The sequence below is a fragment of the Leiobunum rupestre genome, chromosome 1 (assembly GCF_980474605.1).
Source record: "Leiobunum rupestre chromosome 1, qqLeiRupe1.1.hap1, whole genome shotgun sequence".
NCBI classification, from domain to species: Eukaryota; Metazoa; Arthropoda; class Arachnida; order Opiliones; family Sclerosomatidae; genus Leiobunum; species Leiobunum rupestre.
Window position 1 is genome coordinate 94,431,452 of NC_143384.1, and position 144,179 is coordinate 94,575,630.

The 144,179-nt window shown below is 36.7% G+C and overlaps 4 protein-coding genes across 5 annotated transcripts; all 4 read left to right on the top strand.

Annotated features, from left to right (window-relative positions):
• Positions 1-11,639: 11,639 nt before the first annotated feature.
• LOC149969007 (uncharacterized) lies at positions 11,640-15,267 on the top strand. Its single transcript, XM_090155079.1, has 2 exons — positions 11,640-11,863; positions 13,376-15,267. The coding sequence occupies exon 2, from the start codon at positions 13,403-13,405 to the stop codon at positions 15,125-15,127; it is 1,725 nt and encodes a 574-aa protein (XP_090011205.1). The 5' UTR covers positions 11,640-11,863; positions 13,376-13,402; the 3' UTR covers positions 15,128-15,267.
• Positions 15,268-18,440: 3,173 nt separating this feature from the next.
• Positions 18,441-46,648, top strand: LOC149969008 (P-selectin-like). Of its 2 annotated transcripts, XM_090155080.1 has the most exons (6): positions 18,445-18,559; positions 18,617-18,761; positions 24,907-25,002; positions 41,564-41,746; positions 43,781-43,966; positions 46,535-46,648. In XM_090155080.1, the coding sequence occupies exons 2-6, from the start codon at positions 18,674-18,676 to the stop codon at positions 46,546-46,548; spliced, it is 567 nt and encodes a 188-aa protein (XP_090011206.1). In that variant the 5' UTR covers positions 18,445-18,559; positions 18,617-18,673; the 3' UTR covers positions 46,549-46,648. The 2 variants fall into 2 exon arrangements, with proteins under 2 accessions (XP_090011208.1, XP_090011206.1); XM_090155082.1 differs by lacking the exon at positions 24,907-25,002 and having other exon boundaries at positions 18,441-18,559.
• A 92,699-nt stretch (positions 46,649-139,347) lies between these two features.
• LOC149969009 (uncharacterized) lies at positions 139,348-140,943 on the top strand. Its single transcript, XM_090169863.1, has one exon. It carries the CDS (start codon positions 139,348-139,350, stop codon positions 140,941-140,943), a length of 1,596 nt encoding a protein of 531 aa, XP_090025989.1.
• Positions 140,944-141,045: 102 nt separating this feature from the next.
• LOC149969010 (uncharacterized) lies at positions 141,046-143,898 on the top strand. The gene has a single exon (XM_090169869.1). It carries the CDS (start codon positions 141,046-141,048, stop codon positions 143,896-143,898), a length of 2,853 nt encoding a protein of 950 aa, XP_090025995.1.
• Positions 143,899-144,179: the final 281 nt, after the last annotated feature.

Here is a 144,179-nt window from a genome sequence, read left to right on the forward strand (position 1 = left end):
CACTATGCGTTGCTTCTCTGTCTGAACTGCTTTATGGCTCCGTTCATTACGGAGGTTGATGTTCATTAAAAGATGCTAGTGTTTCCAAGTTTTCTTAAAATTATTTTGTAGGTGGTTTTCAATGGAGTTAGTATCGATGGATCAGGTTGGCTAATTCTATTTCAAAATGTGGGCTGGAGATGGTATCGATGGATAAGGTTGGCTAATTTTATTTCAAAATGTGGGCTGGAGATGGTATCGATGGATCAGTTTGGCTAATACTGTTGCAAAATGTGGGCTGGAGATGGTATCGATGGATAAAGTTGGCTAATTCTATTTCAAATGTGGGCTGGATATGGTATCGATGGATCAGTTTGGCTACTACTGTTGCAAAATGTGGGCTGGAGATGGTATCGATGGTATCGATGGATAAGGTTGGCTAATACTGTTGCAATATGTGAGCTGGAGATGGGATCGATGGATAAGGGTGGCTAATACTGTTGCAAATGTGGGCTGGAGATGGTATCGAAGGATAAAGTTAGGTAATACTATTTGATAAAGTGGGTTGGAGATCTTATCGATGGATAAAGTTAGGTAATACTATTTGATAAAGTGGGTTGGAGATGTTATCGATGGATAAAGTTAGGTAATACTATTTGATAAAGTGGGCTTGAGACTATATCGATGGATAAATTTAGGTAATACTACTGCAAGGTGTGGGTTGGAGATGGTATTGATGGATAAAGTTAGATAATGCTATGGAAAAATGTGGGCTGGATATGATATCGATGATTAATATTATATTACTATAAACTTGGTTTCGTTTCAAAATGTGGAGGTCGCCATTTTGCACAAGACATGATTGCGCCAGTATAATTGTTTATATATTGGCAGTATATTTTTATTGCACCTAGATACTTTTCAATTTGGTATTTTAAAATGGTCATTTGATTACGGTATACAGGGTGTCTCAATTTGCTCGATCAGGCCATGTTTCTCAAAATTTATTTATGCTAGGGTTCTGAAATTTTCAGGGTTTATTTGTTAGGTATGGAAGGCTTTGGTTACTAAATTTAAGAAAAATCGAACGATTTTGTGCCGTTTTGGAAATTTTATTTTTTCACCGGTAGGTGTCACGCAAAATGTTTCAATAGAAAAGTTGTAGGGCATAGTCGAAAGTGTAAAAATAATTTTGGTTCGGTTGAAAAAGACCTATTTTTCACTGAGTTTGGAGGTCGGGGGAAAACAAGTTGTACTAGCAGGCCATAGCCTTTAACGAATTGTAGGTAACATGCATTTCAGTTATAAGATTTCGAAAAATAAACAAATAATAATTAGCCCAAGGACAAATGTTTTTTAATGACTTCTACAAAATGTTTTCAAAAATGCCACCTTCTGATGCAATGCACAAATATGCACGATGTTGCATATTGCGAAATGCTCCCCGAACCATTTCTGGAGTCACCCGGCGACATGCTTCGATGATTCTTTGTCGTAAATCTTCAACGCTCGTCACAGGTGTTTGGTATACGTAGTCCTTTACGAATCTCCAAAAGAAAAAAGTCGAGTGGTGTTAGATCAGGGGATCTTGCAGGCCAACGAACAGGACCAGTTCTTCCGATCCATCTTCCAGGAAACTCGTCGTTTAGATATGCAACCACGTCACGATATTGGTGAGGTGGCGCCCCATCTTGCTGGAACCAGATGCGTCTGTACTCGGCCAGAGGAATGTCGTCCAACACGTTGGATATTTCATTTAGAAGGAACTCCAAGTAGTTTTGACCGTTCAGACGATTTGGCAGGAAGAACGGGTCAATAATTCGGTCACCTAACAGACCAGCCCACACATTTAAGCGAAACTGCACTTGGTGGCGGTGAGGAAATCCCCAGTGTGGATTCTCGTAGTCCCACATATGTTGGTTTTGACGGTTGAAAGGCCCATCTCTTCCGAATGAACATTCGTCGGACATCAGTAGTTTATCGTGAAAATCCTGGTGTGCGTCAGCCATGAGGCAAAACCAATTGCAGAAGTCGAGTCGGCGCTGTCTATCACCGTCATGCAGTCCTTGGTGAAGTGTCGCTCGATAAGGATGAAAATGGTGTCTTTTGAGTGTTCTCCAAACGTAGTTTCGATCCAACCCTAAGTCAAAGCTGGCAGTCCTGACGCTCGCTCGAGGATAGGCGACGAAGTAGGCAAGTATGGTGTTTTCCATGTCAATGTCCTGGAGACCACGACCACGAAACCTCGGATTGATATTACCCCAGTTGTCGAAGTCGCGGACCACTCTATGAACCGTCGTATGACTTGGTCTGCAATTGGGAAATCTTCGTCTAAATAACTGACTTACTAGAGTAGCATTACGACGACTTTCTCCGTAAAATAATTCTAGCATATGAGCGCGCTGATCTCGAGTGTAAAGAGTCATACTGGACATCAATCGGGCAAGCTGAGATAATGTTTTAACTTTGAAATGTAAACGCTTTAAATACTACTCGGAAAATTGATATTTCACGTTAAAAAACAACAAAAGAAAAATAAGCGTAATTTTTGGTCTACAAATCTTTGTTTGATGATCTTACTCGTAGCCACGTCGAAATGGAAGACGCGGTCTTTGTCTACTTTGTCTAATTAGGTGTTGAACGTAATAATTTTCTTTAACAATAACTTTTTGCAGATCTGATTATTAACTACATAGCTGAAAGCATAAGTTCCCTAAGATAAATGTACATGTGTGTTGTGATTATGTACGATTGTTTACGTTAAAGGCTATTGCCTGCTAGTACGACTTGTTTTTTCCCCCGACCTCCAAACTAGTGAAAAATAGGTCTTTTTCAACCGAACCAAAATTATTTTTACACTTTCGACTATGCCCTACAACTTTTCTATTGAAACATTTTGCGTAAAAAAATAAATTTTCCAAAACGACACAAAATCGTTCGATTTTTCTGAAATCTAGTAACCAAAGCCTTCAATACCTAACAGAACCCTAGCATAAATACATTTTGAGAAAAATGGCCTGATCGAGCAAATTGAGACACCCTGTATAGCTTAAGGTGATCTACCTTAATAAATTATTTTTTCAAAATATATCAATATTAATAATAATGATAATAATAATAATTCGTATTTTACCCATAAATTATTTTATTTTCACTCGTATTTTACCCATAAATGATTATAATTTTCACTCGAATTTTACCCATAAATTATTATGATTTTCACTCGTATTTTACCCATAAATGAATATGATTGTCACTCGTATTTTACCCATAAATGAATATGATTGTCACTCGTATTTTACCCATAAATAAATATGACTCTCACTCGTATTTTACCCATAAATGATTATGATTATCACTCGTATTTTACCCATAAATGATTACGATGCTCACTCGTATTTTCCTCATAAATGATTACGATGCTCACTCGTATTTTCCCCATAAATAATTATGATTCTCACTCGTATTTTACTCATAAATGATTATGATTCTCACTCGTATTTTACCTATAAATTATTATGATTTTCACTCGTATTTTACCAATAAATGAATATGATTGTCACTCGTATTTTACCCATAAATGAATATGATTGTCACTCGTATTTTACCCATAAATAAATATGACTCTCACTCGTATTTTACACATAAATGAATATGATTCTCACTCGTATTTTACCCATAAATGAATATGATTTTCACTCGTATTTTACCCATAAATAATTACGATGCTCACTCGTATTTTCCCCATAAATAATTATGATTCTCACTCGTATTTTCCCCATAAATAATTATGATTCTCACTCGTATTTTACTCATAAATGATTATGATTCTCACTCGTATTTTACCCATAAATGATTATAATTTTCACTCGAATGTTACCCATAAATAATTATGATTTTCACTCGTATTTTACCCATAAATGAATATGATTGTCACTCGTAATTTACCCATAAATGAATAAGATTGTCACTCGTATTATACCCATAAAAGAATATGATTGTCACTCGTAATTTACCCATAAATGAATAAGATTGTCACTCGTATTATACCCATAAAAGAATATGATTGTCACTCGTATTTTACCCATAAAAGAATATGATTGTCACTAGTATTTTACCCATAAATGAATATGATTGTCACTCGTATTTTACCCCATAAACTATTATGATTCTCACGAGAAAAGTGAAATAAATGTTTTAATTCAAATTACAGAGGTGAGTGCATTATTTGCATAAATTCGACATAATAAGTATGCATAAGAATATGACCTCCTAAATTAAACAGGGTGGGGAAGTGGTTAGCACTTTCAACTCGCAGCAGAAGGAGCCCGGATTCGTTCCCAGGCTGTGGCACTGGGTAGAAACTCGTAACCACAAAATTTGGCAGGGCTAGCCAGAATTCTCCCACGCTGGTTAAATTCCCCAGTATCACAGTTGAAAATCTATCACAAGTATTTATTGCATCTAACAGCAGTATCGTCTGACAGGTGAGATGCTGTCGCAGTCGTCCTCGGGTACAGGTGAGATGCTGTGACCACGACGGGATATATTTTGCACAATACAATTTATTGTAGTGAATTTATATACAATACAAGATGACCTTTCTACAATACAAGGTGAATTTAACAGATCTTGTAACTCAGTCGAAAGACTCTTGGACGAAGATTATAACGTGCTGGGAGGTTTGCTGGCGTCGTTGGCTGCGCCTGGACAATGGGCAAGATCAACTGAGATTGCGGTGAGTCTGGGACGGCGGGTCGCGTCGTTGGCTGGACGGAAACGGCTGACGGTGTTTGCGGCGAGTCGGGGACGGCGGGTCGCGTCGGCGGCGGGACGGGAGATGTAGACTGCAACGGCGGCTGATCAGAAACAGGTGATTGCGGTGGATCTCTACGAGCTTGTCTGGTTACAACAGCGTCCAACTGAGTCTCTTGTATTTATAAGTTGGGTGCGAACTGAACAGCAGCCGGTACGGACGTTTTCCATGGGAAACGGTGTGGCGGGCACCGTGTTGGCGGGCACCGTGTTGGCGGGCACCGTGTTGGCGGGCACCGTGTTGGCGGGCACCGTGTTGGCGGGCACCGTGTTGGCGGGCACCGTGTTGGCGGGCACCGTGTGGGCGGGCACCGTGTGGGCGGGCACCGTGTGGGCGGGCACCGTGTGGGCGGGCACCGTGTGGGCGGGCACCGTGTGGGCGGGCACCGTGTGGGCGGGCACCGTGTGGGCGGGCACCGTGTGGGCGGGCACCGTGTTGGCGGGCACCGTGTGGGCGGGCACCGTGTTGGCGGGCACCGTGTTGGCGGGCACCGTGTTGGCGGGCACCGTGTTGGCGGGCACCGTGTTGGCGGGCACCGTGTTGGCGGGCACCGTGTTGGCGGGCACCGTGTTGGCGGGCACCGGCCCTCAAGGGGTCGGAGTGTGCAATAACTGGTGGCTTTACCGGGGAGTCGGGGTCCGGCTCTTGTAACCCGTAAGGGCGGTGGCGCACTGGGAGATGTTAGCTCCGTCCAAAGGGTCCTATCTCCGACCTCCGACTTCGGTCAGGTGTGGGCTGGATACTGGGCTTCGGCCCAGGCTAATGGAGAGGGGCCGGGCAAACTGGCCGCCTCGGCGGATTGAGTAGCCTGCTGTGGGGCTGCGGGCCTCCGTATGAGGGCACGGTGGACCCATCTCCCGGCCTTTTGGGCTCCCACCGGGATCTCCGGTGCCAGCTGTGCCGGGTTATGCGGGCTGCTGTGTGCCCGCCGTTCCCCTTTAGGAGCTCTCTCCAAAGGGCTTGGCTCCCTGCCTTTGTAGGTGGGGTGTCGGCCGGAGTTGCTAGAGCATCCGTTCTCTATCCCACTGCTGTGTGCGAAGTGGCGGGCTGGTCGTCCCATTGTTGCACCTTCTGCTGGGTTGAGCGGCTTGCGTCGAGGGTGCGACCATCAGTAGTGGGGTTCTGCTACCCGTGCTGGTTTTGTCACCTGTCCGGGCTTGTGGACGCTGGCGTAGGGCATTCTGATGATAGGCCTCCGGTGGTGTGGTTCTTTTCTTACCGGTACACCGGGCTATAAATTCTGACAACATGTTGGCGGGCACCGTGTTGGCGGGCACCGTGTTGGCGGACCTCGATCAACCCTATTTCGGCTAGGACATTTCGACTAACAATTTACCTAGCCTTTTTACGATTTTTTTACCTTCGGGCCGACCAAAAATTGCTACAGGGGTAGATATTTACAGCAATCCTTTGTGGGATTTGGATAAATACAGATACCCCGACACCGACGTCACGTTAACAAATGTTCGAAGTTTTTTGTCACGACGCCCAATGCGCAACAACAACTTGGAGGAATAAACAAAATTCAGTGTTCCGAAGCGTTTCCAGCTTTGTGGGCTCTTCGGAACGAAAATAGACCTTTGACATCATCAGCCCCAGAAAAAGAGTTACAAGCCTATTTAGCGGAGGGCACCTAGGAAAACGAGGGAGAATCTGCACTCGACTACAGTAGCAGATACTCCCTCGTTTAGAAAGAGTCTTTTATTAACCAGTAACTGGATGATTAATAAAACTCTTTCTAAAATGGCAAGGCCCGTGCTTTCGAATCCTGCTGCCTCCGCCAAAGTCAAACGAAAACGATCACTGAAGCGATTACGCGGAGCAGCACTTTTCTGAACTTTTAACATTTAGAGAAAAAAAATTCTTGAGGAGGACATATGTAACTTCTTATAACATATAACATATGGTTTCGCATGGAATTTAAAGGCTTTCAAATATACTGTCAGTGATAGTAAAGAAACGAAATCGAATATTTTTTTCCCATTTTCTCGTTCGATGCCTCTCTCTGTCTCTCCCTCCCTTTCTCTGTCCCTCCGTCCGTCCCTCTGTCTGTCCTCTCTGCGTCAACTAAAACCATCTTGACCATAGCAGGGGAGAGGGGGTTGGCGGAAGAACAAATACTTCAACTGGGAGAGAGAAGCGACAGAAATATATTCACGCGAAATTTAAAGGCTAGATTTGAACGATTTCCTCCATACGGTGTCAAACTTTGGACGTATCAGATAACGTTACATCAGACGAATATAATTATAACAAGAAGCCACGGTATAGGTATACAAAAATTCTTGTAGATTTCGCAATGATAAACTAAATATTATAATTTAAATTTGTCGAAGTTTCTAAATTTTATGGGTCACTCCGGGTCAAAAACGCGACAAAGCCCTAATTCTTACCTCAATAGGTGTATGACATTTGTAGCCCGGTGTACCGCCAACAGAGTGCACACCCCCGGAGGTCCTCATCATAATAACCTACGCCAGCGTCCACAGCCTGGACAAAGCAGCGAGAGAACCGTACCGCTGACGGTCGCACCTTCGACGCTAGCCACTCAACCCAACAGAACGTGCAACAATGGGACGACCAACCCCTCACTTCGCACACAGCAGTGGGAATAAGAACGGATGCTATAGAAACTCCAGCCGACATCCTACCTACATAGGTAGAGAGCCAGACCCTTCAGAAAGAACTCCTAAAGGGGGAACGACGGGCACACAGCGGCCCAAGTAACCCAGAACAACTGGCACCGGACACCCGGTGTTGCCCCAAAAGGCCGGGAAACAGGACCACTGCCCCTCATACGCAGACCCGCCACCACACAGCAGGCTAACCAGTCCTCCGAGGCGACCAGTTTGCCTGGACCCTCTCCGTTAGCCTGAGCCAAAGCTCAGTTTCCAGCACATACCTGACCGAAGCCGGAGGTGGAGATAGGACCATTTGATCAGAGCTAACATCTACGAGTGCACCACCGCCCTTTGGGTAACAAGAGCCGGACCTCGACTCCCCGGTAAAGCCCCCAGTTATACACACACTCCAACCCCTTAAGGACCTACCTCAATAGGGGGTGCGGAAAAATAATAGGTCATCGAACTTCCTCGATAACAAATATACCGGAAACATCCTCTTCCTTTGGCATAATGCCAAAACATTAAATGTTTTATACCTTGCAAAATTTAAAGTTATCGGCCCAAAATGTAAACAATTTTCATCGGGAAACACTCGTTTCCTTGGCATTACGCCAAAAAAGTAAATTTTATGGACCGCCCCTAGCGCAACTTATCTTGAACAGCCAAAAAATCCAAGAGCTTGTAAAACCGCACTCATAACGGAAATAAAGTGTAATAAATAAATAAAACAAATCGTCGTGTACTCATCATCCCTACTTTACCCAAAACGTTTAAAAATCTAGCAATATAAAGAATCGTCCTAGGTAAAAATTATTGGGAAATACCAAATATAAAAAAAATCATATCTTCGGGAAGAGTCATTTCCGTCTAAAAGTTTTCGATTAAAATAATCTTGCCTTTTAAAAAAAATTATTAAAAACATTGGGAGGTTTCAACCATTCTACACTTTACCCAAGAAGCTAATTAAATGTCTGCTACATAAAGACCAATAAATTGAAGAAAGCTAGAAATCAACTGGAAATTATTGTAACAGATGTGGATTACCCAATATGAGGCTGAATAGATCGAATAACATTCAATTTAAGGCAGCTTTAGTCTTAGAAGGCCCTAAGATAGTGAAAGTCTTGGTTCCGAAGTGACAGTCGGCCGTATTCTGCATGACCCCGCAAGTAAGAAGGGAAACGCCTACTTGCTTCGGCCCTACCATTCGACGAGAGCTCTCTGGTTTCCCTCTTCTTTCCCCTCTTGCTTGGCCAATTGAAGGGCTGCTTTAGTGTGACGTATTACTTGTTTTGAATTCCCAACTTCCGGTTAAAATTTTCCGACATTTTTAATATCATTTGTAAAGTGAATTTTGCCGAAACTGCAATTGCAGTTATTGCTGCTGTCGTGGGAATTGAAGCGATAGGCTTAGCGGAAGAAGTAGAAATTTTCAACGAAGGTAGCATGGAATTGAGAATGTTTAGCTTAGCACATCATTGGAGAAGCAGGTAATTAATATGTACGTTACAATCGTTGAACATAATGTTTTAATTGGCGTTATTTTTTACAGCTAAGGCTCTTTTCAACGTGTTTTGTCTAGTAACCACGAAACTGGGCTACGTTCAGTAACGCTCATCAACACATGCGGCTTTCCGGTACAAAATTATAAAATTGAAGAGCCAATGGTACAATAATCTTTGTAAATTATGATTACATTATTAATTTGGAAATAACAATATTTTTATTTCAGATGCATATTACCGTATGAACTCTGCGCACATCAATAATACACATTCGCATGTATATTTGGGTGATATCTTTGCACGTTGGCTTAGTGTCCTAACCCACAAGGGCTGGCCCTTAAAAATACGTCAAAACGAATGATATTTACTGTAATGTTTTTTTATTTACTGTTAGGGCCGATGTGTCGATGGATTATTATTTTATCCTGCTGTCTCTTTCATCATTTTTCGAACTTTGTAAAATTTCTCCCGTCCTGTTACAATTGGCAAGAATATTTTTCAATCAAGAGCACTAAACTCAGTTAGTTCATTAACATTGTACTTAAAGGTAATATTTATTTTGTCACAATTGCTTTTTACTTTAATTTTTTTCCCTACTCCAGAAGCTTCATTAATCTTCCTAACGACTCTCTCTGGATGCAGTCAGATTGAAAAGGCTGAATGTATTAATTAACAATTATCTCCTCACATCATTACCACTCTTTATATATTGCAGATTTTCCACAGAAAGCCCTTATTCAGATGTAAATACTACAAGGTACTCCTCTGTACGACACTTATGCAATAATATGTACAAATGTTTTGTTTCAAGTGGTTCATTTTTAAGTATGTCTGGATATTAACCGCCACCAGTATTGTGATTTCTTGCATCCGTTTTTAGGTTGTTCCATTATTTTAAAATCAGACGAGGAAATTTTGGGGGCTAGCAAAGCAGATTAACCACGAGTGCAACTGTTTCCCATCGATTATTCTGCTTATAGTTATGAGCACTGCTTTTATGCCGCTGAAGCTCTTCACATTTGGGTTCCTTAAGATGGGGAATAGAGGCTTCCACTTCCACCGCAGTATATGAAGGGTCTTCATCACCCATTTTTAAACAATTGCTTAGTGCTTACAAAAATATTTCACAAAACCGAATTGAGTCAAATATTTATTTCACAAATTTCTAGACATTTTCCAAACAATACCAAAAAACTTTATTTCTTTTTGTGATTGGGAGAAAAAAAACTGTAAGGATGGCGAATGGGTGAGCAGTTATTTCCATAAGTGGATTTAAGGGCCATACCTATTTGAATGCAGCCAATTATAGCAACATAAAAGGTGTAAATATCACCACCGCCTACATTTGGCTGTTGGAACAGAGCTCCAGCCGCTTAGTAGCTAATGATAATACAATCACCAGTTCGCTACTCCTAGAGGTTCCTATTTCGATATGGCTTATAGGTGCAGAATTTTATATGGCCTACAGGTTCATATTTCTTGCTAGAATTTAATTCCATAAAGTAAACGAACTAAAGAATATTCGTCACTTGTTGTTGGTAACTTCATGAAGCTCTTCTTCCTTTTTTCCCGCGCAACTGATTGGTCAAAGTTGGCTGTACTTTTATGTAAATTTTATTCAATAAATTGTACACTAAAGCTGAATATGTAATAAAAATATTGTAAAAAATAATTATATTTTTATTCTGTTTTAATTTCAAACAAGATTCAGATTACTATGGAAGGCTATTTAAAATTATTGTTATTATCCTAAAAGATGTTGTTCTAAAGTTAATTAAATTTAAAGTAGATGGCATTGTTTTAGGGCTATTACTTTTTGGTATGTAAGAAGATGGCATTACAAAAGTTTTGAATAAAAAATGAAAAATAGATGGCATGGCAATTATCTTCCCTAAAATAACACTAGATGACACTGAACGCTTAATTTTGAAGTAGAGAGCGTTTTAACGTTATTTCCGGAACATGGGTCATCAATAGTCACGTCACACTAGTGACGTTGCTGCAGCCCTTCAATTGGCCAAGCAAGAGGGGAAGAAGAGGGAAATCAGTAAGCTCTCGTCGAATGGTAGGGCCGAAGCAAGTAGGCGTTTCCCTTCTTACTTGCGGGGTCATGCAGAATACGGCCGAGTTTGTAGAATCGAGAAATAATTAGATATTTCAGTTTGTATAGTCCTAGTCGATAATTCAAAATAACGGTCAAAAATGCCGCCGATCAGTTTTGTAAAATATTTTCGGCGGCGTAATCGTCGGCCATTTTCGGTATGGAGATACAGGGCGGTAGGCACGCAAGGCTGCCAGATTTCGATAGATCGAAAACGGCCAACTCTCTCAAATGTTTTCGTTTTCAAACGAAAATTTTGCGGCGTAGCTATCGACTAAGACTATAGAGCCAAACAGCGGATAACGTAAGAAGTTCATAAACCAGCTGAATTTTATTTGCTAAGGATGCGATAAATCACAGAGGGTCTGCTTAGTTTAGAAGCTTCTGGTGTTGGTCGCTAAGTGGCTCATATGTAAACTGTAAAAATTTAGTTTCGTAATGAACCATGGGATGGCGCCACGTGCTCCGATCTCGGGCGGCCCCATTATGTTTTACTTTTACTGTTTTATCTCAATTATTTTTAGTGATAAGACGTCTTGTAAACAACCATCTCTTTTCTCTTGACGTCAATAGATAATCTAAAGAAACTGTTAATAATATTGGACAGTAAAACTACGGCGTTGCAAAATGCAGTCTACGCTTTATTTAAAGGTTGAAACAGTTTTATTTGATGAGGTACATGAGTTTTTATTTGTTTAATTTCGCGTTGCATCTTTGACGGGTATGCGTAATTGAGGTAACGTTTTAAAATTAGTTTAATTACAAAGAATTGGTCGCCTACAAGAACATTGGGTGTAGTTAGCAGAGGTCAGACCATTTAGGGAATCTACAGATCAAGGTAAATTATGTCAAAAGTGTATCTTTTTATATTAAAATAAGGGACTGGGTAAACATTTAAACCAACAATATCCTACACTGTGGAGTAAAATCGTACTCTCAACTTTGGTTATTAAAATGTGTGTTGCGCTCAATACTATCTCGAAATCAATGTAATCTGCCGATTTTATATTTTAATTGGTTTTAACTTATTTTATTTGAGTTTGTAATTTAGTGTCTAGCAATAATTACTCGCTCATTGTTTGGAGGTCATTCGTAAATTACGTCACGCTACGTAAGTGCTACGTCACAAATTGTTATTCCATAACGGAACTTAAATTATCTATTATTTTAAGGAAAACTATAAATTTAGTACTCGACTTATAAATAATGCGTCTCCAAATATTGGTGACGTATTTTAGGGGCTGGGGTCTTTGCAATTGTTACTCTTACCAGTCAGAGGGGCTGACGAAAAATTCGTTTTTTTTTTGTGTGACGTAATTTTGGTACATGTTTTTGTTATCTTGTGTCTTTCGAATTTTTACATTTAGTGTTTAAAATTAAAAGTTTCATTTGGTTTATTTCCATTTCTTGTAATGCATTTTTGACTTTATTCCTTAAATTTATCAGTTATTAAAAAATGTTTTATACATTACAAAATTTTAGTGAAACAATATCAAAATACAGTGCAAATAACTGTTGTTTTCGGTTGAAATTTATTAGAAATGGGTGTATCCCAATTGTTATTTGAAATAGGTTGCCTTTAGTAACTTGGCTAGTAATCTATTGAAATGGTCGTATTACAAAACTATGAATAAATTGTCGAAAACAGAAAAAAGCTGGGAAAATGAACAAAAGTCAAACAACGGAATTTATCTTTTTTCAATTGCTCGACAATAAATGTTTATGCATTACAGATACTTGTAATTTAACTTTTCTCCAATTTGTGCAACAGCTGGCAGCGATTTTACATATACAGAATGTGTCATTTTGCGCACATTGACCCGGGGCGAAAATCTTATTAATACGGAAAATGAACATAAGATATGATATAGAGACATATACATTTACAAAATCAAACAACTCTTGCTTAACTCCGTATTATTGTCCTATATTTAACCGTTGTTAGAGAAGTGGTTTGTTTTTGATGAAGAATAAGGCTAGTAGGCGACAAGCAGAGGTTTTTTTGTATTTTGGTCAAGGGTTTTGTCAATCATTTAATCTACGCACGGCGCGTGCAACAGAAAGCGTAAAAATTGTACAGCACTCGGCTATACAAAATTCAGTTTATTTATATCATTTTAATGGTGATGTAAATAGTAATTACTCATCGATAAATATTTTTGAATGGTTGAAATTTTTACTGTAGATGTAGACGACCCATTTACACTTGAATTTACTACTCACTCGAAATTTTAAAATACATCAACTATTTTTATTCTATTTGTTAAATAATCTAAGCGGATTTTTGCCTTTTAGATAGATTTGATTGTTTGGTCTCTCATTTTAACTTTTAAACCTATAATTATTTCAGAATAGAGCTCAATTTCATTAAATAAAGATGATGTTCGCCAAAGTATCGGATTTATGCGACGCAGTGAGGACATATGACGATCAACGACTTGCCGTATTACTCCAAGAAGGAGTCGACGTCAACGGAATTGGTCGATTATCTAAACTATGGTTTAAAATATGGGTAACCCCCTTGTACACGGCGTCATACTGTGGTCGATTAGAAACCGCGAAACTGTTAATTGAAAAGGGCGCCGATGTTAATAAAGCGGTTGAAGACGGACAAACTGCGGTATACGGCGCTGCGGTCAAAGGTTATTTGGAGCTTGTTAGGCTTCTGATGGAGAATGGAGCAGACGTGAATATTGCGGCCAAGGACGGAAGTACTCCTTTGTGGGCAGCAACGCAGGAGGGCCGTTTAGCTGTGGTGAAGTTGTTCATTGAAAATGGTTGTCCGGTGGAGAGTCCCGCTTCCGGGATCACTAATTTCACGCTGTTAAGCGTAGCTGCTGAACAAGGACATTTCGATATTGCGAAGTTTCTCATTGAAAAAGGAGCTGATGTCCAAGCGCGTCTTGGGTTTAACAACTCCCCACTTCACGTCGCGTGCAGATGCGGACGAAAGGACATTGCTCTTCTGTTATTAGATAACGGAGCTGATCTCGAAGCGGTGAATGCCGACCAAGAAACGCCTGTTCATTTTGCTGTCAATCAGTGGCCCTTGGTAGAATTGTTGCTTCAACGCGGAGCGGATTTTGAAGCCCTTAACAAGGATGGTTTGACTGCCTGGGAAAAAGCTGATAAATACGGTTACATACTAACTAAAGATCTAATTTTATCTTGGCGGCAATCGCGAAAGCCTATTTTAAACATATCAAATGGGTCCGAAGAACGTCCAAGTGGAGATTATGTCCAAGACGGAAACGCAATTGCCCTGAAAAGCCTCTCTACCGCAGAAGCCGATATGGAGGCCAAGGAATTGAAAACCAACGACAATAATCTTTTGTCGTACGTTATTGACGCCCGGAAAAGAAAAGTCAGGAAACTCTGTATAAAGTTTCGGAACACTTCCAATTATATTTCGAAAATACAGACAGCCGTCGACAAGGGCGTAAATGACCAGAACCACAGTCTCGAAAAGTTGAAGAGAAAGTACTCCCAGAAATTAAGGAAAAAAGAGAGGGAAGTAGAACACCTTCAGAAAAGAATCAAAGAGATTCAACAAAACAATGGCCAAGAGCGAGAAAATATGCCAGAGGAATTGGCTCTTAAAGTGACTGATCTTGAGGGAATCAAGACGCTTCTAGACGCTCAAATTGAAGAGATGAAAAGAGAACATCAAGATGAGCTGCAACAGGAGCGACAACGGAGTAAGCGCGAATTAGAGAGCCAGCGTGATGTGCTGCTCATGGAGGGAAATCGTCTCATCGAGAAACTGGAATCGCGCATCAAAGAACTGGAAAACGAGAATCGAACTCTCCTGGAGAAACATGTGAACCTGGAGAGCGAAATAGAAAAGTTGGTAGTAGAATACGAAGAAGTCCAAAATATATGCCAGTCTTCTACTAACGTCGATGCTTGCGTGTCTGTGAAGAAAGTGATAACCTTTAAAGGTGCTTCCGGTTTGCTGGAGGGTACCAAAGGGTTGTGGGATAAATTGCACGAAGCCGGAGACGCTACCACAATTAGGATTAACAATAACTACATTCAGTCTTTAGGTCCCGTCAATGGTTCGGTAGTTGGCGATGTTGAAACGATAGTGGCAAACATTTAGGCAGAAAACCAAATATGGCTTTTCTTTTCGAAAAACTATCCTCATAAAGCAAAAAATAAAATAATACTAATGTTGTCTATAAATACGTCTCTTCCTTGATCACGTGAAGTAATATTTAATACTTTCAGTTTTTGATATACACATAGCAAAAATTCTTCATTGCCGATATTTGGGTTATCATAGTTTGACGCCTTAATCAATATCGCCTATATTTAAAATCTGTTATCAAATTTTTAAAGACTTAACCTTAGTTAAATATTCCTGGTGATGGGAATTTCTTCGCATTAAGTTATTTTAAAGACAATATTAAAAAAATAAATAAGGTAGTATTCAAATACTAGTCTCGAAATTGGTTCATATAATTTTTTTCTTCGTTTAAGGGAATTAAATGGGTATTCAAAAGGACTAAATGTTAGAACGTAACTTTTTTATACCTTAACCACCAGGACTGGAAAAGGTTTATTCTTAGGGCTCGTTCCCTTTCAATACCCCAAAAGGTATTGTATTAAACATGAAAGAGTAAAATTGATTAGACCCTTTTAAGTAACCAAATGGTTTGAAATAAATTAAAAGTCCAATTTTGGTAGTTTTATAAACCTTTATTTTTAACAAGTCAATGACACATTGTGTTTTTCGATCAAGTCCATGTTAACTGACCCGAAAGTGATGTCCTCCTGCTCGGTGACTCCCTCAAGGGGTTCTCTCTCCCCCTTCTGTGGTGCCTGGTGGTGGACAATCTAACGCGGAAGCTGAATAGTTGATGTTTCGGTTACGCTGATGATATTGCCATCATTGTCACTAGGAAATTCGCAACGACAGTTAATCCTAGTAAGACGGTCCTGGTCCCATTTACTTGTAAAATGGTCCAGGGATTGTTCAATGGTATTTCCTTTTTTGGAACAAACTTTGGAAATAACTTTGTGTCATCCTTGACAGCAAATTAACATGGAAACCACATCTCGAGTATATTATCAAGAAGGGCAAAATGTTATTTTGGAGGATTAAGAGTACATTCAGTAAATCATGGGGCTTAGTCCCAGAGTTGTTTACTGGCTGTATACTACGATCATCAGACCCATTCTGTCTTACGCAGCTGTGGCCAAGGGTTACTTCATAAAATGTGGTCTGAACTGCGCACTCTGCAAAGGTTAGCCTATATTGGCATTACTGGAGCTATGAGAACCGCCCCAAGTGCTTCTCTAGAACATTCTTCCTCTGCATCTTTTAATAGAGGAAGCTGCTGCTTTTGGTGCCTATAGACTTAACCAAAATGGGTGGTGGAAGGCTAATAATTGGGTAAACAGTCACACCAAACTCTATCATGATATTTCTAGTCATTTACCCGAACTTGAGAGGGGTTCTGACATCTCGGCTGCTAAATTACACTTAAGCAAGCCTTTGAGGTTAACTTCCATAGCCGCACTGATTGGGCTAATATTATCCTCGGTGCCAGAGGTGAGGTGGTCTGGTTTACCGATGGGTCTAAAACTAATTCTGGTACAGGCACGGGGATGTACTGCTTTAATTATAACTATGGTTTTTACGAAAGCCTTTGGGAATACGCTTCCGTTTTCCAAGCAGAAATTTCTGCTATCTGCTTCTGTGCCGACTATTGTCTGGAAAAGAAGCATCGTGGGAAGGTTATCCAAATCTACACGGATAGTCAGTCCGCTCTTAAAACTCTTAACCAGTATAGTATCACTTCTAAACTGGTTCTTAGCTGCTTAGATCTTCTTTCTGATCTTGGGATGCACAATAAAGTTCAACTTTATAGGATACCTGATCATAAAGGGCATCACGGGAACGAAAAGGCTGACGCCTTGGCCCGGGAGGGTGCAAGAGCTGGGTTTAGTGGGCCTGTACCTGCTCTACCCATCCCCCGTTGCCAGCACGCAGCCTGGTCTCCAAGTTTATGTCGGATCGTTAACTCAAGCTTTGGCTTGAGATGGATGGTCAAAGGCAGGCCATGGCGTTTATCCCTGGCCCGTCTAGGCAGAGAGCAAAAGAGCTGCTCTCGCTCTTTAAGACTTATTTAAGGTAGGTAACTGCCAGTGGCAGCCTAAGGGGGGGCGGGGGGCGGTCCGCCCCGGGTACCAGGGCCGCAGGGGGTGCCATCGGAGTAGCTCGAAGGGGGGGGGGGTGCAAATCAGAACGATTAAACTTGAAGAAGACGGACCCGTGAAAACTTCTGCATGGTCCTGGGGGGTGTCATAAAACCCTGCCGCCGCCCCGGGGACCCAGCCTTCCTAAGTCGCCACTGGTAACTGGCCTACTTACAGGCCTTTGCCAACTTAACAGACACCTAAAGCTTATTGGAGTCAGTGATGACCCAATTTGTAGGGCTTGTCTAACTGTGGAGGAAACTGCCTCTCATTCTTTGTAGCCGTGACTATTATGCGGCTCAAAGGTTTGAGCATCTTGGTATGTATCGGTTGTAGACGCATGACTTCTTCAACATCCCGGCCAAATAGATTCTTATTTTTGTGTCGGAAATAGGACTTTTTACCGAAAGTCACAGGTTGGGGGTCGCACAATGGACCTAAGGTCGAAGTGCACGGCTTCCCACCCTTTTCAATAATATACGATCTCAAAACTTACAACATGTTATCAGTAGTCAGTTAAAAAAATCTAGTTGGCTCTAACATGATATGAAACAACAAGGGGATAAATGTAAGCTGTCTAAAAGAACTCGATTGAGTAAAAAATATTTAGTCGGGGGCCTGTTCACAGGTAGCCTCGTTAGTCCAAACGAAGTGCAATTGAGGTTAAACAGGGTTGCCGGGAATATTTCGTGAACCAGCTGTTAATAAAAAATTCCCAGGCACCATCATAGGACCAGCCCATTTAGCGAAGTTCAATGACTTAATTAAAGGCAGCCTGGTTGAAAGCATTGAATGGTGTTGGCAACGCGAAAAAGCTGGCATCTCTCTTCACTCAATAATACCGAAAAGTTTTTAGCGAAAGGCACCAGACAGACTAGAATTTAATAAAAACCCCGTATTTTCTGCCAATATCATTTCACCAATCGAACTTCACCAAGTTAAATATTACGCGGCTTACACGCATAAGTCTTTTAAAAATAATCTAGTTTAACGAAGTAAAAACTGCTTTTAACAATGGAGTTAAAAACTTGCCAGATATTTATGGCCGAATTTATGAGGTTTTATTCATTGTAAGAATGCTAAATAAATTTGACGTCTATAGATAATAAATGAACACTTGTTATACGTGTCGGTGTAGACGTTAGCGCTATATTACTTATGCCTATTTAAATGGATTTTATTCAATTGGTTACTATTCAAGTATTCTTTTAAGTGGAATCTCAAGAATATTCTGTATTTTTTGTATTTGCTCTGCTCGAGCTTGATTCTGAATATTTAATCAACTTCATAATTCGTTTATTTTTCTTCTACTTCTCTTCTAAAAACTGGAGTATGTATGAAATGAACAGATTCAAAATTTTCGAATCATTTCGTTTACGACTTCCAGGTTGCTTAGATCAAATTATTAGCGAGCGTAAAACAGATCTTTAATAACGAATGCGAAATGGGCTCTCTGACAGTGAAAGTTTTGTTGAAGCTTCTTTTCATTTCAACTGTTGTCTGCCACTTGCAATATGAACTCTCAGATGTTGGTAAGTAAGATTTGTTTTTTAAATTTTAAACGAAATGGGCTTTTAGTTCACGTGAGCACTAATCGACGCCACTGAGAAAATACAAAAGGGTGTCCCTCTATTTGCACGAAAGCGTCTTTCTCAAAATGACTGAGTGGAATTTATTTTGGGAAAATTTCGTATTCGTCATCTATGATTCACAAAAACTACTACCTAAACCCATATTAAAAAAATAGTTAAAATTTAATTTAATTTTACTATAATACAAAGAAATAAATTAATAATTTATAATTCATATAATAAATATTTTTAGGATAGTAATAATATTGCAGATATATAGGGATTTTATTTAACTTTCGATAACATGGAATTACTCGAAAGACATCTCTTAAAAACACGGTGACTAGTCAAGTATTTTATAGCTTTGGCTCTCGGCGCCTGCTCGCTTACGAAACTTAATTATAACCAGCATCCTTCATTCTTTTTGCACTTACGGGCGACCGTAAAAACGATAACTCAGTTCTACGCTGCTAAGCTGACGACGCGGACCAATAAAACCAATATAGATAGTATTTTATTTTTAAAATAAATATTTAATATTTATTTGTTAAAATTAAGCTTTAAGTATTGCGAAATACCGGCATTCGGAACATATGAGCGTGAGCAGACGACAGGAAATACAAGATTTAATATAACTTGATCTTGGATGGATAACTTTAAGACGAGATGGATTACACATATGAACCCGGTGATCGGTGAATAAATCAATAAAAGTAGCTAGCTTACCTCTCCTATGGTTGTGCCTTAGGTATTACACTATAGTTAATTTCAATGATTGCCACCAATCTCGTTTCGGAGTCGTTGTTCTTCCTCTGGGCGCGTGCATCGGCGTTCCCCACACGTGCAATTGCGGTGGTCATGGCTAATCTTTGGGAACTCACGGCCTTCGTTGCAAGTAGAATTCCTGTAGGCCAGCTCATCACGGCGTTGTGAGATATTTTTTAAGGGCTATCCCGTGATGCATTTTTAAGAACTGCTTTCCCAGTACAAATGTACCGTTTGACTTGTGCAGAATCTTTAAGTATTTGCACAACATAAATGCAGTCGATTCGTTAAAATACACTCTTAAAAATGAAGAGTTAAAAAAATTGGGTTGTCTCTCTGCAACCCAAATTTGGGTAAATAACAACCCAACATTAATTAATTGTTTTAAATTTGTTAATTTTTATGGGTTGTTTTATTAAACCAAAATTAGGTAAAAAATTTGGGTTGAAATCCATATAGAATCTTTTTAAATCTCATTTGGTTTCAAAATTTTCAACAATGGTTAGCTTATTCCTACCGATTCTCATATTTGTTGAAAAGTGCATTTTTTGTTACTTTAATAATTAAAAATAAAATGTGTTGAAAATACAAAAAAAATGCATAAAAATAATACAACGAAACGGACATATAGAATCTCTCTCGGGGGAGATCGTTATTATTTGTAAATTTCAGAAAAATCGTGAAATGTTTCACGGTTTTAGAAATGTTAGTTTTTGAACGCTACGTGATAGACGAAAAGTTTCAATAAGCAAGTTGTAGACCATACTTGAAAACCTTAAATGGAATTGTTCTGGTGGAAATCAGACATTTCGTCACTGAAATAATTGGTCATGAAAAACAAAGACGCTGGTAGTACCACGTAGCGTTCAAAACCTAACACTTCTAAAGTCGTGAAAAATTTCATGATATTTCTGAAATTTACCAAAAATAACGATCTCCCCCGGGAGCGTTCATACTGAATATTTTAGATATTGAGAAAAATTCCTGGGCCGATCAAATGGTGACACCCTGTATACGAAAAATTAAACGTCCCTCTTAGATATGAAGGTTTTTTCATTTAGAAATTGTAGGAGTAAAAGTTAAATGGAGGGCACACATGGATTATTATTTATCAAGGCAAAAACTGTCTTGAGTTTTCGATCCGCGGGTCTTTGTCTAACGAACTTGAACGAAACCAATTTTCTTATATATATCGTATCGTAAAAAACCTTAAAAGTTATCAATCGTTAAAAAAATGTATTTTAATTTTTAACAATTGATAACTTTGTAGGTTTTTTACGAAACGATATACAGGGTCTTTTTTTTTTGCTCGGAAAAGTGTTTTTTTTTCAAAAACTATTTATAGTACCGATTTCAAATTTGGAAGGTCAATTCTCTATACCGGGGGACATCAGTTTGAGAAATTTGAGCGTTTTCGGTAATGTTTTTCACCAATTTTGAAAAATTATTTTTCGACCACTAGGTGCGAGATAAAAAATTTCTATTATAAAGTTGTAGGCCGTCATCGAAAACCCTTAAAAATTGTTCACTCGACGAAAAACAACTTATTTATCAGTGAAAATTCGAGCTTGAAAAATTTACAAGTTGGTGAAGCCAAATTACGATTGTTTGAAACGATAATTGAAAAGGGAACAAGTCTAATCCAAACGTAGTAGAGTTTTCACACTTGAAAAAATGTACACGTTTGGTTTTTAAATGCAGATATTTTATTCACATAAATTTTTACAAAACATTTTCAATAATATCACCATTGGCTGCAACACAGGTTTGTGCGCGGACAATTAAGTTCTCAAACGCTTTCTCTACCATTTCTGGTGTGACGTCTCGGCAAGCACTGATTATTCGTCTAATGAGTTCCTCCCTAGTTTCAATGGGCGTGGCGTATACCTTTGCTTTAACGAATCCCCAGAGAAAATAATCCAGCGGTGTTAGGTCAGGTGACCTTGCTGGCCAATGCACTGGACCATTTCTCCCTATCCACCTTTCAGGAAACTCGTTGTTGAGGTGCTCAGTTACTTGCCGGGAAAAATGCGGAGGGGCGCCATCTTGCTGAAACCACAACTGACGTCTTTCAGCCAATGGAAGGTCGTCGATTGCGTCACTCAGTTCGTTCTGTAGAAAATGTAAATACCTTTGGCCGTTGAGGTTCGTCGGCAGGAAAAAGGGACCAATCAAACGGTTTCCAACAAGTCCAACCCAAACATTGACCCGTTCAAATTGAACCTGGTGATGATATTCAAAACCCCAATGTGGGTTGATGTCAGACCAAAGATGGCTGTTTTGATGATTAAAGGGCCCATCTCTAGAAAATGACGCTTCGTCGGAGAACAAAACATGGCGCAAAAATTGTCTATCTTCTTGGACAGCATTTAGTAACCAGTTGCTAAATTCATAACGTCTTTGATGGTCTCCGTCAATTAGTCCTTGGTGGAGCGTAGCTCTGTATGGGTGATAGCGATTCTTACGAAGAATTTTCCACACACGATTTGCAGAACAACCCAAATCAGCAGCGGCGTTAGCGCAACTGTGACGAGGATATGCCACAAAGTACGCGAGTACATTGTTCTCGAAGTCTAAATCCGGTTGACCCATACCGCGAAACCTAGGTTGCAAGTGACCAAATTGATTGAAATCGTGAATTGCTCGTCTTACTGTATTTACAGATGGTGCTCCATTTGGATGTCTTTCTGCGAAGATTTCAGTCACTCTTCTAAGGTTTTGCGCTGCTTCTCCATAGTAAATGGCAACTATCTCGGTACGCTCAGCTTCTGAATAACGAGGCATTGTTCGAAATATTATCAAACACTGATAATAATCTCCCAAAGTTTAGGATTGACCTATAGCCTCGTGTTTTTTAAATCCGGTCGTTTTTTTAACCAAAGTTTCAACTGGATTAGGTAATTCGGTTTCAATTATCGTTTCAAACAATCGTAATTTGGCTTCACCAACTTGTAAATTTTTCAAGCTCGAATTTTCACTGATAAATAAATTGTTTTTCGTCGAGTGAACAATTTTTAAGGGTTTTCGATGACGGCCTACAACTTTATAATAGAAATTTTTTATCTCGCACCTAGTGGTCGAAAAATAATTTTTCAAAATTGGTGAAAAACATTACCGAAAACGCTCAAATTTCTCAAACTGATGTCCCCCGGTATAGAGAATTGACCTTCCAAATTTGAAATCGGTACTATAAATAGTTTTTGAAAAAAAACACTTTTCCGAGCAAAAAAAAAAGACCCTGTATATAAGAAAATTGGTTTCTTTCCGTTTAGTTTAACAAAGACCTGCGGGTCGAAAGCTCTAGAGAGTAATTATCTTGAGGAATAGTAATCCATGTGTGGCCTCCGTTGAAATTTTATTCCTGTAATTTCTCCATGGATCCTTTAAATGATTCATTTCTAAGAGGGACATTGATTTGGTCTTATATAGGCACACGAAAATTTTAGGGTCTAAAATTTACCTACCTAGCTGCACGGCAAATCACGCGATTAAATTTCAACCCAAGGCGGGGTAGATTTCAACCCAAGGCGGGGTAGATTTCAACCCAAGGCGGGGTAGATTTCAACCCAAGGCGGGGTAGATTTCAACCCAAGGCGGGGTAGAGTTCAACCCAAGGCGGGGTAGAGTTCAACCCAACGCGGGGTAGAGTTCAACCCAAGGCGGGGTAGAGTTCAACCCAAAATTAAGTTGAATTTTTAACCTTTAATGGGTTGAGTCTAAACAACCCAAATTTTGGGCTGGGTAAATACGGACCCAGGTTTGGGCTGAATTTTAACCCATTTTGAGTTTAAAGCTTGTTTTCCGCTAGCGCGCGTCATAATGTTATTTTCTTTACGCGCGTAAAAACGTTTGAACGTTTCAAAGCTGAGAAACGCGTCGTTGCGCGCGCCAGTGAAAAACAAGCTTTAAGCCCCATTTTCATGCTCGCTGGTAGCGGGTAAAATCGACAAAATCCGCTTCAGCTATACACTTTATCACTTTCCGCGTCGATCTGTTTCAAACAGATATTTTAGCTTTATTTTCACGCTTGCGAGTGGCGGAAGCAAATTTTGACGAGTTTTATCCACTACCAGCGAGCATGAAAATGGGGCTTAAGGCACCCGTTGCGTTTTTGCTGACGCGCTTACCCCCTGGTAGAGATGAGTCGGGCTTTTTATGCCCGACCCGGCCCGAACCCGCTTCGGGCCGGGTCAGGCAGAAATAAATTTAACTTTTACCAGTCGGGTCTGGTCAGGCAAATTTAATTTTTGAAAATTTCGGGTCGGCCTTATTTTCAATCGGGTCCGGGTCGGGCCGGGTTTTTTTTATTTTAAAATTAAATGGACCGGGTCGGGCCGGGAAAATTTTCAAAAGGGCCGGGCTTTTTAAAAGCCCGGCCCGACCCGACCCTTACCCGCGACTGCGTACTGCGTGTGAAATGTTTCGGCCCCTCGGGTGTTGTACGAAGAGAGATTGGGAGAGAGATAGACGTAATGAGTTCTGCGAGCATCGCGACTAGCGTCTATTGACTATCATTTCAAGGTCGTCTCAGTCGTCCGATTCGCCTAAACTTCTCTTACGTTTCGTTTTGGTTTTACTTTCGATTTCAACGATTGACGAACGTGTATTTTCCAGCACGAGACTGACACTTGGTCCTCAAAGAACGAATTGTTTAAATAAATAAATGCCTCTTGTTATATTTGGTATAATAAAATAAAAAAAGCATCATGCTATGGGTTGCGGCGGTTCTTCGGTTCCAACATCAGCAGCAAGCATTCACGAATAAGATGACTAGAACCAGAGGTATTAGAACATTGAAGATTTAAATGGAGCAGAATAAGGGAATAACCCAGGGTTTATTTACATCTTATTAAAACTATATATATATATATATATATATATATCTCGGAGTAACAAACGCAACAATACAGTGGTGAGAAATGAAGTATACTAAGTACGAAATCGGCTTTCTTCAACAAAAGCATTCCTTGCTTGGTTTAAGAATATTCCCTAATCGTGGATCTAATAAATTAAATTGCTAAGATTGAGTTCTTATTAACATTAAAACTGCCTGATGTAACAATTTTATCACTTGAAATGCTATATTCTTTAGTATTTTATTTACCACCGCCTAATATATTTTCTCTAAAAATTTTATATTCTTTAAAATTTTATACTATAAATTTTATCAGTTAAATGTTTAATCCCCTCTTGGTGGCGTAAGCATTTGCATAAATAACGCATTTTCAAATGTTTTGTTGGGAAATTGCTAACGTCGATCAATAGCTACTTTCAAATTATAAGTCTTACGTACGAGTGTACTTACCTGATGCTGTAATAATAAAAATAAAAATTTTCTTAGATTGCAAACATGAAAGAGCAAACTTTTGTGGTTACGACTGTTACTGCCCGAAAACAGGATATCCAACTTGCAAATGCAACGCACCTAGAGGAGGCCGTAAGTGACGTACTAACATTAATATATCCCGTGAAATGATATTGTTTAAAATTTCAATCTATACCAAATCCGATGCTTGGTTTCCAATGAATCGTTTATTAGGTTTTGACAGGCACAAATGTTTTGGCCAACGAAAAGAAAATTAAGCTACCGTTTTTAAATTATAAGTTACCACGCTCAATCGACTCTTTAGCTCACCAAAAAAACAAATGGTAGTTAAGTTTAAATTACAGGTTAAAATTAAGACGATTATGAACGATTATCGTTCTAATGTTACTCAAAAAAGACCAAAAAATAGTAAAACACTCTTAGCACGTAAAGATAAGTTGGTGAACGTGGACGCTTTGACCGCGGCGTAAAAATAATAACAATCAGCTAGGCTAATACCCAAGACACCACCATAGGCCTAAGTCATCAAGCGACTTTTGAAGCCTTTAATTCAGGTGGCCGGGTTACAATGCGTAGGAGGGTGTTGGCGAGCCCTGCATGCCACGCGATCGAGCCAACAGCTCCCTACACTAATTATTACCGTTAACCTCAACAAGTTTTTATGGAAGGGGAAACCGAAGAGCTCATGGGAAAGCCCCTTAAACCAGTATAAGTATTCATTTCTCAGTGTTTTTATAAATGAATAAAAAAATCAGCACCATAGGCCTAAATAATCAAGCTACTTTTAAAGTCATTAATTCAGGTGGCCGGGTTACAATGGTAAGGAGGGTGGTGGAAAGCACTTCATGCCACGCGAGCCAACCGCTCCCTACACTCACGATTACCGTTAACCTCAACCAGTTTTTTTATGGAAGGGGAAACCGAAGAGCTCAGTTGAAAACCCCTTAAATAAGAGGGGAGAGAACATGCAAACTCAACGCAGAAGGGGTTGTTCCGAGTTTTCACCCAGTTCCATAAGCTGGGATCGAACCCGGCTCCTCTTGCTGCGAGGTGAAAGTGCTAACCACTCCACCACCGCTGGCCCATGGCACGGGTGGGTTTCACTTTTTTGGGTTAAAACCTTTAGTGCCTGATTAAAAAAGAATTTGTTTCTTGCAGGGCCTGGTTGGGGCGCGCCGCACGGTTGACGAGAAATAACTTTACAAATAAAGGGTCCACAAAAATAAAATCCAAAACGAAAAAAACCCTAAAATTCCAGTAGGGTACAAATCCACCAAAAATATGTTACGGTAACAAAATTGGTATGGTGGTTTAAATTATAAGTAAACTTTATTATGTTAATTCAACGAAATGATCATTATTTATTGAATTAAAATTGTGTGTCTATCGGTGATGGTAATGTCAGGTTTATAGGCCAATCCAATGGATAGTGCCCGCTTTTAGCGAAATGGCATTTGTGAAAACTTATCTAGTTTAACCCCAAATTACGAATTTTCGGCTAGAGTATTGTTGACGCGTTTCGATTTTAGGTTTTGCTTAAATTCCGGTTCAACTAACAAGGAAGTCCTGGTTAAATTGCCCACAATGAAATGAGTAAGCTACCGATACATAATTAAATCATTTGGGAATATAAAGACACACATATTGGTAGGCATCATATGTTAAAAATTCTAATTAATCATAAAAAATTAAAATTTTGTATCATGGTAAAAAGTGCTCCAATGTGTATCCGGCTCCAGATCCACACGGATAAGACCGGCTCCTGGAGCCGGCGCCATCGCAATTTTCCTAATATTTTTTTAAAACAATTTAACAACGTTCGAGTTTTTACCTCTACAAGGGGACTTTGTACCCTAAGAGGGGTTATACAACCACCGTGTCTGTCTGTCTGTCTGTCAGGCCTGCGAACGCGTTCGCATTTTCGGGGCAAAGGGTAATCACTGCGTACCCAGTTTCTTAGAATCAGGGAAAAGGTTTTTCCAAAAGCGCCCTCTTTTTGTCATTGGGTGTAGTATAATTTTTTAGCCGGCCGGGATTCAAACCTGAGCCCTCTTGAACGGAAGGTGACCGTTCTGCCGCAGAACCACGGATACAGCTACGCTTCACTGAAAATTAAAAACTCTTCCGAGGAGAGGTATATTTTGGCTTGCCAATTTGTTGATTATTAATTCGGCCAGGCATCCAAACTTTAAATTTGAAATTATCATAACGGTGAGGAATTTCGAAATCTAAATTTTTTTAATTTTCCTTTTTCTCGAGTTCAGTTTCACTCCGGAATTTCGGTATATAGATACTTTAGCTTTTATTTTCGGTTTAACTCAAGGCTGGTATAAGAACTAAAGCGCTTTAAGATAGGATCGTGTCAGATTGGAGGCGAGGTGAAGAAACGAAACAAGACTTCGCGTAATGTAGCATTGCTTATAGGAAGTGCGCAGGCGCCAAAAAAATAAAACAAGATTCTAGTCACAGGGCTGCCACCGTATTTGTAAAGCAATATCCTTTGGCTAATGGCTTTACATAAATAAAATAAAGGGCACGACGTTATCTTATTTTCTTAAACCAAAAATATTTTTTTATTAAATAGCTCTACTTTAATAATTGTATTTTTTTTAAAATGCACTTAATATTCTGCACTTTTAATCCAATTACTATTTTTGGTGATACCTTTTCATACGGCGGTGTACGTGATTAGTTTGGGTCTAAAAGAACATTCTTAAAACCACGGGCATTAGCTTCATTTTCAAATTATTTAAAATTTTAGGTTCTATTTAAACTCCGGGTATTTTTCGAAGTTTTCTCCAAATCAGAAGTCCAGTTTTATTGCAGGCCTCGATCTTACATCCCTAATTTTCCTTAAAACCTAAACAACAAATATGATTATCAAAACCATATCCAAGGAAAACTTTATTTATCTATTTATAAGACCTAATGAATATTAGGATTTTTAGAAGTTGAACATTTATCGTGATTAATTCAAGTCTTTTATATTGTTAGCTACGATAGATGGCGATACCTTCCTTATAAACAAATGGCCCGGATTTTGAAAAAAGATATTCCTACAATGAAAGAAAACAGTTTACTTAAAGGCTCGGAAAGTTCCGAGAAATTTCGTAAATTTGTTAAACCAAGTCTAATAGACCAGATGAAAGGAAATTAATAATCTCAGGTTATTCCAAATAAAAAAGATTAGATTTTGTCTTCAGTGTACATTTTCTATGTGTTTACCCCTGTTTACTTAGTAAAAAGGACGTGAATCTATTCCCGTAAGTTTCTCGGTAAAGTGATATATACCATGTACTGAAATTTACCCGGAGCAGGTTTTGGCTCCAGCTCCAATAAATCACTTGAGACGAATTGTTGATCATGCTCTGGCTCCGACCAGTAGCCCCGCCAGTGATTTTATGCACGTAGGCCCAGCCTGAATTAGAGGCCCCATCTATAATGTTTATTTAAAAAATTCCCGAGTTTCAAGGATTTTTTTATTTAAATGTTTTAAATTTTGACATGATTTCTATTTTCCCATTGAATTTTTTAAAATCATTTTAATCAAGGAATGACACTCTTCGATTAGTTTTTTTTCCAAATTCGTCGACTAATAACTTTGGGTTTTCTTTTAAACAATTCGACAAATCACGATTTATCGACAGTGTAGCCAGATTTGAAAGCCTAAATTCTCCCTTCGTTGTCCGTAGAAGTGTTTCAATTCTTTTGAGTGAACTGAAACTTCTTTCTGAGATTGTATTTGCCACAGGAATGCAAGAAACAATTTTGTAGTATTTCACTAGGTTGGGGAACCCATCTGCCATTTTAATTAAATAGTGGAAGCAGTCGTTTACGCTGGTAAATTTCTTGGGGATAATTAAATTTCTGGCTATTTTAATTGGGCTTTTTAACGAATTCAGGTCGAATTGAAACCAATTATAAGTGTTACAATGGGTTACGATATCCTTTTCGTTAAGAAAGTTTTCCGAGTTAGGGTCAGACGCCATTATACCTTTGAATAAGCCAGAGTTTTCCAATAGTCGAATTTTCATTTCTGAAATAAATTTATCAACTAATTCGAAATAGGTGGACCTCAACTGATCAATCAGGGTTTTTGCTTCCGTTTCCCTGCTACCCGTTGTACTCGTTACCACACTATGTTTTAATCTCATGTTAGGGATTATTTTACGTTTCCGTAAAGCTATCGGTTCGCTGTTACGATCAGGTATTGCAATAAAAGCAGATTCTGCGATTTTAGTAGCTTCTACCCAAATTAAATCAAAACGTTGCAAGTTCCTACATTCTTCTAAGGTCTTAACGGTAGCTTGGCAAATGGCAACGGCTTCCGTTAAAATAACTTTCGAACTTTGCAAGTATTCCGACAGGGAATTCGTTACGCCTAATACTTCGTCTAGTGCGACAATTAATATTAAGTTGTTAAAGTTATGTAATTGGGATATATACCCACGACACTCAGCAGCTTCCTCTGGTTTTCCGTTTTCAATTAGATTATCTAAGGTTAAAACTACGGAATCGAGTCTATTTTTAAAATAACTAACACCTTTTTTTTACTCCACCACCGAGTGTCGCAGCTTTGTGGCATTTTAAGTATCTCATAGCCCAGATCTTTTTGGGAGTTTTTAAAATATTCGCTTCTAATAACCGAATTGCTTTGAAAATTGTATATGGCCTGAACCAAACCAAGTAGTTCCCTAACTGCCAATATTTTGGAGCAACAGTCAACTAAAACTAAATTTAAGCGGTGCGCGTAGCAATACACGTACGGACAATGTCCACCTACTGCCTCTTCTACTTTCACCCTCACTCCTTTTACGTGTCCGCTCATTCCGCTTGCCCCGTCATATGTCTGTCCAACGCAATTCTCCAGTTTTAAACCACCCTCTGTCAAAAGATTTACAATTGCCAAGCTGATATTCTCAGAATCGAACTTATGTAAATCAGTGAAACCTAGAAATCTTTCTACGACACCTATTTCTATTCTAGTAAATCGAATACAAACGCTTAGCTGCTCCACCCCTGCATTGTCTCGGGTTTCATCGGCAATTACACCGGATTCGATGACCTCTTCGACAATCATTTTCCTTACTAAATTTGCACAAATGTCAATTATTTCATTTTGTACAGTGCTGTGAATTTATTTTGCATTATTGGGCATACTCTCGCATTTGGCTTTCAAATCTGGACATTTTCTTTTCAGAAGTTCTAAAATTTCAATAAAAGTTCCTCTGTTTCCAATTTTATCGGCAGATGTATTCCCCTGAAGTGCTAAATCTTGTTGAGAACATAAAATTATGACTTCCACGTGTGCAGATAATACCTCTCTATTTCTAATTACGTCAAGTCTATGGTGGCCATTAACTTGACACGCTATTGATCCACGAGATTTTAATTCAGTGTAGTCTAAATACATTCTATAGGCTAGTTGGTGGGAAGATTTATTCGAAGTGAAATGTTCTTCGAATTTTTTCGCCATATTTTTCCAATCCGAAAATCCGTTCACAAATCCAGTATTTCTATTGCCTAGAAAATGACGGCAACAAAAGCAGTAAACTGCATTTTGTGCAACTGAATACTCAAGCATTCGATATTTGTCGTACCAAGAAGAAATGAAACCCATTAAATTTTTAGGAAAAGGATTGAGTTTAGGCTGAACTTAAAGGCAATCTTTATCTAAACTAATATCCAATTCGTGTAAGCGCACTTCTGTTAAATTAGTTAAATCTTGCACATCGGCAGATATAGTAGGGTTTCTAATAATCTCGGCTTCATTACTTAGTGCAATGTCTAAAGCAGAACTAAAGTTTGGAAGAACCTCAGAAATATTACCACCTTCGAATTCTAAACCCTCTTTATTTCCCAAGCTTTCCCCGGGACTATCATTATAACTCTTGCCTGACGATTTCCAAAAACGTTCCATTGCGCCTTTCTGACTACTAACAACACCATCTGGGGCCCAAAAACGCCAGAAGCGCAAGACTCTTGCGCTTCTGGCGTTTTTGGGCCCCAGATAAAACCTTTCGGGTGCTCATATTTTAAAACTTAATTAAAAACCTATTCTAAATGAAGCTTGTAATAGCTTAGTAGTCTCGAAAAGACTGTTTGGATAAAGCAGAGCTATAGTATATGTAAATATAATAGCTAGTTAGGTTTCAAAAAGGCAGTGGGAAAATGAGCTATAAATAGCAAATTAGCCTTGAACAGTGGCGTCGCTAGGGTGTTTTAGGCGGCGCTTGAGCCACCTTAAAAAATTCTGAAGCGCCACCTAAAATTTCCGAAAAGTGCCTCCTAAAATTCAGAATCTTTCCAATTCACTTGGCGAAAAGTTTCTTCAAAATAAAAATGGGCATCAAAAATTTTATTTTTCCTAGTCAGCCTCAACGTTTCAGCTTTATAAAGCTTTTAGGGAGTCCCATATCACTCAAAGAGACGCCCCTGACCAGTGCTTATGGCTAAAGCGCCACCAGTTTTGAAATCCTGGTGACGCCACTGGCCTTGAAAAAGGCTGTTTGGAAAATTAAGCTACAAATAGCTTATTAGCCTTGACAAAGGCTGTTTGGAAAATTAAGCTACACTAGCTTATTAGCCTTGAAAAAGTCTGTTTAGAAAATTAAGCTACAATAGCTTATTAGCCTTGAAAAAGGCTGTTTGGAAAATTAAGCTACAATAGCTTATTAGCCTTGACAAAGGCTGTTTGGAAAATTAAGCTACACTAGCTTATTAGCCTTGAAAAAGGCTGTTTGGAAAATTAAGCTACAACAGCTTATTAGCCTTGAAAAAGGCTGTTTGGAAAATTAAGCTACAATAGCTTATTAGCCTTGAAAAAGGCTGTTTGGAAAATTAAGCTACACTAGCTTATTAGCCTTGAAAAAGGCTGTTTGGAAAATTAAGCTACAATAGCTTATTAGCCTTGAAAAAGGCTGTTTGGAAAATTAAGCTACAATAGCTTATAAGCCTTGAAAAAGGCTGTTTGTAAAACTAAGCTACAAATAGCTTATTAGCCTTGAAAAAGGCTGTTTGGAAAATTAAGCTAGAATAGCTTATTAGCCTTGAAAAATCAACTATTAAATCTAGTTAAATTCTGGCCAAAAGAAACTCGAAATTGAGGACTATCTTGCTCATGAGAAGAAAACGAAATGACGATTGACGAAACGCGAGGCCCTAATCACTGACGGACCCCGTTCGATGGTCACTGAAATCACGTGACTTCGCAAAAGAGGGAAAAATCGGAAACCCAAATTCCTCAATATTTGAAAGAATAACCCCTTCCTATCAAAGCAATAGGTTTGGGCTTTACCTCTGCTGGGACGAGAAAGAGAGAAATCCAGTTTTGGCAATCCCCCCTCCGGTCCTCTTCACTGACGTTGTCAAATTCCAAGAAACTAAATGTCTTTGTTGTGTGTATTGTAGCTGCTCACTGACACCGAGGCAAACAGACAGGTGTCCCTGCACTTTGCGGCCTAGCATGACGTATTTCCCCCTCCCGGCGTCACCATCTCTTATCAGTCAATTCAAAAGAAAAAGTTTTTTCAAGGGGAAAATCTATAATCACGGACAGCGTTGCCAGCCGTACTCTAATTATAGTACATTTCGATAAAATTAACTTTCGATTTTCTTCGTTGCCAATTTGTTATATTACTCTCAGTAGGCTTAAAATGGAAAAATCAAATCTTATTTTACAAACTAGTAATTAAAAATATTGAGGGTTATAATGGTATGTTCCCATTTAACCCAATTTTACCTTCTCCTAAAGTTATCAGTTCTCCCAAAAACATGGTGTCCCATTTGTCCCAATTCCATTTCTCCGAACCGGAGTTCATTTAACCCAAAAATATGTATTCCCATTTTTCCCAACGATCAAGTTTCCGAAAAAAATTGATTCCCATTTCTCCCAACGATCAATATTCCCAAAAATATGGATTCCCCTTTCTCCCAATCATTATTTGGAATCGGTAAACAAAGTAAGTTTACCGTTTTGTGAATATGTGAATTGACTTGGCGTTAGGTTAGGTTAGGTTAGGTTAGGTTAGGTTAGGTTAGATTAGGTTAGGATCCAAAACCCCAGAAGAATATTAAAATAAAACTTAGATTCATGTTTATACCAAGTGTAATTTTGGGACAAATGGGATTTGGGATAACTATCTTGGGACAAATGGGATTTGGGATAACTATTTTGGGACAAATGGGATTTGGGATAACTATTTTGGGACAAATGGGATTTGGGATAACTATTTTGGGACAAATGGGATTGGGACAAATAGGATTGGGAGAAATGGGATTGGGAGAAATTGGAATTGGGAGAACTGTTTTGGGCGAAATGGAGGTAAACCGTTATAATAGGCACCGTTTCAAAAATTTAAAGGCCCCCAAAGTAGGCCTACACTTTTTCAACGTAGGCACGTGCCTACTTGTGCCTATTGCTGGCGGGGAGCCTGGCTCCGACCATTTTTGGAGCCAAATTGGCTTCGGAGAAAATACTCACCAACAGATCAAAATATATTCGCTCTGATTTAGTGATATAAAGGGTGTTTCCAAATTCTTGGAACGCCTACGGGTTGTAGAGGCCTCATCGTGGTGTTGGCAAATACGCTTCATTCATAGCGAACATCACAATAAACCTTTGTTTAATAGTTAGCTCGCGTGCCTACTGTTAAAATTTAATATAGGTGTTTTAAAATTAATAGTTTGTGCTCTGGCTTTTTATAAAGATTAAGGTTTAGTTTTGGTATTTACGTTTGAATCGCTTAGACCAGAGATCTCTCTTACTGGCGGGAAAATGCCCATGGGATCCGGATAAGAGATGGCGCCACCGGTAACGGCAGCTACTAGCGCGTGTGTCAACACGGGCGGAGGAAGACGTAAAAACTAACCAGTTTGCATTTGATATTTTGACAATTTATTTAATTTGTAAAATTGTTTAAATATGCCTAGATCGTTTTGCTAAGACTGAAATTGTTCCGCGAATAAAAAACAAAACTCTCGATTTTATTTTTTCAAGTTTCTAAAGGATAAAGATCGGTGAATACTCGTTTTTATTATTATTATTATTTCTTTACTAACTTTATTCCTTAACATTTGTATTCCCATTTTGCAGCTGGAAAATGTTAAAATCGATAAACTTAAAAATAAAACAACAGAATACGTACATGTTAATCATATAATTGATTCTATTTAATTCATTAATGAATGTTTTATGAAACTTATTTATTTCTGCAATGGAAGGTGGGGCGGTGGAGTGGTTAGCGTTTTCACCTCGCAGTAAGAGGAGCTGAGTTCCATCCCAACTTGTGGCACTGGATGAAAACTTGGAAAGTTTGCAAGTTCTGTCCCCATTGGTTTGATGGGTTTTTCCCCGAGTTCTTCAGTTTCCTCTTTCCAGAAAATTTTTTCGAGGTTAACGGTAATAGTTAGTGTTGGGAGCTGTTGGCTCACGTGGCATGAAGGGCTGGCCAACACCCTCCTACGCATTGTAATGCCTTGTTCACACTACGCGCTTTTGGTGAATTGACCTGCGGCTCGATTCTGAGATTATCGATAAGGAAGTTAACGGGAGGAAATTCCAAGGCTCTCGTTAGGAAAATTGTCGTCAGAAGAAACCTAAAATTGTCGTGAATTCTAACGACGCAAAAAAAGTTGTTGTTAGAGCCATGGGCGAAATTTTTTTTAAAGATGGCGATATTTTCGAGACATTAAATTTGAGATTTACCAAAGGAAATTGAAAATAATCGTGATTTATAACTTCAAAAAGTAATACGATATCAAGCTCAAGCATTGGAATAAGATGAGTATAGATTTAAGCGTTTATTTACGGTAAAAAAGAACTCTTGTATACTCATTGTGATAGGCTTGGTGAGAGTTTATCAAAAAACCAATACACTGGCAATACCAGTGAATATTAAAAACTATTATTAAATTACTCGATTAATATATCTAAAAATACCATAGTTAAGTAAATTATAACACTAATAAATTATTCCCCTCGGGTGTAATCACAACCAGCAGTTACTTTTACCATTTGATTATGTTTTTAAAAGCATCGGTTCCAATGAATTTTGGTGAAGTAAGATGAAAATATTTACCAAATACTCAACTAGGAATTTTTTGTACGATTATTAATTCAAGTTATTCTTTTATTATTCACAATGAACACTTTTTGTTCTTCTTCTAGGTCTAAAGCTTGGTTTACACTAGCGCACGTCATAATGTATTTTTCTTTACGCGCTTGAAAACGTTATGTTTGTGTCAAAGCCGAGAAACGCATCGTCGTGCGCGCTAGTGGTAACCAAGGCTTACAGCTTAAGCCTTATCTCTGTAGAATAAAACATTCATACCGTCTGCTGCTATGAAGTATAAACGAAACAACTGATAAAACGACGCGTCGCTATTGGCTCTAGCTAGAGCGAAAGTACGTGACTAAAAATCTCTCTCGTTAGCCTCTCTCTCATAACACTGCCGTAATGAGACACGTCTTAGAATACCAATTTCATTCCCGTTAAGAAATTGTCGCTTACAGATTGTCGTTTCGCCTATCGCCAGAATTTTTGTCGCTAGCTTAACGATAGCCTCAGAATCGAGCCCCTGGATAGGCACTCGATTCAAGTCGCCCCCACAAAAATCAAGAAAGGTGATATCCAATAAGGTAAATGGAAATTGTCACGTGGCTGACCCACGTGAAAACAAAAATAATTTGTTTTTATTAACAGTCATCAAAGGCTTAGCTATAGCGTTGAATCGGCATTCTTTTCTATATTGAATAAATATTCTCACCCATGTAGATCTCTGTGTTTTCGTTTTCTTATAATCTTCATCCAAGAGAATTAGAGCATTTCCAATTAACGCTATTTTTTTTCCTATTATAATCTTCCATTTATAACCCAATCAATAAGTTTCCAAAATCGAAATAGCAGACGCTTTCAAATTGTATGCCCTAGCTCGTAAAAAACCGGATCAATAACAATTCCGCACGCGCAATTGTTTTAACACAGTGGAAGCTCAGGAAAGACGCAAATTTACCGCCCTCTGACAACTGGCCCCATCAAAAAGTGTGGGAGAGCCCATTCGTCGAAAAGTCGTCCGCTTTCCTGTGGGACTGCGCTGCCACTGATAGGGACAAGGCAAGACTGCACTCTGTAAAATCTAAGGAGTCGGGATGCTGGTTGAACGCGCTCCCCTCGCCGTCTCTTGGTACCCTCTTAAACGACGATTCATTTCGAATCGCCGTCGGCCTTCGCCTGGGCGCCCGCATCTGAGTGCCGCATTCGTGTAATTGTGGAAGTGCTGTTGACTCTTTCGGCACCAATGGTCTTAGCTGTAAGCGTAGCGCGAGTCGGCTTTCCCGTCACGGTGCTGTGAACGACATTTTAAAACGCGCCCTGGTCTCCGCTGGAGTTCCGTGCATCCTAGAGCCACCGGGTCTTTCGCGTGATGACGGAAAACGCCCAGATGGATTAACCCTGGTCCCTTGGTCGGGCGGGAAATCCCTCGTCTGGGACTTCACCTGTACCGACCCTCTAGCGTCCTCTTATTTGGCCTCTTCTTCCTCAGCCCCTCTCTGGGCTTCTACCCAGGCTGAACAAAAAAAGAAAGTCAAATACGAGTGCCTCGAGAGTCGATACATGTTTAAGGCCATCGCCATCGAAACCCTCGGCTCCTTCGGTCGGGACGGTTTGGCGTTGATACACGCCATCGGGCGTCAAATTCGTGAGGTTACCGGCGAGCCGCGATCGGTGGCATTTCTCACGGAAAGAAATGCTATTGCGGTTCAAAGAGGGAACGCAGCATCAGTCCTTAACTCGTTCCCCCCGGGTGCTTCGCTTGACGATTACCTGGAAACCTTGTGCTAATTTCTTTTATTTTATTTTGGTTCACCATAAACATCCTATGTAACTTTGTTTAAGTGCTTAAAGTGAATAAATATAATATGACTTCATTTAATTTCTTCTCAGTTAGGGCAACATGACTTAAGTCGGGAAGTGTGAACGTTGCTCTGACAAATAGCCGACCAATTCCTGACCTGACAAGGTCACCTGACAAAGCCATGTAGCTTGTCAGCTGACAAAAAGCGGGTAGTTTAAAGGCATTATAAGTCGCTAGATGTTTTGGGCCTAAGGTGGTACCTTGGGTAAAAGCCTAGCTGATAATTATTATTATGATTTATTAAACTTAAAAGTAAAAATAGGCTAACAACATATTCAGCTGCTCCAACAATTATATACGTTAATGACGGTAAAAAAACCACTTCCAGAAGCACTTTAAAATACTTCTTAATATTTACTAGAAATTAATAAATACAAAATATATTTAAATGTAAATATCAGGATTTCTAATCCACAAGCGCTTTTTAAACCAACAATAGTTTGGTCTTACAAGGAGACATCCCGAAGTGTAACCCACCGATTTTATTCAAACTCGGGGGAATGGTAATTGAAGAGAGGTTCAGGAACCCTATACGCGATGTCGCTAGTAGTAACTTTTATTTATTTTGTTAATAAATTAATGAAATGAAAAAATTTCAGTGGAAATATAAGAAGTAAGTACAGCCAAGATTACTAGTTTCAAAAATTTCAATATTGAATGAATTGTTTTCATTAATTCCAGAAATTTGTGGAAAACAGCCTCAAAGACCAAAGTCTAGAGACCAGATGTAGAGAAAGTAAAATAAAAATTCAATTTGGAGGGGAATAATTTATGCAATATAAATATTAACAAAAACTTTTTTTTCTTAGAATTTAACAGTTTTCTGTCTAAGCTTTTCTGTGATTGAATGTAGAATCGTAGCCTATACCTAGTTTTTGGAGGGCATTTTGTAAGCAAAACTCACATAAGAAATTTAAGTTTCAGAATTACAAAACCATAGTCCTAATCAGCCGCTTGATGAATCGTTACAATGCCCTTTAACGTGTGTCACGTACGAGAGCAAATTAAAACTTGTGTCAAAAACCTGATTTATTTCTATTACAAATTTTAAGAAAAAACCGGTTGGTACAATTACATTACCAAAACAGTCTTTCGCTGTTTTTCTACCTTGAAAGTAATTGAGCACGTTCGTAGGGTCAACAATGGGTTTCTATTATTTGATTTGACTAACAAGGAGACATCCCGAAGTGTAACCCACCGATTTTGTTCAAACTCGGGGGATTGGTAGACCTTCATGTATCATGAAAAATCCTAAAGGGAATTTATTCAATCGGCAACCGTTTTGCCATGGCAACGAAAAATGTTCTGGTTCTGGTTTCCGATGACAACATTCTTGAAAATGTCTCCCATCTTCCGGGCATCAGTGACCATGATTTTCTCTTTCTCAATATTCGTGGGGTCCGCATCTACCCAGGAATCCTCTTAGATCGGTTCCTGACTTCAACAAGGCCAACTTCGCGTCTATGGCACGCTCGCTCTCTGATATCCACCTCCCCGATGCCACTTCTATTGATGAGATGTGGAGCGCTTTTACCTCGGCCGTCAGGCAAGTGGTGACGTATCATGTTCCCACAAAGCATCTATCCTCCAGGCATAATCTCCCGTGGGTAGGCTCTTCCCTCAGACGTCTGATGCGCATCACAAAGCGTAGGTACAACCGCTCCCGGAAGTACCCTTCTGCTGCCAATGTACAAGCCTTCAGTCGGCATCGTGCTATAATCAAATTTGCACTCCGAGCTGCGCGCACCCATCATGTTGACAAAGTAGCGTCGGATATCTCTACCCACAGGAAAACGTTCTACCAGCTAGTCTTCAAGAAGGCGAAGTCTACCTTCCGACGTACTTTTCCGGCGTATGATGTAGCCGTAGTTCCGCCCTTGGCGAATCTTGCACATCATCTTCTCAGTCAAAGGAATACACCAGCTGTTGACCAAAATCAAACCGCATAAAGTCCCTGGCCCTGACGGCCTCCAGTCAATTGTATTGAGCCAATGCTACGATGCATTAGAGGCTCCACTTACGACCATCTTCCAGCTGTCTTATGACGCCGGTGCTATATTCCGTGTGATTCGAGTCGGGCTAACGTCACGCCGATACCCAAGGGTGGATGTAAATCCGATCCTACTGAGTACCACCCAATTTCTCTCCTGTCCCAAGTTCTGAAATCCGATGAGAATTTCTGTGCGTCTGCCATTTCTACGCATTTCATCCAGCACAATCCGATGAACCCGTTCCAGCACGGTTTCAGGAGTGACTTCAGCACCGAAACCCAGCTCCTATGCTGCGTCGAGGATTGGACCTCTGGCCTTGAGCAGGCTGGCCGTGTCCTTGACTTCCGCAAAGCATTTGATTCGGTCACGAGCTTTTCTTATGGGGTCCGGGGTCGCACGCTAAAATGGTTCTCTGCTGGAGTTTCGGGTTGTTCTGCCCTGTGCCACTTCCGATTGGCTCCCAGAATCGTCTGGGGTCCCACAGGGCTCGGTCCTGGGACCTCTCCTCTTCATCATCTACATCAATGATATTGGAGACAACGTCGTCTCTAATATGTACTATCCACTGCAATTTTATGGTTTATTTACTATTGTAAAGTAAATAGTAGCGAAAAAACGTTCATCGACGATGGTGGACATTTTTGTAGGGAAAACGATTTGTATTTCTAATTAGCGAAAGAATTTTCAAATTATGTTATGCTTTCATTAAAATTTTTATAAACAAATCCAATTCTTGGTAAACCAAAACCGGCGCCCCGGGTTGCCCGGCCCTTCAGCCGCCCCTGTTACAGATTAATAATTTATCAATATATAAACTAATTCTTTAATTACGTTTCAAAGAATTCGACAATAAACAATATTTCTATAAATAATGTATTTAAACTTTAGATAATAATTCCACTGATTAGTTTTCCTAAGAAATCTACACCTTAAATAAAAGTTAATTACCATTAATCGCAACTTAGTTAATCATAACTTTAAAAATTTAATTATTTTAAAATTTATAAATATGAAAACTTTATGTTGTTTTTAATTAAATAATTGGTGACAATGTAAAATATATTAAGGGTGTTGTCAGGGCAAACCGCAAAAAAATGTTATGTGATGCAATATCCAGCCGAGCAATATTACGGCTTGAAAATTTCGGGTCCCAGGCTATGGTAAAGGAGCCACTATAAACCGTTGACTTAAAATAATATATATATAATGACAAAAAAACATTTAAGGTACTTATTTAAATAGAAAATGTACCACACTGAGAGAAAAAAGCCCTGTTCAAATTACATGAAAGTGTTGGAAGCAGGGGATGCCAAGACGTTTCTTTAAATATAACAGCTTATTCCGTATTATAATTTTACAAGTAATTTTATGTTAATTTAACATGATGAAATAGCTGTAAATAACACAGTAAAAAAGTCTGTCAAATCAACATGAATAACAGTCTGGAGTACGTGAACCTTATACGTAATTTAATTGGCATATTAAGGTTGGTTTTACACATCCATCGGTAGAAACTACTTTTTACACCTCAGTAAATTCGATAAGTAGCAAACAATTAAATCAACAAACATTATTGTAGAAAATACACTAACACGTTTAGTCAAATTTACGAATATGAAACTGAATTTTTGACATGGTAGCTAGGGAAAATGCAGCTAATATGTAGGGCTGATCTCACATTTTCCAATAATATATAATTAAAAGGTTATCCGCACAGACAATTCGTTAAAATCTGGGGCTAAACGGGTCAAATCCCTCAGAGAGACCCAATAATGCACATTTGCACAACTTGTTCTTGGGTTTTTTAAAAATTAGCCTTATGACATTTTAATTAAAATTTAATTAAAACCATTTGAGGCCGATAATGGATGACTATAACCACAAAACATATCATGACTCTATCATTAATAGATTTCAAATAGAGTTTAGTCAATCCCTGCCTTGGGAAGTGCACCCAAAAATATAATTTTGGGCAATGTCGGAATCGAAAACATTTCCAAATCACTTCTTGGTCTGCAGGGTGAAGGATTATCAAAGAAATTACCATGCATTATGCATAATTAAATTGACGGGGTTCAGATGCTATTAACTAAGTAGATGAAGGGTGGTCGTACAGGGTGCACCCCCACAGCAATGAAACAATAAATAAAACTGTTTAAAAAATTTGTGTGTTGAAATAACCAGTTTTTCAATAATACTGGCTCTCCGATGAATTATACGTTTGAGTTTTTAAATTGAAATTAATGGATTCCAGTATATCTACAGTGTCAGATATGCTAAATGTTTTTAAAGAACTTCAATGTTAATCTTACTGAAGCTAGCCGTTTAAGTACATATCTGTTATTCAAGTAAATTTGACATAATGAACTGTTAATTTTACACTCTCGATGTGTGTAATAAATACAGCTGCAAATATTCCTGAACATTTTTACTATGTCCTTCTGTAAATTTTACAAGACCAACCCATTTTTATAGAATACAGTCCATTTATGTACTTATGTTCCGTGTATAAAAAAAAAGGATACGTGTAATTTGTACAGGATTATTCTGTACTCGTTGTACACACATGTTTCCTGTTCATATCTTCTGTTAAATTAAAGGATAACAGTAATTATCACAGGATTATTCTGTGCAAGTGATATACAGACGGTTCATGTAAAATTATCCGGTTAAAACTAGGGTTTTTTCTCTCAGTGCATGCTTCACAACGAAAAAATTAAGATAAGCTTTATTTGCCTTCTTTAAAATATCTGATTTATTTAAAGTTATCAAGAAATGCTACGACAACCCTCCGTTAATTCACAACGATCAAGTAACTAGATGCGCGAGGTACAATGATGGCACTAATCTTTACTGCTCTATCAAGTGCGCAAAATATTTTCATCTGACAGGGAAACCGGAAATGAGGTGTGTAAATGGAACATGGGATCAGGAATTTCCAAAATGCGGTAAGTTTTAAACTTATTAAAGGGATCCGAAGTAGTAAATGATAGATGTCAAATATGTGACAAATATAAGTAGAACCTAAATAACCAACTGCCAAATACGACAGATAGTGGAAACGATTTTGAAAAGATGACATTCGCAAATTTAATTTGCGATATTTTAGTAAAATATTTTATTTTAAGCTAGAAAATAGATTTAAAACTAATTAAGCTACTTCCTTTTCCCTAATAAATAACGAAATAACTATTTTTAAGCAACTGTCTGGGTCGACTTCTACATAGAAGATATAATTTAACATTCTATATTTTAATTAAACACTTTGAACAAATAAAGCGTCTAGAGCTATGCGAACAATTATCTGACAAATTTCGATTAATCGTAAATATTTTGGTTTACTGTTTATTTATGGATATTATCCATGGATAAACAACGATTTAACATGCAAAAAATAGTTTATATTTTCGGATAATTGTAGGTTATGGATAAAAATAAGCTATTCACTGGACGCTTTTAGAGCTCGGCGTTTGGTTAAAAATGAACCACTTATTTTATTTGTTTGTGACTATCAATTTTCCTACTGGCATGGAATATGGTCTAAAAGTGTTATTTAGATAGCACTGGGTCGTTCCCAAATTACGTAACGCGCTAAGGGGAGCGAAGGTACCTTAAACACTGATATTATAAGATAATGTAGATATAACATCCTACACGTATACGCTCCTATTCTTGCGTCATAAAAATTATTTAAATATTTTTCAAAAGTGTCCTGCTATTCTTAGTGGTAGCTTAATTGTAAATATTTCCCTACGATAACTGTAGTTTAAGCATTTGAAATACTAGTTGAAATTAGCTAAACATCTTTAGAATTCGGGTTTGTTTACTTTTTAAACCACGTTAAAAAAGACTACAAATATTACGAATTGCATTGTTCCTACTACGGTTGTTTTCCTATAAATTAATATTTCTCGTACTACTATACCACTTTTTCAAATATTCTCGTAAGACTTAGTAAGGTGTTTGAGTTAAGTAAACAATATTAAGCGTCGTAAATTTGTAAAATATAAACAAGACGCCCACAGAACACCAACAGAACACCAACAGAACTCCCATCCGTAAATGGAAGTGCCACATAGCAGCAAATTTTTTATAGCTCTTTGACTTATTAAACTTATTCAAAACAAAACCACCAATGCGACGAATTTGCTATTAAATTTTTAGCCGTTGTTTGGTTTTCATTTCGCAATTATAAAAATTGCACTATAAGTGCCTATACGAAAGAAAACTTGAAATATTTTATAATAAAATAAGGCAGATTCTATGTAGAAATTATATTGCATTGCAAAGAGTGATTCAAAACCCGATTAAGTAGAATAGTCCATCATGAAAAAGGATAAAAAAAGGTAAACCCTTAAAAATGTAAAGAAATTTACAAATGGCTCGAGCATACAAAAAGACACGAATCTCGGACCAAAAACTTTCAAGCAGCGAGAAATGAGAGAGTGCTTCGACTTCAGCCTATTGGTCGGACCTTCTACATCATCGAGCTTCAATTCATCCCTTGACAGGTTAAACACTCAAGGGGGCGCTAAAAAACCACCATAACATAATTTCATTAAAAGGCCGTATAGGGCCCTCTACATTGAACACAATTAAAATGGTGATCATAATAATTATTGGGACAGCCGCTTAATTGGGTAAAACAACCTGGACAAAAGGAAGCTAATATGTTTATTTTTAAAACAATTAATTAAATAGTTTTCAAAATTGAAAAAAAAATCCATGTGTATATGGCATCAATTTTTAAAAAGAAATCGCATTTTATTTTAAACAAGGACAACTTTATTTTAACAAACATATTTAGAAGCCAGAAATTTTAATTTGGTGAGATGGCAGAGAACGCTTAACTATTGTTACCACGAAAATTTCATTGGAAAACCTATAGATACGAAATGTCATGTCTGAAAATTCTATTAATGTAGAAAAAAACGTTTTTTCTCTTCATGGATCCCTCTTTCTTTTATTTTTGATTTATATAGTGAATCGGATATGTGAGCAACTAATAGCAAGTTTTTACAAATTCATAAATGCTAAGAAGGCAGATTGCACTACACTACCAAATAAAGAAACCGTCTGTAAATTGATTTGCAAAGACGGATATAAACACAATGGACCAGATGTAATTCTTTGCAAAGGAAGCTCTGTGCCTACCCCACGTTGTAGAAGTAAGTATTATTCAGGTACTACTATAGTCTTGAGTTTAAAAATAATTTTTTTTTAATTTATCAGCTTCGGCTTTTAGGGTATCATGCCTTTTATTCTTTTTAAGATTATCACTAAAAATTATTATTCAGAAAAAAAACGAAAACCAAACCGCCATTTTGGTAGCATAGAAATACGATTTTATAAAAGTGATAGGAAAGTTCTTATAAATATAATAAGAGTATTTGGTCTATTCCCATTCGATCGAAATCCCATTCGACCGAATTCAATATGTTTCCGAAATATAGCCCAAAATGCGGATTCGGTTCATTTGGGACCTTTTGTTTTGTTTTTTACTTTTGCCCCGAGATATAGCAGGGTACGCAAAAAACGTTATACCTAAACAAAATTGCTACAGGTGTACTAACGGTAAGGTTAGGTTAGGTTAGATTGGGTTAGGTTAGTCTCTCACTTCCCTAGGTTTATTTACCGTTTTGTTTAAGCGAAACAAATAATCATTCTTAATGTACAAAACCCTCCTTTGTGAGCTATTTTCTCCATTTTAGCTAACTGGCTCCAATAAGACTATCAACACTTATTTATATAAGAAGTAAACCTATTTAAAAAACGTCTCATAAAAACGAAATTTGATGTACTATAAAAAATAATATAAACGTGCAAAATTTACTGTAAACCGCACAATTGGGGTATTTTCGATCGATTGGGACTCAATGTTAAATAGTTTTCGAACGAATGGGATTTCGGTCAAATGGGACCAAAGCGAGTATTTTCTTAGTTGATACGATCAGCCTACCCCACTTTTAGGCAACCTAGGGGGGGATTTTGTTTTCCGTTTCTAAAACGAGCAGTGAAATCGCCGAAGGTTAACCATGATGGCTGACCAATGATATTGGCGTTTTAAGGCTGGTAATCAAAATAGTTAGACAAACTTAACGTCATCTACAGATTTATTTTTTATCTAGCTGAATTTTCGGTGGATACCAGTAATTTGACAGAGTACGTAATTAAAATTACATGGTAGTGATTTCTTTAATTTGGTAGTTCTATATAATTTTAAATTCCTAAGTTAAACCCTTGAATTGGGAAGATTATATTCCGAACTCACTGAGTAAGTTTGGCAACCTTTAACGGGATAATTCTTCAACGCGTATCGTACCGGTTGGGATAACACCCAAAGCTTTCTGTAATATTTGAGAGCTTAATTATTCGTTTGAATAACTAAAAAATAATAAGAATTTTTCGGCATATGACCCGTGTTGTGGGTATTGATTTAACTGAACAAAGAATTTGTTAGACGGAGAAATGTCTTGATAGAATGTGTTTTAAATTAAGGTGTTTAGCTTTTCAACTCGTTAGGGTTTAAGATGTCGTATTTGATTCGAACAATTAGAAAAAATGGTGTAAAACGTAGTTTTTTCTGTCGTTAAGCTCAGGCTGTTACAGATTATCATAACAACGAGTACCCTTAACCAAGAATTGGAAAGTGAGAGAATCGTAAAACGGCGGCAATTGAAAAATTATTCAACTTTTAATGTCAATTCGTAGGCACAAACGCAATTATTTTTCAACATTTTTTAACATGACTGTTGCTTGCAATTTTAATTATCTTGATTTCATAATTTTGTAAATAATTAGTCTTTTTCAATTGAGCCCAGATATTTTGTGACTTACCGGTCAAACCATACACAACAAGGACCTTATAGTATTTCCCCCGAAAAATGTTTGGGTATTTTAAGACCATTTTTAAGCTATGTTTTTGCGATGGCGCCATTTCTCCGCTGCTATAAATTGTTTATTATATTTTGTTCAGTGAAAACAAAAATGAATTTATTTATATTTAGGAAGAATGATTATGTTGCGACAATCGCCGGGCGCGTTGAACGCCTTTCCCCCGTCTCGCGCGGGGGAAAGACAAAACGTCACCGGCGTTTGATTTCCATCGCGTTAGGTGACGTAAATTTTATGCAGCCAATATGATACCGGGACTATTCGTTTTATTTTAAGTGGAGGAGCGTACTGGGGGGACCAACGGGTGGATTGAGAGAAAGGCTAAAAACCGTCTCGACATAGACAGTCTCCCTAGGTATAAATAAATACATTCTTGGTGAAAATACAACTTCAAAACCCCAGGAAAAAGACGATATTATCCCTATATCGTGTTTTGTTTATTAAGAAACTTGTGGATTTATAGAAAAAACACATCTGCTGCTACTATAAACAGTGAATATAATCTTAACTGTAATTCTAGTGAATCTCGCATATACAGCAGAGTAATCCTTCGAAATCTAGAATAATATCAGAAGAACCTCTGATACTCTTGGAATAATCCGAAATTAAAAATCCAACAGATTTTTGTAATGGGACATTTTTGTGTAAGGTCTTTAAAGCAATTTTTTTCTGATATATATTTTTTAGAAAGTTTTATTTACAAGTGTTTTTTTTAAAAGATACCATCAATGATTATAATAATTAAATATTTAAGGTCCAAGGTCATAAGTTAATTAAAATCTTCTTTTATTAATCAATATAATATTTAACTCTAATAAAATAATACAAATTTCTTATTTCAGAAATCGAAAATTAAATGGCCAATTTGAAATTCAAAGCAACGTTAATTTATAAGAAATATGTGTAATCCTAAGTATTCCTTATTATAATTAAAGATCTATGCAATGTTCAAAATATTTATACTTTATCAATTCTAGTTCCTAATACACTCTTTGAAAAAGGTCAAGCTTTTAGCATTTAAATATGAGAGGTTGCATTTCAACTTAATAAAAGCCCTTACCATACAATGCCCCCAATTTGTTTACTATATTTTTAATATTAAATTTAAAATTCAACAAATTTCCAATCATCTTGTACGTTAACTTAACAAACCCAAGAAAAATTTTATAGAAAAAGAATTTTTTGAGATATCTGGTTTTGTAAATAAAGTAGCGAAACGTGGAAACTTTTATTTAAATTAATTATTAGCAAACCAAAATTTTTATGTTATCTAGTTTTTGAAATCAGGTAGCGAAACACAAACCGAATTTTCCGAAATAACTGGTTTTGAAAAAAAAATGCGAAACATTAACACTTTAATTTCAAATAATTTTTAGACAAGTCGAATTTTTCGAGTTACCTGGTTTTGAAAGTATTGTAGAGAAACGTGATCTCGTTAATTTAAATTGATTTCCAAACAAAACTAATTTTTTGAGCTACCTGGTTTGGCACTTGTCTCAATTAGTAGTTAATTCAAATATCACAAAAGCGCGTACGCGGGTAGGTTGGGTCACGAAAATTGGACAGAAATCTAACTTAAAAATATTTTTTTTAAATGCAAACGAAAACATAGTTCACAATTAATCAGTACGAACGAAAAATTTTATTTACCCTGTCTCACCAATGAACATACTAATAGCTACAATTGTATTACCTTACTTATGTTAACACCTAATTTGACCAATTTTTGGCAGTTTTTATTACGTCACTTATGATTACACTTAATTTGACTATTTTTAACGAAACCCTATTTCACCAATGATCATACTTATTTTATTACGTTACTTATGGTATCACTCAATTTTACATTTTAAACGACACCGTGTTATGTAAAAACGCCTTTGAAAACCTAGTCTTAAGCTTTGTTTCCACTAGGGCCCCTCATAATGTATTTGTACTTACGTCCCAAAGCAGAATGACCCCAGAATTATTGGGTTTCCATTTTACAGTCGGCTAGCAATCGACTCAGTCGGGTACGAGTCAAAGTTGGCAATGAGTCGGCGAAAGTCTGTAGAAAGGCAAGCAGTCGAATTTCAACCGTTAGCCGACTCTAAAATAACTACTCAGATAGTTGTCGACTGAGATACGGTTCGACGCTTTGCCGACTTCGAGCCGACTCATAAAATACTACTCATTCAGTAAATGGCTGAGAAACGGTTTAAGAGCTTTGTTGACTCCCAACCGACTCAAAAATTACTATCGGTATAGGGTTGTATACCATTGGACCGAATCCCGTTTGACCGAATCCCATTGAACCGAAAAGTATTTTCGTTTATAGCCCAACATGGCGGGATTCAGTTGAATGGGAAATTTAAATCTGGTTCGTTTTCACTTCGGTTAGGTTTGTTCAGGTTGGGTTAGGTTAGGTTAGGTTAGTTCAGGTTAGGTAAGGTCAGGTTGGATTGGGTTAGGTTAGGTTAGGTAAGGTTAGTTCAGGTTGGGTTGGGTTAGGTTAGGTTAGGTTAGGTTAGGTTGGGTTAGGTTAGATATGGTAGGCAGCTATTTCACGTCGGCTCTTATCAAAGTTATTTTCTAAAATTAAACCCGGAAAATATAAAATTTCAAGGGGAAAAGGTCTAAAAATACAAGTCGGTACGAAATAATAAATATTTAAGACATAGTTTAGTCCAAATTAGATATACTATCGTCACGTAACCTACGATATATAAATATGTATCACTAACGGTATATTGAATGAAAACCGCGCAAAACGCGGTACATTCGGACGAATGGGATTTTGGTCCAATGGTCTACAATCTCGGTAAAGTGGTTAGATATTACAGGCTTTGACGCTTTGTAGACTCTTAGGCGACTCATAAGTTACTATACCTGTATAGTGGTCGGATATGAAACGGCTTTGACACTTTGTTGACACCCAGCCGACTCAAAAATTACTGCCGGTATAGTGGTCGGATACGAAATGGTTTAACACTTTGTCGACTTCCAGCTTACTCTAAAAATACTACCTGTATTTTATAAATGGCAACTCAGATATCGTATGATTTTCAATAAAAGCCAGAGTTCCTACACAGTACTGTTGAGACCCAAAAGGGCGAAACAGGTCTACTGTTGGAGCCTTTGGCTGAAATTTTGACTTTCGATTAAACAATTTTACCGTTGGATTTCAACGGAAGCCCGAACGTAAACGTTGTCTGCTGTATAGCAACCGCCATGCAATAATTTGTGAAGAATTTCACAATAAATTGAATGGGCACCCTAGATGTATATAAATTTAATTTATATCTTATTAATACATATATTCGATACTTAAATAGTTGTTCGATAGCAATTATCCCTTAGAAAAATATTCCTTTAGATTCTTAAGAACAAAAAAAGGGAAATAATTTAAGAAATTCTTCAGGAAAAATCATGGGAATATTGGTAAATTTGGCACCTTTTTCCCAAGATCGTTCTTAAGAGTTTCTTTGGAACAATTCCTTAATGATTTCTTTGCACCAAATCCCTAACGAATTCTTAAGAACAAATTCGTAAAAATTTCTAAGGATAATGTTTCTTAAGAATTTAAGGTCAAATTTTCTTTAGAATGTTAAGAATAATTTTTCTTTAGATTTTAAAGAATAACTTCTTAAGAATAATTCTTAAGATTTCTTAAGATTGCCAAAGAGTATTTCCTTTAAAGATAACTTCAACAAAAGCCTTTTATTTTATTTTAATTTGCTTATACTTCATTTTCTACTTCATTTTCTTGTACATTTACTTGTACATTTTCTACTTCATTTTCTACTTCATCTTCTACCTTACGATTTTCCAAGGGAAAACGTCGGAAAATATTCGTAAGGAAATATACCTTACACATTTCCAAGGGATAACTTCGGAAAATATTCGAAGAAAATATACCTTACGAACTTCCTTGGAAAAACCTCCGAAAATTTTCGTCAGAAAATATACCTAACGAATTTCCAAGGGATAACTTCGGAAAATATTCGTCAGAAAATATAACTTACGAATTTCCTTGGAAAAACCTCCGAAAATATTCGTCAGGAAATATACCTTACGAATTTCCAAGGGAAAACGTCGGAAAATATTCGTAAGGAAATATACCTTACGAATTTCTAAGGAAACGCTGTAGGGAAAAAATCTTAAGAGAGTATCCTTAATAATAGTTAGAGAGATTCTTAAGGCATCAATGGTAAAATGTCCGTTAAGGATTTACTCCCAACAACAACTTACAATTCCCAAGAATTTTCCGAACAATCCCTTAGAAAGTTTTTGTAAGGGATAAAAATAAATTGTTTAATACTTGTTTAATATATAAAGAGACGAAAGTCACAAAAAATTAACACATAAAACATATAGTAGTTACGTCACGCTTGAAACCTATCAGTAGCATTATTTAAAATGGCATGTTTAAATCATCGGCAAAAAAACGGGTGACGTCAGCGAGATACATGCCGCCGAGTGAATATATCAACACTCCAACTAGTAGATTTTAATTGTTCTCGGTTAACCTTAGTGAGATAAAATGAAAGTTGCCATATTTTTGGAGGCGGGATGCTAAATGATTAAGGGAGCACAGGTCAGTTTCCTCTTTTTAAAATACAACGTACTTTACAGGTAGTATTTTTTGAGACGGCTCAGAGTCGAAAAGGTCTTATTACAGCACATCAACCGACCTCGAAGTGGGTAATCGTTTTCGAGTCGACTCAGAGTTGAGGAGGCCTCTTAACTGACTCGCATCTGACCACTAAATGGACGGTAATTTTTCAATTCGCGAACAGTGTGTCAGAATTTATAGCCCGGTGTACCTAGTAACAGAGACCATACCACCGGAGGCCTATCATCATAGTGCCCTACGCCAGCGTCCACCTAGCCCGGACAGGTGACAAATCCAGCATGGGTAGCGGAACCCTACTACTGATGGTCGCACCTTTGACGCAAGCCACTCAACCCAGCAGAAGGTGCAGCAATGGGTGGACCAATCCCCACTTCGCACACAGCAGTGGGATTTAGAATGGGTGCTATAGCAACTCCAGCCGACACCCTACCTACGTAGGTAAGGAGCCAAGCCCTTTGGAGAGAGCTTCTAAAGGGGAACGATGAGCACACAGCAGCCCAAGTAACCCGGCACAGCTGGTACCGGAGATCCCGGTGGGCCCCAAAAGGCCGGGAAACAGGACCGCCGTGCCCGCATATGGAGGCCCGCCGCCCCAGAGCAGGCTACCCAATCCGCAGAGGCAGCCAGTTTGCCTGGACCCTCTCCGTTAGCCTGAACCCTCTCCGTTAGCCTGAACCGAAGTTCAGTATCCAGCCCAAACCTGACCGAAGTCGGTGGTGGAGATAGGACCATTTGATCAGAGCTAACATCTCCCAGTGCGCCACCGCCATTATGGGTTACAAAAGCCGGACCCCGACTACCCGGTAAAGCCACCATCAATTCGCGAACAGTCGGTCCGTATGCTTTCTGAATATCTAATGGACAGTCAGTGGCTCGGATATCGAATCCAATGGCCCGACTTATAAGAATCGCACGCCAGCCGACCAAGATTTTTGCCGTCGGCCCGACTGTATATTTGCTACTGGATGACGCACTATTAACCACCTTAGTGGAAACCTTGCCTTAGGCCGTCGCGCAATGATAAAAAATTGACGCTGTCAACGGTTCTAAATTTGGTCATTTTATAATTTTTTGTCATCACAAAAAGAAGTTGATGCTGACTAAGCGTTTGCTATTTCCCGAAACAAAAACAGCGCAGAATGATCATCCATTCGTTTTTTTATAATTGCCGAGACTTAAATTGCGTTTCCAATTGCTCAAAACTTAATATTAAATAATCCTTATCACTAACTTTAAATTGACCATTAATATGCCATTATTTGCTGGTTGATTAGTTATAACCAAGTAAATATATTTCACGTGGTCTCTCGCGTCCTCAAAATTAGTTTGTTGAAAAACCTTCAATTTTTCGCCGATATCCAATTGGATAGAAAGAGATGGAAAGTAGCGTCAGGTCACCAGCTACAGCGTTTTTTTTTGTAACTACAATGTGCGATAAATCGTCGGTGGTACCAGCAACAGTTGCCAAAGGCAAACACCGTTCAGTGTGCGAAGGGCTGAAGACGGAAACTTAAAATGTTCGATGTAGTTTCGATAAACACACTAAAGAAGGGAACACCGCCTTCCGATGAACACACTAGAGAAAGGAACACCGTCTTACGATGAACACACTAGAGAAAGGAACACAGTCTTACGATAAAAAATCAGAACTTGAAGTCAGGTGTACGTTATGTGCAAAACAAAGAAACTAAAGAATTAGAAAAACTAAATATTTTATTTAATCAGATGGACCATAGTGCTTTCTCTTTAAAGTGTAAACAAATGGAGTTTCAGAATATTTATTTGCTAACCAACGCATTAACCTGAAAATAAAAAGATAATGACACTTATTATTCATTTAAATTCAGATTTATACACTTCTATTTGAGTGAAAATGGAGTGAAATATATCACTGTACGCTAAATGTGTGTTATAGATTTAAACATAAGAGAGCATTGTCATTTATCAATTGTGAAAATCTGATTTACCATTTTAGTAGTTCTTTAGATCGGGGAGTTTCTCTTCCTAATCTATTATTGATACGATGATTAGCAATACAATCATTATTGTACGCCGAGTGGCACTTGCGTATTTCAGAAACGAATTCATTGTTAAATAATGCAGTGGTCTGAAGATAATTTCAATAAATATTAAATTAAAAAATATATAATATCTGTATATTCCTAAAATATTTATGGTTAGTTAATCATGACACCAACGCAGTTGATTAAGATTAATTAATAAAAAATTAGAAACCACTTTAATAAAGGATTAAATTAAAAATAATTAAAATATCGACTAGTTTCGTACTCTGTACTGAGGCATTTTCAGGTCTGAATTCTGGTAATTCTTACTTTTTGGGAACGGAATTTTAAATGTATCATTGATTGAATACCGTATCGTTGCAACGTGTCAAGTTTATCTTTGTTACTAACTAAATAATTGTGAATTTCATTATTTGGTCTAAAATCCGGCTTCATTCCGTTATTGCGAAACCCGTCACCAATGCGTTTGCTTATATTTTTAATCTCGGGGAGTACAATACATGGTTTCTTTTTTATATCTGTATGAAGACGCGTATTCTTAATCATTTTATTGTTATTGATCCTTCTATCAAAACCTCAATTAGAGGGAAAATATATCCAAGCCTCTATCAAAATCGATAGGTTTATCAACCTTTAATTAATTTTAAGTTAAGTCGAGTTAGAAAAATTGTTTATCGCTCATAGCAGTAAAAGAATGAAATGCGATAAGTTTTTGTTGAAGATTTGTGTTTCATTGTCTGCTCAACAGACGAAAATGCAGCATCTAACGTTTACTGAAAGGCTTATCAATGGATACATAAAACGTTTAATTTCAATCAATATTTCCTTCTGCACTCAATGTACATCTTTAAATAGAAATTATGTTTAATTCAGAGAAAACGGCATGGTATTAGAAGATAAAACTTATTTTATACAAGACGTTTCGAGCCGAGGCTCTTCTTCAGTCGTTCGTTAGTTTTAATTTGATTTAAAATTTTACCACGCACCATATTCAAGTTCTAATATCACGCGAGCAGAAGGTCAGCGTGTTAAAAAATAAACAAAAGTTTTACTGATTTTAACAATTTACGTGTGTAATAGAATCAATGTAACCGATAAATCCAAAGTATATGTAAGTCAGTGTGAATTATTAAAATATAAATATAAAATAAAATAAAATTTTAAATCACAATATTACCCCAATTAGTTACTTCTTGACATCCTTTATCTAAATTTAAATTACCTAGTTTACGAATATACAATCCTTCATAGAATTTTCTTTTGTACCAATTGGTTTCCCGTTTTAAAATTTTGTAATCATCCCATTTAATAGAGTGGTTTAACGTAGACCAAATATGTTTTGAAATTCCGTTATTCATATCGCCCTTAGCCACGCAGGATTTATGTTCACGTATCCTGTCTAAAATGGAACGTTTTGTTTCACCAATATACGTTTTTCCACATGAGCAAGGGATTTCATAAATAACGCCTCGAATGGCGGAATCTTCTATTTTAGGTTTTAAATGAGAAATTTGATTTTTTAGTATATTAGTGGTTTTTGATACTAAGTTTATTTTATAATTTTTCAAAATACGTTTAAGTTTCTCTGTGGTTTTAGGTATATAGGGTAAAACTAAAACCTCCTCTTTAGGTTTACTTTTCATATCAGAAGGCATGCTGATTAAGTTTCTGTCAAATATGGTTTCTATAAGTGTTTTTGGATAATCTGATTCAATTAACTGATTTTTAATTTTTAATTTATCCGCAATTGGGTTATCAGATATGGATTCAATATGGTGTTTTAAACCTTTTACGACTGATGTTTTTACATGGTTGGGGTGGTTTGAATTAAAGTTTAAAAAGGTTTTTGAATGAGTAGGCTTTTGGAATAATGAAAAGGTTAGTTTACCATTAACATTTTTAATAAATAGGTCTAAAAAAGGAATTTCGTGGTTAACTTCTAGTTCAAGAGTGAAGTGAATAGAGTTATGTAAATTATTTAAATCATTGTGAAAAGTCGTTAATGAATCCAAGTCTCCCTTCCATACAAAAAATATATCATCCATAAAACGAAGCCAGCAAGCCAAATGATTTTTGTCCATGTCCGACCCAAAAATGGTATCCTCTAGATTTTCCACGAAGAGATTTGCTATAACCGGTGATAATGGATTCCCCATTGCTAGGCCGTCTTTTTGTTTATAAATTTGGGAATTAAAGTCAAAATAAGTACTATTTAAACATAATTCCGAAAGCTTAAGAATTGTATTGATTTTAAGAGGAGATCTTTGTAATAAATTAGGGTCATTTCTCAATTTAGATTCCAATAATTTAAGGGCTTCATTTATAGGGATACTACCATACATATCGGTTATATCAAAACTCCCTAAGACGTCATTCTGGGATAAGACAGGGCAATGGGATTTTAGTTTTTTAATACAATCTTCAGAGTTTTTTAAACAAGAAATATTGTTTCCAATTAAAGGGGAAATTATATTACATAAAATTTTTCCCGTGTTGTACGTTGGGTTTCCATATGAAGCTACTATAGTTCGTAGTGGGTTATTCGGCTTATGAATTTTGGGTTTTCCATAAATATGAGGGGTCTGAACATTGTCATTATAGAATCTAAATCTCTCCTTTTCCGTAATTTCTTTTGATTTCACCGCTTGATTTATAATAATCCTAAGTTTCCTATCAATGTCCTGAGTACAGTCATTTTTTAGCTTTAAGTAATTGTTCTTATCTAAAGACTCAGCCATCTTGTGAACATAATCAAGTCTATCCATAACAACTACTTTTTTACCCTTATCCGCTTCTAAAACAATAATGTCCTTATTTTCTTTAAAGAATTTGAGAGCTGTTCTTTCAATTTTGTTTAGATTTGATGGAGTTAAGTTTTTCACTTGTTTCTCGTGTTTGAACGAATTTTTGATTAGACTCCTTATTTCCTGTTTATCTTGATCGGATTGTTTTGAAGTGCGTAAGAAATTTTCAGTTGTAGCATAGATATCATTGATATTGGGATTGGTTTGTGTTGGTTTGAAGTTAAGACCCTTTTCTAGTAGCGAAGTTTCGCCGGTTGTCAATTGTCGATTAGAAAGGTTGGTGATTATAGAAGGGTTAGATGGATGATCAATGTGATGTCTCGATTTCGGATTACTTGTAGCGTGTCTGAGGCACAGTTCAATACAATTCTTAAGCTTTCGGAATTATGTTTAAATAGTACTTATTTTGACTTTAATTCCCAAATTTATAAACAAAAAGACGGCCTAGCAATGGGGAATCCATTATCACCGGTTATAGCAAATCTCTTCGTGGAAAATCTAGAGGATACCATTTTTGGGTCGGACATGGACAAAAATCATTTGGCTTGCTGGCTTCGTTTTATGGATGATATATTTTTTGTATGGAAGGGAGACTTGGATTCATTAACGACTTTTCACAATGATTTAAATAATTTACATAACTCTATTCACTTCACTCTTGAACTAGAAGTTAACCACGAAATTCCTTTTTTAGACCTATTTATTAAAAATGTTAATGGTAAACTAACCTTTTCATTATTCCAAAAGCCTACTCATTCAAAAACCTTTTTAAACTTTAATTCAAACCACCCCAACCATGTAAAAACATCAGTCGTAAAAGGTTTAAAACACCATATTGAATCCATATCTGATAACCCAATTGCGGATAAATTAAAAATTAAAAATCAGTTAATTGAATCAGATTATCCAAAAACACTTATAGAAACCATATTTGACAGAAACTTAATCAGCATGCCTTCTGATATGAAAAGTAAACCTAAAGAGGAGGTTTTAGTTTTACCCTATATACCTAAAACCACAGAGAAACTTAAACGTATTTTGAAAAATTATAAAATAAACTTAGTATCAAAAACCACTAATATACTAAAAAATCAAATTTCTCATTTAAAACCTAAAATAGAAGATTCCGCCATTCGAGGCGTTATTTATGAAATCCCTTGCTCATGTGGAAAAACGTATATTGGTGAAACAAAACGTTCCATTTTAGACAGGATACGTGAACATAAATCCTGCGTGGCTAAGGGCGATATGAATAACGGAATTTCAAAACATATTTGGTCTACGTTAAACCACTCTATTAAATGGGATGATTACAAAATTTTAAAACGGGAAACCAATTGGTACAAAAGAAAATTCTATGAAGGATTGTATATTCGTAAACTAGGTAATTTAAATTTAGATAAAGGATGTCAAGAAGTAACTAATTGGGGTAATATTGTGATTTAAAATTTTATTTTATTTTATATTTATATTTTAATAATTCACACTGACTTACATATACTTTGGATTTATCGGTTACATTGATTCTATTACACACGTAAATTGTTAAAATCAGTAAAACTTTTGTTTATTTTTTAACACGCTGACCTTCTGCTCGCGTGATATTAGAACTTGAATATGGCGCGTGGTAAAATTTTAAATCAAATTAAAACTAACGAACGACTGAAGAAGAGCCTCGGCTCGAAACGTCTTGTATAAAATAAGTTTTATCTTCTAATACCATGCCGTTTTCTCTGAATTAAACATAATTTCTACTAATATTCACCATGGTAAATAATAAGTTTAATATATACATCTTTAAACATTTTAAAGCTAGGCTATTTTAATATAAAATGTAAGCATGTTTATACAATGGAAAACCAATAGAAAACTAATTATTGTTATAAATTAAATTTTTTTGGAACTTTGATGGAATTTTTGTAAACGTACCAATTTAGCTATTCTATCAAACCCAATTTCGTTACTATTCTTGAGTTTTCAGGGCAAATACAAGACTTGGAAACTAGGCACGACTTAAAAGCACTAATAAATTGGATTTTATGCATAAAATGTTAATGTGAAAATTAATAATGGCATGTTTTGGAAATAATTGTACATTCAGATCAAGGGCACGATATTTCCCACAGTGACATATTACGTTTTGTCATTTTCGACAAACAATTTAGGAGTTGATTGAAATGACACTTTTTTTTATGTAACTGAGCATTCAATCCTCGAAAATTTAATTATACGTAAATAACGATACAAAAAGAAGATAAAATCTATATAAAATGTCACTAACAGCGATTATTTGAAGCGAAGCTCAATATCTACTCAATTTGCGAAATGTACGGTAGGCATCCTGAATTTTGTGTAACATTTTAACATAGCTACGCCTACCCAGGTCAAAGTAGGTTGGTGGAGTGGTTAGTACTTTTACCTCGCAGCAAGAGGAGCCGGGTTCGATCATAGGTGGTGGCACTGACAAGGAGACGACCCGAGGTGTAACGCACCGATTTGGTTCAAACTCGGGGGTTTGGTAGACCTTCATGTAACTTGAAATACTCTAAAGGGAAATGTCTCCACAGGCAACCGTTTTGCCATGGCAACCAAAAATGTTTTTGAAAATACAAAATGGAAATTTTCCTATTGAATATAACATGGGAATCTGACCAAATGTAAGGGTACCCCTATAAAGATTTTAATCAACTTCGAACTTTTTCATTATTTTCTTATTTATATTTTCTATTTTTAGCATTTTCAAAAATTAAAATTTTTTTACAGGGGGGTACCCTTAATATTGGTCAGATTCCCATGTTATTTTCTATGGGAAAATTTCCATTTTGTGTTGTAAAAAACATTTTTGGTTGCCATGGCAAAACGGTTGCCTATGGAGACATTTCCCTTTAGGGTGTTTCAAGTTGCATGAAGGTCTACCAAACCCCCGAGTTTGAACAAAATCGGTGTGTTACACCTCGGGTCGTCTCCTTGTGAGTTAAATTTCCTTTAACGTAGAGTTAGAAATTTCTCTCAACACTGGTTAGACGGTGTTCTCTAGAGTTCCTCGGTTTCCCCTTCCAAAAAACTGGTTAACGTTTAGTGGTAATAGTAACTGCAAAGAACTGTTAGCTCGCGAGGCATGAAGGGCTTGTCACCACCCTCCTATGCCATTTACCCCCGCCACCTGAATAAAAAACAAGAAAATTAGCTAGATGACTTGGGGCCTCAGGTGGTGCCTTGGGCATTACCCTAGCTGAAATGATTAAGCCGCTAATATCTCATTCGAGAACGAAATGCCAACTTGCGGGAATTAAAATGTAAGCTGTTATAGCGGGTAACTCTCCTTAATATACAATACATGCTGCCAGTCTAGACCTTATAGTGTCAAAGCGAAGACGGAAGTGAGTCGAATTTTGTACGCCGTTACTGGTTATTCGGGAGAGCTAATGCCATGAATATTCCTAACGACCAACTGAAAAATCGTGGGGAATCTGAACTTTGTTTTTACTAAATACCCGATCGTTGTTATAATAATAACTTGAATGTCGAATTTAGTTAACACAAAAGCCCTCTTTTTGGGGAATAAAACTCAGCTCCTCTTAACGGTTGCTATTCGAATTCAAACATTTTTAAGACTGACGAAACCGTTTTTAAACGGAACATTTTAAATTTAGCGTGAGTGAGCGCGCTTTCGAAAAATCCTTCATTTTTTATAATAATAATTATATTTATTTCGCAACACAAAGTTTGCGGGCAACCACAGAGGCAAAGCCTTTACACGGTGGTTACCCAGACAATACAAATAAATAAATAATGATACATTTAAATAATATAAATTATATTGTAAATTAAGAATTTTGAAAAAGACAATCCGAAAAGAGAAATTCCGAGACTAAAAAATGAAATTCTGGAATTGAAAGAAAAGCAGCATTAACCCTGATGTCAGCTGGAAATCGGTTCCAGGTCCGTGCACTTCTGAAGAAAAAGGAATTTTTGAAAGCTTAGCATCTAGCGAACTTTAGATTGTAAGTAGGGTAGGTCCTCCGGGTGCGCAGGGTTATATGATCATCCAGATTGAAGATCGGTAACTTGAGAAATTTCAAGAGTGTAAATCTATTAGAAACGAACGGACAGTGGCCACAGGTGAAGAGTTTGAACACATCGGCCATAAGGAGTATGACCAGGCAAATATGACCGAAGTGACTTAAGGTAAAAATTTGTAAAATTGCGATGTACACGTTCCAGGCCTTCCAGCGATTTAATATCGTTTTTGTAGGTGGATTCCAAACTGGAGGCACATAGTCCAGAATTGGTAAACACATCGAACAAAAGAGTGTGATAGATGCTGGCGTAAAACCAGTGGTTCTAAGAATAAGACCACATAAGCCAGCGTTATTAATGTGGGAGGCCCACTTTCGATCTCTAGAAACGACGACACCAAGAATCTTCAAGGAGTACAAACGGTTAAGTGGAACGCTATTAATATTGTCAGCTACATCATCAAGGGCCTTCTCCGTGAAATCACCATGAAGTTGCATTTCTTGATATTAAGCGCAATGTTGTTGGCCACACCCCAACTGAAAATACCAGTGATGTTATTTGGCGCGGTAGATCGAATTGCGAGAAATATATAGCTGTCATCAACATACTCTTATAGAGAACATTTTTAAGTCAGCCCAGACGGCAGATCTGACCCAAAGATGTTGAAAAGTAATGGTCCCAAAATCGAGCCTTGAGGCACCCCAGGAAGAACTGGACGGTACGTGCTGAATTCGCCACGATAGGTCACCCGCTGAAAGCGATTGGATAAAAAATCTTGAATCCAACGCAAAAACTCTTCACTGATCCCAATTCTTTGTAGTTTAAAAAAAGTCGCTTGTGGGAAACGGAATCGAACGATTTCGACCAATCAAACGACACTTCATGAATATCAGACGGGTTTCGATCATCGAGAACAGAAGACCAATCCGACATCTACATGCTTATAGCACAAAATATGATACAATTATTTACAAGTACATTCATATTATTTCTCCTAATTTTTTAAGCAAAGGTTAGCCAATTTGTTTTTCTTATAATGCTCTACAATTTTTAACACATGCTGTATTTTAAAATACCTTCCAACGCATTATTTTCGGAAAACAAGAACATTTTTAATATATTTGGCGATAGACAGGTTAAGCCCCCGCCCGAAAACGTGTACGGGAAACTTGTAAGATTGTAGACGTACCTCTGTGTTTACAGCCTGCACCTTTTAAAATCGAAAAAAACAAGTTGGCAAGCCAAAATATACCTCTCCTCGGAAGAATTGTCCCTAGTGGTATTAATTTCTCGAGATAACCCTTAAAGATATATCTCCGCAATTTAGAGTTATTTGTTAAAAATATTAACCCATTTCTATCCCGCCCGGTATAAAATTTTAATTATAATTAAAATAATTGAGACGAAACGACCAATTTTAATTTATTCAGAATATCATAAGTTAAGTAGTTACAACAGTAAGTTAGACGTACTATAACAATGCACAATTGAATTAAACCCTTTTACAGAACAAGTTTATCAGTTAAATATAATACGAAGCAAATTTTAATGAAAGAAATATCTACAGAGGCTTTTTGGAATTACTCGCTTACGAAATACTTGCCGCATCTTTAACGCTCATTTTATTTCAACACTCGCCCTTGATGAAGATACCGTAGATATCTGGTAGTGGACGACTCGTTCACTTCCTGTTGACGTTGTGACGCATACCACATGAAAAAGACCAATGCCGTCCAATTTCCAATATCATATAATGACTCGCACACCCAAGAAATCGTAGATATCCAAATATCCACACCAAATGTATTTACAAGAAGCAAAAACCTTACCATAAACAAAGCACAGAGAGCCACTTGACTAACCGCCAGCTTTTAAAGCAATTAACGTTAAATTATCTCCTTTGAATTAACAGAACTATATATAGGTCGTTAAGAAAGTGGACCACCCACAGGGTCTACCCTTTAACCCTCTAATCTCGGCTGACTGCGCTAAAACAAGATTTAACCTTTAAAAAATACCAGATTAGGCCTTCATAAATTCATTAATAAAAAAAGACTTTATTACCTATTATGCTTACGATGCCTGTCTTAATTTCAGTGAATCTAAGCAGCTATCGGTGGTTCTGTGGTAGAGCGCTCGACTGCCAAGCCGAATGGTCTGGGTTCGAAACCTGGGTGGCGCATTTGTTTTTAAACAATAGAGAAACGCTAAATTAGAATTTCTTCGATGCAATAATTTCAATTTCAATTCTATTTCAATTAAACCAAAATTTCGTACTCTATTAAATACGCTTCCGATAAAGCTGAAGGTCTAATTTTCAATAAGGCGTAACAAGTGTCGGTGGTTCTGTGGTAGAACGTCCGCCTGTCAATGAGGAGGTCTCGGGTTCAAATCCCGCCCGATGCGATCGCAAATTGATACTAAGACGAATACCGTGTACAACTGGTGGAAACCCTGCCATTGGACGTTGAGAGGTAGCATTACACTCAGCACTCGGTCCGTCCCAAAGTCATTAAGAAGAAGTTGGAGAGAAAACGCCCATATAAACACAACAGACTCAACATGCACATCCATCAGAACACAAACACAACAAATTCAACACTCACAACCTACGCATAAACATTACAAAAACCGTAATACACCAAACCGTCACGACGGTGAGCGAAAAAACACCATCCAAACCAAACCGCAAATGCATCCGTTAACGCTCACCGTCACACGGTGGTTTTGCCAACCCTTTGAGAAACTCCGTACGCAGTGATTACACTTTGCACCGAAAATGCGAACGCGTTCGCAGTCCTGACAGACAGACCCACCCACAGACCCACCCACAGACAGACACGGTCGTTGTATAACCCCTCCTAGGGGACTTTGTCCCCTCGGAGAGGTAAAAAAGTAAATTTTAAGAGTTGTATTTCATTGTGAAAGAAAATGGCGGTCTGGCTTCTAACGATATTGAATTGTTTAATATTTAAACATAAATAATAAGTTAATTTTGAAAAAACAGCCGGTGAAAAGGTTCAAAAGCTAGAACCATCCCAACTGTCAATCGAGCTGTGCACGATCCATTCGTTAAAGAGTCGAGAACGTTCGGAATACGGGGAAGAGTTTGAACGTTCGGAGAAAGGGGAAGGGTTTGAACGGGCGAAGTACGGGGAAGGGTTTCAACGGGCGAAGTACGGGGAAGGGTTTGAACGGGCGGAGTACGGGGAAGGGTTTGAACGGGCGGAGTACGGGGAAGGGTTTGAACGGGCGGAGTACGGGGAAGGGTTTAAACGGGCGGAGTACGGGGGAAGGGTTTAAACGGGTGGAGTACGGGGAAGGGTTTTAACGGGCGGAGTACGGGGAAGGGTTTGATGGTTGGGAGTACGGGGAAGGATCAATGTTCAACTATTATATTTTTTAAAAAATTATAATGATAAGTGTTTTCGACATTAGTTATCTTAAAATATAAAATATATGACAGATCCTTTGTTAGCCCCGTTTATCAAAGGTTTCATAAACACTTGTGTCCCAATGTTTGAATTAGAAGCCTCCGAATGGGTCAATGAAACTAATAGTCAATTTTAATTAAATACATTTTTATTATATATACAGTGGTAATATTTTTAGTTAAATCGATATTTAAAAAAAAAAAACTTTTGCAACAGCGTCTGCAGATAAAGCTAAATTTTATTGATTTTCAAATAGAACTTTTAAAAATGTAAAATAATATTAGCTTAAAATTCACGATAAATTTGTAAATACATTGTGAAATGATAATTGAAATTCAAATCTCCACGTATTAAAAATAATATTAAAATACTAAGATTATGTTAATAGAAAGTTTATGAAATCCGTAATTTTCTTGAATAAACAGGGCTACTAAAACGACTAGTGTATGTTTGTCCATTCAATTGACTGGGGTGAAAAACTAGGACAGTTTTAGAAATTACGCGACGTAATATATACAGGATTGGTTTAAAACAGAGTCGATACGAACATTGAATACATTTAGACATTAAATTTTCTGTTAGACAATTATGCGCGAACGGGTTTTTATTGTTTACGTACCTAAGCAATAGTTTATAAAATACCCGTTCATTTTAGGATGTTAATTTATCTGTAGACATAATGTTAAAATATATTGGCCAATAACCAGCTTTATATGTGGGTGGAAAGCTAAATACTAAATTAGGTTTACATATTAAAACTAGTGTTAATATATCTGTATAAAGAGTGTTTCAAAAGGTTATACAGAAATTTTTAAGGAGTTGTAGGGGGGGGAGTTGTGTGTGTACAACGGGTATACGCCAGAAATTTTTACGCAACAGAAACCGAAATCGCATCCGGGCGGTTCCAGTCAAACACGCATGCCCCGAGCACCACACTACCGAAGAACCCAGCGCAAAGTCTCGTCCTCACCGTACCAAGACTCCAGACGCGCATAAACAACGGAAACTCCATCATAGGTTCTGATCCAATATCGCCGACCGATTGAGATGGCATTACCAAGACCGGAGCCGCTGCGTTTAAAATTAGCGCTCACGACCAGACGGTCCTGGAGCCACGCAGGTCAACCCGTCACAAGAAGCCCATAGATTTTTTGGGATTATGACCGGGGAACGCGACGGCACAAATAAAAAGAGAAAGCTAGTGATAAGATTTTTAGTAAATGTTCCGTTGTTATCTAATCAGACCAACGTCGTTTTTTACTTGATACATATATATATACGGGACATTATTCCAATGCGCATTCCCACGTATCGACCGACCAGAATGCTATGTATCTTTCATTGTAAATAAATATTTTATTATCTTCGCACCGACTCTCATTGAACCCTCCTCAACAATGTTGATCAATGAATTTACCAAAAAATGTCTCGAAAGTCAAATCAAATCAGATTGGTCATATAGATCATCCCAATTGCATTTTTTAAACAATCCTTAAAGCGTATGATATTGTAATCTGTGAGGCTTCTTATTTTAATTTTCGGGTTAGTAGGTATTAGCGTTTGTGCATTTATTAATTTTAATTAATAAAAAAATGATGTGTTAGATACTAATGAAGACTACGTACCTTTTCACCGAGTCCTCTTTCATCCTCTTAGGTTTTTTAATGTGAAACGATCTTTATTTAGTAATTTTATTACTAATAAACTTTTTCGCTAAAGGATTGTTTGAATGAATTGCAAACTCATCCCGAAAAAATTATATTGTCAGATGATGTTTTCAACTTTCTTGAAGTTATGAGTAACGATAATTTTGTGAATTTATTTTCCGTGTGTTTCAAAGTAGAGATACTGACTATACTCATTTAAATAGATAACCCTAAAATAATTTGAAAATGTTAATTTCAGGGTTTTGAGTTGTTGAGCTACATGTATACTGAAAAATATCAGTTAACGCAATGCTTTTAAAGAAGGTTTCTTAATGCATCATTAATTAAAGTGGTGGAAATAGCATCTTTGGCAGCCAAGAAACCTGAAGAAAATAGCAAGCATAAGCTACCACTGTTAACCAATAAACAATCTTCGCAAAAAGAACTTTATGTAATCCATCACATTGGAGGCTACATAGCTAGGGAATTAATTTTGGCATATAGTTTGAGGTTGCCAGTCATGCTGCCCCGCAATTTCGACTCCAGAAGTACACTTTTATTATTAACATTTAATAGTAATAATGGGTCCCACACTACTTCATTGGGCAGTCGCGAAGGAAAAGGGTTTTCCTTATTGGGCTGAGTTGCTCCTTTACCATCTGCGAAATGTAAATGGCACACATAATAATGCGATTTTAGAGTTTCCAAACTAATAAACTCACGGTTAATAATGTCTATCCATTTTTTGTTTACACTTAAATATTTCTTATTCCTATCAGGTTTAGGAACTGGGTAAAAAGTTATATTCCTATGGCACCTAGAATCACTACGGCAATTATCAAAGCAGCAGTATTTCCCCATTACTAATACCTAATATTAACTACAATTAAAACGCATTCTACTTAAACTATTTAAAAAATCATATTGAATTTGTTTTGTCTATTTAAAAACCGTTACTGCACTTTAACATTAAAAATTTCTAAACGAGTTACATAGCAACGGAAAGCCGAATAGCTATGATTACGGCAGTGGGAAATAATGATGGCGCTGTGATCGCCATGTCCCCCCTTTGAAATTTTACCCAATTCACTGGAGCACATAGATCTTAGCCATGCAGCATCTGATATTTTTACACTAAAAGCTCATTTTTAGCTTAAATTGCATGTTTTTATATTATTTTCTAATTTTATTTTTAAAAGTTTGATTATTAAATTGATTGGCGTATGGGAAAATTTAATGTTAGCCTATTTTTAAAAAAAATTGAGTTATATTAAATTTAAAGTGGTTATTTCTAGATGTGCATTATTTTAAATGTCGCATGTGTGTGCTATACCCATTTTATAATTAATTGAAGTTCAAACTTTAATTCAGTACCAGACGTTTTTTTTTAAATTTTTCAACTTAAAATTTAAGTTTGCTTGGACTGTTTACTGAATGTTTTCATCTTTTGTCTGCTTTCTTTATTTCTATTTGCGTTTCTACAAATGAAATGTAGCCTAGATACAATAAAGAAGTACACAGCACTTGAGGTTAGGGAAATGTAGTGATTTTCACATCCAATAGATGAAGTAGTAAAATCTAGAAAGATGAAGACTACGCAACCTGGAATAGAAAATTGTATTCCCCCAATACGGGCTCCCCGTTCTCTCTAAGGCGACTCAAACCTTTGGACATCCGATTTTTAGCGCCATCACTCTAACAACCAGAGCAACTCTTTTTTTTTTTGTATTTCGTCTGCTTTGGAATTTTGAATTTTTCAGGCAGAAAAAAAAAGTCACTATAGGCTTAGTTTTGCTTTTCGGTGTTTTAGTCGCAAGCCAGATTTCCCGCACGGTACTGACGAGTCCCAAATAGGACGAAACCGGTCTACCGTTGGAATTTCTGGCTATATTCTGGTAGATCTATTCGGTCCGAGCTATTGGTAAGTTTTTTATTTTTTTTTTAATTTCTTAAAATTTGTTTAGGGTTTAGCTTTATTATCCCTTTTCTAATGGACTTAACTACTCGGCCAGAGGAATGTCGTCCAACACGTTGGATATTTCCTTTTGAAGGAACTCCAAGTAGTTTTGACCGTTCAGACGATTTGGCAGAAAGAACGGGCCAATAATTCGGTCACCTAACAGACCAGCCCACACATTTAAGCGAAACTGCACTTGGTGGCGGTGAGGAAATCCCCAGTGTGGATTCTCGTAGTCCCACATATGTTGGTTTTGACGGTTGAAAGGCCCATCTCTTCCGAATGAACCAATTGCAGAAGTCGAATCGGTGCTGTCTATCACCGTCATGTAGTCCTTGGTGAAGTGTCACTCGATAAGGATGAAAATGGTTTCTTTTGAGTGTTCTCCAAACGTTGTTTCGATCCAACCCTAAGTCAAAGCTGGCAGTCCTGACGCTCGCTCGAGGATAGGCGACGAAGTAGGCAAGTATGGTGTTTTCCATGTCGATGTCCTGGAGACCACGACCACGAAACCTCGGATTGATATTACCCCAGTTATCGAAGTCGCGGACCACTCTAAGAACCGTCGTATGACTTGGTCTGCAATTGGGAAATCTTCGTCTAAATAACTGACTTACTAGAGTAGCATTACGACGACCTTCTCCGTAAAATAATTCTAGCATATGAGCGCGCTGATCTCGAGTGTAAACAGGCATACTGGACAACAATCGGCCAAGCTGAGATAATGTTTTAACTTTGAAATGTAAACGCTTTAAATACTACTCGGACAATTGATATTTCACGTTAAAAAACAACAAAATAAAAATAAGCGTAATTTTTGGTCTACAAATCTTTGTTTGATGATCTTACTCGTAACCACGTCGAAATGGAAGACGCGGTCTTTGTCTACTTCATCAAATCAGCTAGGCTAATACCCAAGGCACCACCTTAGGCCTAAGTCATCAAGCGACTTTTGAAGCCATTAATTCAGGTGGCCGGGTTACAATGCGTAGGAGGGTGGTGGCAAGCCCTGCATGCCACGAGATCGAGCCAACAGCTCCCTACACTAACTATTACCGTTAACCTCGACAAGTTTTCATGGAAGGGGAAACCGAAGAACTCGGGGAAAAACCCCTTAAACCAGTGGGGAGAGAACTTGCAAACTCAACGCAGAAGGAGTTGTTCCGAGTTTTCACCCAGTGCCACAAGCTGGGATCGAACCCGGCTCCTCTTGCTGCGAGGCGAAAGTGCTTACCACTCCGCCACCCCACTTTTGTCTAATTAGGTGTTGAACGTAATAATTTTCCTTTTGCAGATCTGATTATTAACTACATAGGTTAAAGCATTAGTTCCCTAAAATAAATGTACATGTGTGTTGTGATTATGTACGATTGTTTACGTTAAAGGCTATTGCCTGCTATTCCCCCGACCTCCAAACTCAGTGAAAAATAGGTCTTTTTCAACCGAACCAAAATTATTTTTACACTTTCGACTATGCCCTAAAACTTTTCTGTTGAAACATTTTGCGTGACACCTACCCGTGAAAAAATAAATTTTCCAAAACGGCACAAAATCGTTCGATTTTTCTGAAATTTAGTAACCAAAGCCTTCCATACCTAACAAATAAACCCTGAAATTTTCAGAACCCTAGCATAAATACATTTTGAGAAAAATGGCCTGATCAAGCAAATTGAGACACCCTGTATAGATGACGAAAGAATACGTGATAAAAATAACCCCGCCAAAGAAGGTGGCTTCAAAGTTAGTCCAAGATATCGTGTTATTATTCACTTATAAAAAAACTCAACAAGATCTGCAGAACAAAAAAAATCGATGGACCTATGTAGGAGAGCATAAAATCGCAAAACTCGCATGTCCCGAAGATGAGCTTATGTCACGAGAATAATGATTTTTAAAATAATAAAGCAACAAGCCTGACAAGTCACAGCCCCGTGAAAGTTGGCCCATCTGCCCAGATACCCAGTCCGCTCTGGTTATTTTCAGTGCGAAGAAACAGCGTTGCCAGGCAAAAGTATGATCAGCCGGCTTATAAAGATAGCTATGTTTTCGAATTTAAATTTTTTGGTTTGAAATGCACCGAAAATGGCCCACTTTTGTTTCACCCGCCAAATGCGCTATCGTTGTCTCGACTTGAGATTTAAAATACTTCTTAGTCATGAATGAATTAATAGAGGGAATTATGGACTTTTCGGTAATGATATTATGTGAATAAGGACGATAAATCGAATAAGCAGTGTTGGTTAAAATAATAGGCTAGGTCTGCTTTGGCCCACGGCCGGAGAAATGGTCATTAATAAAATTCAACTCAAGAATCCTGTATCGAATTTAATCCGCCACTAACGCAATTTATTTATTTATATGAATTGCTAGTCATAATCTAGTATAACAGCTTGCCTTACTACCAATCATTCTGAAAAACTCGCACCCTGTTATTTAAAAAATCAAGCAAGGGATAATTACTCCGCAATTCGACTGACGCGTACAGTGTTCATAAACCTATATTGCCGTCAAAGGCACAGTCTGCCGTTCGAATAGGAGTAATTACTAACGAGTGAGTTCTAAAATTGACGTACGTCATTGGATCCGACGGGTATTACGAAGCTCAATTGCGCAATAAGGGGAGGAGTTACTAAATAATTTGCCAAACGTTTTTTAACACTTACCTGACCCTTTTATTAAGAGAAAGGGAATAAAGGCGCCATGACAAATTCGAAAAATCTAAGTGCTTTATAATTTAGAAAAGCAACCTGCTATTTTCCAGGGTACAACTACGCATTAAAGCATTTACATTCAAATAAGCAGAGATCCACTCACGGACTGCACATTAAAGAGTGACCCGGTCTTCTAAAGAAACACGCAAAAACACAAAAAAGTAAGTTAGAAAAATTTCTTTTTCACAAAATTATATCGCATTCCGTATCTAATTGGGGCTAAAAGTGGACCTTGGTTATAAGAGTAAAGGTCATCACTGACCGATTACGAAATGTTTAACTTGATACGAAATTGTATTGAAGTGTCTGATTTCAAAAAGTGTAATAAATAGAGTTTGAAATTTTCAGAATATACGATAAGAAAAAGGGTAGTTTTTGTTATCTCAATTTCAAAATAATTGAAAAATATTTTCACGATTATCAAATATGTAAGTTTTGACCGCTTGAAATAAAGCACTAAATACAATATTAACATAGTTATAGCATAAAAGTCGCTATGTCGACTTCGCCCTTACTGTAAACAACCTAATTATTGACCAATAATAAAATATATATTATTATTATTATATTTTAACAGCGATAATTAATAATTTATGAAGAATATAACACTTTTATACTGAAATTAAGGTAAATTATAAACAGTAGAATGGCGTAAGATTGAGAAATCACAAACCTGAAGTATCCGTGTCACCCAAGCAAACATATTACGTCGACGAGGGTTCAACAATTCCTACAGATTTATCTATCATTAAAATGTCTAACCCTATCGATTGAAGAATTATGTAAGCGCGGGGTGGTGGCAACATACCACTTGGGAATACTTCCTCTGGCATTGTGTGAAAAAATAAGCAGAAATATCAACTGTTTCGTTTAAAAAAGATTAATATTGAGCTAGGCTAATACCCAAGGCACCATAATTAAATGGATTTTAGTTGTTTGAATTAGATCAAAATTTATTAAAATTGGTAAAATTGGATTAAACTTGATTTATTGCCTAAAATCGGGTATAACTTGATAAAACCGATATATTTTATAAAATTTTTGATAAAATTTTATCAATTTGATCAATGTGATTAAAACTTGATCAGAATCGATAAAATTGAGAAAGATAACGTTTAAAAAAAATGTAATATTGACCATTTTATCACCAAATTGATTTAAGTAAATTAGTTTTATCAAATTTGATAAAAGGGAAATAATTTGATCAAAATTGATAAAATTAGTTAATTAACGACTTAAATAAACGTGAAATTTTTTAATGATATTCTGTAATCATGATTATTGGTACGGTGGAACGAACCCTTTTCATTAAAACCATATATTAAAAACAAACCGACACTGGGTATTGATGCTACCGAGCGGCGAAACTAGTCGTGTAAAATATTTTGAATAAAATATTTAAAAATATTTATCACTTTTATTAAACGTTGTTAGATCTATTCACGTTTTCTCTTTTCATCCAATTTAATTACATTTCGCAAACATTGTAAGTACTATTAACAAATGTACCCAATTTTCGTTGAATTTAATCAAGATTAGCCAATTACAGTTAAATTTAAACACAGTTACCCAATTTAATCTAAATATTATTACATTTACCCAGTTTAATCTAAATATATTGTACAAGTTTTGATCGAATTGGATAAATTTTATTTAAAATGATCTACGGACCCCAATCAATCCCTCAAGGCCCTTAACTGCTGGGCCCAATGTTTACCGCATTTTGTCTCCCTCCTTGGCAGGTTTACGTTTACGTCAGAATTCGAACACAGCCCTCAACTGCCTTGATAGTATAACTCATAAAACCCCGTAGATGTACACCTATTTAAACCCATTGTATCTCTTTAACAAGGAAACAAAAATAAATTTTTGTAATATGAATCGTGTACCCGTGTGTAGGTGCTGGTTTGCTCTGATTGTTTATTGTTAGAAGTTATTTTAGTTTAAAGAGTGTAATTTAATATTTTTAACTAATCACTACTGAAATTAAATAGTATTAAAAATAATTATAAGTGAAAAATACAACAATTACCAAATTCTTAGTTATTATTTTGTAACGAGATGCCGTTGGGAGCCCAAAATGAGTTAATATGACAAAATAGAACTAGAGGAATTTAAGTAATATAAATTATTTGATATAAAAAGGAGAGAAAATGTTCAAACTGAAAGTAAAATTAATATGAAACAAGTTGGCAAGCCAAAATATACCTCTCCTCGGAAGAATTGTCCCTAGCGGTATTAATTTACTAAAAACGTAATCCAGGTTCAATCCCTCCCGGTATAAAATTTTAATTATAATTAAAATTATTGAGACGAAACAACCGAGTATAATTTATTCAGAATATTATAAATTAAGTAGTTACAACAGCGAGTTAGACGTACTAAAACAATGCACAATTGAATTTAACCCTATTTACGGTACAAGTTTATCAGTTAAATATAATACGAAGCCAATTTTAATGAAAAGAAATATCTACAGAGGGTATTTGTATTTTTCTCGCTTACGAAATACTTGCCGCATCTTTAACGCTCATTTTATTTCAAATTAAACATCTTAATCAGTCGTGAAAAAGTTTAAAATAAATTACGAAGTAATGACGACCCAGTTAAAAACCAGACCAACATAAGTGTAAGCGCACGATGTATACAACTCGATAAAAATATACGACTGAAAAAACGAAATAAATTACAAATAAAACGAAAGATATTTCAATTTAAAAAAACTGATCCTAATAAAACGTGAAAATGCCCTCCACGTCACGCACATTCGAAATACGCAGAAGTAACGTTATACTATATCCAGTTTAAAATATTAGAGTATAAAAAAAATAACGAATAGAAAAATACACAATAACAACCCAATCAATCAGACTTCAGAAACAAAACTCATAGAAAAATATTATAACGCAGTCAAGCAATAAATTAGTTCAAATATTTAGAAATCAAGCAATAGAAAATATAATATCAAGAAGCGCAACACCTTACCATTCTCAAATACTATTTTTCACGTTATTATAATGAAACCCGATAAGCTTTTGGGCATGACTTACGCTCTTAAAGGTTCCTCTAAGACTGGACGATTTTTCGGGGAAAAGGAAATAAACTTAAAAAAATAGTAGATACAAATATAAGACAGAATAAACCAACAATACCAAAGATTAGACAAAAAAGATTAAATCAACATAACTTAATTCGTAAAAAAACCAGATTACGCCTTCATAAATTCATTCATAAAAAAAATTCAAGACTTTATTACCTATTATGCTTACGATGAGTGTCTTATTTTCAGTGAATCTAAGCAGTTATCGGTGGTTCTGTGATAGAGCGCTCGACTGCCAAGCCGAATGGCCTAGGTTCGAAACCTGGGTGGCGCATTTGTTTTTAATCAATAGATAAAACGCTAAATTAGAATTTCTTCGATGCAATAATTTCAATTTCAATTCTATTTCAATTAAACCAAAATTTCGTACTCTATTAAATACGCTTCCGATAAAGATGAAGGTCTAATTTTCAATGAAGCGTAACAAGTGTCGGTGGTTCTGTGGTAGAACGTCCGCCAGTCAAGCAGGAGGTCTCGGGGTCAAATCCCGCCCGATGCGATCACAAATTGATAAATAGATATTTATTTAAATATAAGATTAATATAATTTATAAATATTTAAAATGATGTAGAATAAATTATAGTACCTAACGTTATAACTTTGTAAAGGACATTCGCCAAAGCTGTTTTTTAGAAAAACACCGTAATTTAACAAGCGTTGGTGGCTGAGTTAGAGTACATCTCTTGCACGAGGCAGACCGGGTTCGATTCCCGGCCGGCGCCAATAAATCGCATATTGATACTAAGACGAATACCGTGTACAATTGGTGGAAACCCTGCCATTGGACATAACACTCAGCACTCGCTCCGTCCCAAAGTCATTCAGAAGTAGTCAGAGAGGAAACGCCCATACAAACACAACAGACTCAACATCCACAACCATCATAACACAAACACCACAAACTCAACACCCACAACCGTCGTAACACGAACTCAACATCCACAACCATCACCACACGAACTCAACATCCACAACCATCACCACACGAACTCAACATCCACAACCATCACCACACGAACTCAACATTCACAACCTACACATACACATTACAATAACGAAATATCCAATCAAACTGAATTAAAACTGTCGCGACGGTGAGCGTTGACGAAAAAAGACCAACCAAACCAAACCCAACCGCAAATTAATCCGTTAACGCTCACCGTCACACGGTGGTTTTGCCAACCCTTCGAGAAACTGCGAACGCAGTGAGCCAAGAAACTGCGTACGCAGTGATTACCCTTTGCCCCGAAAATGCGAACGCGTTCGCAGGCCTGACAGACAGACCCACAGACAGACCCACAGACAGACAGACAGACAGACAGACCGACACGGTGATTGTATAACACCTCCTAGGGGACTTTGTCCCCTCGGAGAGGTAAAAATCTATCAAAAAATACAAAGGCGAAAGCAAGACTCGAACGAACATCCGACAGCCTGATAGCGCGCATCCTTAACGATTACACCGGCCTCTCATCTACCAGTCCTGTTCGAAAAGCAAATACGTATATATACAAAAGCCTCCAAGTCTTAACGATGGATTGAGAACGCAATAGTCAGAAATAATAAAATTACAATTACATATAGGTCAAATCGCTAATTATTTTATTGCACAAACTCAATTTGCAACTAGATTTTTTATCATTTCTGAATTATCTTTAAATTTGACTAGAAATTAAACCCGTTTTACCTGAATGCTCGTATATTCTCGACGTCGTTCGGCCATATTTGTTATATTTCATTTCTAGCCGGGAAGCCGAAAAACGCATGCGCGCACTGGTGCAGTGGTGAAACGAATATACTTCTACCTGTGTTGCCACGTCAATTTGCCGTTGTATAGCGCTCTTGATGATCTACACAACGCAGACTAAGAGGAATTTTCCCCGCTTGGCTACGTTTTTTCGCGTTCCCAGTCATACCCGATCACACACACACACACACACACCCACATGGACGATACCAGCCTATAATGACTCGTTTACTAACGTACATGATTCATAAAAAAACGAGTGTACTACTATAACAAACCCAGTAACAATCAAAACGCCTCTATCCTGATTTGGCGCAGAGCGAGATATAGGTAAAATCCCGTGTTTCGGTCTTGCGGTCACGAGTTAGTGGTCCTGTGGTCAAAAACTTCGAAGGTAAGCAAACTCAAGACACCTTTAAAACCTGACGGCCAAAAAACTACGAAAGTTGGCAAACTCAAGCATGCACCTTTAAAACCTGACGGGAGTCGCCACAATGCCGCTGGCCAAATTTCCGGCGAATCAGACAACTGTCTTAGACGTGCAAAAAGAACAACAAACCAATATACAAACATCAGAGTTTATAGTTTTGTTAAATTATATCGGTTAGGCAATTAATTAAGTTTGAATGAGTTTTAGTAATTTTTATCAATTTTGATCAAATTAATTCCTTTTTATCAATTTTGATCAAATTAATTCCTTTTTATCAATTTTGATCAAATTAATTCCTTTTTATCAATTTTGATCAAATTAATTCCTTTTTATCAATTTTGATCAAATTAATTCCTTTTTATCAATTTTGATCAAATTAATTCCTTTTTATCAATTTTGATCAAATTAATTCCTTTTTATCAATTTTGATCAAATTAATTCCTTTTTTAATTTTGATAAAACTAATTTATTTTCTTTATTAATTATATTTTTTAAACGTTATCTTTCACATTTCTCCATTTTTATTCAATAACTCTATTCGAATTTGATACCTTTTGATCGAATTGACCAAACTTTATTTAATATTTGTCAAATTATATCAGTTTTATTAATTTATGGCCGATCATTGGCTATTAATCAATTCCATTAAATTTGTCAATTTGGATAAAATTGTTACCATTTTATCAATTTTGATAAAACTAATTTATTAAAATCAATTTCGTGATAAAATGGTCAATATTACATTTTTTTAAACGTTATCTTTCTCCATTTTATCGATTCTGATCAATTTTTAATAACATTGATCAAATTGATAAAATTTTATAAAAAAAATTTATAAAATATATCGGTTTTATCAAGCTATACCCGATTTTAGGCAAGTAATCAAGTTTAATAAAATTTTACCAATTTTGATCAATTTTAATTAAAATTATTCATTTTGATCAAATTCAAACAACTGAATTCCGTTTTATTAATTTTGATAACAATGAAGGTAGCCCATTTGAACAAAAAATAATTAATAATTACTTTGAGTGCAAAGATATCCGTAAATAAAATATTTCACAAACATCTTTTTGTTAGTTTAATATGACTCCGTTGCTTCGCATTTACCTTGTGGCCGTCATATGTCCGCTGATGCTGATGACTGAGTTCAATAATATCCGAAAGAAACCAAAAAAATTGAAAAAGATATATTTCAAATATTTAAAAAACGCTTGCGGTAAGTTCAAAATTTCTGATAAATAAAACATTAAACGCGCTTTGTCAAATTGATTTAGCTTATCAGTTTATTTAGTGCTAAGGTAGGAAATTTCCTTTAAATCGATAGTAAGCTTCGTAAAGGCTATGCAGGGTTTAAAGCTAGTCTAATACCCTTGGCACCACCTTAGGTCCAAGTCATCTAGCGACTTTTAAAGCCATTAATTCAGGTGGCCGGGTTACAATGCGTATTAGGGTGGTGACAAGCCCTGCATGCCACGCGAGTCCAATAATCTAGTATTCTAGTTACATTGACGTTTTTGGTTATGTTAATATTATTGAGGTTTGTACGCCTCATATGACTAGGTTATGTAAAAAATTTGCCATTAAATGAGTGTTTAAGTCATACCTATTAAAAGTGAAACGATGGGAAAAAAGAAAACGTTTTTTTTGTATTGCGCAGCTTGTAAAATTTCGCCATCGAACCAACGATATTCTTTCCAATGACGCTGTGCATTTTTTATTTACGTTCTAGCATCTAGTGGTGAAATAAAACTATTTTGAAAAAAGTAGAAACAATTTAAGAAATTGAAGCTTTTTCTTTAAATGATGTCCCTGGGCATGATTAACGAACGTTTATTTATTGATTAGAATAAAAAATATTTCATTTTTAACCATTTTCAATCCAAATTACTTCAGGAAAGTCGTTTAAAGGATAAATAAGAAGAATTAAATTAAAACAGAGGTTCCTTGTAATAGACAAAATTGACACAATTTCCCATGACTAAAAACCAAGTCATGGAATTCACGATCAACAATGACGCTTATTTATTTTTAATTTTCCAGTAATATTTATTATTATTATTATTATTACAATTTTTAGTAGGGGTTGGGACTAGCCCTTCGACCAGAGGTCCATTGTGCAGCCCCAGCCTTTTAGACAATGAAGCGCAAGATTTGCTACGCCAGCATATTGGAAAGACCGCTTGTTTCCAGCCTGTGCATAACCAAGATGCTCAAACCTTTGAGCTGCCCGGGGATATACTCCTTGGCCTGCCTCTGACCATCCGTCTCAAGCCAAAGCTTGACCTGTCTCTCAGCTATGGCTCCGAACCAGGCTATTGGGTATTGGAATAGTAGGTTCAGTACTCAAGAACCTAGCCACCGCACCCTCCTTGGCCAGAGTGTCAGCCATTTTATTACCATGATGCCCCTACGACCAAGCACCCAATAGTGTTGAACCCTATTATGAGTGACCAGTTCTGAAAGGGGATCCAGACAGCTAAGAAGTTATACTAAACTGATCCTAGAAAATCTTAACAGTCTTGCCCCGATACTTTTTCTCCAGACAGAAGTCTACATAGAAGCAAATGGCAGAAATATCTGCATGAAGAACCGTAGCAAAAACGCCGACGCTCTCAAAAAAGCCAAACTTCCTAGTCTGACAATAAACCTCAGATACCACCCGTGGGTGAGTCTTGGAGCCATCCGTGAACTAAACAATTTCCGAGGGGCTGATCACTCCGCGTAGTCGGTGTACAGGGCCGTACCTTTGACTGTACTAATGGGACTACGCGTAATCTTTGAAGTCCCTGCCTTTGGCAGTGGCAATCTAAGGGTAATCCGGTGTACAGACTTTCGAAGAGTGGTTAGCCCCTCGACAATTTCACCCTTGGTTCCAAAAACTGTGTTACCAGTCCAGTCTAAGCGACTTGGAAAGTAAACACAGGTTTGAAAGTGCAACTTTGCAGTCATGTTGTCAGAACACACCAATAAGATCGGCAAATAACCAGAATAATGCCGAAACAATTCCTATAAGGAGATCTCCACCAACGGTTAGGCACTCATAATTGTAACCACCTCGATATAAAGATGGAGCGGTAGAACATTCAGAGAAGTGCACGAGGACGATCTCATAGCTCCTGTAATGCTGAGACACACCAGCCTTTGCACAGCGCGTAAATCAGCCTGAAACGAATTTAGCACTACCCTCGACCACCAAACAACTTAAGGGATGAATCCTCCCCGGGTTTAGATGACATATCGCCAAATATAATAGAACTCTCCATTCAATACATTAAAAAACCATTCTTTTTTAATTAATAAATCCATTTCTACTGGTAAGTACCCAAAAGCACTTAAAAAACTTGATAATATTAATCTTTAACGAAGCTATAAAAACAAGCAAGTTAGTATACATGTATACCATATATCTACTTTCAGTTTTAGAGAAAATATTTGTTAGTTGCTTTTATGTTTGATTAAACAATTTTTGTACTGAATATAAAATTATAACAGATACACAATTCGGCTTTAGAGGAAACAGTAGTGTAGAGCTAGCACTTAATAATGTATAACAGAAATTTTTCATTAACCTTGACAAAGGAAACTCTGTAATAGCTGTTTTTTTGGACCCAAAAAATACTTCGACTTTATTAATCATAACAGACTATTGCACAAGCTTTACTTCATGGGAGTCCGGGGCTCAAGCTACGACCGAATAGCCTCCTATTTCACAAATCGTAAATTTCAAATAAGAGTTAATCTCTAAATAAATGAAAATCAAATGTGGAGTCCCCCAAGGCTCAGTGCTATCACCAATTCTTTTTAATTTATGTGAATAATATGCTTAGCAAACCTATGGAAGAACATTTTTATTTATATACAGATGACACACTAGGTTTGCTGGGTGGTACAGATCTGAATATAAAATTAATACTATCAGAGGTTCATAATAAACCCCTTGGGAGGAAGTATTCCATTTCTCATTAAACCCATGTTATTTTGATGATAGATCATTCTGCGACAGTTGAAAAACCGCGGGCGCTTTCCATTGGTTCTTAGTATTATGACGTATTTTGTAAAAAAAAAAGTAGTACTGGCGGTTGGCACCTGGTGGCTTTGGCGCTTTAAAAATAAAATGGCGTCTTTAGACTGAGCTGGAGGCAAAAATATATTAAATTAAATTTACAAGTTAATGTAATGTAAATTTTACGTTAAAGGGTATGGAAAACTAGTTAAGACTTGTACATATAACTAAGTTTTAATTAAAATCACTATTGCACAGTTTCAAACTGTGCAATAGTGGATTTTATTTTAAAACTTACGTTAAAGGTTGTTTAACTAATTAAGTTAAATAATAAATATGAAACAATGACAGGGATGAACCTTGAGCCGGCAGGCATGTAATTTCTTAGCTTTTGCTGCATGTATTATATTACTAATTTTGACTGGTTTTCATTAAAAATGCGATAAGATGTTATTATAATAAATGTTATTGTGGAAGAATATTTCAAAAGATTACCATTAACTGAAGGAAAATAAATTAACAATATTTCGCAACCTGAGACAAAGTCTTGTTTAGAAACTTAGAAACTAGTAGACCTGTTTCTCTTTTGTATCCAGAATAATGACAATAATAAACTAATAGTGGATATATATTTTAAAATATTAATTAAAATAATATAAATATTATACATTACATGAAGTCAATAACTGAAGTATTCTAATCGAAATTATAGTCTAGCAACTTGCGCAACAATTACTAATAAAAAATTTAAGTAAAAACAACGATTTCTTCTAGTGCACAAGATTTAAGTAGAGCCCGTGAGTGCCGCGGAATGTTCTATCATGAATAAACCGAAGTGGAATACTTCCCCCGAAGGGATTTATTATGAACTTCTGATACTATTAAGTTATAATTAAAATAAAATTTTGTCTGGCTAACTAATAACGACTTGGAACTAAATATCGATAAATCCGTTTAAAAGGTATTTTCGAACAATAATAAAGACAATCCTTTCATAAACAATACAAAATTTATAAATTTAGAAAGAGTAAGAAGTTATAACAGGTCTAATATTTGACGAACATTTGGATTCGAACAACCATGTCTCTAAAGTCTAAAATAGCAAAAGAAATATCATACAATATATATACCATAACAAAGTTAAGTCATCACCACGTTGGTTGCAGTCACTGCTGACCCATTCAACATGGTGAGCATTGGAATCACATCCAATAACAAGCTTCTTGCCCAGTCTTTCATGGTAGTTTACCAGAAAGGAAACCACCTGTGATGGAGGGGACAAGGCATCATATGGAAAATAACCTGTGGCCAGCGTTAATTCACCTTCTCCATCAGCTGACGAGGAGAAGATTTTTATGGTGGCAGTGTCCCTAGATTGGTACAACGAAAGAGGAAGAACTTGAATACCCCTTCCAATCAAAGTACATGCCCTAGGTTAAGCAGACTTGAAGTCATTGTATACAATAGCAACATTTTTGAGACGCAGGATTCTTCCATTATGGATCCAAGGCTCTTGTATAAGGGCCACGTCTGGTCCCTCCACAGAGGACTGCCGAAGCTGACTTACAGTGATGCAGATTAATCTTATTCACCTTCATACCCAACCGCAGTTGCCGGTGTTCGTGCTGAGTTGCTCGCCGGCTAAGGGGATGGTTACAGGACTGACCCTAACCTCTAATTAGCCAGTCCACTTGCATCTCAATGGGTTGAGCTGACCCTTCTTTACCGGTGGTTTTCTACACCTTCGTAATGTTGCAGCTAAAAGGCGAAAACCGCCTCGTTGTCCTAGGTTCTTTCTCCATTTAGGCTATAGACTCAGGGGCGTGCCAACGTTTTTAAGAGAGCGGGGGCAAATCTATATTATAAGCCCATACCTTGTTAAATAGGGTGCTTCCGAAAAAATGCCGAGATATAGAAACCAAAAGACAATGTATAGTTAACCTAACAGGTTGAGTAAATATGCGACACACTTGTGTTATGTAAGAGTCCGTCCGTGGCAAATAAGTAAACTGCGTGAAATATAGCTCCACGGAGACCCTGCCCTCGAAAAAGTAGCGGGACAGTGCCCTCACTGTGAAATTGAAGCGGGGCAACTCGCCCCTGCTGCCCCCGTGGTTGGCACACCCCTAGCTATAGTTATGTTCTCAGTTAACATGATTTAATTTTTGGTTTGAATTATGAAAGCGAAGCACGAAATTTTGTTATTTAACATTATACCTTTTTCAAAACAGATAATCTTGAAGAATTCAAAAACTGCCTTTTAAAAATGGATGAACGGTATGAAGTAAATACACCAAGCAAGCCTCTGAGCTTAGTAAGATCTTTTCTAGTATGACATAATAATATCACATGCAGAATTAGAGTGCCTCCTTGAGGAATTTAGTGTTTAAAAGTATTATGAGTATCGCAAATTTTGAAATTGAAAAAATGCTTATTTTAACGCAAACATTTCCACCACATCTCAATTTTAAATAATTTTTATTACGGTTGCGCAATATGAAACATTGGTTTTTAAGAGCTACACTTATGATATTCTGAATAAATTAAAATTGGTCGTTTCGTCTCAATTATTTTAATTATAATTAAAATTTTATACTGGGTGGGATAGAACTGGGATAACATTTTTAGCAAATAACTCTGAATTGCGGAGATATATCTTTAAGGGTAATCTCGAGAAATTAATGCCATTAGGGACAATTCTTCCGAGGAGAGGTATATTTTGGCTTGCCAACTTGTTAAGAGCTACACTTTGACGAAACAGAAATACATGTATATTCCTATTACCCTTCCTTAATAGATCGCCAAATAAATATTTATCCTTTTCTTTTGCTCGTAGGATCAAGCTGACGATATAGTAAAGGAACTAAATGAATCGAAAATTTGCCAATTAGCTAAGGAAAATGAGAAGATCACTGAAGTAAGTATATAAGAAAAAAGAGTGATAAGGTGTAGTCGAAATGCTAATTTTGCAGGAGCTCAATAACTATATCATAAACGTTGCCTTCTATGTCTTCAAATATTCTACTATACACCCGTTATGGTTCCATATTAAAAGATATTACTATTTATTTTAGGAGATTCAAAACAAAATAAAAGAGGCAGGACGGAAAAATGTAAGTCGTTTTAACGCGCACAATTTTAACTAATTAAGCATCTTTGTTTAGCCTATGGCTCGGTATAAGCTTTGAAAATTAAAATATAAGCCCTTCATAAATATATAAATTTCTCATTTAGCACTTTATTTCGGATATCACTCACGGTACACCCGAACAAGTTGCATTTCTTGTAAGTGGAAATTATTATTTGATCATTTCAAGTCCAAAAACGTAATGCCTTTTATCTATCTGCAGAAATGCACAAACAAAAGTTAGATACGTCTTACGTATTATTCAACGTATTATGCAATGTAAAATTTCACTAATAAAATTTGCTTGAATTTGAATAAAACTTTTTATTTTATGTTATTTTTAAACATTTGGAAAACTGTGCCGTTACATTTTTAGCAGATTAATAAAGGTCAAATTGAAAAAAAAACTGTTACAGAGAAAAAAACCGGTTGTTATGTGAGAACTCCTCCCGCGTGGAGTTTTCCAGTTATCTACCCACTGGCCAAAGGGTTTTCCCCCGAGATCTTCGGTTTTCCTTTTCCATAAAAAATAGTAGAGGTTAATGGTAATAGTAAGTGTATGGAGCTGTTGGCTCGTGTGGCATGCAGGGCTTGCCACCACGCTCCTACGCATTGCAACCCGGCCACCGGAATTAAAGACAATAAAAGTCGCTAGATGCCTTTAGTGGTGCCTTGGGTATTAGCCTAGGTGATTATTATTATTATTGTTATAGTGGCGGCCGCGGTAGCAAGACATTATTTTAATGCATTTAAATAAAAATATTCTTATATAAGATCACATGACTGGACAGTTAAGGTACTTTAAAACACAAATAAGGTAGAATAGCGTTCGCAGAGTTATATTATACTTACCAGCATAGGCGTGCGCACGATAGGGCCAGGGTGGGCCATGGCCCGACCTGAAAATTGAAAGGGCGCAAAAAATCTGGGAAAAAAGGGCGCAAACCTTAATATTGTAGGTGCCCAAAATTTCCTAAAATCCACCAAAATAAGATTCTAAACTAGAACAAGAGAAAATCGATAAAAAGATAAGAATGCAAAATAGAAGTTAAAAAGTATAGTTATTGGTAACATGCTATAAAAATAATTTTTATTTGTTGATATCCTAGATTAACTACCAGGCGTTTTCGGACACGTATTTTATATTTTAATAAACTGTTTGTGAAAATGGCGACTGACGGACACTGGCGCGAAATTAGTCGTTTGGAGCTAGGATACGTTTTTTTGGGACTCTGTAGCCACGGTCACACGACTGACAAAAGTGATTCGATAGTACATTTTAAACTAGCTGCTAAAAACGGTTTAACGGTTTCAATGCTAGTTTACTAAATGTAGTTCACACGAGCCCTAAATAACAACTATTCGTTAGTACAACGTCGTAACTATATTTGCTACAGTGAAATACATGACGACGGCATATTAAGCAGGGTCTGTAGTCAGGGACGTCATTAGAATGGGGCAGGGGGCATTGCCCCCGGGCATTTTTGTTAGTCAAAATTTCATATAACTACATTAGAAAGGTTTTGTTTAATTTCATGTATACATTGTTTTCGCTTGAAAAGTTGAATGCTATTATTTATTTCATTCTTAAGTAGTTCGGGTATATCCATTTACACTATGCAGCTTCAGTGACTAAACACGTGACGGTCTAAACATCGTTTTTTTTTACATTTTTAACTGGGAATTTTTTGACGTACTGTTGCGTTTTTAGTAGGATTGAGCTGTAAAAGGAAACTATAACCAAAACAACCAACAACGGTATTTTCTTTAGTATATACCATGGACAATTATACCCAAGGCTGCTGGTTGTAGTCGGTGTAGTGTCGCGCTATTGAGGAATTTCCGGTTTCTTAGAAAATAAAAGACGTAACTTCTTGCAAGTTGTAAAAAATTTTCTACTCTAAAAATGATTAAGGCTTTTATTTCGTCTAATCGTCCCACGTAAAACCAAATAGTATATATGCCTACGGGAACTAGAGATAAAACGACGCAGGCGGCATGCAGTAGAATTCGCGATGACTAAAATATTTAAGCTTCAGTGACTAAACAAGCGACGGGCCAGCCGTTGATTTCGTTTTTTAGATTTTAAACTGGGAGGTTTTCGACGGATTGTTGCGTTTTTAGTAGAACTGAGCTGGATGGGGAAACTAAAACCAAAACTGCGGCATTTTCGGTAGTACCTAGGGCTGCAGACTGTAGTCGGTGTAGTGTAACGCTGTCGGAGAGTTTTCCGAGTTTTTTTTAAAGAAAATTAAAGACGTAATTTCTTGTAAGTTGTAATTAAATCAAGCTCTGGCTTCTCCTGAAAAATCCAGAAATGACGTCCCTGACTGTAGTCCAATGGGAGTTTTACCATTGTTGTAGTGTCGTTCAATCAATTTTTCTTCTTCGTGTACCCTGCTTTATCAGAAAAGGGTGCAAGCGAGTGCTTTCCCCGCCGAAGCTCGAGCCGAAACTGCTCGCCGAACCGCCGAACCCACTTCGCATTGCTTCGCGAACCAGCGCGTAGAAATAAATATGCTAAATCGAATACGTAAATCGGGCAACGATTTTAAAAAGGAACGTCTAAAACGGCTACAGGTAGAAAGCTAGTAATAAATCAAACACGAAAACTAGATACCTGGATTAAAAAGGATAACATAAAAGGTTTGACAGATTTTTTTTTAAATGTGATATTATGGGATTATGAAAATCAAATTTTAAAAAGTGGAACACGTTTTTGTTAAAGCAACACGAGGCACTGTAATTTTGTAAACTATATTGGTTTTAGTCTAGTTTATAGTAAAAAGTACTATTGTTTCGTCACATACTCTACTATACCAATTTCTAGCCACATCTATTGAGAAAGAAAGGAACTACACTGGAGCGCCGTGGTATTTAATAAGTTTCACAAAAAAGGATAGAGGGCGCAAGAGCTTAAAATGGCGTAAAAAATAAGCTTGCCGGACCTGCTTTAAATGCCTGCGCACGCCTATGCTTACCAGGGCTGTGCTTAGAGATCTCGCAGCCCTGGGCGAAATGCATAGGCGAAACTGATTGTAGCGGCCCTCCGGTATATACATCCCTATGGTAAAATTTTATAGGCCCTGGGCGACCGCCCGGCTCGCCACCCCCTAAGCACGGCCCTGATACTTACCTATATATTTAATTAAACATTATTAATAGTCTTATTTTATTAGAAAGATAGTTACCCCTGTGGCGCCATCTGGCGTGAAGGTTTATTTTTCTTTTAATATTATTTTTTTGTTTAAATGCCCTCCATAGAGGAAGAAAATTTGTTTTTGATTGTTCTTTTTTATCATGCCAATTAAACTTTTAATACTGAATAACATCCGAGCCCCCGCATAACGGGTAAAATGACCAAAATCGATTTCTCCTAGTCACAAAAGTGAATAAAAACTAGTAAGCCTACCATAAAATTTAAAAAGTAAAATTAGTGAAAATCAAGCCTATATAAATAGATATCTAAGTATAAATCTAGTAAATTAAATAAACCAGTTAAAACCCTTAGTTTATAGAAATATAAAATCGTAATCATAAATATTGTTTGTCTCGTTATTAAATGTTTAGTTTGTGTTTTTCGTTTCATATATCCCATTAGTGAATGTTAATCAAATATAATCAAAAATCCCCAATTGATTAAAAATCCTTTAATACATTTAATTAACCCCTACGATACTTGGTATGTCAAGCGTGGTATCATTGGTATGGTTAGAAAGACACAGAAAAATCGCAGAAAATAGATATTATTTAAAATTCTAAATATTAAAATTAAATTAAAAAACCACTAAAAATCTTAGTGTATTTAAACCCGTAATTTCGCGAATCCATTCATTGTCCCACCTTAGTTTTACCTTTCCCCCAACTAGACAATCCGGCGCCCGGAAAAAATAGAAAACCCACCCAGAAGGTCAGATTGCACCATGAGGCGACAGTTCCAAACAGGAAAGAGCGTCCGAAACCCCCCACCTTTTTTCACGCAAACTATGCAGCGGCCGACCTAACCCCTGCCTTACAGTGTGAAAGGTCATCTACGGCTTTGGAAAAATCCCTCAAACTTCGTTGCCGAGGACGAAAAACTAGAAAGTCATCCAAATGGGTAGAAACAGAGACCCCTCCAATAGAAAATAGCGCTGCCTTCGAAACCCCCGAGAAAATATAACTGCAAGTAAAAACCACTACCAAGCCTACACTTCTGGCACCCGACTCCCCCCCCCTAGACGGATGAACAACAAAACCAGAGAACGCAAGGGAAACAGAAGAATTAACAGGAAGAGTTCAAACAGAATCGGAAATAGGAGAGATCCCCAACTCAGTCCGGGCTTAGGCCTCGATATCCCAAGAACGTAGTCAAATAAAAGATGCATAATGCACAAATTTAACGGTCAACCCAAAAGAGGCGAAATGCCCATCTCGTTTCATTTTCAAATGAATCCCTAAATCCAAGAACATTTTCCCCGTTATGGAAAAACTGTCAGCAGATCGAGTCAACTAAAGGCACCCCTCCAAACCCACCTGTCGTCGAAGTATCATCCACTGGCAAAGGACATTCCTGGGTAGCGTCCCCTTCTTTATCGAGAAATAAAGTCGTCCAAGTCGCTTTGCAGTAACCCGGTATTCGAGACCCCAAGAGAAAGAGCCAGCATAAAGAAGACAACATCCCCTGACTGCGAAACAGTAACGTTGCAAATTTCCTAAAACCCCCCTCCCCCTTCACTATTCCCTGAGACGGAAAACTACGGTTAGGCATATACGCCAATCCCCGACAAGTTAAATATTGAGTCTAGAACCCCTAAAATCTTGTTAAATCGATACTCCCCAATGATTCCTCCAATACCAAGTTAGAGTGTTTTGTTAATTTCCTGTCCCGAGAGCGAGAAATACCCCGTGTCGAGAGCCCCAAACAATACTCCTTTATACCGACCAGTATAAAAACCGAGCCCCCAACCCATAACTGTATCTTAACCGATTTGTACCGTCACCACGCCAGAGAGTACATTTGGGGGGGGGGGGGGGGGGGTAAGTGAAATTTGCCAAGTAAAAACCAAAGTTTGTCAAGCTGTCTAAGTTTGGATTGTTACGGTAGATTTCAATTTAAATGATTCATTAAAATTATAATCGGTGGCGCCATCCGCTGTTAGCGGCGGGAGCTATATACTATACAATTGAATTAATGGTACTAATGTACTTTGGAAGAGTTGACGGCTGAGTGCGCCGACTGGAAATTTCAGAATTGTTTTCGCAAAACCACGACTACCGAACGCGACCTATGTCATTCTAGCGGGACTATTCCCATTTTAATGGCGAAAACGGCTCGGCATCTCGTTATATTGAGTGAAGCATTTGCGTACTCTCTTTATATATAAAGTGAGATACACGAAGAAGAAAACGGCTATTTTTAACAATAGGTACTTTTGTTTTTTTTGGGTTTTGTTAATTTTTTTAGTTGTATTATTTGTCAAGGATTACAATAATGCAAAAAAGTTTTAACCGCAATTTATTATATAGAAAGATGTGATAAATTTAAAATTGTTACTTGCCACCTATTTTTAACTAGGAAAATACGACATAATTCGATATTTGTCTACGTGTTGGGTGAAGTAGGACCGCCGACGCAAAGTCGCTCTACCTTGTTTAATTCGCACCACAAGAGACTATACTAGGTACAGTCCTCTAGGTCGCGTTAGAGATGGCAAAGCTTGATTAGCAAGAATGGGGCTGGGTGGCGCCGTGCCGTCAGGCGCCAATACTTCCGTTTACGAGCCAAGTTTTACTTATAGTTACGGTTACTTCGCCTTGTCCAAATTTCACTGGGGTTGTATTGTTGTGCGTTCTTCTGATTCTCTGTTCCTCAATTTTTCTTATGTTACATCCAATCGTCCTCTGGTGATTATTATGTCGGACTCCGATTCTAGTTCAGGGTCGTCAGTGGATGGTGAATATTACGGTTATGTTCAAGAAGCTGAAGTGATAAATTCTTTCGAAATTCACGATATGTGTGCGAATAAAAAGACGGTTTTGGAATGGTTACAGAAGCAGCAATTAATAGCGACTGCGAAGAATTGTCGTAAATGCGAAGAGCCCATGGCATTAACAGTGCGCCAAGGTGATATTGACGGGTTTGCTTGGCGCTGCCAAAGGAAAAGAAAAATTCCTAAACAGAAAACCCAGGTTTGCAATACCTATCTATCGGTGAGGGACAACTCTTTTTTTGCGAGGTCAAAATTATCTTTCCGGGAAATGCTTCTCATCATTTATTATTACGTATATAACATTTCCCCTCAATCATTCGTGTCCCAAGAACTGTTTATCTCGCAAAAAACGCTCGTTGATTGGCGGTCGTTTTGCCGCGAAGTGGCTTACAATGCAGTTATTGGCAAAAGTCAGAGTATTGGTGGCCCCGGCAAAACGGTTGAAGTCGATGAGAGTAAATTCGGAAAACGGAAGTACCATAAAGGAAAGAGGATCGAAGGCAAGTGGGTTCTAGGTGGCATAGAAAGAGAAACAAACAAATTTTTTATGGTCCCTGTCGAAAAACGTGACGCCGCCACCCTTGTCCCAGTTCTTAAGTCATGGATTTTGCCCAGGACTACTATCCTCACGGACTTCTGGAAAGCCTATGATGGTCTAGACCAGGAGCAATTTCTTCATTTTAAGGTCAACCATTCTCTTCATTTTAAGGACCCGGATACTGGTGTTCACACCAACAGAATAGAGGGAGCATGGGCTCACGCTAAGGCTGCCATGCCTAGAGGGGGCAGAAACCGACGCTGGTACACGGGCTATTTAGCTATGTATATGTTTCGTACTTGGTCCAGGAGAGAAAAAAATGTGTTTTTAGCATTTTTAAAGGAATGTGCGGATTTATACAACCCGATGTGTGCCCCTGATCCGACGGTCTCTGCACAACCGGCTGAGAGTGCTTCCGTTCAACTCGATGACCAAGTTGCGGGTCCATCTTCGAAGCCATAAATGGGTAGCTTCACCATTTCATTTTCATTTCACCATATGTTATATTTAATTTTCCTGCAAAAAATAAAGACCTCTTTGCGACTATATTTAGTCATATCTTGCCCTTAAATCTTATTCGTCATCAGTCCTACTTCACCCAAAACAAAAATCGCGGAATATGTTGTATTTCCCGAGAAAAGCTTGCAATAAGTCGTATTTTCGGAGGTAACAATTGGTGCCAAGTAACTATGTTATATTTACCATATCTTCCTAAATAATTAATTGCGGTTAAATTTTTTTGCATTACGGTAATCCTTGACAAATAATAAACCAACTATTTTTTTTAATTTTCGGTGTTTTCGCCGTATTTCAACGCATTTTTGGGGTTTTGGCTGGTAAAATTTATGTTATTAGGTTAGTTGGATTAATATCGGGTTGACAATACTTGATGCGTCAGGCTTGGTGCTGTCCTCTAGGTTGCGTAATAGATGGCCCATAGCTTTTTTTAGTATGGGGTTGGGGAGGCGCTGCGCGCCCCCAGCGCTCGAGCGAAGTGAGTGCGCGGCGCCGTTAGGCGCCAATACTTACAATACATTCGACGTTGTTTATTTCAACATCACACAGGAGACATATAATATGACATGGTACGGTTAAAAAAGCCTAAAATGGGTTGAAATACGAATAAAATTCCCAACCCTTTAAAGTTAGTCCCGTTTTGCATTTCAGGATATTTTTTCCCCATCAGTTCTACCTCATCCAACACGTACACAAATCTCGAAATATGAAGTATTTTCCGTGGTGAAAATTGCTGGGAAGTAACAATTTTACATTGATCATATCTTTTTTAATAATCAATTGCGGTTAAACCTTTTTGCATTACTGTATTCCTTGACAAATAACAAACCAAAAAAACAAAAAAAAAACAAAAAAAAGTACCTATTGTTAAAAAATCCCAAGAAAACAGAGATTGAACGATGTTACAGCAATTTAAAAATCCCATCAAACCCGCTTACTATTTTCTCGTCGTGTAACCCGCTGTAGTAAAAAATAGATAAATTTCATCCTGACGAATACTAGTTGTTGTTTAACTGAACTGCTTTGAATAACTGGAATTATTCATACCGAAATATAACAAACAATTCAAACACTTATTACTGAAATATTAACGTAAGAACAACCGACACTGTATCACACCATATGATCACACGTTATCTTTATCCAACGCAACTTTAGGAATATTGGCTTGTGAAATTTTCACTTTCCTAAATAATATCACTATAATATTCACGACTTACCTAATTTTCCCTAAGTAAAAAAAACTGTAACATCTCCTATAGAAATTAAAACTATTTTTATAAATTTTATACAGATAGCCAAATTTAACGTAGAAAATGAACACCGAAATAAAAACGAACAACTGATATTCTCTATCACGCGTCTATCTGCCTTTCAATTTTATAAGGTGCTGTAGGAAAAATGACTATTTAAAAAGCTTTTACCACCACAAGGCTGAACTAAAGTTCCGACACACTAGCTGCCTAGCGTAGAAATCAGGTCTTGTAAATTATACATAAGGACAAGCAACTACATAGAAATCTCAAACATAGTTAATGACTTCAGGGAAGTAAATTGCTGGGAAATTCTAAATGATTTGTTTACTATCGATTTAGGAGTTTTTTTAATTAACTAACCTCCCCCCTTCCCCCCCCCCAAGGTACGTCCCTGTTTAGAGCTACTCCCCAATAATTTCTAAAATCTCCAAGTAAATTTAAGCGCCTAACGCAAGTTCTTTTTCTTAATTATTTTTCTTTACCGCCCCAATTTAAGTGTTATAACCATAGACATAATAAAGAAATAGACCCAAGATTCTACGGGGGGGTAAATACGGGAGCGATAACTAGCAGACAACCGGTATTTGTTCCGTATTCCTGTGGTACCACGTTTAAGCGACGCCTGACGATTAGGCGAGAAAATACAAAATCATCACGTGACACGTCACACATGATCGTGTTTGTAATCTTTAAGTACTCTGACGTGATTCGCGAATATTTTGGCTGTGATAATTTAAAATAAGGTTAATTTTTATTATAATTTTTAAATAAGTCAATTAATTCTTTCAAAACCCAAATAAAAAGCAGCAGATGATCTTTTAATTAAAAACAAAAAATTCTAATTGCGAAATGATATTTTGTCAAAGGCTTAAGTAACTATCCGGTTTGTTGTGGTTATGGCTTGTTATGGGAATATTCTGAGATTCTAAATTGTAAACAAAAGTAAATGGAATTTTGATGAAAAGGATGATTCTACCTTGGATTAATAATGATTCTAATAAAGGTATGTAGCTATTGTCCTTGAAATAAAATTAGCTTTGACAATTTAAGTCTGATGGCTTGACCCTTCATTTCTAGATTTTTGTCCTTCGCTAATTTGTGGAGTCTGAGCTTGCAATATAAATTAATAACTTTCTTAATGATGATGTTCGATTCCAACTTCAGGATCAAACATGTTCGTGGTGATCTGGTAAGATGTCCATGCCAACAATATTTCGTAATACAGCAAGTTCTAGTTCTTAGAATACATTTCTTTTATAGAGAGAGGAATATCTCTTCATAACAACTAAACAAAATTGGCTAAAAACCAAGGAGATCTTACTCAAATTATAATAACATAATTAAAGCTACACGAAATGATCCTTGGTCAAAATTTAAAGGTGAGAAGTTAGCATCACCGGTTTTTTCTATTTCACTTTCAACTGTATGTAGTTTCTTTAAATTAAATAAAAAAATTATTTTGACTATTTTTACTTGTTTTAATTCTATGGAAACCAAACCAGGGTTGGAATGGCTTTTGGTCTGACCCACCTTTTGCCATTTACAATTTATATATCCCGTTCTAAAAAGGGATCATTACAAATTAAATCATGATTTGAATGTGTCGCGATTTACAGCAATTGTCCATTGAGAAAGTATTGTAGGTTTAGATAAGGGAAACCTATAGTTATAAAAAGATTTTAAATAAGAATGAATATTCATTGAAATAATATGATTCGTTTAATTTTTTTTTGTTTTTAATTATAAGATCATCTGCTGCTTTTTATTTGGGTTTTGAAAGAATTAATTGACTTATTTAAAAATTATAATAAAAATTTACCTTATTTTAAATTCTCACAGCCAAAATATTCGCGAATCACGTCAGAGTACCTAAAAGATTACAAACACGAAGATGTGTGACGTGTCACGTGATGATTTTGTATTTTCTCGCCTAATCGACAGGCGTCGCTTAAACGTGGTACCACAGGAAAACGGAACAAATACCGGTTGTCTGCTAGTTATCGCTCCCGTATATTTTTGGCAAATCAAACTCCACGTAAGGTGTCTATTTCTTTATTATGTCTATGGTAACTTATAACCCTCACCATGGCTGCCAGGTATCCCGAGGATACGCCCGATTTATGTAAGAAGTCCCATTTTTAACTTTTCGTTTATATTCTGCATTTTTTGTGTTATTTTATATCTATCAATAAAAACATTTCAATCAAAGTTTTATTGAGTATCCTAATCACTGTCGGATATTATCATCTTTCTTTTACTTATTATCACCAACGCACCGCTACGTCGTATTACTAACGATACGCGGGAGCGCGGGGGTAATAAGATATCAAAGAACTTCAAACTGATACCTGCTTAATAAACTCAAATCACAGAAATTCTAAATATATAATTTAATTAATTATATAAAACATTATCTATATTTTGAAAAGAACCCTAGCTCTTAGAATTATTTGGAAAAGTATAGCTGCGGCAGGGAAGCTCAATTGCGAGTATTCTATTATCTCTGCGGATGTTCGTGGCTTTCGAGATGGCGGTGTTAATTCAGCAGAAATTGGGAATCATGAAAGTACGGAACCCCGATTTCATGATAATCAACATCGAGAGCTAACCACTTCTAATTTTTCTGTACACCGATTACGTAAATAAAGCATTACAGTGATTACGATAATTAAAATTGGGTCAATTTCGGTGATTACAGCGAGTACAGAGCTATTACACTGTGATTACAATGCGATTACAGCGAGTACAAGCGAATACAGAGCGAGTGCAGAAGTTTTAGATAGATTACAGTGAGTACAGTGATTACAACTTTTAGGTTACGTATACGTTTAAAGCGATTACGAATGGATTACAGCGATTACCTAACGGATATGACGATTACATTCGGATTACAGTCGATTTCGCTATGATTGTTAAGTTATGGCTGTCGTTTTGTTTTCCTAAACAAACTTGAATATAAAATAAATTAGATCTATAATGATTAAAGGGGCTGGGAACCTACGTTGAATATTTGAATTTATACTTGCCGATAGCTGGAATAATGCACCTCATTTTTATTGACCGACGAAGCGTCGCATAAATAGTAGAATATCGTAAGCGCCTATTTTAGGGAGTTGTTTGAAATTCTTGGTGCAGTGGGTAATACGACTAATAAAAAAGGCCGAAAATTCCGGCCTTATTAGCCCCCAGACTATTCCGTCCGAAAGTTTCGGCCGGAATAGCTTTCAACTAAAATGTGGCTAAAACGGCCGAAACTTTCGGCCCGAATAGCTGACGAATTGTTGGAGGATATTCCGGACGAAATTTTGCAAACCGAAAGTTTCGGCCGGAATAGTCGTTATAACGTTTTTTTAAGGAAATTTAGGACTTTGTCATGTGATGGTTGACTGACAGAAGTATTCCTAGCCCTTACTCAAAGATTTTAATTCACCAAGGCGAGTCGTGGCCTTTCGTGGCGTGAATTAAATCTGAGAGAGGGGGTTACATACGGGGAAAAGAAATAAAAGAAAAATGGGGGAGATTCGAATTCAGAATGGAAACCCTTTGACATTAATCAATCACAAAATCTTTATTTGACACTGAATTTTATAAAACACTAAATACAGAAATGAACAAATTGCGGGGGGATTGAGGGGATAATTTTACTTTGCTTCTAGTGATGGTTAGGCCATCTCTACTATGGTTGTTTTAGCTTTTTCCAACATAAGACGGGGCAATTAAAACAGGAAAATATAAACTCCTTGACCATATATTTCTAATGAAAACTATCGCTTACTATTTTCTGTGGGATCGGTTCCAGTATCCCTACTCTCAGGCATCTTGGACTCAACGGGTGGAGGGAGCAGAAACAAATATACACTTACACTAAATAATAAACACTACAATTAAACTACTACAATTAGAGGTTCGACATTTAAACAATGGCGATGTTAACTCAAAATAAAACTAAACAAAAATGGATACAACGAGGGTACAATGCGAACGGAAATATACAGGGTCTTTTTTTTTGCTCGGAAAAGTGTTTTTTTTCAAAAACTATTTATAGTACCGATTTCAAATTTGGAAGGTCAATTCTCTATACCGGGGGACATCAGTTTGAGAAATTTGAGCGTTTTCGGTAATGTTTTTCACCAATTTTGAAAAATTATTTTTCGACCACTAGGTGCGAGATAAAAAATTTCTATTATAAAGTTGTAGGCCGTCATCGAAAACCCTTAAAAATTGTTCACTCGACGAAAAACCACTTATTTATCAGTGAAAATTCGAGCTTGAAAAATTTACAAGTTGGTGAAGCCAAATTACGATTGTTTGAAACGATAATTGAAAAGGGAACAAGTCTAATACAAACGTAGTAGAGTTTTCACACTTGAAAAAATGTACACGTTTGGTTTTTAAATGCAGATATTTTATTCACATAAATTTTTACAAAACATTTTCAATAATATCACCATTGGCTGCAACACAGGTTTGTGCGCGGACAATTAAGTTCTCAAACGCTTTCTCTACCATTTCTGGTGTGACGTCTCGGCAAGCACTGATTATTCGTCTAATGAGTTCCTCCCTAGTTTCAATGGGCGTGGCGTATACCTTTGCTTTAACGAATCCCCAGAGAAAATAATCCAGCGGTGTTAGGTCAGGTGACCTTGCTGGCCAATGCACTGGACCATTTCTCCCTATCCACCTTTCAGGAAACTCGTTGTTGAGGTGCTCAGTTACTTGCCGGGAAAAATGCGGAGGGGCGCCATCTTGCTGAAACCACAACTGACGTCTTTCAGCCAATGGAAGGTCGTCGATTGCGTCACTCAGTTTGTTCTGTAGAAAATGTAAATACCTTTGGCCGTTGAGGTTCGTCAGCAGGAAAAAGGGACCAATCAAACGGTTTCCAACAAGTCCAACCCAAACATTGACCCGTTCAAATTGAACCTGGTGATGATATTCAAAACCCCAATGTGGGTTGATGTCAGACCAAAGATGGCTGTTTTGATGATTAAAGGGCCCATCTCTAGAAAATGACGCTTCGTCGGAGAACAAAACATGGCGCAAAAATTGTCTATCTTCTTGGACAGCATTTAGTAACCAGTTGCTAAATTCATAACGTCTTTGATGGTCTCCGTCAATTAGTCCTTGGTGGAGCGTAGCTCTGTATGGGTGATAGCGATTCTTACGAAGAATTTTCCACACACGATTTGCAGAACAACCCAAATCAGCAGCGGCGTTAGCGCAACTGTGACGAGGATATGCCACAAAGTACGCGAGTACATTGTTCTCGAAGTCTAAATCCGGTTGACCCAATCCGCGAAACCTAGGTTGCAAGTTACCAAATTGATTGAAATCGTGAATTGCTCGTCTTAAGGTCTTTTCACACGAGCCAACTTTTCAAATCAAAATGCTGAGTCAGCAAAAATGGATCAGTGATCCATTTTTTTCTGGCGTACTTTTTTGGTGGATCAACTCATCGAACTTTTATTCACACGAACCAACTAGTTTACTCAACTCAAGTTGACTCATCTAGTTGGATCAAAAAGTTGGGTCGTGTGAAAAGGCCCTTACTGTATTTACAGATGGTGCTCCATTTGGATGTCTTTCTGCGAAGATTTCAGTCACTCTTCTAAGGTTTTGCGCTGCTTCTCCATAGTAAATGGCAACTATCTCGGTACGCTCAGCTACTGAATAACGAGGCATTGTTCGAAATATTATCAAACACTGATAATAATCTCCCAAAGTTTTCCTTTAAATACCCAATGCATGTTTAGGATTGACCTATAGCCTCGTGTTTTTAAAATCCGGTCGTTTTTTTAACCAAAGTTTCAACTGGATTAGGTAATTCGGTTTCAATTATCGTTTCAAACAATCGTAATTTGGCTTCACCAACTTGTAAATTTTTCAAGCTCGAATTTTCACTGATAAATAAATTGTTTTTCGTCGAGTGAACAATTTTTAAGGGTTTTCGATGACGGCCTACAACTTTATAATAGAAATTTTTTATCTCGCACCTAGTGGTCGAAAAATAATTTTTCAAAATTGGTGAAAAACATTACCGAAAACGCTCAAATTTCTCAAACTGATGTCCCCCGGTATAGAGAATTGACCTTCCAAATTTGAAATCGGTACTATAAATAGTTTTTGAAAAAAAACACTTTTCCGAGCAAAAAAAAAAGACCCTGTATATTAGTTTTAGATTTTCGTGGTTAAGTTCTGTATATTTTGACGCGCTTATGTTTATTAATTTTTATACACATTAATTCCTTCACTATACAAATTTTACCAGTTACAATTAATTTATCTCTATTTTTTACATATTGGTTTTATATTTCCCTAATAAGGTTCTTTATGTGTTTTTTAAACCCTATTATGTTTGTAGAGTTTTGCACATTTCTGGGTAGATTGTTGTATAACTTAATTCCGGTATAAAATAAAGAGTTAATTTTTCTAGAAGTACTTGCTGAAGGCACAATTAATAGGTCATTTGATCTGAGGTTATGTGTATTGGCAGGGGTATATTGAAATAAATCATTTTCCGGATGTTTTAACGAATTGAAGATAAAGATTAAACAGTTATATTTATAGATTTCTCTAACATTGTACAGTCCTAGAGATAAGAACATATTTCTAGTTGGCTCGTGATATGGTTTTTTTTTAATGACTCTAACTATTCTTTTCTGTAGTTTATGGATTCGATTTAGGTTTGTGTCTGAGGTATTGCCCCAAACCGAAATACCAAAGGTTATGTGAGGATATATTAAAGCGTAATAGAGTTGTATACATAGTTTTTCACTTAGAATATAGCGGTTTTTATTAATAGTGTATATGCTGTAAGCTATTTTTTGGCCAATCTTATCAATGTGTACATTCCAGGTTAACTTTTCATCGAGCCATATTCCAAGGTATTTGTATTTATCTACTCTATTTAGGTCTCTATTATTAATAATTATCTTAATGTTCTTAGGTACGATTTTGTTTTTGTTACAGAAGACCATATATACAGTTTTAGTTAAATTTAGTTCTAACGCGTTATAGGTTAGCCATTGATGGATTTTACCTAATTTATTGTTTATATTATTAATTAGCTTTTTTAAGTCTGTATCATTTTCTAGAAGGAGGGAGTCGTCAGCGTATAACGTAAGCGAGTCTGTTTCATCGATATTAAATATGTCGTTAATAAATAGGTTGAACAAAAGTGGTGATAAGATTGATCCCTGCGGGACCCCATATTTGATTATTTTCGGGTTAGAGATAGTATTGTTTACTTTAGTTTTATTGCTACGTAAGTGGAGGTACGATTTTAAACATTCATATGCAGGGCCCCGAATTCCCAGAATATATAACTTTTTTAGTAAAATTTCATGAGTGACTAGGTCGAAGGCTTTTCTGAGGTCCAGAAAAACCCCTAAAACATATTCGCTTTTATCTAGTTTGTCGATTATTTTTTTATAGACTCTATTAATTGCATGTTCGACTCCCTTGTTCTTTACAAATCCGAATTGATTTTTTGATATGAGGTTGTATTTATAACAAAAATTGGATAGACGTGAGAAATAACAGCTATCGAATATTTTAGCAAATACAGATAAAACGGTGATGGGACGGTAATTTCCAGGTTCATTTGGATCGCCCTGCTTAAAGATTGGGCTAATTATACCATTTTTAAGGATATTAGGATATACTCCGAATTTAAAACTTAGATTAATTAGGTACTCAAGCGGTTTGTTTAAGTGTTCGCTAACAAGTTTTAGAAATTTCGATGAAATTCCATCGTCACCAGGTGCAGCGTTTGTTCTCAGAGTGTTTAGAATTTTATTTATTTCATTTGAATCAACATCGAGGAGGACTAACGAGTTAGGAGTGTTTATAACTGTGGTATACATCTCGGCGTTCGATATTGGGGTATTTGGGGTAGTCGAACAGAAGAAGTCGTTTAACTCGTTGGGTGAAAGTTTAATAGGTGTTTTTTTAATTTCTTTTCGATTTAAGAGACGGCATGTTTAGGATTGACTTATAGCCTCGTGTTTTTAAAATCCGGTCGTTTTTTTAACCAAAGTTTCAACTGGATTAGGTAATTCGGTTTCAATTATCGTTTCAAACAATCGTAATTTGGCTTCACCAACTTGTAAATTTTTCAAGCTCGAATTTTCACTGATAAATAAATTGTTTTTCGTCGAGTGAACAATTTTTAAGGGTTTTCGATGACGGCCTACAACTTTATAATAGAAATTTTTTATCTCGCACCTAGTGGTCGAAAAATAATTTTTCAAAATTGGTGAAAAACATTACCGAAAACGCTCAAATTTCTCAAACTGATGTCCCCCGGTATAGAGAATTGACCTTCCAAATTTGAAATCGGTACTATAAATAGTTTTTGAAAAAAAACACTTTTCCGAGCAAAAAAAAAGACCCTGTATACACAGTTTTTTATTAGTTTTAGTGATATCGGTAGTTTTTCGAGAAAAGCCAGAAATCCTACACAGTACTGATGAGCCACAAAAGGGCGAAACCGGTTTACGGTTGGATTATCCGGCTGAAATTTTAACTTTTAGACATTTTGAGCGACTTATGCGGCGAGCGAGTCTTAAACGAGTCGAGCGCGACTAAAATAGGGTTCGGCGAGCTAAAACGGCACCAGAGTCGAACTCAAGCCAAGTCAGTTTTTGTCGAGCCTTTGTCGAACCGATCCATAAACGAGCTGAGCCTAACCGAGTCGAGCCTAAACCGAGTCGAGCCACATACGAACCTTCAACGAATGTAGAAATCAAAATGCCACTCACATTTGAGTATAAATAATCCAAGCAGTGTTTTAAGTGGATCTTACATATTATAGTTAAATTTCAAAAACATAATTAAGTATTCTGTACATTCAGGGGCGTAGCGGAGGTGGTTGAATTTGGGGGGGGGGGGGCAAGGCATGGTTTTACCAACTATAACTTCGATGGTTAGGGAAAACTCAAGGGGGAGGATGCTGACGAAACATTTCAAGAAGGGGGGGGGACGAAGCTTCGGTAAATAAAATTTCAAAAGGGGGATGCTGATGGAGGTCTTCTTCGTTTCGCCAACTCGACCTCGATTATACATTAACTATAAGCAATATTTTAATTAACATTTCATTAGTTACGAAAAATGTTTTAATCACCCTGTACACTTAGAACACATTTACGTACGAAAAAAATCCTCACCAAGGAAAAACGTAAAAAATTACTTTTTATATTATATTACTTTTGATAATACAGTATCCATACACTTAAATTTGTAACGCTTGTGGCATAACTATACAGTTTTCGTTTACTTGTCTGTGTCATAACCATACAGTTTTCGTTTACTTATCTGTGTCATAACCATATAGTTTTCGTTTACTTATCTGTGTCAAAACCATACAGTTTTCGTTTACTTATCTGTGTCAAAACCATACAGTTTTCGTTTACTTATCTGTGTCATAACCATATAGTTTTCGTTTACTTATCTGTGTCATAACCATACAGTTTTTGTTTACTTATCTGTGTCATACTCATATAGTATTCGTATATTTATCTGTGTCATAACCATACAGTTTTCGTTTACTTATCTGTGTCTAAACCATATAGTTTTTGTTTACTTATCTGTGTCATAACCATATAGTTTTCGTTTACTTATCTGTGTCAAAACCATACAGTTTTCGTTTACTTATCTGTGTCTAAACCATATAGTTTTTGTTTACTTATCTGTGTCATTACCATATAGTTTTCGTTTACTTATCTGTGTCAAAACCATACAGTTTTCGTTTACTTATCTGTGTCTAAACCATATAGTTTTTGTTTACTTATCTGTGTCATAACCATATAGTTTTCGTTTACTTATCTGTGTCAAAACCATACAGTTTTCGTTTACTTATCTGTGTCATAACCATATAGTTTTCGTTTACTTATCTGTGTCATAACCATACAGTTTTTGTTTACTTATCTGTGTCATACTCATATAGTATTCGTATATTTATCTGTGTCATAACCATACAGTTTTCGTTTACTTATCTGTGTCTAAACCATATAGTTTTTGTTTACTTATCTGTGTCATAACCATATAGTTTTCGTTTACTTATCTTTGTCATAACCATACAGTTATCGTATACTTATTGTGGTTATGTTACTTTTGGAAATACGATACCATATGCACAGCCTTCAAACCAACCATCACCTACTTAGATATATAACTTTTGTAACGCCTGTGGCATAACCATACAGTTTTCGTATATAAAAGCCGGTACACATTCCCAGGGCCCGTACAACCAAAGGGTCCCAGGTTTGAGTCTTTCCCTCATCAATGGGAAAGAGTTATGTGTTACCTCTGGTCATACGTTGAAAGTGACGCATAATGTTTCGATAAGTGCCACACTTACTTGTTATTTCTGGTCATACTTAATGGTCATACTTTCAATGAAATTCAAACATTCCAGCATGCGTAAAAAATCCACGTTTAACGCGAAATGGCTAATTATTTAAAGGAAAAGTCCAGGTTGGGTAAAACTTGGGTCTATTTGAAAGATCATGTTTAAATATACTAAAAAATATCAGTCGTAAAATTGTATCTTTTTTTAATGACGAGAAATTAATTTTTAAACGAGCGAAATTTACCGCCAAGCGAGCTGCCATTTTCTTTCGCCTTCCCTCCGCAGACCGCACGCGGAGCAAGCGCGCGCAGGGAACAGAGTTCTGTTATAGCGCGAACAGCGCGTGATTAAAGTCCTAAAACGTCCCCGCGAAACAAAAAATGGCAGATCGCTTGGCGGTAAATTTCGCTCGTTTAAAAATTAATTTCTCGTCATTTAAAAAAGATACAATTTTACGACTGATATTGTTGAGTTTATTTAAACATGATCTTTCAAATAGACCCAAGTTTTACCAAACCTGGACTTTTCCTTTAACTTTTTTTTTCTACGCGAGGCGCCATAAACAGGCGAAGTTTGTCCAATGCCGACCTTTTTTATAATTTCATTTTTTTCTCGATGGTTTCAGCAGCACAGTAAGGGTTACCCAATAGGGGAAGAAAAGTTTAGCTTCCCACCATTATACAGTGTTAATAGCACAATAATGGTTTATTTCTAATATAGTAGGAGTTTAACTATAAACCATTATGGTGTTTTCAACTTTATAGTAAAGGTTCCCCGCTTTTATATTAAAGGCTTACTTTTAAATCAGTATAGTGTGGAAGAATAGTTTAGCTTCCCACCATTATGCTGACTTCAATAGCACAATAAAGGTTTATTTCAAATATAAAAAGAGTTTACCTATAAACCATTATGGTGTTTTCAACAGTATAATAAAGGCTTCCTGCTAGTATTTTAAAGGCTTAATTTTAAACCAATATAGTGCTTTCAGCAGCACACTAAAGGCTACCCAATAATGGAAGAATTTTAACTATATTTATGGTTTAGAACCAGTACAGCAGGTAATCCATTTAAAGTTTAAAGTTGGTTAAATTATTTACAAACCATTATACATCCATAATTTTCGCCATTAATGGTATACAATTTCCATTTAAACCAATTATATGGCATATTTAAACCTGTAATTTTTAGAGTGTAGTCCAATGACAGCTGATTTCAATGTAAACCCATTAATATCGCAGTAAGAAACCTCTTTGTCTTGATTTTGACAAAAGTATATAGTAGAAGAATATTTGGCCGTATTTAAACTGTGAGTTATCGAGAACTGACCGACTAGAAATAAACTGGTCTCCAGCCACTTGATATCAAAGAAGTACGCCACAACTCCGACCAAGAGAATGTTTTTACAAGGTCTCTTATATTCTCCGGTCCCCACAGTCGCATGGGTTAGACAAATATATGGCACTAGTCCAATGACAGCTGCTTTTCATTGTAATTTGTAAACCCATTAATATCGCAGTAAGAATCCTCTTTGTCTTGATTTTGACAAAAGTATATAGTGGACGAATATTTGGCCGTATTTGGACAGTGAGTTATCGAGAACTGACCGACTTGAAATAAACTGGTCTCCAGCCACTTTATATCAAAGAAGTACGCCTTAACTCCGACCAAGAGAATGTTTTTACAAGGGCTCTTATATTCTCCGGTCCCCACAGTCGCATGGGTTAGACAAATATATGGCACTAGTCCAATGACAGCTGCTTTTCATTGTAATTTGTAAACCCATTAATATCGCAGTAAGAATCCTCTTTGTCTTGATTTTGACAAAAGTATATAGTGGACGAATATTTGGCCGTATTTGGACTGTGAGTTATCGAGAACTGACCGACTTGAAATAAACTGGTCTCCAGCCACTTGATATCAAAGAAGTACGCCTTAACTCCGACCAAGAGAATGTTTTTACAAGGGCTCTTATATTCTCCGGTCCCCACAGTCGCATGGGTTAGACAAATATATGGCACTAGTCCAATGACAGCTGCTTTTCATTGTAATTTGTAAACCCATTAATATCGCAGTAAGAATCCTCTTTGTCTTGATTTTGACAAAAGTATATAGTGGACGAATATTTGGCCGTATTTGGACAGTGAGTTATCGAGAACTGACCGACTTGAAATAAACTGGTCTCCAGCCACTTTATATCAAAGAAGTACGCCTTAACTCCGACCAAGAGAATGTTTTTACAAGGGCTCTTATATTCTCCGGTCCCCACAGTCGCATGGGTTAGACAAATATATGGCACTAGTCCAATGACAGCTGCTTTTCATTGTAATTTGTAAACCCAGTAATATCGTTGTAAGAAACCTTTTTGTCTTGATTTTGACAAAAGTATATAGTAGACGAATATTTGGCCGTATTTGGACTGTGAGTTATCGAGAACTGACCGACTTGAAATAAACTGGTCTCCAGCCACTTGATATCAAAGAAGTACGCCTTAACTCCGACCAAGAGAATGTTTTTACAAGGGCTCTTATATTCTCCGGTCCCCACAGTCGCATGGGTTAGACAAATATATGGCACTAGTCCAATGACAGCTGCTTTTCATTGTAATTTGTAAACCCATTAATATCGCAGTAAGAAACCTCTTTGTCTTGATTTTGACAAAAGTATATAGTGGACGAATATTTGGCCGTATTTGGACTGTGAGTTATCGAGTACTGACCGACTTGAAATAAACTGGTCTCCAGCCACTTGATATCAAAGAAGTACGCCACAACTCCGACCAAGAGAATGTTTTTACAAGGGCTCTTATATTATCCGGTCCCCACAGTCGCATGGGTTAGACAATATATGGCACTAGTCCAATGACAGCTTCTTTTCATTGTAATTTGTAAACCCATTAATATCGTTGTAAGAAACCTCTTTGTCTTGATTTTGACAAAAGTATATAGTAGACGAATATTTGGCCGTATTTGGACTGTGAGTTATCGAGTACTGACCGACTTGAAATAAACTGGTCTCCAGCCACTTAATATCAAAGAAGTACGCCACAACTCCGACGAAGAGAATGTTTTTACAAGGGCTCTTATATTCTTATTACTTTGGAATACTTTAACTTTCTGAATTAGCATTTTATCAATAAAATTTAACTCGCTAATTTCATCAGGCACAAGGTCTACTTGTAAGCCATTTAGGAAACACTGAGGTTGAACTTTTCCCAAGTTAATGTACTGCACACACTACCGTTGCCTGGTTATATAAAAGTCGAGGTACCTACCGTCGCCCGGTTATAATAAGAACGTTGAACCAAGGATCATATATCTAACATATAGGATCCTTGGTTGAATGATCAAATTGGCGCCTAGTGCCATGATTTAATTGGTACAGAATAACTCCGCCCAAATAAACCACGCGAGGAACGCGGTTTAAACCGTTTCTAGTTCAAGGGTGGAGTAATTTTGAAACCGATTATATCATGGCCCAAGCGATGCCTTTTGTTCAACGTTCTTATACATATATACGTTCTTGGTTATGGTAATGTCGTCTAACACGACTCGTGTAACACGACTCGTGTAACACGACTCGTGTTACAGCAACAAGATCGTTATTGCGTAATTCACAAACTGGAATTTCGTAAGATTTTTCTTTCAACGGGTAAAAAGATCGCAAATGATCATGAAGTTCCAACCAGTCGTACTCTGCTGGGTTCAACGTAGCAAACCATACTGAAAACATATACTTTTAGATTCGCCAAGACGTTTATACCCAATTCCTGGGTTACTTGGTACCTCGCATACTTTTCATGTAAGCAAACAAACTAGCTTCTAGTTCTTTGTTATTACCATTAGGGGTGTGCTTGTATCAATTTTTGACTACCGAGTCGAGTTCGAGTTTTTATAAATTTTCTTATCGAGTTCGAGTTCGAAAAACCTAGGGAGTTTACGAGTTTTCAAATATCACCTTTTCTAAGCTTCGAGCCCTTAACAAGTCTTAAAATTCTTAATGAGTCTTAAAAATTTTCACGAGTTTTAAAATTTTTAACAAGTTTCTATTGATCCATTACATTTGGGAGTTTTGATATATTAAAAGAGTGAATTTAGATGACTAAGATCTAATATTCGTAAAAAAAACAACAAAATTTCATAATATTTATTATCCTACAACTACAAGTTTCTATTTGTCAGTTCTCAGTAAAGAAAACGACACAGCCAATGCTTGCTGTTTTAAACATCACATGTCAATTTAAAATTCGAAATCTGTCACATGATCCAATGAAAAATGTAGCTGATACTCGAACTCGATTCGAGTAATCGGTTTATACGAGTGCTCGCATAGCCCTGAAACTCGTTAATACGAAAACTGCTTAACGAGTCTTTATCGAGTTTAACCTTGAACCAATTTTAAACTCGAAAGTTTGGCGAGTTTCTGCACAAGGCTTATCGAGTTTCGAGCCGAGTACTCTAGTTCGAACTCGATTTAAGCGAGTGCTCGCACACCCCTAATTACCATCCATTTGATTCACAGAAAAATTAACAGGAATAGACTTACTGATTTACTCGTAGTCATACGTAACATAACATTTATGCTATTCGACCAATCTTTGATTTCACTATCATAAAGAAGGCGAAAAAGGTATTGTTCGTTTTTAGAAAACCTTCTATCCGAGTAGTTTCCGAAATCACCAGTGGGGTATAGATCAAGGTTATTCTCCGGGGAAATATTTAATAAATCCAAAATCTTTAACATATTAACATTAAATTTAAATTTAAGTAATAAAGTAAGTAGATTAAGGTTCAATTATAACAATTATGTTATCGAAATGAAACCCATCCTAAATAGATTCGAACCCACCTCGTTAGGACGTAATGGCTATGGATTACTAACGCCCATAACCACTACACCACACTTCACTTCACTGACACATATTATTATTTGACACATTTATTTTCTAGAATACCAAGGCTTAAGAAACTCGAGCTAACGCATCGCATAGTCGCCATTTTATTTCATTTTTCATGGACCAAAGTCATTTCAAAAGAGGCTAGCGCAACAACGTCAATTTTTTCTGAGCCTAGATGCTATCGCTACCTGGTGTAAATTGAAATCAGCAAAATTCTTGAAAACTTATTTATAACCTTTCTTTTCAAATTTAATAGAAATAATATGGCTAGGAAATTAATTTAAACTATAAACGAAAATCCCTTTAAAAAAGTTTCATCACAAACCAAGCCGTTTTACCTGTTCAGGTGTCTAAAAGTTACTCTAACTTATGGGTACCTCAGCTCCAAAATATCTACTTTTTAAGTTAACTTTCCCATAGCGTGAAGGCATCGAGTTTTATCGATTTTAATGTTAAAACGCTCGTTACCTATATATACCTTGGGGACGACTCGCCGGCTAGTCCCCAAGGTATAATATAGCTAAATCGTTCAGTCTTTCTTGGCCAATAGTATTTCTTAAAAACGTGTTTAACCTTTTTAAGGCGCTGAATAATCTTTCCGCCGTGGCAGAGCTTACCGGTATAGTTAATAAAATGTTTAATAGTTTTTTCAGCTCTTGAATCAGCGTTTTCAGAGAATCTAATCACAATTAGATTCATTAAATCTTTCAAAATAAATACTAACACCCACAAGAGTATATTTTAATTTTATTAGATAAAATTTACTTTTGATTTCTAGCACCCACAACTCACTAACGCAATGTCGCTAACGAAACCGAGGGGCTAACCACTTTCAGATGGCCTGTACACTGATTACGCGTACTCAACACTGATAAAGGATTAAAGGTACAGACTCTATAGAGTAGTAGCATTCCGTAGCTTTGGTCATGGCCGCCATTGTGGGCGCAAATTTTTTACGAATAGGAAAAAGCATGGGTGACGTCGTGTGACGTAGCACTGCCATTACTCTATAGAGATTACGCGTAATCTCATGAGTACAGTCAAAGGTACGGGCTGGCACAACGATTACGCTTAGTGACTAGCCCTCGAACGAAACGTACTCCGCACAAAAATTGTAGTTCAGCCGGTCTCATGATATCTATCTTAAATTAGCGGCGACTACCGGGCTGCCTAGTACCTTTCACGAACTGCACTTGTGACTTACTATGTACCGTGTACCTAGGCTGTGCCCGAATATCCCTGAATTCATCATATAAGTCGGAGGTTTGGGGTTATATTTCTAAATAAAAGCTTTTAACTAGCGTCGACTAAATATGCGATAAACTGGCTTCGACTGTCCGTCACCGGAGTTTATAAAAGGTTCATACATTAAAAGTTGTATCTTCCCTGAAAAAATAAATGAGCCCATTTTCCAGGGGGGGCTCTGTCCCTCCAGGATGGTTCCCGGGGGGGGGGGGATCAGCGCCCCTGATTTATGCAGCAAACACTTTGTGGGTGGAAATGGTCCTTCAATGCGGTTTCCATATCCTATAAATCATCAAAAAGTAAGCTTTTTAAGCTATTACGAATTAAGCAAGAAGTACAAGTACACGAATTATTGTGTAAGTATATTAGTGCCATCATCAGGAATAACAAAAGTTCCGTCGCGGCAACACCATTTATACAGACAATACAGATTAAAAAACAAAAAAATAAAAAATAAAATAAAAAAAGGGAGGGGGAGATTCTAAAAAATTGATTTCCATGCAGAATTAAGCTAAAGACCGTCATCAAAGTTCATCAGGTTATTTTAACGTTTCGTAATCTCAATACTTTCACGAGTATTGCGTTGATTAAAAGTATTTGGTTGAGCAATAATTTTAGACTTGTTATTCCTGATGATCGCACTAACACTGCCGAAACTGGTCGTTTTAATATTATGTTAATAAAAAAAAATATACTTACACAATAATTCGTGTACTTGTACTTTTTGGTTATTTAACAGCGTAAGGCTGGAACCACTCCAAATTTTAATTATGCTATTATGAATTCTTTCATATAAATCTTATTTACTCAGAAGTATGTATCAATATTAAAGCCAAAATGCATTCCATTAAATGTTGTGTCCCATAATACTGAACCAATTAGTGACACACTTATGGAAATGGTAATTCATTACATGTTAGACTTTCTTTGAACAGATTAATAAGAAATATTTTTCATTAGGACTCTCAAAATGATAACCTAACTGTGGTGGAGTGTAAAAAGCCAATTATTGAATTTTTTTTGGATATGACCGATTTACTTGAAGAATCTCTGCCTAACACTCACGATAATAATTCTGAATTGGTCACAATTTCACACACAATGGCTCCTGAGTTAAAAGAGTCTCTTGAAAACCCAAAAAAATGGTAGCAGCAAATCCAGAAACTTTAGCTAGCTCAGTAGAAATTCCAACAAAATTAAACGTTAGCGAAGTTTTTCAAACGTTTGGGTGTCCTTTGGGATGGTCAGACACCATGTGCGCAGATGGTTTTAAAGTCAGATAATTAGACGAGAATACAGTAAAAGTCCTTTTGGGTGTAACTGTTGTAAGCGATTTTAACACTGAATACGAAGTGCGTGGCCATGTTTTAACAGACCCTATAGTAAGGTCTAAATTTCCTACAACTATTCATAATCATCAAGATCTCACTGAAGCTTTTGAACTGTTATTGCATATGAAGGCGTGCATTTGGAACCCAGAAGAAGAATATGTAAGTATTTTCAAAGAACAGTCTGAACCCCCAGCCTTCTAAGACACGTTTGGGGGAGTGCACTCCAATAGATGTCCCCTTTTTATTTTGGATAAGAGCAAGAAAAGGTGTTTTTATTGCTTGAATTTGAGAGGCACTCTAAGAGTCGCTAAACAGAGAAAGAAGAAAAAACATGATAAAAGTCTTACCCCATTTAAAAAATTTACCAAAACTGAGCTAGTCAATCGCTTTCGAAACTCAGAATAATGAATTCAAGTTGGTTGCTAAAGTTTGAAGGCTGCAAAAGAAATGCGAAAGAATAATACTTAAGAAAGGAAATATTTTGGAAGATGAAGACCAGCATAATTTTTTCCTTAAAATATTAGAAGAAAATTTTAGTGGTAAAACAGGAGATGACTGTGGCGCTAAGGCAGATGAAAATGCCATTGTAGCTACAACTCAAGGAATGAATATCGGAGAGTCACGAAATAAAAGAAATGAAGATTTCAAACAACTCTTCTTAAAAACTCAGCTAAAAATGCTGCAGTTAAAAATTGTAATAATAGGCCTTGGCACCCACTGGTTATCCAGTGGTGCCTATTTATGTATGAAAAGTCCCCTTCCTTGTACAATGTGCTAGAAGAATCTGGAGTTCTGCAATTACCATCACGATCGACATTAAGGCGACATGCTTCAAATATTGGTGAAACGCCTGGTTTCGATCCTTAAGTTTTTAGAAAAATGAAGGAAGATTTTAAAAAGATAAAGAAAGAAGATCACAATGATTACTTCTGTTTAGTTCTGGACGAAATAAAAATAGAAGAAGATCTGGTCTATCGTCAGGAGTGCGGTGATATTATAGGATATGTTGAGCCTTCTAATGTGGAAGAAAAATATCTCAACTAAAACCAGAACTGTACAAATCTCTAGCATCGCATGTACTACAGTTCATGCTGCGAGGTGTATCAAGTGACTTCAAAATGCCATTTGCTTATTTTCCAACAAGCTCGTTAACTGCTGAAAAATTAGATAAGATGCTCTGGGAAGCTGTTAGAAAGCTGGAACTTTGTGGGTTTAAAATTTTGTGTATTGTTGGGGATGGGGCTTCTAAAAACCGAAAATGTTTTAACATGAACTGTGGTTCCTCATATAAGTGCAAGAACCCTTTCTCTGGTATTGAAGACCGCTTAATATATTTTCTATTTGACGTACCCCACCTGATAAAAACAGTTAGAAATTGTTTAGGAAAGAGCAATAATGGTAGTGCATGTCGTCAAATGGAGATAAATGGTGAAAAACTTATATGGGGAAGAATTAAAAACCTATACCAAGCTGGGCAGAAGAAGACTGGCAATTTAAAGATGTTGTACAAATTGACTGATAACCACTGATGATCTCGTTACGAAACCGTATGAAGGTGAAGTTTGCAACGCAAATCCTTTCTGAAAGTGTTGCAAACGCATTGAAACCGAGTGTGTTGGGAAATGTCCGGAACTTGTGCGGTTCATCGGAACCTTTAATAAATGGTTCGATATAATGAATGTTGGAAATTGTGCGGAAGGTGATCGCAAAAGAAATCCCAATCTCAAACCATTTAGATCCAAAGATGATTGTCGATTGAAGGTAATTCTCAATAATTAAAGCCAGAGTAACGACTGTTATTAATTTCTTACATTGCACTTGCAGTGGCTTCAAGAAGTGTTTTTGCCATATCTAGACGAGTGGGAGAGTTACGCCTTTTCCCAACCAATTAAGCTAGTGGATCAAAAGAAAATGATGCTAAGCCAAGAAACACTAAGTGGATTACGCCAAACTACTATGAACTATTACTTTATTTCAATGTAAAGGATAGTATTTAATGTGTTTTTCCCTATTAGCTAAGTGTATTTTAGAAATGATCCCATTCTTGCTCAATAAAGGAGCCAAGTTCATTTTAAGCGATCATTTTAATCAAGATCCCCTGGAACAACTATTCTCCAGACACCGTCAGGCCTGCATGGCTAGTTCAAAACCAACATTAAACAAGTACGCTAGAAATAGCATGAAACTTAAGAGGTTAGATGAGGGAAAAATTAGGTTGAAAATAACAGGAGGAAATACGAATTCAAACTAACTTTGGGAAATACTTGTTTCACAATTTTATTAAAATACTTCTATATCACAGAAGGACTGTTTTGGTAATTTTACATCCAAATTACTCTATTAATTTATATTGTTTATGATTTCTTGCTTAACTTCTTCCTTCAATTTCATTTTCTTCCTCTCTTCTGACTTCATTTTAGTGGCCATTTGTTTCACCCTTTCACCCATTTTTAAACTATTTCTGAGTTTGTTCGTGTGGCCTTTTCCCATGGTGTTTAAATACTTCCTCAAGATTAAATCCATTACATTATTCGCAGACTCATCTCCCACCCCAGCACTGGATCTTATGAGTAGCCATTTGCCTTGCAAATATGTAACGGATTTAATTGCTTCAGTAGCCAAGACCTTTTTACTTTTAATGTATGTTGGTCCGTAAAACTTTCCAACATGCCTTTGAATTGAAGATAAAGGACCATGGCTTCTATTGTTGGGTATTTTAAAGCACCCCTGTCTTGCAACTCAGTCCAATTTTTTAAACCGCCATTCACATTTTCCAAATTAGTTTCGCAAAGAATCTTTCCAAGTTTGTTATAGTCACAGTTTCGATGATTTTGTATTTTATTTAGTATATATCCAACTACGTAGTACAAAGTACCATCATCCTCACAAGTTGGCTCGGTAATAATTTCATCCACAACAGTCTCCTCTACATAATGTGTTCCAAAATGAAATAATTCAGGTATCACGTAATGTAGTGCTAGCACCATTTCAGCTTGGGATACTGATTCATTCTGAAAAGAAAGTTAAATAAAGTATTTTCATATTTCATTACAAGATTTTAACCATACTTCTGTTAACTGCTCAAAATTAAATGCAGTTATTGTTTCCTTGAAACACATGTAAGTATTGTCCTGACTAGTTTTTGAAAATAGAAGTTTAAGCTTCATTTTTAACATATCACAGCATTCTCTCTTAATTCATCTTCAAAAGGAAATTCCAGAAGTCTTCCAACATTCGCAGTTGCTTTATTCCAAATAGTTTGAAACATAGCTTCATAATTTTCTATTAAGTATTAACAGTCAACACAGTGTAAGCAAATTCCATTCTTAAATCATTTAAACAGTAGTTATCTTACCTTCGGAAACTATTCCTTTATGTGATTGTTGGTCCAATTTCTTATTAACTTTTTTCTTAGGAATATTTCTCTGAATTTGAAACCCTTTATTATAAATATTTATTCAACAAATCGATACTTACAGGTCAGAATCAGATCGTAAAGCTAACGTTCCCTTACGAACATTGTGGAATGATAGGGCTGGTTTTACTTTAAAAAAAGTGTCTAAATCACTACAGTTGCTTTCATCGGAATCATCTTGAAGTTTTTCTATCTCATCTTTATCTAATAAATGATTCCATTAATTTACAAGCATACTATAAGAAGATCGAAGACTATGTTTTTAAGCCTTGGCTAAATAATAAATAATTCAATATATAATGTACTCACCAGTAGAAGGTCGCCCCGTTAAGTTGAAATTTGAAACACTTGGCTGACTTATACCCAATGTTTCATAAGTCAGATCCGAAAAAGCAGAATACATAATATTATTAAAAATAATGTAAATATTAAGATGATCACGCATGGAATTGCACGCCTGTTTCTTTGCCCCTGGATATAAACCAATTTCCGGTTTGCGGGCTCGCGCCGCTAGGTGGAAAGGTTACAGAGCATTTTCGCGTGTTTTCCCTCGGGGAACATCCTTAAGTGTTTAATCCATGATTGAACAACCAATAGCGTTATTATTTTACTTAAAAATTTAAATTTGATGTTTCATTTATTTGTTTAAATTTTTGTTTGAAACTGGATTTCATAATTTTAGTTTATATATTGTAAAATCGTATTGTGTATATTTCATAAACGGCGCCACTTTCCTGGTAATAAACCCTTTACCGTTAGAGAGCGCTCGCCTATCCATAAAGTTAGCAGTTCATCTCTCTTACTCGATTCTTGCAGCATGGATTAATCAAACGGAGGGATGGTGTCCAGGCGCTTCTCTCCATTAGAAACCCGGGTGAGGCCGTTGTTAAATACCTTTCCCTTTTTTTGCCCCCCCCCCTTCGACCTAAACCAGCAGAGTCAAAACGGACAGGGTACTGCTGCCCTCTTTCGGTGATTTATATAGTTATTTTTATGCAAGCTCAGAGATTTGTCGAATTTGTCGCCTTCATAGTCTTCTTTTTAAAGGCTTCTCTAGAGGTTTAAGTGTTGGGATTAAATTTAATACTTCAAAAGTTTAATTATGAGAAAAAAATTGTTCGTTTATCCTTCTTGCAAAAGTGACTCGCGATATTATCATAAAAGTCACATGAAAGATATTTTCTTTACACCTTTCCCCAAGGCTAAGAAAAATTTCATTAAATGCCAGAAATGGATTCTTTGGTTAAACAGAAGTGATTACCCATTAAGTAGAGTGAAAGATAATACTTACTTATGTTCAAAACATTTTGTTAGTGGTAAAGGGCCTACAGAACAATTTCCTGACCCAATACATAATCAATCGGTGAGTGTAATTATAGACATTTATTGCAATAAATTGTGTTTGGAAATTGATAACTAACAACTTGGTTTTTTAGAAGTACATGTATGTATCTATATTGAAACGAGGCATTGCGCTAGGAAAGCATCCTTCAGCTGATGATGCAGCTTTGGAAACACTAAATAAAGAGGTTAATTCTGAAATGGACCAAGATAAAGATAATTCAAGAGCTGTTGACAAACCATCAGTTTCAACAGCAAACGGTGATATTTTGATCTCTCTAACTTCTACAAACGTTGACAGTCAAGACATTCAAGAGGCATTAGCAAATCCTTCAGTTAACCCCGAAGCTTCAATGGAAACCCAAAATGAAGAAGACATTTCAGCCATGGACTAATTAACACAGGGACACCCCGTTCCCATGTTATTCCTATAGGGAGGTCCGAAAGACCCTTTTTAAATGCTCTTCCTCTTTTTATCCCCCCCCGACATAATTTTACTCGGGTCAAAACGTCACTAAAAGGAAACGGCTACCGCCATCTAGTAGTTTTCAATACAACTTCTGAATTTTGAAAAAGTAGCAGACGGTTCTATCTCAGTTTTTACAACGGTCTTTTTTGCTGCAATAATACGTTTTATGATCGTTTTTTAGCATGGCATTATATTATATTTTTATTGGGAAAAATGAAAAACTCTGTAAATCGTGTAAAAGGTATTAAAGATACAGCAGTAAACAGCATATGAGTGGAGTTTTTTTTATACCATTCTCTAAACCCTAAATCATCATCATCATCTACAAAATAAAATCAATATTACAATAGAGCAATTCTGAAATTGATAGCCATAAAAAGGCTGTTTATTAAGCCTTGGTAAACACTTACCAATTCATTTTTCCCCTTTCTTAAGTGGAGAAATACGTTTATGAAGAAAAATTCATTTTCTATTTAGTTCAAATTAAGAAGGACAATTAATGTATTAATCCATGGACAATTATTGTTAATTTAAATCTGAAAAACGAAACTATACGAACCACAACGTGGACTAGCTTTATGTTCACCCCCCCCCCTTTACTCATCCCCGTTTGACCCTAGTTTTCCGTTAGTTCTTAACTATACCGCCAGAGCGCACATTTAACAATCGCCCGAAGCAAATATTCGGGAACGGGGTGTCCATGTTTCAGCTGTCAACAACGGATTTGCAACGGTAAATGGTGATATTTTGAACTCAACTAATTCTACAATAGTTGACAGTGATGAAATTCAAGAGAGTAACATTCCTGCCACAAATTTACACAAGTAAGTCGAGTGTTTCACATTCCTAAGCGAGTGGGCCGTATGTGAAAGAATATATAGCCTAACACTATAAGTTTAGGGAAGGCATCAACACTGTTGCCAATAGTGTAACATTAGACGATCGTTTCTCAGTGAAGTATGAGGTGCTAGGAAGATCCCTTGAGGAAAAAGAAAGTACAAACTTCTTGATATCATAAACTCGAAAGCCATTATGAAAAATATACTCCATTTGTTAGATGGATACAAATTATGCAGCGGAAATAAAGAACCAGATATGTTACAATTTTTTTAAAACAGGGTCCAAATAATGTATACATGTATATAAATTCTACTACCGGAGGTATTCACAGTATGAAGTGTCAGCTACTATTGACTGACAAGCTGCGACCAAGGTGTTTCTTTTGCGCTAAACAGCGATTAAGTTTTCAAGTCACCATTAGTAGTAAGAAAAAGAAAAACAATACCAGTATGACTAAGTTCTAAAATCTAAACAAGGCGGAATTAGCACAGAAACTTAGGAGAAGCAAAACTTCTGAAATACTCGTGAAAAGAAAGCTCAAAAGGTTAAAAAATAAAATGATGAAAAATAACAAAAAGGGGTAAAGAAATAAAAGTCTCAGACCAAGATCGCGGTTTTCTTTTGAAAATATTGGAAGAAGAAGTAACTTCAGAACATGATAAACATACTTATGATTTTTCTCGGCTTTTCCTGCGAACGCAACTGAAAATGTTGAAAGATGAGAATAAGAACTGACGTAGATGGCCAAGGGTCGTAATACAATGGTGTTATTTATGTACGCTAAGAGCCCAAGTCTATATAAAGCACTTAATGAATCTGGGGTGCTAATTTTGCCATCAAAAAGTACTCTAGCACCTAACACTGATACCACCGGCTCAAGAACTCTAAAAAATTTTACCACGAAGACTACTCTGAAATAGTTGCAGATGAAATTAAGATTGAAGAAGACATAGTGTTCAGGGTTGAAACTGGCGACGTGATTGATTATACGCATTGAAGTGACACAGAACAAAAGTTATCGGAATTGCAATTGGAAATCTATAAAGACAAACCTTTAGCTACTCACGTACTTTAATTTATGCTAAGGGGCGTTTTGAATGGGTTTCAACATCCCTTTGCACATTTCGCTACCCACTCTTTAAAAGCAGAAACTTTGGACGCATTACTGTGGGAAGCAATACAGAAATTGGAGCTTTCTGTTTTTAAAATATTGGTAGTCGTTGGTGACAGAGCTGCAATAAACCGCAAGTGTTTTGACATGAACTGTAAAGAACATTCTTTCAAATGTAAAAATCCATTCAATTCAAACCGAGATTTATTTTTCATCTGTGATGTGCTACATTCGATAAAAACGGTACGTAATTGCCTTGAAAGAAGTAGAGAGGTCGGTGGCTCACGATTAATGCAAGTTAACGGATAAATATAAATTTGGATCATTCTACAAGACCTATTCAAGAAAGATATGAATGAGCCAGGACATTTGAGAAAACTGCACTAAATCACAACCGATCATTTGACTGTCGAAAATCGCATGAAAGTTAAGTTCGCCACGCAGATACTAAGTCAATCTGTAGCGAACGCTTTAAAAACAGAATATGGAGAGGAACACAAGGAACTGGTTATATTTGTTGAAATCTTCAACAAATGGTTTGATCTCATGAATGTTGGGCATTTGTATGACGCTGTCCGTTCACGAAACCCAAATCTTAATCCATATACAAGCAAAAAAGATCCGAGGCTTCATGTAGGTTTTTATTATTGCAATATTGTAGTGAACCTAATAAAATAATATTTTATACTTTTTTTACAGTGGCTGAAGTATGAGTTTTTTGGATACCTTGATTCATGGGAAAACTGCGTAAACAACTTGGATTTCAAAACGGAACAAAAAAAAGATGTTACTCAGTAGAGAAACACTTTCGGGTTTACGACAAACTAGTATGTCATTGTTGTTTAAAATTACTATTTCATTAAAAAATAACTGGAAATAATACCATTTTTACTCGATAAGAAAGCCAAATTGGTCTTGACTGCCCGATTTAATCAGGACCCAGTTGATCAACTATTTAGCAAACAGACAAGCATCAGTTTTCACGTAACACCTTCAGGTTACAAACTCTCCAAGAAGGAAATGTCAAGGTGAAATCAGTCGGAGCAAATACCGAAACAACAAACAAACAAAGGTAAATATACCTTTATTTAAAATAGTGAACATTGACCATAAACCTTTCCAAAAATATCACAAAGGTTTCTATGGAAATATCACAATTTTAGTACTTTCTTTAGTATTGCTTTTCGTTTCCATTCTCTTCTTTCTGACTTGTAATTTCATATTATTTCTAGCTTTTTTCGTATGTATGTTACCAACTGTATTGACACACGTAGTTATTATAATTTTTAAAATGTCGGCATCTTTCTCTTCACTAACTTCAGCTTGATGACAAATATTTGACCAAATCTGTTTTAACGTAACATCTTCTTGGATGGAGGCCAGAGTTTTCATTTTCCTTTGGACAATGTAGCTGTCGTTTTAATACCTCGAAAAGTGCCCCTTTTCTTTTTCAGCATCGTCTAATTCCAACTGCAATGATATTTAGGAAATGTTATTTCAATAATATAATAGAATTTTCTTTTGTTATTACCTCATTGGTTGTATCAGTTTGAACAAGCTCAATTAAAATTGATAAAAATATTCCCTTGTGTTTTCCATAAAGGTTGTCTTCCCTTGTGTTGGTATAGATATCTTTATAAATATATCTCAGGCCTATGTATATGGATGATTCACATTCGATACCATTTACCCAAGACCAAATTTTATTGATATCATCACCATCGTTTAAATTTTGAAGCTTTTCGAATGATTCTATAGCATCGTTCCACGCCGGAGCAAATATTGTGTCATAGGATGCCGCTGTAAATTTTTATAATAATATTTAAAGCCATATTTAATAGTAGGTCAGTTAGGTCTTAAGCTTTTTTAATGTAAACATACCTGATACTAGTTGTTTCTTCAACGGCTCCTTTTTCTTCCGTTCCACTTTTTCTTAGATACATGTTCATTGAGGACTTCCATTACTTCAGCTTTTGAGATTAACCCAGAATGAATTGTAGGGAATAATCGATTTTTTTTAATAATTTGAAATTTTTTTATGAATCCATTTTTAAATGTTAAATTACTATTTAATTTATTAAAATTGATATTGATTCGTTCTATCCCTACACTAATAGTTAAAAGAGTTATAAAAACATTTACGAATTATTGCGTAAGTTAAAATATTTTCCTTTATTACATATTTTAACTTACGCAATAATTCGTAAATGTTTTTATAACTCTTTTTACTATTTAATTTATCCTCGAATACGTAAATTGTTGATAAAGAACATGTAGGTACGTCTGTTTCATTTTCGCTTTCAATATTTTTAACCAACTCATCCCAATCCAAGATACGGAAATCGTCACCTTCAATTAATTAGTTATTAACAATATTACAAACTAAGCCTTGGAGAAAACAGTATATTTACCGTTATCAGAATCACTATCCTCATTCCTACCCTTTTTTTCTCAGAGGGGAACGTTATATTGTCTCAAAAGTAGCCGCCGAAACATTCATTGCGAAAATTTCAATTAAACTAATCTAAATTAATTAATCTGTGATACGCGACCTACCTAACACTTGGCAAATTTTCCAAGCAGCCGAAAATGCTTCCCACGTTCTCACCCCGCCGTTTCCTCTTTTTTTGACTCGGTTGGCGTATTTCGGAAAATCGTCGCTAGAGCGCGCATTTAACAATCGTTGGACGCAAAATCTCTTCTGGAAACCATCCCTCCGTTTGATTAATCCATGCTTGCGGCTCATTCAATACGCCTAATCATATTTTAGTTACAGTTAAGCCAGGGTTTTCATGGACGCTTGTTGCTTGAAAAAATTTGGCTTGAGCTATAAATAGTTTAAGGTTCGCGCTCACGCTGAAATCGCTTGTATTTTGCGCTTGGAGTTTGCGCTTGTAAAAATAGATAGCGCTGATCAAATCCAACTAGATATTTTTACGCGCAAACTAAAAATAATGTAACAATTAGAAGTGAACTTTCTTGCTTAGCTTTAGTCAATAAACTACTTCCTATAAAATAATTTGTCTGAATTGAAACAGAAAGGTTCTTCTCAAGGCGGACCAACATATCTCACCACGTCGGCCATTTAAATCAAGACGGCCCATACTGGCTTGGTATAATCTTGTTATGGTTATTTAACCTAAGACCATTTACACCTGGACTACAATGCTAAAGTTATAACTCCGAGTGTCCGCTACGAAACACCACCAAGTGGAGAAAATCTGCGAAAGTAATCCACAAACATGCAACAACCCTCCCTTTTTTGATCCCCCTTCTTTAGGAGGCGAACGGTTCGCGCTCTCTTCCGCTGTTTTTCTCGGACTCGGGGCTCCTGTACATTTCTAGCGGGTGGACGAGTATCTAACACCATGATAAAAATGATTAAAAACTATTCCTTAAAAAATTAGAAAATTCATAATTAAACATACCTTCAACAAGTTCCCAAAACGTTTTAGGTGGAATTTCAATAAACTTTGCCATGTGGTTTCCACTTAAGCCTTGACGCCGTAAATAACGGGCGAAACTTGGTCACGATTCGCGGGGCGACGCTATGAACGAAAGGAGTGCGAAGTGAACGCGTTTTTACACACAATCCTAAGGATTTCTATGTATTAGTCTCAAGTACTGTGTAGCCGTTGCCGATACCGATGCCGCCGATGGCGCCGTGTCGCGCATATCTCTTCAACGGTTAGGGCTAGAAGAGTAAATGATATCTCGTTCGAGTGTACATGCATCGCCATTGATAGACTTTCACACATTTTTGAAATCGAAGCCCGAGAAGTTGGTCATTTGCCCAATTTACCGTTTCCGGTAGTTTGGCTTTGTGTGGTTAAGTCCGATAACGTTAAAAACGTTTTTTGGATAGGTTAGGATTCAGCGGACCTACAACTTCGGTTATATCAGTAAATATTAAATTTAAGTATAGTTTTCAGGGTAATTTACGGGACCCCAATTTTCGTGGTTTTATATTTTCGCCTAAAAATCTACATTCAGTTCCTTAATTTAAGTCCGATTTTATGAAAGTTATATTTTTGAATAGCTGTGGTTTACATATAGCCTAGAATTGCAAATACGGTCCATAAATTTAATTATAAGTTATTTTTTTTTGGGTGAGCGTATACGGAACCCCGCAATTTCCAACATTGTAAATCCGCGTGTCTATAGTGGTCTACGCGCCGTTTCCCTCTGGCGTTTTTCAAGGCCGTTAAGAGTGCGTCGCACTTTCAACCTAGTCTTCGGCGTATGACCAGAAGTAGTAAGTGTGACACTCAACGTAACAAATAAGTGTGTTCAGAAGTAAAAAAATAAGTGTGATCAGAAGTAAAAATAAGTGTGATCAGAAGTAACAAATAAGTGTGATCAGAAGTAACAAATTAGTGTGATCAGAAGTAACAAATAAGTGTGATCAGAAGTAACAAATAAGTGTGACACTGATCGAAGGAATCTTCGATGCTTTCAAAGTATGACTAGAAGTAACAAATAAGTGTAAATATGTATATATGTGTGACCGTGGATATATTTTGGTTGTGATACCGGCGTTGCAGGTTGCTGTGAATAGCTCAAACAAACTTAACACATTAGAAGGATTGTGTGTATTCTGACCGTCGCACGCCTTGTTTCAGCCCGAATTCCCTTGTGGACGAGAGTTGCCTCTAAATAACGATAGTGGAGTTCGGGTAGCGGCGACACTGGCCTAACAACAACGCCAACGCCTACCTTCATTGTAGTCCAGGTGTAAATGGTCTTAGATTTAACGAAATTTAATCCGTGTTCTATTTTATTCTATAAAAGGTCCAAGGTGAAGTAATAGAAATAACGCATGAAGTAATGTTCATCTTTACATAATAATGTTTAACTAACCATCGTTATTTTGTTAGTCTATTAAAAATAAACTAGAAGTTTGGTTTCTGTATAACGAGTCTACTCATAAGTTCTCAGAAATGGTAAAACGTTCTTGGTCTCAGTCTCATCCGTCGAAAGTGATACAAATTAGTAATATTTGCTTCTATATGGCTTCTACAAAACTCATGAGTTCTCAGAAATTGTAAAACGTTCTTGGTCTCACCCATCGAAAGTGATACAAATTAGTAATATTTTATATTTAACAAATAATAAAAGGGTCAGTCCATGTCAAATCGAGAGGTTGGGAGGCACTACCTCAGCGATTTGTACATCAAATTTTGGTGCGTAAGTAGCCTTGAAATAATGACCATTTCCAAAATTTTGGCCCTCTATCGATAAAATTGGCCATTTTATGAACAATTGAAATTTTCCCACACCAAAGGCTCAGCCGACCCAAAAATCAAATTTTGGCCATATCTTCCAGCTAAATACATTTAAACTATCGCAAATTTGTTTTCTATGCGTATTTTGGACAAGGAATCGTATTCTCGCTTCAAAAATTACCTGCAGATATTGGTTTGGAAGATATTAACGTTTCGGGGGGTCTAAGAAACCCCCAAAAAACGGAAATGACGTCACCTTTGATTTTTTTAATTTTTTTATATTTTTTAGCTATTGACCCAAGAAGCACACATTTAATGTTTCAACAATGAGAAATGTTTGGTTAAAAATTTATAAGAAAAATTCTAGTTCGAATTAAATTTTTTAATCTGTTGATATTAGCGATAATTTGTGAATGACCTTGAAAAAGGTGTTCAAGTTCATCAAAATTTACTTTATCGCTGGGGGTTTCTTAGACCCCCCGAAAACGTTAATATCTTCCAAACCAATATCTGCAGGTAATTTTTGAAGTGAGAATACGATTCCTTGTCCAAAATACGCATAAAAAACAAATTTGCGATAGTTTAAAGGTATTTAGCTGGAAGATATGGCCAAAAATGTTGATTTTTGGGTCGGCGGAGCCTTTGGTGTGGGAAAATTTCAATTGTTCATAAAATGGCCAATTTTATCGATAGAGGGTCAAAATTTTGGAAATGGTCATTATTTCAAGGCTACTTACGCACCAAAATTTCATGTACAAATCGGTGAGGTAGTGCCTCCCAACCTCTCGATTTGACATGGACTGACCTTATTAGGTTCATATGAGGCATTTGATACGGTGGAAAATTCAATATTAATTAAATTATATTAAAATAAAACGCTCTGTTATAAAAAATAAATGATATCTTCAGTGATCTATTTCAGTTTGCATATGGTATTCCACAAGGAACAATATTAGGTCCAATATTATTCTTGGCTCATCTTAATGAAATATCTAATATTAAAATTGATGGCCGTCTCGTATCCTTTGCCGATGATACTTTGAGCTTATGCTATCGAAATACTTGACCTAAATTTTTAATTAAGTACATAAGGCCCTGAAAGCTGTTAAATTTAAATAGGAAATACATCTATAAAATTACCACTGTTTTTAAAGTAAAAATCTATTTATTTAATTAAAATTGACGACTTGTTTCACCGACCAATTCGGAGTTTTTATCAGGTCTAAATTAAACGTAGGTACACAAGTGTTAATTAAACCTGTGATAAAGAGGGGGTTACATTAAAGGACAGGCTAATCACTATCTGAAATCGGTGTACAAGCCTGTAGCTTTGACTGTACGAAAATGATTACATAATCGATTACATATTAAGCACTACCAAAGGCTGTACTCACTGTAATCGATGTACATAAATTAAGGATGTGGTAAGCCCCTCTGTAATCAATTTTTTATAGTTCCAGGTGAAAAGTGTTAAAAAAATACTTAGAATTAACAAATATAAAATTGTTTATAGTTAAACATTCATTAAAGGGCGAAACTAGGCTTCTTATCCAAATAACCGACATTTTCATTAAACAAAAAAATAGAATTTCGCGATCCTTGGTAATGAATTTACAGTGTTATCATATATATACATAATTTTTCCAACACCTTGGTAATGAGTTATGAGACCCTAAACCTATTTTTAAACCTTTTAATATATTAAAATATAATCTCAGACAAATAAAAGATAATATCAATATTCTACATAATTTCGGAATTTACGTAATTGTAACAATATATATACAGGGTCTTTTTTTTTGCTCGGAAAAGTTTTTTTTTTCAAAAACTATTTATAGTACCGATTTCAAATTTGGAAGGTCAATTCTCTATACCGGGGGACATCAGTTTGAGAAATTTGAGCGTTTTCGGTAATGTTTTTCACCAATTTTGAAAAATTATTTTTCGACCACTAGGTGCGAGATAAAAAATTTCTATTATAAAGTTGTAGGCCGTCATCGAAAACCCTTAAAAATTGTTCACTCGACGAAAAACAATTTATTTATCAGTGAAAATTCGAGCTTGAAAAATTTACAAGTTGGTGAAGCCAAATTACGATTGTTTGAAACGATAATTGAAACCGAATTACCTAATCCAGTTCAAACTTTGGTTAAAAAAACGACCGGATTTAAAAAACACGAGGCTATAGGTCAATCCTAAACATGCATTGGGTATTTAAAGGAAAACTTTGGGAGATTATTATCAGTGTTTGATAATATTTCGAGCAATGCCTCGTTATTCAGTAGCTGAGCGTACCGAGATAGTTGCCATTTACTATGGAGAAGCAGCGCAAAACCTTAGAAGAGTGACTGAAATCTTCGCAGAAAGACATCCAAATGGAGCACCATCTGTAAATACAGTAAGACGAGCAATTCACGATTTCAATCAATTTGGTAACTTGCAACCTAGGTTTCGCGGATTGGGTCAACCGGATTTAGACTTCGAGAACAATGTACTCGCGTACTTTGTGGCATATCCTCGTCACAGTTGCGCTAACGCCGCTGCTGATTTGGGTTGTTCTGCAAATCGTGTGTGGAAAATTCTTCGTAAGAATCGCTATCACCCATACAGAGCTACGCTCCACCAAGGACTAATTGACGGAGACCATCAAAGACGTTATGAATTTAGCAACTGGTTACTAAATGCTGTCCAAGAAGATAGACAATTTTTGCGCCATGTTTTGTTCTCCGACGAAGCGTCATTTTCTAGAGATGGGCCCTTTAATCATCAAAACAGCCATCTTTGGTCTGACATCAACCCACATTGGGGTTTTGAATATCATCACCAGGTTCAATTTGAACGGGTCAATGTTTGGGTTGGACTTGTTGGAAACCGTTTGATTGGTCCCTTTTTCCTGCCGACGAACCTCAACGGCCAAAGGTATTTACATTTTCTACAGAACGAACTGAGTGACGCAATCGACGACCTTCCATTGGCTGAAAGACGTCAGTTGTGGTTTCAGCAAGATGGCGCCCCTCCGCATTTTTCCCGGCAAGTAACTGAGCACCTCAACAACGAGTTTCCGGAAAGGTGGATAGGGAGAAATGGTCCAGTGCATTGGCCAGCAAGGTCACCTGACCTAACACCGCTGGATTATTTTCTCTGGGGATTCGTTAAAGCAAAGGTATACGCCACGCCCATTGAAACTAGGGAGGAACTCATTAGACGAATAATCAGTGCTTGCCGAGACGTCACACCAGAAATGGTAGAGAAAGCGTTTGAGAACTTAATTGTCCGCGCACAAACCTGTGTTGCAGCCAATGGTGATATTATTGAAAATGTTTTGTAAAAATTTATGTGAATAAAATATCTGCATTTAAAAACCAAACGTGTACATTTTTTCAAGTGTGAAAACTCTACTACGTTTGTATTAAACTTGTTCCCTTTTCAATTATCGTTTCAAACAATCGTAATTTGGCTTCACCAACTTGTAAATTTTTCAAGCTCGAATTTTTACTGATAAATAAGTTGTTTTTCGTCGAGTGAACAATTTTTAAGGGTTTTCGATGACGGCCTACAACTTTATAATAGAAATTTTTTATCTCGCACCTAGTGGTCGAAAAATAATTTTTCAAAATTGGTGAAAAACATTACCGAAAACGCTCAAATTTCTCAAACTGATGTCCCCCGGTATAGAGAATTGACCTTCCAAATTTGAAATCGGTACTATAAATAGTTTTTGAAAAAAAAACACTTTTCCGAGCAAAAAAAAAGACCCTGTATATATAGGACAAAAACATCACCTTAAAAAACCAAACTCTGATAATAATAATCAGCTAGGCTAATACCCAAGGCACCACCATTGGATTAAGTCTTCAAGCGACTTTTAAAGCCATTAATTCAGGTGGCCGGGTTACAATGCGTAGGAGGGTGGTGGCAAGCCATTCTACGCGAGGCAACAGCTCCCTACACTAACGTGCCCACCCGGTCACTAATACAATGGTGTTATTTATGTACGCTAAGAGCCCAAGTCTATATAAAGCACTTAATGAATCTGGGGTGCTAATTTTGCCATCAAAAAGTACTCTAGCACCTAACACTGATACCACCGGCTCAAGAACTCTAAAAAATTTTACCACGAAGACTACTCTGAAATAGTTGCAGATGAAATTAAGATTGAAGAAGACATAGTGTTCAGGGTTGAAACTGGCGACGTGATTGATTATACGCATTGAAGTGACACAGAACAAAAGTTATCGGAATTGCAATTGGAAATCTATAAAGACAAACCTTTAGCTACTCACGTACTTTAATTTATGCTAAGGGGCGTTTTGAATGGGTTTCAACATCCCTTTGCACATTTCGCTACCCACTCTTTAAAAGCAGAAACTTTGGACGCATTACTGTGGGAAGCAATACAGAAATTGGAGCTTTCTGTTTTTAAAATATTGGTAGTCGTTGGTGACAGAGCTGCAATAAACCGCAAGTGTTTTGACATGAACTGTAAAGAACATTCTTTCAAATGTAAAAATCCATTCAATTCAAACCGAGATTTATTTTTCATCTGTGATGTGCTACATTCGATAAAAACGGTACGTAATTGCCTTGAAAGAAGTAGAGAGGTCGGTGGCTCACGATTAATGCAAGTTAACGGATAAATATAAATTTGGATCATTCTACAAGACCTATTCAAGAAAGATATGAATGAGCCAGGACATTTGAGAAAACTGCACTAAATCACAACCGATCATTTGACTGTCGAAAATCGCATGAAAGTTAAGTTCGCCACGCAGATACTAAGTCAATCTGTAGCGAACGCTTTAAAAACAGAATATGGAGAGGAACACAAGGAACTGGTTATATTTGTTGAAATCTTCAACAAATGGTTTGATCTCATGAATGTTGGGCATTTGTATGACGCTGTCCGTTCACGAAACCCAAATCTTAATCCATATACAAGCAAAAAAGATCCGAGGCTTCATGTAGGTTTTTATTATTGCAATATTGTAGTGAACCTAATAAAATAATATTTTATACTTTTTTTACAGTGGCTGAAGTATGAGTTTTTTGGATACCTTGATTCATGGGAAAACTGCGTAAACAACTTGGATTTCAAAACGGAACAAAAAAAAGATGTTACTCAGTAGAGAAACACTTTCGGGTTTACGACAAACTAGTATGTCATTGTTGTTTAAAATTACTATTTCATTACTATTCTCTGGGGATTCGTTAAAGCAAAGGTATACGCCACGCCCATTGAAACTAGGGAGGAACTCATTAGACGAATAATCAGTGCTTGCCGAGACGTCACACCAGAAATGGTAGAGAAAGCGTTTGAGAACTTAATTGTCCGCGCACAAACCTGTGTTGCAGCCAATGGTGATATTATTGAAAATGTTTTGTAAAAATTTATGTGAATAAAATATCTGCATTTAAAAACCAAACGTGTACATTTTTTCAAGTGTGAAAACTCTACTACGTTTGTATTAAACTTGTTCCCTTTTCAATTATCGTTTCAAACAATCGTAATTTGGCTTCACCAACTTGTAAATTTTTCAAGCTCGAATTTTTACTGATAAATAAGTTGTTTTTCGTCGAGTGAACAATTTTTAAGGGTTTTCGATGACGGCCTACAACTTTATAATAGAAATTTTTTATCTCGCACCTAGTGGTCGAAAAATAATTTTTCAAAATTGGTGAAAAACATTACCGAAAACGCTCAAATTTCTCAAACTGATGTCCCCCGGTATAGAGAATTGACCTTCCAAATTTGAAATCGGTACTATAAATAGTTTTTGAAAAAAAAACACTTTTCCGAGCAAAAAAAAAGACCCTGTATATATAGGACAAAAACATCACCTTAAAAAACCAAACTCTGATAATAATAATCAGCTAGGCTAATACCCAAGGCACCACCATTGGATTAAGTCTTCAAGCGACTTTTAAAGCCATTAATTCAGGTGGCCGGGTTACAATGCGTAGGAGGGTGGTGGCAAGCCATTCTACGCGAGGCAACAGCTCCCTACACTAACGTGCCCACCCGGTCACTTTGCCAACTCTGATCGTAAACATGAAATAATATTTGGTAAAGTGAAAATTATTAGTAAAACAGGAAATGGTAAAAAACATGAAGTCATAGAATCTCTGGAAATTATTAAATAACGGTCCTCCAATCCAGACATAGTATTAAATAGAAACAATGGACCGGGAAATATTTTAGCGAAAATGTGAATACAAAATTATAATTTATTAGAAAATAAGATTTTACATTTAAAAGTTCATGTTATATTTGTAGTTTTTACCTCTCCGAGGGGACTTTGTACCCTAGGAGGGGTTATACAACCACCGTGTATGTCTGTCTGTCTGTGGGTCTGTCTGTCAGGCCTGCGAACGCGTTCGCATTTTCGGGGCAAAGGGTAATCACTGCGTACGCAGTTTCTTAGAATCAGGGAAAAGGTTTTTCCAAAAGCGACCTCTTTTTGTCATTGGGTGTAGTATAATTTTTTAAACGGCCGGGATTCGAACCCGAGCCCTCTTGGACGACAGGTGAGCGTTTAGTTAACCCTTCAATTAATGTTCAACAATTATTATTATCAAAACTGTGTCACAATGTTTGAATTATACCTGAATGGGGCGGTGAAACTAGACGTAAATTTTTATTAATTAAAAACATTTTTATTGTGTATACAGTGGTAAGATTTTTAGTTCAATCGAAATTTATCATAAGGTGTTGCAACAGCTTTTGCAGTTAAAGCTAAATTTGATTGTTTTTCAAATAGAACTTTCAAAAATGTGAATAACTATAAGCTTAAAATTCATGATGATTTTGTTAATACATTGTGTAATGATAATTGTACAGAAATAGAAAAAAACTACAATAATAATTGAAATTAAAAATATTATTAAAAAATTAAGTTTATATACTTAGAAATTTTATGAAATCGTAATTTTCTTACATTAACATGGCTACAAAAACGACTATTGTGCGTTCGTCCATTCAATTGGCTGGTGTGAAACACTAGGACCGTTATAGAAATTAAGCAAAGTAATATTAACAGGATTGGCTTAAGACAGAGTCGATACGAACATTGTTTACATTAAAACATAAAATTTTCTGTTAGACAATTATGCGCGAACTGTTTATTATTATACACGTTTCAGAATCGATAAAGATTACTAGACAATAGTTTAAACAATACCCTTTCATTTTAGGATGTTAATTTATCTGTTAAAATTACGATTGTCGAAAGAGTGGGTTGCTGTGCAAAAGTGGAATTTTCCGTTTTCCGTCACTCAACGAGAGAGTTCGCGGGAACAAAATGAAAGTAGTCACTCTTATCAATTTTCAAGACTATTAAAAAGAGTGGGATATTTGAGTTTAAATTTAATGAATGACATCACTGGAAAACGTGGTGCCATCCAGGGCCGGATTAACCCCAATATCTGCCCTAAGCAATTTAAGAATTTTGGTGCCCCCCCCCTCAGGAAAACAAAATTCTTATTTGGAATCTTGGATAATACTAATACAGATGCATTTATATTTTATTTATATTTTACTCCGAAACTTAATTTTTTAACGGGTATGAGATACAAGTAGTATAAATTTTTATATTTTTAAATAAAATTTTATGGTAAATCCGCCACTGAAATAAGGCGAAGCGTCTACAGCTGACATCAGCATTTCGCCAAAACGACTACCTCAGTAAATCTATAAATATATTAGATACCGCAAAACTGGTGGAGATAACAAAATGGTAACACGAAATGTTTTGACTATACTAAAGTATAATAGATGATGCCCGACTACCATTATTTCAAAATGTTTTCCGAGTTAAATGTATTTACTGAACTGTGAGTTTGAATAAATAAAAATTTTAGCAAAATACGTGACTTTAGTATATTTAGTATAGTCAAAACACTTCATGTAGCCTTTTTGTTCCCGCTACCAGGCCTGCGGTGTATTCAATATATTTATGGAGGTGATCGTTTGGCGAATTTCCGATGTCAGTAGACGCTTCAAAGGAGTATATTAATATAAATATTATATATTTATACTGATATAGTTATTTTTTATTTAGTTTAAGTTCCATTGTATCATTATCACATTTTTTAGTTTTTCCTAATGAATAAAATTTCGACGGTGACCCTAATTTCTTGATGCCCTAAGCAATTGTTTTTTTTTGCCTAATGGTTAATCCAGGGCTGGTGCCATCTATTAATTAATCATCTGGAAAATGAAGGTAATATTTAAAAGATAAAATGATAAAGTGATCAAAGAACCATTGTAGCGTATTTTAATTTGGCAAATAAACTCTACTTGGAGAAGTTTAACCTAAATTATATATCCAAAATCCTAATTCTGAAATATGATATTGAATACCTTGGTTGCTAAGATAATGTTTTGCGGGGGGGCCTCGAGCACCTTGCGCCAATGACGGCGAATAAGGTCTTAACATGTTTCGTTTAAACTTAGAAATACTATGAAATCCTACTCACTAACTTAAATAAAGGGCGCTTATATGTACAAAAACGACCCTGCAAACATTCCTCTAGTGTTTAAAATATTTTTGTCTTTTTTTTAATGATACGTAGCTTCTGAAGATATAACGCTATAAAACTAATTAACTATTGAATTTCAATTTTTAAGCGAGAGTGGAAAGTGTTTTCTATACGTTAAAATTAGTTTGACAAGCGTTAATAAAATAATAGTTTCGGTTGGAGGAGGTAATAACAGCACTCTTTCCTTTTAAAAATATGGAACATTTTCCGGGAAAATGGCCTCGGCCTGTTAACCGGACAGAGCTGAAATGTGCACACAGTGTAGAGGTATAGCAGTAATATAGATTAAAAATGAAACGGAATTTAAAAGTCAATTGGAAACAAAATTATAAGACTACGTATTTTTTTTAAAAGAGTTTAAGGGGGTCGTATAGAAGGTCCTGACAAATCGTCGCTAACTTCTTTTACCCCACGGAACTTGGTTTTACAGTTAGTAGCCCCACTATTAATTATTCTTAGAAAAAACGGCATGGTTATGTCACCCCGTTAACAATATATGGAATGTGTTGCAAATGTGGAAGCCAACAACAACAACGACGACGACGATGACGACGACACTTCACAACATTCTTACGAAAATAATAGTCCCACTCGATATATATATATAGATATAGATCATGTGGAACTAAAAATGGACTATGAAACTCATTCACCCATATGAGACGATGCTCTCACTAGCCCAAGGAATAACTCTAAACTAGAAAGTATAAACACTCTTGACCAAGCACTTAGCACTGCCATTATCTGCATTTGCAATATTGAAGGAATCTTTTGTGATTCTAGGAACCCTTATTTGAGCTTGAGATTGTTGGGAGTTGCCTCTTCTTAGAGCTAAATGGGAATCAACAGATGAATTAAATAAAAGGTGCCTTTCCTTTTGGCTTAAAATTGTCTCAGGAATTATTACAAAAGGTTGGATAGAATATCTTATCCTTTTAAGTAGAACCTTGGATAAATAATAGTAGTTCCTCAATGGGATTTTTCTTGGTCATGGTGTATATAATATAATAAAAAATAAATTATTTACGACAAATTATCATGACTTTAATTGCTTGTAAAAGGAGCAAGTTACAATAACACGACGCGTTTCGAAGCGATGCTTCTTCGTCAGGTGTAAACACTGTTATGAGTGTGACAATTCATTATAGCACTAGGGCCAAATTTCAAAATTAATAACAAACAATTGGAAAAAAACTAAAAAAATGATTATACAATGTCCACCCACAAGTTATCGCTAAATCCCCCCGGTTCTAAATTTAGTTGGCCACATTTTTTAATAAATAAGCTTTCGGCATATTTACCGCAATAAAAATGCTGTTCATTGGTTAAGATTTTAAAATTTTCCCAATCCATATTGTGGCCAGTTTTATTGCAATGAACAGAAATACCGTTATTTTCGTTTTTATTAGTTATAGCTCGTTTGTGTTATTTTATTCTCGTTTGTATTTCACGAGAATTTGTCGTAAATAATTTATTTTTTATTATATTTTTTTATTATAATAGTAGTTCCTAACTGGATATATCACTCTATCGTTCCGCGTGCATTTTCTAAGTGTTTGTTACGGGTTCTGCCTTGTAGAAGGCTACGTGTTACGGGAGTTTCGGAAATTCTCGGTTGACTTCGCCGAAGCGGCGCTGCTGTCGCAAAAGCCGTTTGCTTGTCAGGTTTTTCCCAAGTAATATATCCAGGTTGGAACTACTATTAATCCATACATATTTTCCTTACAAGGTTTCCTACAATCCTAAACCTAACTCAAGTCATGGAAAGATTAACTAGAAATCCGAAAAAGGTCGCAATGCTTAAAATCAATGATGGTGAAGTTGTTCCTCAAATAATACATATTTTCATCAGCATGTGGTGAATAAAGTTGTTGTTTTAAATGAATAAAATAAATCGAAATTAAGGTTTTTAATTTAAATACTATGGCTTTAAAGAAACAGCTCACTTTAATTACGAGCAGTGCCTCGCACTTCATTTCTCTAGAGGAATTTTCGTAACTCCAACGCTGAACTTGTTGTTTCAAAATGTTGTGGCAACTATCACCTTAACTATTAATTAACGTAATGTCGTCCACTAAAAACGGTGCATTGCTCTAGCCCAAGTACAGTCCATACCCTTGATGACAACGAATGCTTGCGCCTCAAAATAACGTTATATGCATCTCCACTCTTTTGAGTCACTAATCACAAGTAATTTTCGGTTTTCTAGAGAGAGATACAATGAAAGTTGATATTAACTTTTTATCCCAAATTTTCAGTTTCATCATTCGAAAAGGTGTGAAACATCCACCCCAACTTGAATGTCACCTTCATTATCAGACCAAGGAAATATGGATTACTTAATTGTGTATGTTGGAAAATAAAACTAATTAATTCGACATATCATTCATTAGTTTTTTAATTTCAGGAACGTGGTGCCAATTTTATAAATCTACCAGGATTCATGGAAAGATATTTCATCGAGATCTGTGTTCTTCAAGGATTGTGAAAAATACAATTAATAACAATTTGTAAGAATATCGTATTAGCAAACTACGAAATGAACATTATTCTTTTAGAATAATAAACATTATAACACTTCACTAAAGATGAGATGGTTCTCGTTTTCCTGTTGATTTAGTTAACTTTCTGCTCACGGTCGGATTACCCAATAGGCCGACAAGGCCTGGGCCTAGGGCACCAAGCCTACAAGGGGCACCACGAGGTTTCGAAAAAATTAAGAGTACAAACATTTTATCATTTACTTTTCACAATTTTTATTTTTTTTCTGTAATAATTTAAGTAAATGCGTCCACACTTTTCGAAACCATGTGAAGCAATCATTTATTAACGTCACTAAAATATTCCGCCAGTCTACATTAAAATTTTATTTTCCATCCATTTGTCAATTATAAATTGCGGGAGCGCCTCGCTCGCCTCGGAAAGGGGCACCAACATTAGCTTAGGCCTAGGGCCCCACAATGTCTTAATCCGGCCCTGTTTCTGCTTAATAACACAAAATCAGAGTTGGTCGTCTTGGTTTGTCATAACTTCAGCTAATATTATTTAGTTTAAACACATATTAAACATTTATTTTATTAATAAAATAAAATAATAATATTTAATAATATTATTATTTAATTTAATAATAATTTATATATATAATATATGTAATTATAGAATAGATTATTACTATTTTAAAAAAATGCAACAATATAACTTAATGTATAATTATAGTATTTATTTACAATTAATAATTTTTAAAATAATATTATAAAATACATATTATTTTATTTTTTTAATTATATAGTTATAATTAATATGCTGTATTATTATATCAAACAACATTTTTGCGGATTTACCTTTTGCAAAATACTAGTTTTATTTTTTGTGTTCTTATTTATGAAGAAAAACAAGTCTTTTTTCAATTCCTTCAAATCAGATTAAAGAGTTCAAATAGAATCGTCTACTTTTTACAATTAAATATTTTAATAATAAGTTTTTAGGTACGAAAATAAATTTTCAACGTAAGATTTCGTTAAATAATAACATCAACTATTACCTTGGCTGCTTCATAAAATACGAAAGTGGAAGTAACCGAGAGTATAAACTTTTAATATCGGCAGAAAAATCAGCTTTATCTAGTCTTGTAGAGCAAAAAGACGAAAACAGCAAGAGACTTTTACAAAAGAGATATTGGAAAGACGCTGCTTCGGATACGATTTTTCTTTATTTTGAAATAAAATGCTATAGCGTCACCAAGAACAGATGGACGGCTGGCCGGTTCGTGGTCTTCCTTTCCTGTACGAAAGGTATGCGAAAACCTAGACGGGTGGCGGAGTCTTAGCAAATTCGGCTCGCAGCAAGAGCAGTCGGGCTCAATCCCAGTAAGGATCTGGAGGAACTTTTCTTCTCAGGTGTTAAAGGGGTTTTCCCTCGGTTTCGCCTTTCCATAAATCTCGTCGAGGTTAAAGGTAATACCTGACTTTTGAACTCGCTAGCTGACCTGGGTGGTGCAATAGGTATTAAAAACAATAACCCGCGTTTCTGATTAGTCGATAGTTGAAAATAAGAGTACAATTTAGTCGATGGTTATAGTACACCAACTCAGCAGAGGTTGTTCGCTAACGAACCTATTCCGAGTTTGATATTCCAGGAAAGGGGTTCTGGTGAAAATTCAAAAATTTCATAGATTCAGTGGACATGTTTGAACTGCAGAACTAAAAAAAAACGAATTAATTATCTCCAGTGCCCCATTTACTGAAGGTGGGGCCCTAGGCACTAAGTTGGTGGGGGCCTCGGTGAGGAAAGCATAAAAACGCAAAACTCGCATGATCCGAAGCTGAGATTATGTTACGAGAATAATGCTTTTTCAAATAATTAAGCAACAAGCCTGATAGTTTTTATCTTAAACCGAATTAGTGAAAAATTCTTTGATTTCATCAGTGAGTAAAATTTTCAATGCAAAACCAGTGCAACAATAAAAGTCCACTGATTTTTCGGTAAAAAAAAGCAGTTGGTGAGGGCCCAAAGGCCTGTGTCTAGTAGGTCTAGTCCTTAATTAAAGCTCTTTACCCCTATGACTTCGCTCCTAAAATTCAAACCTAAGGCCCCCTTGTAAAGCGATTGCGCCCGAAGCAAAATTTGGTCACAGCCCCGTGAAAATTGGCCCATCTGCCCAGGTACCCAGTCTCTTCAAGCTATTTTCGGTGTGGAGAAACAGCGTTGCCAGGCGAAAGCATGATCAGCCGGCGAATAAAGATAGCAATGATTTCGTATTTACATTATTTGGTTTGAAATGCACCGAAAATGGCCACCTTTGGTTTTAACCGCCAAGTGCGCTATCGTTGTCTCGACTTGGGATTTAAAACGCTTCTTTGGGGGAAGGGTCAGTCACCATTTCCCTGGTTTTTGAAGTTTCGCAGAGCCCTTGTTTACAAGGGTTCTAATGCAGGAATTTTCAGATTTATTTGATTAGGCTGAAACGTAGGGCACAAACATATTATTTAAGGCTAATATAAACTGGATCTTTACCCAAATTGTTTAAAATTCACGTAAAATATAAAGTTTATATTTGGTTGAATTCCACGGGTTCTGCTTTATGGATTTCCTAAAAATAAATTTCAAATTGAAGCTAATTAAACACACGATACAATGACCTTTAAAAGATCTAGAAATAAAGTATCATAATTTAAATATAACTTGACAAACTTTAATTGAAATGAACAGCATTTTAAGTTTTATGCACAATGTATTATTCTGACAATCTTGAAACTTTAATTATTTACGTTTAACAACGTTGTCTATCCATTGTTTTTCGAATTTTCTTCATATCTTAATTAGTTTTAAAGATATTAAGTATAATGTTAATTTAAATTAATTTTTGACACTCTTAGAAACATGAACTTTTAAATATTTCAAAATTAATACATTGAAACGTTCAATAGTTTTTTAGATCTTTAAATAGTGATTTCGTTATGTCGTTTTCCCATAAAACTAAGAATAGGGTAGAATGTATAATTTCGGTCGTTTTTAAATTTGTATAGTTCATCGAAACTAAAATAGGTGGCGCTGTGTGATTTTCAAAATATAGTTTTTTTCATTATTAATTATTACTTTCTAAAAATATAAACTGGGGTATAAATTGTTAATTTTGATGAAAACGGGTCTTCGGAGGCACGAATTGAAGAATGGGGGCTGAAGGGGGAAAACGAAACATTGACGCGCCCAGAGAAATTCCGCGAAACGAGTAAACGGGGTGAAAGTCAAAGAAAGGTGTTGTAACTTGAAAGGGGGTAAGGAACGTGGGGAAAGCTAAAATTCGCCAATTTATATCAATGGAAACTACGGTGACATCTTGCGGCAGAAATTGGAACTACACATCGGTTAACTATTTAAAACAAGTCATTCCGCAACATTCTTTCAGCTAGGAGCAACAAACACAAGGAGAACGCAGCTAGCCTTTAAACACGCTAACGAACGGTTGCGTACGAATTTCATTGGACGAGCGTCACGAGCCTTTACGCTGAACGTTTTACGGGCGGGGGGAAGACAATTTCCGAATTTTCCCCTTCCGACGGTAGCAGGCGCTAAAGCGTCTAGTCAATGAAAAACGTACGCAAGAAAATCCACGACTTTTGACGGGTTGCGTTCTCCTTGTGTGGCGTGTTGTGTTTGTTGCTCCTAGCTTTCAGTATCTTAAAGTGGGCTGTTTCTATTACAAATTGCCAATAAATGTTTTTTAATAAACTTATATCAATAATGTACTTATTTTTACTTTGGGAAAATTAATTTTTTTTTAAGTTGTTACTAATCTGCTCACGCTCTATAAAATCTACCAAATAGGTTTATTTGAGCCTTAAAACTCTAACCGTTAACTGATTAAATAATAATATGAAAATGGGTTTGCGTCTAAAATGACTGCTCATAACGAGCGTTTTCGTCTTCGTTTTTTACTTCAATGAACTTAATTAAAAGATACTTAAAACGGTTTTAAACTTGTAAAAATGCCCGAAGAAGGAGGAAGTGGCCCTCAGAAACGTTGTATTTTATAAATAAATATATGGTGAATTCGAAACCGTTTTAAGTCTCTTTTAATTTAGTTTTTTCACCATGTGCTTCTCTTCACATCCATTCAATCAACTTCATATACTTTGATGTTAGAAAATAAGGATATTTATAGACAAAATTCCCAATAGGTCTTTTACATAATGTATCCATTATCCTTTTTGGTGGAAATGTACTTACGTATAGGCTCCACAATCCTTACTGCGAGTATATTATTATTAAAACAAGCTAATGGCTTGTTGTAATTCCTTAAACTTGTATCTCCTGCAAATTTTGTTTCTTTATCTTTAATTTCCATGTGTATAGGCCTATATAAAAATGAACCTTTTTATGCCTCGATAAACCTTAATTCAAATTCGGGTAAAAAAGTCCAATTAAACGGCACCCTTGAGTAGCTTAAAAAAGTTTGGACCGGTTTGTGGAAAACCACCCCACACGCCTCTCAAAATAAGCTTTTATTTCCTTCAGATAAATCTTTTTAAAAAACAAAGCCAATTACATTTTGTAGTGTTTGAACGATAATTTAATTTATGAAGTGTTTTATTAACCTTTATGGATAAGCTAATTCTGGACATCTTGAAACTCGTTCATCCGTCATATATCCAGTTATTTTTATAAATTAACGTGGCTGTTTTAGTCTCTTACTTTTACAAGTCTTCGAGCGCGCTACAGTCGCGAGGAATATATGTTTTTCTATTAGCTCTTTACATAAAATAACCTAGGTCACGTGAATGTGGTAGTTATAAGGCACTAATTTCCGCTCCTGCCATCTATATTAGTAAAAATGAACCTGTTAATTTTTTATTGGCTCTCGGTGTCGTCTGCTTTTATATAAAACTTTCTGAAAGTGGTCTCCAACTTCTAAACAATATCATTAGCTTTATTCTTTAAAAATATTAAATTAAAATATCTCAAGGTATAAAATATAAATGTATGTTTCATCAAGCACATTTTACAATCAAGACACCTTTATATTGAGAGGTATAGGAATGACATTTTGATTATATTGCTGTAGAGTTGGTACATGTTGTTACTTGCTTGCTAATTGTCTTTATAATTATTTAGCTTTACAATCGTATTTCAAATAAAATGTCAACTAGAGCTGGAGGTCATAAATGTTGCGTACCTGGCTGCAAATCCAGTTCATATCGTGCTGCTTATCAAAATGTGACGTTCAGTACCTTTCCTCGTGATGAAACTCTTAGACAACAATGGATAAATTTAATTAAAGAAAACACTAATGATGTTGAAAATCCCAATGTAAAGAGACTGTGGGATACTCCCAGGCGTGCACTGATTTTATCTAAACATCCAACAGTGTGCGGATACCATTTTAGTGCAACAGGTAGTAGAAGCTACGTTCAGAAAGCCGAAGCATTGGCAAACAGCTCTGATAGCTCAGCTTCTACGTTGCCTCAGCAGAATGTTGGTATCACTGACGAAAAAATGATTTTATGATTGCCAAAAGGTATATTGTTTTTTACTTTTTTTGCGTATTACAGTTAATCAATATATTGGCCTTTTTTCAGAGCAGGGGAAAAAATCCCTTCCTTTGATAATGTTCGAAGGTGATTGTGAATTCAAAATAACTCACCTCTTGTCAGATAAAATTAAAATAATTAAATAATTTTTATTAGTGTTGGAATGAGCGAGGCCTTTTATTCCGTAAAATTTTCCGTATTTTTCCGAAAAAAATAAAAAGGTTTTCATTCCATGAAGGGCTTGCCACCCCCCTCCTCCGCATTGTAACCCGACCACCTGGATTAATGGCTTTAAAAGTCGCTTGATGACTTAGGCCTAAGGTGGTACCTTGGGTATTAGCCTAGCTGATTATTTATTATTTAAAAAATATTTGAAAATTTAAATAAAGTGGCATTTTCGCCTCATTTTTTTGTATATAAAAGGAAAAATAAACCTCTAGGCTAGTTTGAACTGATTAACAATGTAACAGTACTAATGTTTTGTAGTATGTTGACTATTATTAGACATTGTAAGGGACATTTTAATTCCTCCAATAGTGGCGCTGCTAACGCCCCTGTTACCGGTATATATGCCGGGAAGGCAGTTACAACGGGGGTCATTTGGACTTTGGAGAGAGCTAAGGTAACTAATTGTAGGGAAATAACCCTTCTGTATAGATAAACCGACGTCACCTCAAGACCAGAATTTCAAGAATTAGTGAGTTATTATTAAAAGGGTTTGAAAATATTATGTGTTTCCTGTCTTACTTGTAGAAAAATAAGTCCCCTACAATTTGGTGCCCCGAGTGAGGATAATGTTATATTGTATGCCCAGGCGTCACATAAAAACGAACGAACTTTGATATTAGCACTGCGTGCGAAACTCTGGTTAAATTGTTCGTTGTGGCAGAAATTGCTTCATTCATATTGTTGGGTGCCGGTTCTTCCCGCCAAATGCGTTTCTCATCTAGGCACATGGCGTCGAGAGCCAATCAGCGTTAGGAGGCGGCTTGGCCATTTTTGTTTTAACCACAACTAGTTTTCTGTCCTGATCTTGTTAAATAACAACTTTTTAAGTGTTTTTATCTAAGGCCTTGGTGATCTAAGGTATTAATTTAATTCTTCGATTTTAATTTAATTAACAGTTAGTATGCTGCTTTTTAATAATTATTTTATTGGGGCAGCTATAGTTGTGATAGGTTGGGCATTGCTTTATGTAACTCTCAGAGTTATACGGCGTTACGTCCAAGGTTGTGACAGTCGATTGAGTCTACTTCTAAAAATTATGGAGTGGTTTCCATTGACAATTGGGTTACTGTTTTTAGTTAGAAGTAAACAAACCTGGCTTATTGTTAATCGATTAGTTGTCCCTGGTTTATGGATAGTAGACCAAGTTTATCAAAGGGCATGGTCCTGGTGTACTACGTCTATAGTACCTAATCCAATAGTAACTATTCCTCCTAGTAATGCCGTGGTAGTTCATCCGACGTATAGCCTAACTACCTCAGTGTCGGGTACTTTGATAACTAGTGGCTCTTTGTCTACCGCAACTACGGTAACGAGCTCTCCAACAGCTACCGGGTCTATAGCTAGTCCGATAATTACAACAACCGCGCCCACGACAACACCAAGCCAACAACCAATATATACCTTGGCGGATATAATGAAAGTCTTACAGGAAGGGTTGAACTTGGTCATACCACCTTCAGCTCCGCAACTACCACCTTTGGCCCAGCAACTACCACCTCCTTCTTTAGGCGGTACGCTGTTGTGACTTAAGTAAACAAAATAAAGAAACTAAAAGAAAAGGTTGTTTCACCAATAAAAAAGAAAATAATGTTTTATCAACCTAAAAGAACGAACATAAAAAGGAAATATTAATCAGTTTAAAGGTTGATTAATTTTGTATAAAAACATCAAAAATGTAAATTATCTCAGTTGTCTTTTAAACCTTCATCAATGCATGTTAACGCTACTTATCGAGTTAAAGTAAATAAAATATAATGTTTTTATTTTAACCAGTACTTGATTTATTCTCCTACGGCTCGAGACTTTTCTTACAGGGAAAAGACGTAACATAATGGTGCCGAAACCCGGGAGGGAACGTAACCAAGTTTCAGTTCAGTAAGAAGGTCTACGTCACAAGAATTGTCTCCTGTCTTAGTCGAGTTTACAAGGAAAGACGCTTAACATCTGCAGATCGAGAAGGCCACAGCGAATTGAACCATGGAGCGAATGTTAAAGCAGAGAAAAGCTTTGAGAACAAGGACTACCGCGCTTATGCATGATATCGATACAGAATGGGACAAAGGTAACCAGAGAAGTAAAGAGCGACTAAATACATTATTTAAGCAACTCCAAGAAAAAGAAAATAAACTGTCTACCAAAGACGCCGAATTAGAAAGCCTCATTCCCGAGGACCTCATTGAGAAAGAAGTCGATGAAGTGGAAAGCTACAGAGAGGACATTATCGAGAGACTGACAAAAGTGGAGAGGTTCATTCAAGACAACGAAGAAGAGTTACGAAATTCAAGTAGTAAATTCAATCCGAACGAAGATAACGGATATCAAGCCATAGTCAATCTTCCTCGAGTCACAATACCACCATTCCAAGGAGACCCTACGCAATGGCGAAGTTTCTGGGACCAGTTCAATGCCGCTATTCATTCCAAAGCTAACATCGGCAACGTTACGAAGTTTGTATATCTAAAGTCGTACATGGATGGTAAAGCCCAAAATACGTTAGCAGGTTTGCCTCTCACGGAAGAAAACTACGAAGTCGCCGTGAATCTACTAGAGAAGAGATATGGTCGAAAAGGAGCAGCTATCAGCAGCCATCTCTAAAAAATAACAAGGCTGGATCCAATCAGAAGGTCATCCGACATTGCAGGTTTAAGGTTTCTGTATGACACTTGTGATGTACAAGTAAAGTGTCTAGAAGCGTTGGGAATTCCACGAGCAAACTATGGATATTTGTTCTGTCACATGGTCACACAGCTACTACCACATGATATTGCTTTGGAGTATTCACGACAGCTCGAAGATCTAGATGAATACGATGCCAGTATCATGATGGACTATCTGAGGAAGGAAGTCGAATGCCGAGAGCGCGCATCAATCCTGAATCGTCCAATAAGAGACAGCAAAGAGGATCAGTCCATCAGTCTGGCCAGGAGAGGAGGCACATTTCCGAGAGAAGATGCCAGTAGTTCAAGGACAAATAGATTTCCATCGAGAGCCAGAGTTCCTACCACGTCCGTCTTGAACATAGCAGTAACCAGCACAGAGTCATGCTACTATTGCAGCGACACCACTCATAAACCCGAAGACTGTAAAACCACAACTTTAGAAAAGAAGATGGAGCTATTGTCCCAACAAGACCGATGCTTCCTGTGCCTCAAACAAAGACATACCGCTCGAAGATGCAAATCAAAAGAAAAATGTAAGAAATGCCAAAGAAGACATCATATTTCGATATGTCGAGATATTCATGACGTAAGGAACCAAAAATTGGATAAAGAAGATACAACCTTGATCACTATGGCAGCAGTTGGTCCCGCAAGAGAATCCTATGATCAGCAAGTTCTTCTTCAAACGATTGTCGTATATGCTGAAGGACTCAATGGGAAGCAACCTATTCGATGTCTTCTCGATAATGGAGCCCAAAGATCTTTCATAACAAAAGAGGTCGTAGATCGTCTTAACCTGCCGGTGGTAGGTCAAAGAGCTATCACCGTTGGAGGCTTTGAAAATGAAAAGTCAACTACGTCAATTCGAAGAAAGGTCAAGGTCACCTTACGAAACTTGAGTGATCCGAGTAGTTACTGCGAGATGACGGTCTTTGAGAGTCCAAAGATACTGGGAACCGTCATCAGTATGCCCGACGAAAGTATCCGAGAAATAATGGTGAACAGAGGAATCCAATTAGCAGACAAAGCAGAAATTAAAGGCCAACCAGTACAAAGGGAGCTGTCAATGCTAATAGCCGCAGACTATTATTGGTCCATAGTCACTGGAGAAATTTGCAGACTGAATGATTTCTTCGTCGCATTGGAGAGCAGACTTGGATGGGCAGTCCAAGGACCGGCTCCTATGACGTCAAATGTCTTCGCCCAAGCCGTGGTTGTCATGGGTGCTACCACTGAAGTTGAAGAAGAAACAACTAAAGAACTTAAGGCCTTTTGGGAGCTTGACTCCTTGGGGATCAAAGAAGAAACATCTATCTCTAGAACTGACGAAGAAATAATCACCAGACATAATTCTAATATCCAGTTTCGAAACAATCGGTACGAAGTTCAATTACCATGGAGACAAGATAAAAACGAGCAACTGGGAAGCAACTTCGGATTGGCTCATAGACGCATGCAAGTTCTATTAAAGAAATTCCAACGTGATCCTCAACTATACTTCAGATACCACGATACCTTTGGAGAGTACTTGGAGCAAGGAATCATAGAAGAGATTCCACAAAAAATGGTAAATTCGTTAGACTCAGGATACTATATACCTCACTTTCCAGTTATTCGAGAAGACAAAGAGACCACAAAGCTTCGTATTGTCTACGATGCAGCGGCTCACTAGAGGGGTTTTCCGTCACTAAATTCACTACTCAGCCCGGGACCGAACTTAAATCCAGACCTACTGGCCATATTGATACGTTTCCGAAGAAGCCAGATAGCTATGATGGCTGATATCGAGAAAGCTTTCTTGATGATTTCACTAGCGCCTCAAGATCGAGAATTTACAAGGTTCCTTTGGATAAAGTCATTGCCGAAAAAAGACAAGCCAGTGGAGTTCATTCACTTTCGTATGACAAGAGTCCTGTTTGGTGTGAGCTCAAGTCCGTTCCTGTTGGCCGCGACTTTGAAATTTCATTTCGAAAAATTTAAAGATCAGTATCCCGAAACATGCCAAGAGCTCATGAAAAGTATTTACGTGGACGATTTGGTAACAGGAAGGTCGAACGTCAAAGAAGCTAAGATGTTGTACCATCAATCAAAGAGCATTCTCGCCGGAGCCGGAATGAATCTTCGAAAATGGGTCTCAAATTCCGAAGAACTTTCTCGATGTTGGCAAGGTCATGGCACGCATGAAGAAAAATCACTAGCCTTGTCATCAGAAAATTCTCTACTACCTCTAAAGGTCCTCGGAATTTTGTGGAGATCAAAACCAGATGTTCTAACTTTCAATGTGTCATCTTTACTAGAATTTCTGACAACAAGACGAAACACAAAAAGAAGTGTTTTACAAGCAGCATCACGAGTCTTCGATCCTATCGGATTTTTATCACCGTTCCTGATACGAGTGAAAATTCTCTTTCAAAGGTTATGGATTCAAGGAATTGATTGGGACAGTGAGCTGACACCAGAGCTTGAAAGGGAATGGAATCAATGGTGTCTTGAACTCCCAGATTTACAGGACGTTTCGATTCCTCGATGGTACTACGAAGGTGCAGATGAAGAGATTCGTTCTCAAGAAATCCATCTATTTTGCGACGCTAGCAAGCAGGCCTATGGAGCTGTCACGTACTTGAGATACGAGACGACAACTGGAAAAATTGGAGTCAGTTTTCTTTCGTCTAAGACCAGAGTCGCCCCAATTAAAGAGTTAAAGATACCTCGTCTCGAATTGATGGCAGCCTTGATCGGTTCCCGATTGTTGAAGTACTCATTGGACGTATTTGAAGGCGATATCACCAAATATCATTGTTGGTCCGATTCAACTATCGTCATTCAATGGATCCAACGTTTGTCAAGAGAATGGAAGCCCTTTGTAGCTAACCGTGTTGCCGAAGTTCACACCTTAACAGAGCCATTGTCATGGAGTCATTGTGCTGGAAAGACGAATCCTGCTGATCTGCCGTCCAGAGGGTGTACCATCAAGGAACTGATATCCAATGAGATTTGGTGGAAAGGGCCACCATGGTTGCGACAAGATAAATCGTCCTGGCCATGTCCTGTGGAAAAATCGCAACACAATTCTAAAGAAGTAGACGAAGAGAGACGTACTATCCAGATGTCCAGTTGCATGGAAGAGATACACCCAAGCATTGACCTGAAGAATTACAGTTCTGCGACACGAGTACTTAGAGTGACCGCCTGGATACTGCGCTTTGCCAATAATGCAAAAACAAGATCAACCAAAACCAATGGCCCATTAAACGCCTCCGAAGTCGACAACGCACGAAAACTGTGGATACGTCAAGTACAAGAGCAGTCATTCCCGCAAGAAATGCAGAGACTAAAAGAAAACCAGCCACTTCCTAAGAATTCGAAGATCAGTCAATTTGGCCCGTTTCTACAAGGTGGCGTAATGCGAGTTGGTGGACGACTTCATAACTCGAATTTCGAATACCACGTTAAACACCCATTTCTTTTACCTTCGAAACACAAGTGGTCCGAGTTGTTAGTACGAGAAAGTCACTGCATTGTTATGCACGGGGGTTTGAATAGTACCTTGACCCAATTACGAGAAAGCGTTTGGATTATGAAAGCCCGACAAATGGTGAAGAAAACGATCGCACAATGCATGGTCTGTCACCGATTCAAGGTCAAAGCTGGAAATCAAGTTGCTGCACCCTTGCCATTGGATAGAGTTAAAGAGTCGCCTCCATTCACCGTCACTGGAATAGACTTTGCCGGTCCCCTTTACGCTCGAGAAGCTGGGAGTCATACAAAGGTCTACATAGCACTATTTACCTGTGGAGTTACGAGAGGCGTCCATTTAGAGCTGGTAACCGATCTGAGCGCTGACAAGTTCATGATGGCCTTCCGAAGATTCGTAGCTCGAAGAGGGATCTGCTCGACGATATATTCAGATAACGCCAAGTCCTTCAAAAGAGCCGACCAAGATTTGAAGAAGCTGTATAAGAACATTGAAGGCAAGCCGTTTCAAGAATATTTGGGTCACCAAGGTATTCATTGGAAATTCATTGTGGAGCGATCCCCTTGGTGGGGGGGTTTTTGGGAACGACTTGTCCGTTCTGTAAAGACCTGCTTAAAGAGGACGCTTGGAAAAAATTCACTCTCTTATGAAGAACTTATGACGAGTTTAACCGAAGTCGAAGCTGTAGTCAACTCCAGACCATTGACGTGTAACGAGACTGATCCAAACGAGCTACAACCATTGACGCCTTCTCATTTCCTTATTGGTCAACGAGCTACGACAATTCCAGATCAAGAATTCAGAAGTACCAAGCCAGATGCCAACAAAAATCAACTGTCTAAAAGGCTCCGTCATCGACAAGTCATTATCAATCAGTTCTGGAATCGCTGGCGACATCATTATCTATTAGAGCTTCGTTCAGCACATAGTAGCAGACCAGTTTCCGATCCGGTTTCATTCAAGGTCAACGATGTGGTCCTCATAGATGACTCTATTAAACTACCACGGCAAGTGTGGCGAATTGGTCGGATCACTCGGGTGATTCTTGGTCGAGACGGAAAGATACGAGGCTACTTTGTGCGTCTGCCTAGTGGAGTGGTAATAAAGAGAACCGTGCAGAATCTCTATAACCTGGAAATCAACGATGGATGAAAATTTCACCTTTTCATCGGGCGGAGAATGTTGTGACTTAAGTAAACAAAATAAAGAAACTAAAAGAAAAGGTTGTTTCACCAATAAAAAAGAAAATAATGTTTTATCAACCTAAAAGAACGAACATAAAAAGGAAATATTAATCAGTTTAAAGGTTGATTAATTTTGTATATAAAAACATCAAAAATGTAAATTATCTCAGTTGTCTTTTAAACCTTCATCAATGCATGTTAACGCTACTTATCGAGTTAAAGTAAATAAAATATAATGTTTTTATTTTA

Coding starts and splice junctions, on each gene's coding strand:
- LOC149969009 (XM_090169863.1), top strand. CDS start 139,348: ATGGTCACACAGCTACTACCACATGATATTGCTTTGGAGTATTCACGA.
- LOC149969007 (XM_090155079.1), top strand. CDS start 13,403: ATGATGTTCGCCAAAGTATCGGATTTATGCGACGCAGTGAGGACATAT.
- LOC149969008 (XM_090155080.1), top strand. CDS start 18,674: ATGGGCTCTCTGACAGTGAAAGTTTTGTTGAAGCTTCTTTTCATTTCA. Junction 25,003..41,563: donor CAACGCACCTAGAGGAGGCC/GTAAGTGACGTA, acceptor ATTTATTTAAAG/TTATCAAGAAATGCTACGAC. Junction 41,747..43,780: donor TCAGGAATTTCCAAAATGCG/GTAAGTTTTAAA, acceptor TGATTTATATAG/TGAATCGGATATGTGAGCAA.
- LOC149969010 (XM_090169869.1), top strand. CDS start 141,046: ATGGCTGATATCGAGAAAGCTTTCTTGATGATTTCACTAGCGCCTCAA.